We start from the raw sequence: 113,076 nt of genomic DNA on the forward strand, positions 1-113,076 counted from the left end.
CAATTCTCACAATGACTCTGCGGAAAAGGAGGCTCTGGGAAACAAAGTGACTTGCCCGAGGTCCAACCCCAAACAGGTCACAGAATAGGAAACCATAGCCTATTGGATCCCCAAACCACACACGTTTCCCTGTAGCAGCATTTCCTAACAGGTGTTCTTGAGAATATTGGCCCCAGGAGGTGCACCAGCCCCCCACCCCCACCCCGCCGCCACACACACGCAAAAGGGTTCTGAGGCCAAATGTGTCTGGAAAGTGCTGAGTTAAAATGAAATAGGCTCTTTCTTGCAGGATTTCTCAGAGCCCTTAATATCCTAACGTGCATCTTAAAGAGAGCCCTAGAGGGACTTCCCTGGTGGTCCGGTGGTTACAACTCTGAGTTTCCACTGCAGGGGACACGGTTTTGATCCCCGGTCAGGCAACTAAGATCCAGCAAGCTGCATGGCACAGCCAAAAAACCAAACCAAACCAAACGAAAATAAATAAAGAGAGCCCAAGAATGTCATGGTTGCTGCCGCTAGAGAGGAAAATTCCGTTCTTCTTGGGGCTAAGGAATAGGAGTGGGGAACGTGTCTTGGGGGCGCTAAATTCTCTGCTGGCAATAGGTAGTTTGCCAAAGCACCCCCACTCTGCCCTGGACACATATCTTTTTTTTTTTTTTTTAGAGTGTACAATTTGGTATTTTTTTTCTTATTGGTAATGTATATGTGGCAATCCCAATCTCCCAATTCATTCCCCCCCAACCCTCCCCGCTTTCCCCACTTGGTATCCATATGTTTGTTGGACATATTCCTTTCTAAAGCCTTTCTTAGCGCCTGTCCTGCTCCTCCCACCCAACCTCCTATTTGGCTGTATCCCCATGCCCTACACAAACATTCTGTTTTAATCTGGGCAGACTCCCGTGATCCTAACCCTGCAGACCCCCAGCCTCTGCGCCCATTTCCCACTTCTCTCTCTCTCTCCAACACCCCCCACCCCATCCTTCAAGCTCCCACCTCTTCTCCAAGCTTCCAACCACCCCAGCTCCTCTCCGGCCTCTGAATTCCTTTGAGGCAATATCAACGCCATTTCTACGGATATGCCATGGACCTCTTTTCACTGTTCACTGGTTTCTAGGGGTAAATCCTACCCCCCAGTGAGACCTTGAGGATATTGATGGTGCTTCTTCCACTTTAAATCGTGACAGGCCGGCCAACATCCACGGAGGAACCTTCTATTTGCTGGGTACGTTTGCCAACAGTATTCTAACCACCCTGTCCTTGAGGTCAGTGGGTTCAGCCCTGTTTTAAAGATACGGAAACTGAGGCTCAGGGTAGCTCAGTGTCTTGTCCAATACCACATGGCAAGTCTGCAGAGGAACCGGCTTCTAATCCAGGCCTGAGTGACTCCCAAGGCTGCTTATCTCACCATATTATCTTGCCTCCAAAGAAGCTTAACTCATTCACTCATTCATCCATGCAGTCATCAATTGTTTAACAGACGCGTGCCCATGCCAGGCGTGACATCAGGCCTTGGGGCCTTGGGGATACGCTGGGGGTCCTGGTAGCTCTCACAGTTTTCCAGGGACACAGGGGAGGTGCCCCTAACAGTAGCTGATCCAAATCCCCTCTCCCTTCTCTTTCCTCCCAACCTTACCCACCCTCCAGTCCTACCCTCCTCCAGGCCTGCATCCCCACAATGCAAACAAGACCTCCGCTCCCAGGTGACCCCCACTCCAGGTACAGCTCTAGCCATCCAAAGGACCCAGGCTCTCACTTGGCACAGAGAGGTCAGCACTGTGACCGAGCCCCTCTCTCTTTCCTTGGAGTTCCTCGCTTCTCTCCCATTAGGGCGCCCTAAGCCTTTCCCTTTCCTCTGAGCCTTCCTGCCCCAGGGGTAGATGAGCCATCTGGGGGAAATCTGCCCCCCCACCCCCACCCCTCAAACACGCCCCCCATTGTCTCCTGTCTCCACCTCAGAAAGCGCAGTCTCAACCTCAGAATTCTCAAGCCCCAATATTCCACAAGCTGGAGTTTTAAGGGGGCAGAGGCTCCAGAGGGGATGCAACCGCCTCTCCATCCCCATCTGGAGCTTACAGCCTCTGTGAGAGTCTGGATGAGAAGGGGCAGCCCCCAACCCTAGCAGAAAGGCATGGGATCTGAGGACAGAACTGAGGGGGTGGGTGGCCAATATAGACTCTGTCCCCCTCCCAGGGCACTTTTTTGCTCACAGCTTCATTGAGATTTAATTCAGGTACTGTACCATTCATCCACTTAAAGTGTACAATTCAATGGCTTTTAGTATATTCACAGAATTGGGCAGCACTCGCTCCAATTTTAGAACATTTCGTCACTCTCGAAAGAAACCCCACACCCCTTAGCCATCACTTCAATCCTCCCACCCCAGCCCCAGCCACAGGCAGCCACTGATTCACTTTCTGTCCCTACAGACTTGCCTATTCTGGACATTTCATTTAAGTGGAATCATACAATAGGTGGTCCTTGGTGACTGGCTTCTTTCACTTAGATGTTTTCAAGGTTCATCTGTGCTGTAGCTTGTATCAGCCTTTCATTCCTTTTTATGGCCAATATATTAGTACTTTTTTTTTTTTTTTTTTGGCTGCCCTGCACACCTTGCTAGGTCTCAATTCACCGACTAAGGATTGAACCTGGGCCATGGCAGTGAAAGCCCAGAATCCTAACCACTAGGTCACCAGGGAATTCCCCATTTTTTATATCCGTTCATCAGTTGATAGACATTCGGGTTGTTTCCATTTTTTGGCTATTATGATGAATGCTGCTATGAACTCTCGTGTACAAATTTTTACGTGAAGATACGTTTTCATTTCTCTTGGGTATATACCTAGGAATGGAATTGCTGGATCACGTGGTAACTCTATGTTTAGTCCCTTGAGAATTTGCCGTATTGTTTTCCGAAGTGGCTACATCATTTTACATTCCCTCCAGCAATGTATGAGGGCTCCAAGTTTCCCACATCGTCACCAACACTTACGGCCTTTTTTTTTTTCTCTAGCCGTTCTAGCAGGTGTGGGTATAAAGTTTTATCTCATTGTGGTTTTGATTTGCACTCCCCTGATGGCTAGTGATGTTGGGCATCTTTTCATGTGCTTATTGGCTATTTGTATGTGTCCTTTGGAAAACTGTCTATTCAGGTTCATTGTTCATTTACAGATTGGGTCATTTGTCTTTTTATTATTAAATGGGAAGAACTCTGTGTATTCTAGATGCAAGTCCCTTGTCAGATATGTAATTTGCAAAAATGTTCTCACATTACGTGAATTGTACTTTCACTTTTTTGTCCTTTGAAGCACAAAAACTTTTAACTTTGTTAAAGCCCCTTTATTTTTCTGTTTTGTTGCTTGTGCTTTTAGTGTCATATCTAAGAATCTATTAGATTCTTTTTATTATAACATAAATCCAAGGTCATAAAGGTTTTTCTCTATGTTTTCTTCTAAGAGTTGTGTAGTTTTAGCTCATACATTTAGGTCTATGAGCCATTTTGAGTTAATTTTTGTACAAAGTGTGAAATAGGGGTTCAACTTCATTCTTTTGCATGTGGAATGTGGATATCTCATTCCGGCACCATTTGTTGAAAAGACTATTCTTTCTCAATCAAATTGTCTTGGCACAATTATGGAAAGTCAAGTGGCTGTAAGTGCAAGGGTTTATTTCTGGATTCTCAATTCTAGTCTGTTGATCTATGGCCTAGCCTTGTACCAGTACTATGCTATCTTGATTACTGTCCCTCTGGTGTAAGTATTGAAATTGGGAAGTGTGAGTCCGCCAACTTTTTTCTTTTTCAAGATTGTTTTGTTATCACGTGCCCTTTTATAAGCGGTTTCCCCATCTGAGAAATGGGAGAAATTCGCTTAGAAATATCTATGATGGCAGGAAAATACAGCAGGGAAAGATGATAAGTGACCTATCACATATATTTCTGGAAGCCACGCAGGAAACTGCTTACCTCAAAAACCCACCTTGGCCCTGGACCTACCAGAAAGCAGCTGGATGCATCACATCGAGATTTTGCACCGCTGTCACCTCCTCCCATATGAGATGGACTCTATCTGAGCCTATACTCTGCCTGTTGCTTTGAGCTGAATTCGTTCGGTAACAATGCAGTTAACCCGGGAGTAGCCAGTAGGCCCGATTATTCTCAGCAGTAGAGGCTTAGATATGCATTTCAAGCATGTCTGGCCATGTGTCTGAGGTTTGAGAATAAGGCAAGGGACTGTCTGACCTCCTGCAGCTGGAGGACAGTGTACGTTTCCCTGGGCTGGTCACTGTTTCAGTGGCTCCACTACATAAAGGAGGAAAACAATCATTGCCCCGCCTACCTCACAAGGATTACTGTGTCAAGGTAACCTCTTCCAGAGAGCCTTCCCTGACTGCCCCCAGGCTGAGTGGGGTCTCTCTTCTCTTCCCTCCCACAGCCTCCTGTGAGTTTCTTCCCTCATGCCACTTTTCACTCCACACTGCAAGTGATTCATTTTCTCCCTGTCTCCTCCTGTCTGTTAGCTCCATGAAGGCAGGAGCTGGATGGGTCACATCTCTGTGGCTGCAGCACCTAGCACCTGGCCTATAGTAGATGCTCAATGCCCATCTTTGTTAGACTGAATTGAACAGGAAGTGCTCTGAACACGTTATGATACCTGGCTGCCCCCCTGGCATGGAGTGAGCGTTCACAAGAGGAAGGTATCCTACCTGGGGCAGCCGCAAGGGGGAGCCAAAAACAGTCACTATGGACCGCCTTCACACTGAGTGGCTTCCAGAGAGGAAGTGATGGAAGTGATGGAAGTGATGGAGCTTGGTGCTGATGGTGGATGCTATCCCAAAGTTTAGCCCTTTTTCTTTTTAATAAATTTATTTTTTATTTTGTTTACTTATTTATTGGCTGCATTGGGTCTTTGTTGCTGCACACAGGCTTTCTCTAGTTGCGGCAAGTGGGGACTACTCTTCATTGCAGTGCACAGGCTTCTCACTGCAGTGGCTTCTCTTGTTGCAGAGCCCGGGCTCTAAGCACATGGGCTTCAGTAGTTGCAGCACACGGGCTCAGTAGTTGTGGTGCATGGGCTTGGTTGCTCCACGGCATGTGGGATCTTCCTGGCCCCGGGCTCGAACCCATGTCCCCTGCATTGGCAGGTATATTCTTAACCACTGCACCACTAGGGAAGTCCCCAAAGTTTAGCTCTGAAGAGCTGGTCCTAGATGCTCTGCCAGCTGGAAGTTTCTCCAGGTGCTTTACTCCTAGGATACCCTATTTTTGCCTGCTGCTGTTCAGCACAAACTATGCAAAGAGCCAGAATGTGAAAGAGAAAACATGGTGGCCCATCCCCAAATTGCCCCTTGGCTTTGGGATGTAACCAACTGAAAACACACACACACACACACACACACACACACACACACACCCATTCGTTCATTGAGGACTTACTCTGTACCAGGCTCTGTGCTGCTGAACAGGGGTCCACAAAGGCAGGGACAGGGTCCTGTACTCAAGAATTTTGCAGTCTGGTGGGAGAGCAGACATGTAAACAGAATGATGAGAGTGTGAAGGGATAAGATTGTCAGTGTGGGAGTGTACGCTCCCCTCCCATCTCAACATCTCTTCCCTCCACCTTCCAAGGGGACTTCTGTCTTTGCCACTCCAGGACTTTAGGAAAATGAGACAGGAATGAAAAACTAGGAGAAAGAAATCTCACTTCTCAATTTCTTCTTTGTCGTGCAGAATTAGGGTAATGAGCAAAGTTGAAATTAGAGGTTAAATCAATTCACATAAAGAGAGGTTAACGTCATACCCACCAGGATGGCTATTAGCAAAGGGAATGGAAACTAAGCATTGGCAAGAATGTGGAAAATTGGGACCCTTGATGGCGAAAATGGAAAATGCAGCTGCTAAGGAAAACAGTTTGTTAGTTCCTCAAAAAGCTGCACATAGAATTCCCGTATGGGCCGGCAAGTCCACTTCTAGACATCTGCTCAAGAGAATTGAAAATAGGGACTCAAACAGACATTATTCACCAATAATTCACAAGAGCCAAAAGTTGGAAACAACCCAAATGTCCATCGAGAGATGAATGGATAAACAAAATGTGGTGTGTCCATTGTTGACCTGACATAGACCACCAGAATTTCTCCAGCAAAGATGGGTTTACATGAGATCAGCAGAGAATTGCAATTCAGAGTCTGCAACCATGGCCAGCCAAGTGCAACTTTCCTCAGGGCAAGGAAAGCAGAACTCGTTTATAGAGGGGGAAAGGAAGCTGAGAAAAGGAGGGATACAGGCAACAAAAAGTCAGTGGCTTTTCATTGGCTGAGTCCTTGCCAGGAAAGAAGAGGAGTCTTTCTCCTTTCTCTTGGGCTCTGCTATCATCCCAGGGCATGAGAGCTCCACATTCTGGTCTCCTGACTATTTAATTGATGTTTCTGTTTATTACTTTTTTTACACCATACAATGGAATATCATTCAGCAGGAATGAAATTCTGATACAGGCTGTGACATGGATGAAACTTGAAAACGTACTAAGTGAAATAAGCAGGCACAAAGACAAATTATGTGTGATTTCCACTTACATGAGGTATCTGGAATAGGCAAATTCATATACAGAAAGTAGAATAGAGACTACTAGGGGTGGGGCCGGGGGGGAGTAGGAAATGGGGTGTTATTGCTTAACGGGTATAGGGTTTGGGATGATGAAAAGTTCTGGAAATAGATAGTGGTGAATGTACTTAATTTTACTGAATTGCACACTTAAAATAGTTAAAACTGTAAAGTTTATGTTATGTATACTTTACCACAATAATTATTTTTTTTAATTTAAGAGGGTAGATCAATCCTACAATAAAGAGCTTATTGGGCGCTTCCTAGGTGGCGCAGTGGTTGAGAATCTGCCTGCCAATGCAGGGGACATGGGTTCGATCCCTGCTCCAGGAAGATCCCACATGCCGCGGAGCAACTAAGCCTGTGCGCCACAACTATTGAGCCTGCCTTTAGAGCCCGTGAGCCACAACTATTGAGCCCATGTGCTGCAACTACTGAAGCCCACGCACCTAGAGCCCGTGCTCCACAACAAGAGAAGCCACGGCAATGAGGAGCTTGCGTACCAAAACGAAGAGTAGCCCCCACTCACCACAACTAAAAGAAAGCCCGTGCACAGCAACAAAGACCCAACACAGCCAATAAAATCAATTAATTAACTAATTAAAAAAAAAGAATACATTGCCTTTAAAAATGATAAAATAAAATGATAAAAAAAAAAAAGAGCTTATTGGGACTTCCCTGGTGGCGCATTGGTTAAGAATCCACCTGCCAATGCAGGGGACACGGGTTCAGCAATGAAGAGTAGCCCCCGCTTGCCGCAACTAGAGAAAGCCCAACGCACAGCAACGAAGACCCAACACAGACACAAATAAATACATCAATTTTTTTTTAAAAAAGAGCTTATACAGAGTGAGTGAAAGGAAAGGGTGAGGAGAGGAAAGAAGGAGGTGAAGAAAGTTTGGGAATATGCAGTGAATCAGAGAATTTGGGATCAGCTGTGCCCCACAGGGGCCCTGGCACACTGTAAGCACTTAAGTAAATATTTGTGTAATGAATTAGAGAATGGCAGAGAGGGAGAAGGGGTTTTGAAAATTCGATTCTGGATAGGCATTGTAACTCCTTTAACATTCTGTGAGAAATCCAAGTTAAGACTGGGATACTTTTTAAATTACGTTATTACTAAACTTTGCTTCTTCGAATACAACCTTTTGTTGAATCAAGGCTGCAGGGGCCCTAGGCACACGGTGGGTTAGGATAAGGGTGGCAGGGTAGGGATATCGCATTTAGCTGGTGGGACAGGAAGGATTTCTCTAGGAGGAAAAGCCTCAGTCGCGCCTTACGAGTCAGGAGATGGCAGGACATTCTGGAAGAGAAGAGGGAAGCAAAGGTTGGAGGAGAGAGGCGTCAGGGTCGGCTGTCTAGGCAGCTACAGCTTTGTTTTGTTTTGTTTTGTTTTTTTAAGGGCTTTTATTGAGATACAGTTAACATACAATAAACTGCATATATTTAGGGTGTACAATTTGGTATCCAATCTCCCAGTTCATTCCCCCCCAACCCTCCCCGCTTTCCCCACTTGGTGTCCATATTAGGTAGCTACAGCTTTGAATCTCAGCAGCTGGACACCAAGTGTAAGTGTTGAGACGATGGGGATGACCCACATCCAGACAATGGATTGCAGTGGGATCTGTATAAAAGTTTTCTTTGCGGCCCGCGAGACCTTGTGGAAGTGGAAGCCAGGAGACAACCCTGGTCCTCACCAAATTGGCTCCTGTGTCCGTCCGCCGCATGTCTTGAGCCAGAGCCTCCAGCAGAGGGCGCGCGGGCGATGAGCGGCTGAGTCCCACGAGTTGCCGCTCTAGCCTGCCTTGGGTCATAGAGTCGCGCGGCTTCCGCCCCGCGGCGGCGAAGAAGCCGGAAGTCCGGCGGGCTCCGGGCGTCGAGATGGAGGGAGGCGAGTACGAGTCGGTTCTCTGTGTCAAGCCGGAGGTCCACGTCTACCGCATCCCGCCGCGGGCCACCAACCGTGGTTACAGGTGACCGCCCGCCGCTGGGCCAGGCTAGCCACGACCTAACCGCTTCCCTGTCGCCCCGACACGCCCACTGTGGGAGCTGAGGACGGCCCGGCCAGTTGACGGGCGAGGGGCGAGGGCAAAGGGGCGGGGGGAGGTAATGCTGTGGTTTCTTCCAGTTCCAGGCCAGAGCAGGGAGGGGACCCAGACTGTCGCTTGTCTCAGTCTGACTCATGGGGCTCCCGGTGGCGGGGAAGATGTGAAAGCCGTGTCTAGCGCTTGGGGACCCTGGCGGGCTGCCGGGGACCCTAAACGTGGTCAGGAGTGATGGTGTCACAGACCTTTATTTTTCAGCGCTAATTGATGGCCTTGAAGGGATCCTTGCAAAACCTTCGGGAGAGGGGGGGGCCTGTCACTGGCAGAAATTCCCAAGGGGAAGGAAGGGAGCCCAGAAGGGTCAAAAGGGCCTGGCCCGGGGAATTTTAAGCTGATGTTGAAAGCCCAGGGATCCCTCCCTGCCCAGCTTCCTTGGCACGAACTTCGGTCCTTGGTACGAACTTCAGTCCTTATCACAGCGTGTGGCCGTTGGGAGGCATCCATCCGCACTTCTCTGGTGAAAGGTTCACCTGAGACGAATAAATACACGTGTTTGTAAATGTAGAGTATGTGTAAGGGAACACAGGAAGCTGCTCCACCAGAGGAAAAGGGGGGTTGGAAGGAGCCTTCCTTTCACTGGATATCTTTTTGTACTGTTTGCATTTTGTCACCATGTATCAAAAGAAGAAAAATATTAAAAGAAAAGAAGATGTAGCTGATACAGACAACCTGGCCTATGGCTGTTTTGTGCCACTGGGGGTGGGAAGGGGTGCGTGGAAGTGGAGGAGGCTCTTAAAGACAATGTTTGTACAAGTTATTTGGAAATACAGGATTGGTCTGCACCACAAGAATGGTGGAATTCTACGTATCTGGCCTCTTGTTACTTTCCGATTGTGCTAACATGGGCTTCTAGCTGATATTCTAGTGAACAGATATTTTATTGAACACCTACTACATCCATGACATAATTTAAAAATAATATGAGAGGAACAGTAGTAACAATAACAAAAAAAACATTTTGCCTTCTGTCGTCAAACTGGAGATGAGCCATCAAACCAGGGATGGTCATCTGCCCGCATCCCCTTCAGCAGGATGAGTTTGGTCCCTCTTGGTCCCCCAGAGGTCGAGGTTACCAAGTGTTAGGGCTGGCTAGGTTGACATAGAGGAACTGCCAGCCCCTGCACTTCAGCCTCAGAGCTCTGCTTCGCTTGAGTCTAAGGCCTCCTGCCCAAATAAGAGGAACTGAAACTGAGTCTGCTGACTGGTGAATCGAGAGTCTGCATTTGTGTGGCCTTCAAAACAACCTGCGTCCACAGTTAATGGTGTCTCTCCAAGTCCTGGCACATGCTAAGGGACTTCCAAGAAAAGCCTCTTGGAAACACCCAAGGTTTTTGCTTCTGAGGGGTTTTACCAAGCTGTTTCTTAGAACTAAAATGTGAAGTTAATGCTTTAAAAGAGCCAGAAGAGGCCATTGTGATAGGTCTGTGGTTTCCTGGGTTTGTTTCTTCTTAGGATACCTTTGAGAATATATTTCTTGAACACTCACTCACTTTTCCCACATGTCCTGTTGCTCTCCTTTTCTTTTCTACTAATGATTGCTCCCCTCTCCCCTTTTCCTCCAAGATGGCCTCAAGTGGTCCCAAATGATTGCTCTGACCACTGCAGCCTAGCAGTGTCTTAAACAAACCATGGGCCCTGGTAGTTGCTTTCTCTACAGAAAGAAAACTGGAATCCTACTTCAGAGAAGGTCTCTGTGATCTGAAACTGGGGTTGGCCAACAACGACCCACTGTTTTTGTTTGGCTCAAAAGCTAAGAATGGTTTTTAAATTTTTAAATGATTAGGGAAAATTTTAAAGAATATTCCATAATGTGAAAATTATATGAAATTCAGATTGTCCATGAAGTTTCACTGAAATACAGCCATGCTCAGTAGAAAATATTTGGTTAAAATACTAAAGCACCAACACACTCACGCACCATGAGTGTGTCCCCTCTGCAGCAGCAGAGTGAGTAGTCGGGACATAGATTGTGTGGCTGTTTTCACAAAAAGTTTGCCAACCCCTGGTCAAGAGCAAGCAGCCCTCATGCCCTGCCCATTCCCGTCCCCAGCACTGGAGCAGTGGAGCAGGAGCCTCCGGCAGAGGCACAATGGTTTTTGTCCCTTTAGGGCTGCGGAGTGGCAGCTGGACCAGCCATCATGGAGTGGCCGGCTGCGGATCACTGCAAAAGGGCAGGTGGCCTACATCAAGCTGGAGGACAGGACCTCAGGTAAAGGCGAGGGAGGCCTGCGTGGGGCTGAGGTACCACACCTCCCACTTCATGAAGGGAGAGGCAGCCTGGGCCTGGCCAAGCCACTCAGGGATTGTGAGACCCTGTCCTGGAAATCAAAGGCCTGGATATGTTTATAAGCTGTCTCCTTTCCCCCAGTGTTAGTTTAAAAGGACGTGTTTCCTGTCAAGCACGTGTTCTTTTGGGTATCCTTAAGAAAATACTAATTCTGGAGCCCAGGAGAAAAGACTTGGTTGGTTCCAAGGAAGCCGCAGAGCTTGCCTGGAAGGTGAGCTGAGTGAACGTGCACAGCCCTCTGCTGCTGAGCTCGGGGTCTTAGGCAGGAACTCTGCTTATCTGCTGGATGGTAACCTCCCAGACTGACCACACCCATTAACTGAAAGAACTGGAAACTGTCCTTCTCAGCTCTTTCCGTGGTGAGAGGACAAGCCAAGCTGGGCTGTGCTGGGGTCAGCTGGCAGTTGTCACCTTTGGCAAAGACTCTCTGGAAGTCCTGCAGCACCAGGGCCTCTGGGTGAGGTGTGGAGGGTAACACGGCCCGAAATAGCCCCAGCCTCCACCCCCAGAGCTGGAGTTGGGCACGGGGCTTGCTCAGTCAGATGCCCTGGCGTTCGGTTTATTGTTTCTAACGTGTAGAGATTTTCCTTTGTGGGGCAAATAAAATGCAAAGATTCATAGGGAAAACTGGCTGCCTCTTCTCAGATCTGTGTCACTTGTGTCTGAGCTGTGGGACCTTGGACAAACCACGTGACCTTTGGCACCTTGGTCTGCTTTTTGGTGAAATGAGGATCACATTAGCTCCTACTTCACAGGGTTGTTGGAAATACGAAGTGAGCACATATTTAGACGAACTCTTTGTGAACTGCGAGGTGACCCAGAACGTTGATTTGTTTTGAGTGTGATTGAGCATTGGTGGCAGAGGAGTTTGAAGGGACAGCAGGTGTGGCTGGGCCAGAGAACTCTGCCTGTGAGATTTGCTGGGATGTCCCAGGTGGGGTCACAAGAGAATGGCAACACCCGTTCTCGGGAGGCCTTGGGAACTAACTTTAAGGTAAACACCTGGCGTCCCAACCACTGCGCAAAGCTGAGCCTCACCTGCAGGACCCGCCCCAGAATGCTCTTAGCTTGAGGTCATGGCCACTGCGTCATGTTTGTGTCTCACATTCCAGTCACTCTAGGCTAAAGTAACTCAGCCTCAGCACTAGTGACATTGGAGGCCAGCTGAGTGTTGTGATCTAAGTCACATTTAAGAGATATAGTGACATCCCTGGCCTCTACCTACTAGATGCCAGTAGAACCCCCCCAAGTTATGGCATCAAAAATGTCACCAGATATTGCCAAATATCCCTTGGTGGAAAGGAGGGCAGAATCAACCATGGTGGAGAACCACCGCACTAGGCTGAAGGCATCAGGTGAGTCCCAATCCATGGGTACCAAACTAGAGAGGGCAGAGGAGTTAACAAGAAGCTGCAAACTCAGCCCGCTGATGTGGATTCAGTTCAGCCTTAAGTGCACAGTCACCTCTGAACCATAGTATGTAGTAGAAACTATTTGTTTAAATACTTAAAGCATCAACAGAGTTCGGCACATGCCAGAATGATGCCACTCTTAAATGTCACAGAAGGTGTGTGTTGCACTGCACCCTGGAGAGCCATAGCTGATAAGGGGATGCATTTCACAAGAGCTCCTTTTAAAAGCACTCACTCTTTTGGCCTGAGATGAGATTCAGTCAGCCTGCCTCAGATTCTTCTGTGAGTGCAGAAGCCCTCCCTCCTCTCCCCTGGGTTCACCGGCTCCTCTGCAGTCCTGCCTCAGGTCCCAGGTCTTTTGTGAAGGTGTGATCCCCCTGAACCAGGGCCCGCGGGGTGCAGGCACTGGATGTGAACGGGTGAGGCAGGTGGGATGGGGGAACAGTGGCTCCAGCCCATCATTCTCATGTGGAAATGAGGGTCCACCATTGCTAGAGCTTTTCATTTTAAGAGAAGCCAGAAATCTGGGTTATTTTACATGTAATTTGATATCAAAATGTTTGGCAGTTAGATTGAAAATACTAAAACTGTGAGCCAAACCTGACCCATGAGCCGCCTCTGACTTACACCTCTCCTTGCTTATGTTCCTCTGTTTTCCCTTTGGCCAACATGGGTTTCACTTGAATCCCAGAGTCAAGTTTGCCCATCTGCCTGGCAGGAAGAAGGCCCCAGTCATGTGATAGAAACAGTCTGGGAGGGGCTCAAGGCTCACCCTCACTTATGCTTTCAGGGGAGCTCTTTGCTCAGGCGCCAGTGGATCAGTTTCCTGGCACAGCTGTGGAGAGCGTGACGGATTCCAGCAGGTACTTCGTTATCCGCATCGAAGATGGAAACGGTACGCATGGGACTTGGCGCTTCCTCCTCTGAGAAGGGTTTTCTCTGCCTCTGGAAAGTGGGATTGATCGTATGTTGTCCCCCAGGGCGACGGGCGTTTATTGGAATTGGCTTCGGGGACCGAGGTGATGCCTTTGACTTCAATGTTGCCTTGCAGGACCATTTCAAGTGAGTGGTTCCAGGAGACACGTGCTCATGCCTCCTCCCTCTTTCCCCAAACAGAATGGTCTCCAAGGTTAGGATACCCAGGTGGTTGTGTGTGATCTGTCTGCCAGCAGAGCCTCGGGAGAACTCACTTCCCTGTCGGGGCAGGTCACCTTCTCTGCACTCTGCCAGTCCTCATCTCTGCTTTGAAGTCATCTCCTTTTCCTGAGGCCCATCTGTACCACCCCAGTCAGCTGGCCCAGCCTTTGAGGTGTCACATCTCTTCCCTCATCAGGCCCCTGAGCAGCCAGAGTCCTTGTCAGTCTCCTTTGGCCTTTCTGGGCCTGTTCCTCCATTCTGTGATAAGCGGTGCTTGGATTCCCAGGCCGCTCACACACTCTGGTGGTCCTTTCTGAAGCTAAAAGGGCGGGAAGGACTTCTCCCCTGCCGTCTGCAGGCCTCTGCCTCTGGCTGTGGGGAGTGTGCAGCTGCTGTTGTGGGTGCCTCTAGCTCTTCTCTGCTCCGGGTGGCTGCTGGAGGGTGGGGGATCTTTTTTGTTGCTTTCAGTACTTCCAGGGCGTCTGTCCTGTCTCACCATCTACTTTTTAAGCCGCTGGGAGGTGTGTGGAGAACTTGTCTTGGTCGTCACGCCACATGCTGAGGAGGAGAAGGCCAGGTTCTCAGATTTCCTGAAGATCAGTGTTGGGACTGTCTACATAAGTGACCTCATGGAATTTTCAGAGCAGTCTAAGGCATAGAGAGTTGTCATCCCATTTTGCTAATGAGGAAACTGAGGTGCATTCAGCTGCTTATGTGTCAGAGGCAGGATTTGAATTCAGACCTTACTCCCAAGCTGCTCTCAGTTTCTACCCCGCTGCTGCAGTAAAAGCCTCATCCTGGAGTGATGGCTGGTAGGAATGAAGTGAGTGTGTGAATGCAGGGCAGCTCGCCTCTTCCTCACCTTTTCTTTCCTGTTCTCTCCCCAGGTGGGTGAAACAGCAGAGTGAGTTTGCAAAACAAGCCCAGAACCCAGATCAAGGTCCCAAATTGGACCTAAGCTTCAAGGAGGGCCAGACCATCAAGCTCAACATCGCGGTGAGTCCCACCTGCGCTTGGCTGTCTTGGCTACCTTGGCTACCACACCAAGCCCAGCCCAGAGCCCATCACTCTTTTCTCACAGTTCAGCACATGTTTATTGAGCAGCTGCCCAGTGCCAGGTACTGCTCTGGGGGCGAACGAGAGGGCTCTGCCGTCACAGAGCTCAGAGTTGAGCTGAGATGGGGGGGGGGGGTGTCGATGCGATTATAGCATGGCGGGGTGGTTCTACAACCTAGGGACGTCCTCAGTGCTGTGAGCTAGAGGAGCCCAGAGTTAGGGGGAACCAAGGAGGGCTTCCTGGAAGAAGCGACCTGTAAGCAAGGGAAGAGGGGTCAAAGGGTGGTTCAAGCAGAGGGAATGGCATGTGCAAAGCCTCTGAGTTGAGGAACATTAGTTACTTGCTGCCAGAGCTGGTGTTTCTGTCCTGGTTGTTAGATGGGGGTGTCAGTGTGTCATCCCAAGTTGTGTCTTGGTCTGAACCTTGAGGGAAGAAGATTAGCAGCACTCTGGGCAGGAAAGCGTCGAGGGTGGGCACTGGGAGCCATGGGCAGCTTCTGCTGGTGCTGTTGTCCCGGCTCTGTATGTCTTGGTCCTGAGCTGCCTTACCTCTAGGGGAAGGCTGAGCTGGGCTGGACTCCCAAGACTTGGCCTTTACCTGGCTGTGGGGGTGGAGTAGAGTGATTTGGGGGAACCAAGGACCCAGTGGATTTATTTTCTGAAGCAAGTTTGTAACCCTAAAACAATGCTCCCCCTCTTTACTTACTGTCTCTTTCTCCTCTTTTCTGCTTCATGCTGGTGATGATTTGGGACCCTTGAAGTTGGCCAACTGGCCCTTAAGAGAAAATCCAGGTCCTGTCCAGTGGACTGGTTGGGATGTGACTGTGTCTTGCTGGGAGGAAACTAACATTTAATGAGCATCAGCTGTGTGCCAGGTAGTGTTTTTAGGTACTTCTCATATGAATTAAATATTCTTCCCTTTTATAGGCGAGGAAACTGAGGTTTAGAGAGCTTGAGGGTCTTGCCCAGGGTCGTAGAGCTAGAAGTAACTGGCACAGCTGGCCTTACACCGAGGTCTTTGAGGGCTTTTGGCTCCGGGCTGTGGTCTCAGCATTTGATTAAGCTGCTGCTCTCCTGACAAGGTGGGAACCGTGTCATCTTCATCTGAGCTGCTCTGGCTTCTGGTTCACCTTGGTGTTCAGGTTTTTGTTTTTCTTTTTGAAATATTTTGTTGAAGTGTAATATGCGTACAGAAAAATACACACATTATAAATGCAGAACTCAGTGAATTTTTAAAAACCAGGTTTACCTATGCAAACTAGCCCCCAGGTCAAGAAGTGGACTATTATCAGCACTCTGGAAGCCCCTCCCCTGCTCTCTTCCACAGGGTAGAGTGACCACTGTGGTTTTTGAACACCCTAGATTTTGTTTTTAATGTTTTGTTAATTGACTCCTACACTTCATACGCGTTTGTGTATGACTCCTTTCCTTTACTCAGTGTAGCATTTGTGAGAGTGTCCATATTGCTGTGTGTGGTTGGTTTATCCTCGTTGTGGCAGCGCGCTCCCTTATGAGAATGTGTCCCAGTATCTACCCATTTAACTGATGGTGGGCATTGGGTATAGTTTCCAGTCTGGGGCTGTCACAAGAAGTGCTGCTGTGAATGTTCTAATGTGTGTCTGTTGGTGCCATGTGTATGCATTTCTGTTGGGTCCATGTGGGAGTGGAATGGCAGGGGCATCAGTTCATATGTTCAGCTTTAAAACATTCTTTCAAACAGCTTTTCAAGGTGGTTTTCCCAGGTTACACTTCCACCAGCAGATTATGAGTGTTCTGGTTGCTTCGTACCGTTGTCAGTGCTTGATGTTCTCCGTCTTGGCCTTTCTGGTGGGAGTGTAATGGTATAGCATTGTAGTTTGATTGGTATTGCCCTCATGATTAATGAAGTCGGGTGCTGAGTTTTTATTTATTTATTTATTTATTGTGTTTATTTAAAAAAAATAAATTTACTTATTTATTGGCTGCATTGGGTCATTGTTGCTGCACGCAGGCTTTCTCTAGTTGCAGTGAACGGGGGATAATCTTTGTTGTGGTGCGCAGGCTTCTCATTGCGGTGGCTTCTCTTGTTGCAGAGCACGGGCTCTAGGCACGTGGGCTTCAGTAGTTGTGGCACATGGGCTCAATAGTTGTGGCTCACGGGCTCTAGAGCACAGGCTCAATAGTTGTGGCACATGGGCTTAGTTGCTCTGCAGCCTGTGGGATCTTCTGGGACCAGGGATCGAACCTGTGTCCCCTACATTGGCAGGAGGGTTCTTAACCACTGTGTCACTGGGGAAGTCCCCTGAGTTTTTAAATTAAAAACATTTGTGACGTGTGCCACAACTAGAAAAGCCTGCGCACCACAACGAAGAGCCCCATGTGCCACAACGAAGACCCAGTGCAGCCAAAATAAATAAATAATTAAAAAGTAAATTAATTAAAAAATAATAATAAAAGCATTTGTAATAGCTTTAGAATTGATGCACTGAATACAGCTCACAACAATGGAAGTGCTGGCTGGATGGCTGTTGACCATCTTTTGGTGATATAAACATTTGGGGCCCGGGGTCACCTTGGGCCTCCTCATGAAGCTTTCTGATCACAGTGGGACTCCAGCAGAACTGACTGATTCTCTTCCCTCCCCTCTCTTTAGAACATGAAGAAGAAGGAAGGAGCAGCTGGGACTTCCCGAGCTCGGCCTGCCAGCACAGGAGGACTGAGCCTGCTTCCCCCTCCCCCAGGGGGGAGAACCTCCACCCTGATCCCTCCCCCTGGGGAGCAGTTGTCTGTGACGGGGTCCGTCGTCCAGCCAGCAGTTTCTCCCAGTTCAGGTCAGTGCTCAAGGGTGACTATACTTGGTGCTAAACCTGCACCTTTGGGTTCCTTTTCATCCCTGGCAGCTGGGGCCCCATGGCTGTCTCTCCTTCACTCACACTGGTCACACTTAGTATCTGTGTGTGACAGACTGGAAGGTGGGTGCCACAAGGCTGGTCCTGTCCACACTGGATGAGGGCTTCCTCTTTTCCCACCACTTAACTCCTTCAGGGTGCCTGTCCCCACCGATGGCAGGGGCTACAACTCATTTGTTGCTGTGAAATTATCAGCATGTGGGTTCCTGGTTCTCAGGCTGCTCAGTGCATGAGTGAGTAAGTGATGGAGCCATGGTCTCTGCTCAGAGGGAGCTCAGTCCAGTAGGAGAGAGGAGTCATGGGCCCAGAGACGAAATGTGTGGGCACCAGACTCACTACCAGCCGGGATGATCTGGGGGGGCTTCATGGAAGCGGTGGCATTGAACTGGGCCTTGAAGGAAGAAGACTGGGGCAGGGGACACTTGCCATTCCAGACAGAAGAGGAGTATGAATAAGGCTTAGACTTTTAGTTTTTAAATACTTGGTGGGTTTAGGGAGATGGAGGCAGCATGAGGATGCCAAGGTGAGTGGGGGGAAGTAAAATTGGAGATGAGGTTGAAGCAAGCTCCTCAGTGAGGCTGTCGGGTTCTGGAGAGCTGAGAGGCAGCTCCCCCAGCAAGCTGCACCCCGGGATTCCAGAAGTTAGTGCCTAGTGCCAGCCTCTGACAGTGCTGGGATGCCAGCCCAGCCCCTCGACATCCCCACCCTGTCTGCCCCACCTGGCTTGCTGCTCCCGGCCTTCCCCAGGCTGGGCAATTTTCACTAGCCCACTCTCTCCACATAGCTCTCACCAGCATCTTGGGGGCTCGGGGGCAGGATCCAGACAAGAAGCCTGCTTACTTTCCCTCTTAAGGTTTATGGACGTTGGCTTCCCTGTCTGGAGGTCAGGCTTCACACCTCAGCCCTGTGGGGAATACCTCAACCTAGGAGAATGGCAGGAGGAGTAGTCGGGGAGCACTCCTGCCCAGACCCCAGGAGTGATTCCCAGAGTGAGGTCAGAGGACCAGTTGCCTTGGCATTACCAGGGGCAGGGGCAGGAATCTGTGTCTTTAACGCTAGTTGTGTGCTCACTAAGGTCTGAGAGCCGCTGTCCTAGGCCTTCTCTCTGTTGCCTGGTGTATTTTTAATGGCCAATGTGCCAGGTAGTGTTTGAGGCCCTTTTGATTCTGCAGGTACAGCTCCAAGTCCCTCCTCTTAAGGCCTTATGTTTTTTTGGTTTTTTGCTTTTTTTCCCCTGCTAAACCAGAATCCTTATTTGACAAGATCCTGGCCCCTCTGGTGATTCGTAGGCACGTTACAGATCAGAAAGCACTGGGTTAGATTGCGAACTTCAAGACTGACCAGCTGTGTAGGGATCCTGCTTGGTGATGACACTAGCAGTGTAACATAAACCACTGGCTTCATAGGAAAACTAAGTCACAAGCCTCCCTTAGTGGTGGCACCAGGCTCTGTTATCATCCCTCTTCGTTATAACCGTACTGCACGAAGGCCTTATGTTTTAATGTGCAAGACAGGCAATTAGCATGTCTACAAACAAAATGGTGTCAGGTAATAAGAGTCGTGAATAGCTAACATTTATTGAGCACTTACTGTCTCTTCCAAGACCAGACTGGTTGAGTTCAAAGTCGGGAAATTGCCTGCTACTTTGTGCCTCGGTTTTCTTATCTGTAGGATGGGGGTGGTGATGATGCCTACAATGCAGGTTACTTGTGCGGATCCAATGAGCCAAACCCCATCCAGCACTTAGAGCGGCTCCTGGAACGCTGCGAGCGCTCGCTGAGCTCAGCTCTCGTTTTAGTGCTGCTGCCGTCATCGTCTCTGTTTGCCAGGCCTGCTCTAAGCTGTCCACGTGTACTACCTTCCTGAATTCTCGGACCAGTCGGTCTTACGGTCATCGTTACTGTCTCCTTTTTAGACATAAGGAAACTGGGACTTAAGTAACCTGCGTAAAGTCAAACAGCTGGTCCTGGCCTGTCTTCCCCCAGGGGCTGTGGTCAGGTTGAAATGAGAAAATGTCCGTTAAGCACTTAGTGAACTGCAAAACTGAACCATGGAGGGCCCTAGTTTTATCTAGTCTCCCAGCCCAGGGCACATTAGACATAGCAATTTTTTTTGGGGATGGGGGGCCACACCACATGGCATACGGGATCTTAGTTCCCTGACCAGGGGTCGAACCTGCGCCCCCTGCAGTGGAAGCACAGAGTCTTAGCCACTGGACTGCCAGAGAAGTCCCTAGACATAGCAAATTGGGGGAAAGGCGGAGGGTGGCAGGCACAGGGTCTTCAGAAGGGAATGCTGGCAGCTGGGGGAAGTAAGCACACACTGCTGCCCCATCATGGCACCCACCCCAGTGAAGAGATACACACAGATACCCGCTTCTTTGTTACTTCTTCTGGAAGGCTCTCCTCAACCCGTAACCAGTTTGGCTCCAAGGACGTGGCACATGTCTGGCACATAATTTTCTCAGCTAGTTGATCCAGACACTGGACTGAGGACTTTATGTGAAGGTGACCTTGCAGTTTGAGTGGGCATTCTCCATCTAAGAGGTCAGGCAGGAGATAGTAAGTTCTAAACAGATTTCAACATAAATGGTTAAATTGAGGTCAGCTTCAGGTACGCGTGATGGCGTGTGACTCACCCTTGCTGGTCCCTCCCCTCCACCTGGTATGTGGCCTTCTGCTCTGTCTCCAGGAGCCCCTCAAGGGCTCGTAAGGAGACAGTGGAAATGTGGCTCCTTGTAGGTGTTTTGTTGCCCCAAAGCACATCTCTCTGTGAATGTCTTCCTCAGCCACCTGGCATCGTGAGTGATTTCGGGGTTACTGAGACAACCAGAAAAGGAGGTCTCTGACGACTCTGTCTCCTTCTCTTCTCTCTTCTCCCTTCCCTTTGGACTTGGGGACATCAGTAGGAGGTGCCACTGTGTCCTGGCCGCAGCCCAAGCCTGCCACTACTGCCACTGCCGACATCTGGGGAGACTTTACCAAATCCACAGGGTGAGGAGGGTCACGTTCTCTGTGGTGGGACTGGGGCCAGGGCTGTTTCTCTCAAAACCTGGGAGCAACAGCTCTGATTCAGACAGTTTTCAGGCCTGCCAGAGGACAGAGCCCCAGGGTGCCTGCTGTGGGAGCCGTGTTGCTCTCCGGGAAGGCTTTTGGTTGCTGTCCACTGCTGGGTGGCCTGGAGCCACCTTCTGCAGCTCTTTCTGGTATTTAAACAAGCTCACCAAGTGCTTTGGCTTGTCTCCAGTACCTCCCTCTTCCCCCCTCCAGCCACCCCTGGACACTGGGCTGAGAGTTCACCTGGGTTCTGGCCTTGGCCCATTGTCATGGGACCTCTGAGGCAAGGTCTCTTGCCTTTTCTGCTTCCTTAAAATTTCAGGCCTTTACTAGGGGTCAGGGTGAAAAGATGCTAAATAGCAGTCACACCACTGTTTACGTGGACAAGCTGTAGGGCAGGAGTCAGCACACATTTTCTATAAAGGACCAGGAAGCAAATAGTTTAGACTATGCAGGCCGCCTGGTCTCTGTTCCAGCTACTCGGCATTGCTCTTACAGCTCAAAAGCAGCCACAGACAGCATATAAATGAATGAGCATGGCTGTGTACCAACAAAACTTTACAAAAACAGGCAGAGAACCAGATTTGGTTTAGTCCTGGGCTGTAGTTTGCTGACCCCTGTTCTAGAACATTCATGGACTGGGTTCTTGGAGCTCTTTCTGCCCAGAGAGAAGTCACATTTTTACCTGCTTTGTATTTTCAAACGTCTGAAATCTCTCACCCCTCCCTATCTAATCTTTCCAGGTCAACCTCCAGCCAGACTCAGCCAGGCACAGGCTGGGTCCAGTTCTGACCTGAGCGCAACTCTTTCCTCAAACAACTTCTGGAAAGGAGCCGCCTCATCTGGGCTGAAGGAAGGAGGTAGCCTCCCAGGCCAGCCTCTGTCTGGAGCATGACTCTCTCCTCTCCTCCTCCTTGTGTGAACTGTCTTGACAGACTGGGCGTATTAGGCAGTAAATTGGCACCGTGTCCCACTGTTTCCTGGGATTCGAGTTTGCAGCCAGAACACAGGAGAGGAGCTCCAGGATCCCTACCCCTCTCTGTCCTCTTGATGTGAGAGGGACTCTGAGACTTCTTCCTCCATCACGATGACTCATATTAAACACAGGCCCCCAAAGCAAAAGAAGGGGTCGAGTGTGCTGCCTGGATTCAGATCAGCCCTTCTCAGGAGGGTACAGGTGTCACGTGATCACTGTCTGGAGGGGAGCTTTCCACACTCCCATTGGCTGTAGCCATTCCAGTCAAGAGGAGGGATTCCTTCCTGATTTCTAGCAGGTTTATAGGCTGCAGCTTGAACAATGAGGAGGGAAGTCAAGACTCTTAACCAACTTTTTAAGATTTTTTTGATACTTGCTTTGCTAACGTGCTGATCTGCACTAACTCATCGTCTTTGCAAAAAGCCTGGCTTCTGCAGTCTGCGCCCACACAGGGGCCTCTGAAAGCATTCCTTGCTGTCAGCCTCAGGAGCTGCTCTGAGCTTCAGGAAGCAGTGTTCATCTCGGCCATGGGGCCTGGTTTCCATGTTGGCCAGGCCAGGTAGGCAGTGCAGGGCCGAGGCACATGCTAGAAGCAGATGGGACAGTGTTTGGGCCAGAAAGCGGCAGCTGTTCTCATGGGGGCGTGGCTTGGCCTTCCCGTCCACTGGCAGCTAAGCTGGGCTCACAGGCTCACAGCACAGTTCCTGGTGGACTTGGGTTTTCTCCCAGGTGGTTTCTGAAGTGCCTTGTCTGCAGACAACCTCTTACTTTCTCTTCTCCTTCAGGGACTGTGCTTGACAGACAGAAGGAGTTCTAAAGCAACTGGAAGTCTGGGGTTGCCTGTATTCCTTCCTGGTTTATAAGAAATAATTTTATCTGAGCACACCTCTAAAATTGCTTTTATCGACATACGTACCTCTTAATTGAAAGGTTTCTTTTTGGAAAGGTCAAGGTAATGAACTGAAGAAAAGTGTTGGCCTTTTTGTGGGACCAGATTTCTAAGATAAAAAATAAACAAATGTTTTTACTCTGTCGGTGTGTGTCAAAGATGGAAATGTTTTTGGCGCCATGGCTGCTAAACCCTCCAGGATGGCTCAGCTGGACGTGCAGCCACCTCTCGCCACTGAGCATGTGTCCAGACTGAGAGTCTGGGCCACGGTGACAGATTGGCCAAAATAGGGGATTTTGGCCCTGTTGCCCAAAGGCAACCAGTAATTTCTCTTCCACATAGAAGAGTACAGTCTTTCTGCCATTCTGGGACATTCTGGGCTCCTTGCCTTCTAATGTGGGAGAAGAGCCCTGTCTCCCACCGAGACCTCCCCATGGAAGCATCTCCCTAAATAGGGTGGACAGGCACACAGAGGCCAAAAAATAAGATAAAGGCCACGGCGCTTATCACGCCTGTGGGTTCTGTAAGAAAGATGTGTTTTATTGTTGGTTATAGAAATGGCCACTCTGGCTAATAAACAGTGTAAGGGAGGACAAGGAAGATTGGAACTGAGGATCCTTATGTCTGAATAAGGAAAAGGAAATTGCATCAAGTGATGCTCAGGAGTAGGAAACTTTTGTGTCTGCTTCCCATGACTCCCCATCTTTCTAAATGCTATAGAGGCTAGAAAAGAGGAAGCTTAGAGTTAGAGGAGACCCTTAACCAGAAGCATATATCCTTGGGTTCTGGAGACAGACCTGGGCTTTGATCTAGGCTGTCTTCTGGTAAATGTGTAACCAGAGGCTCTTTAAGCCAAGTGTCACTCAGATGAGGCATATAAAGCACTAGTAGGTGCCCATCCTGTAGTTTGACCTCAATCAGCTTGATGTAGAATCAGGTAACGCATCCAGAACAGTTACTCATAATGGTGCTGCTGAAGCAGCTGATGAAGAAACAGTCAAAAAATCTAACCTGAAGCACCTTGAGGGGTCTGTGGGGAGCAGGGGACAGTCTGGTGCTCTCCATCACTGACTGGAATCCCAGCTATGGGACCAGGGTCCCCAGGAAAACCCCCAATACCAAACCAGGCATCTCTTCACTTACACCCTTGACTGGAGCTTCCAAATTGGTGGGGTGGGGGTAGGAGATAGGTGCTAGGTTTGGGGGTTTTGAGACCTGGGCTGCTTCCTGTGCAGCAGGAGGACTTGGATACACTGAGGTGGCAGGCAGACTACAAGATGTTTCCATGACTGAGTTACATGACATTACAGCATCTGTCTTGCTGGCTTTAAAGAAGCCAGCTGCCATGTTGTGTGAGTTGCTATAGTCCGGGGGTCACAGTGTCAAGGTGGCAAAAGTAACCTCTGCTGATAGCCAACAAGAAGCTGAAGCTCTTAGGCCAGCAGTCCGCAAGGAACCGGATGCTGCCCAAAGCACCTGAGCTGGGAAGCAGATCTTTCCCCAGTTGATCCTCAGATGAGCCCTGCCTGCCAACACTTTGACTGCAGCCTTGCAGAGGACCCAGCGAAGCTGTGCCCAGACTCCTGACCCCTAGAAACTGAGTTAGTAAATGTGTTTGAAGCTGCCAAGTTTGTGGTACTATCATTAGGCAGCAATAGACAACTAATACAAGAGGTGAGTGAAGGGCATTGGAGGTGGGAGTCAGTGTGAGAAGAGTCTGGACAGACTTAATGGCTGTATGGTCTTGGGAGGTCACTTAATTTGCTCCTTGGGGCCTCACTTTCCCTTTATGTGGACAGCAGCTATTGCTTATGTGCTGCTTACTCTATGCTAGGCACCGTCTGTGCACTTAAGATAAAATTCATTTCATCGTCACAGCAGCCCTACAAGATCGGTACTCATCCCTGTGTTACAAGTGATGAGACTGAAGCACAAGGAGATTATATAATTTGCCCAAAGTCACATAATTGCCAAGTGGCAGAGCTGGGATTGGAACCCAGGCAACCCGGCTCTAGCATCCATGCTTTTAATCAGGTAGATGACCTTGCTGACAGGGCCAGTACCTAAGACCTGCCTAATACATGGAAGTTCCCACTCCCTCCACATCGATTAAGAAAGCCCTAATATGGCAGGTATTGAATGACAAGCCAAGGGGTGGAGCTTTATTTCACAGGTGATTGGAAACTACTAAATGCATCATGGGCACACAGTAGGTGCTCAATAGCTGTTGATTTCTCTGAGCAGGGAGTGACGGGAAGATACCATCCTCTGTGGGCAGAGTGGATCTGATTATGGATGTGTAATACAATATGAAAAGAGGACTTCCTAGGTGGCGCAGTGGTTAAGAATCTGCCTGCCAATGCAGGGGACACGGGTTCGAGCCCTGCTCTGGGAAGATTCCACATGCCACGGAGCAACTAAGCCCGTGTGCCACAACTATTGAGCCTGTGCTCTACAGCCCATGAGCCACAACTATTGAGCCGATGTGCCGCAACTATTGAAGCCCACGCACCTAGAGCCCGTGCTCCACAACAAGAGAAGCCACTACAATGAGGAGTCCGTGCACCACAATGAAGAGTAGCCCCTGCTCGCAGCAACTAGAGAAAGCCCGTGTGCAGCAACAAAGACCCAACACAGCCAATAAATAAATAAAATAAAGTAATTAAAAAATATATATATGAAAAGAGAAAAGCTCAAAGAGTATTAACAAGTAAATGTAATATTATCGTAGCAAAAGACTGGAAATAGCCTACATGTCTGTATTGTCTATTGTTGGGTAACAATCACCCCAAAACTTAGCTTAACACATTTATTGGCTGACACCTGGACTGCAGCCTGTGAGAGGCATGGAAACAGAGGACTCAGGTAAGCTGCATCTGGATTTCCCACCCATAGAAACTGAGAGAATACATGTGTTAAGCTGCTAAGTATTCAATATTAGGTTACAGAATAAGGTGTAGATATGCTCTCTTTTGCATAAAAATGGGAAGGGAAAAATAAACTTTATGTGCATAAAATGTCTGGAAAGATATACAGGAAACAGCACCCCACAGGTTGTGTGCAGGGAGAGACTGGGTGACTAGGAGATGGGGTAGGAAGGATGCTTACTTTCACTTTATAATGTTCTGTGCTATTTGAATTCGAACCATGTAAATGTACCATCTTTTCAACGAAAGAAAATCTATGTTTAAGAGGTCATCTGTCATCCTAACACCCAACGAGAGAGAGCATGGTTAACATTTTCGTGTCTCCTCATCTTTTCCCTATTATATCTATATATAAGAAGTATTTTGGGGGGATTCCCTGGCAGTCCAGTGATTAGGACTTGGTGCTTTCACTGCTGGGTTCAATGCCTGGTTGGGGAACTGACAACCTACAAAAAAAAAAAAAAATTTTAAAAACATGGGCTAATTCTGTCCTACTGTCCTTTCACTTAATATAACAATTTCTCCAGTCACTGAACTTCTTTTTTTAACATTTGGAATGACTTCATAGCATTCCATTAAATGAACAACTTATCTATGCAAGTCCCTACTACTGAACATTTTGGTCTTTCTAACTTTTTGCTACTAAAACCAGGCATTATAAAAAGACCTTGCCAATTAGCCTTAAAATATCCAGCAAATCCAGTTAACAGGAACACCTGTCCTCTAAGCCGCCTGGTTAATGTGGTTTTGCTAATGGTGGGCAGAGTCCAACCCAGCCTAGCACCCAGGTTTGGCAGGCATGCCCCCTCAGTCTGGTGGGGCGACGGGTCAAGGCCAGCGCTTAGAGGTCTAAGGCGTTTAAGGCCGGGCCAGGGAAAACGAAGCCACCTTGCAGCTTCGAGACCCTGAGCAATTGGCTGAATCTTCAATTTCCCGTTTATGCATAAGAAGCTCATAATCCCTGTTTGCCGGACTGTCCGAAGCAGTGAATGCGATGGTGCAGGAAAGGCCCTCCATCTCCGCGGCTCCCTCCCGGGTGAGCGCTCGTGAAGGAGCCCTCCGCGCGCTCCCAGCGGCCGGCCCCGCCCCGGGCCAGGGCGCGCCCTTCACCCCCGGCGACGCGGGCACGCGGGAGGGTCGGGCGCGGGCTCCGCCCCCCGGCCCCGCCCGGCCCGGCCCCCTCGGCCTCGGCGGCAGCGGTGGCGGCGCGCGAAGGTAGGAAGCCGGCGGCGCGCGCTCCCGTGGGTCAGGGGCTCGGGCGCGCGGGGCGCGCTGCGGCGGGAGGAGGCCGCGGGGCCGAGAAGGCGGTGCGCGGAGGGCGGGAAGGCGGGCGCGCGCCCGGGGGCGGGCTGGAGCCGCCGTCCGGGGCCCTGGGGGCGCGCAGGGCGCACGCGCCGCGTCCTCCGCGCTGCCCGGCCGGACCGCGGGCAGAGCGCGCCCCGGGCCTCTGCGGACATCCTGCCCGCCGTCCTGCTCCAGGTCCTGCCCGGATTCTCGCGGGCTGGGGTGGACGGGACGAGGCGGGGGCCTGCCCGGGCGCAGCGGCCTGCAGACAAGCGCCTCTCCGCCCCGGGGGTCCCCTCTCTGTCCCCTCTGAGCTTCGGTAGGAGGCCTTTCCCAACTGTCACCACCAACAGCGGATCCCTTACTGCGGCTTCCTGTGGGCCAGGCACCGTCCCAGCCCTCCTCTCTTGGGATATTGTTTCAGTGCAACATACGGAGTCCAAAGTAGCTCCTTCTTACCGATGAGGAAACGGGTCCAGAGCGGTCAATTGAATTGCCCAAATGGCGCAGGCTGTGCAGGGATGCGGGCCCTCCTTGGGTTACTCAGAGTGAGGCCCGAGACCCCCACCCTCGTACCAGTCTCTGGGGTTGCCGTTGAGAGCAGGCTCCCTCGTGATTTTTACGCAAACCCTAGAGGTCCGTGCTCTGAGCCAGTGTCTGCCTCATCAGTGGCCGGATCTCCCCAGCTCCCTCTGGGACCTTGACTTGCCTGGGGGATTGGGACACTGGGGGAGGGGGCCGTGAAGGTACCTTCTGTCTGTTTTCATCTGAGATTTCCTATTTCCCTAGTTAGGGTCACAGCAGGTGCTTAATAAACAAATCCTGTGGCCCGATCAGACCAGAGGCCAGGCCAGGCTCCTCTGTTAGGAAAGACCTCAGGAGTTAGAATCCCTGGACCTTGGAGGTTTCTTTGACTTAGCTCCTCCTCTCCGGTCTTTCTCTCAAGCCCTAGGGGTGAGGGTAGCCCTTGGAGACTAGGTTCCCCTCCCACACAGGAGTCCCCTGTGGGCGACACTGCCCGGTTTTTACCTTGAACTCATGGGATGTGGCAGGTGTTGGACATACGTTCACTGGGGTCCTTATGGGATCCTAGTCTGTGGGTAACATCAACCATGGCCAAGACTTGCCCTGTGTGACTGCAGTCAAACCCAGGGGAATTTTTCTTCCTTTCTGTTTTTTTTTTTTTTTTCATTTAGTTTCTGATATTACTATTAGCATTCATTCGCTCACTCAACAGCTGTTTATGGTGCTTTGGGCCCTAGGCCTTGTGGAGACAGCAGTAAACAAGGCTGAATTGGTGCCTGCTCTGGGAACAGACAGACGACGTACATGTAGGAGAAACCAGTGAACAGCTACTGGCAGGAACCACTTTGGCTGGGAGGTCACACTCTCAGATGGTGACGTTTTTGGTCAAGGTCTGGTTGACAAGCAGGAATCAGCCATGAAAGGAAGGAGGAAGAGTGTTCCAGGCAGAGAAAATGACAGATGCAAAGGCCCTGAGGTGCGAGCATGCTCCGTGTGCTTGCGAATCAGGAAGGCCAGCAAGGCAGCAGTGGAATGAGCTGGGGGAGAGAGGAGATGAGGTGGAGGGGTGGACCAGGGCTAAAGCCTGCAGGCCTTGTTTGCTGTGGTAGGACTTTGAATTTTATTGTGAGTGTGGTCGTAGCCAGTGTGGAGGTTGAACAGGATAGGGATGTGTGAGAATAGATTGGGGTGAGGGATAAGAAAGAAAGTAGGAAGACGCATGAGGAGCCGTCTCAGCAGGCCAGGCAAGAGGCGACAGTAGCTTATATAATACACATCAGAGACCTCGCTTGGGTGGTGGCTGGCATACAGTAAGCGCTACATAATGGCAGCCATTGTGTGATTGTTTAAAACTTTGGAACCAGGCATACCTGGATCTCACCTGTGGCTTCAGCGCTTCATGGCTGGGTGACTTTGAGCAAATCATTTAACTTCACCCAGCCTTAGTGTTGTCATCTGTAAAATAGGTAGAAGAGTACCAGCATCACGGGGCTGTCAGGAAGGTTAAAACAGGTAAGGTACAGATGCAGAATTTGGGGCACAGAGTCTGGATCATGTTTGGTTTAATATTTTTATTATAACTTCTCATCAGCAACCGGGGGATAAAGAAGAGATGAGTGAGTGAGAGCAGCTGGTATGTTTGAAACTCTTGAGTAATCTTTGAGGAACTACTTGGCTAGTGCCTGCAAGCTGGACCTGGCAAACGGCAGGTTTGCAGGCTGGGCAAAGGACTAAGCAAGAGTGGGGAGAAAGTGAGTGCAAAACGTATTTCCTCTGTATTTATTCGCTCAACAATGGCTGAGAGCCTACTGTGTACCAGGCAGGCTTCTAGATTGGGTAGTGGGAGAAGCCAGGAATACTAGTGAGGATAACACTAGTAATAGCTAACACAGGGGGATTTCCTGGTGGTCCAGTGGTTAAGACTCTGCGCTTCCACTGCAGGGGGCGTGGGTTCGATCCCCGGTCATCCGGGGAACTAAGATCCCCTGTGCAGTGCGACCAAAAAAAAGAAAAGAAAAGACATAGCCAGCATGAATCCACTGTGTAACAGTGTGTAGTCATTAAGGTTATTCTAGCTGATGTGACAGTGAAATCCTGAAATCTCAGTGGCTTAACAGAACAGAAGTTTATTTCTCATTCATGAAAAGTCCTGTTGGTGGCTTTCTACATGGTGACCCACGGACCCTGACGCCTTCCAGCTTGTGGCTCTGGCATCCCCTAGGAACTCAGTGTCATTTCCTGCCATCTGGGGCACGGGGAAGGAGAAAAGCCCTCGTGGGAGGCTTTTATGGGCCAGGTCTGAAATGGCACACCTTCTTTCTGTCTTAATTCTGCTGGTCAGAACTTGATCACATGGCCGCATCTGACTGCAAGGGAGTCTGGGAAATGACTTCTAGCCATTTTCCTAAGAAGGATCAGCAGTGTTTTTTGGTGAACACAGAGCAGTTTCTGTCACACTGTATCCAGGCACATAGCTAAGCATGGATCATCTTATTTAATCCTCATAATAGAAGCAGGCTCTGTTATCCCATTTTACAGAAAAGGAAACTAAGGCTTAGGGAGGCAAATTCATTGGCCCAGGGTCACACAGCTGGTGGGGAGGCACAGTCAGATGCTGAAGCTATAACATCCAGACCTTTCCTATGAGGAATTCAATTGTTTTGAGAATCGGATGGAAGTTGCAGACGTTAGAAAATGCATATCCACACAGGGTTTAGATATGGTTTCTCTCCAGGAGGAGAACCTTATGGGCAGAGCCAAGGGTTGGAATCACTCAGTGCAGAAGGTTCTGGCATCCTGCTCCCTTCCCCCATCCCCTAGGGCACTGGCTGGGGAAAGGCACAGAATAATTCAATTCAGTTCACCAAGCACATCTGGGGCCCTCTCCCTGCCAAGCTGGGCAAGCAGGGCTGGAGAGCCTGGCCTGGAGGTGTTTGTGGCCTCCCCCTGCTCTGGTTAGGGGTGTGCAGCCTGTAGAGGGGATTTCTGGAGGCTGTCTGGAGGCGGGAAAATGGAGTGCCAGGGTTTTGTAGTGACAGCTCCCTGCCTCTGGCTGAGTTTAGTTTTGCCTAAAATCTGGCCTTGGTTGCCATGGCAACTTGGAGGCACTTAGTTTTTGGCCCAGTGTGCCCTGTTGCCTGGTTTTCCATTTCCAGAGCAGATTCCCTAGTTGGGGGTGAGGGTTACAGACTCAGCTTGGACTGATGTGCATTTATGCAGCACCTGCTGCATTTCTGGGTCTGAGCTAGACAGTTGGTAGAGCCTTGAAGTGCAAATACCCTGGCCTTGCCCTTGAGGCACTTACTGGGAGGCTGCCTGGCTTAAGTGGAAGGAGCTTAGGGCTTCCCGCTTCCCTGCAGCAGTGTGCCACTTTGAGTAGGTAAGAGCCCCAACCTGTCTGTGTCCCGGTTTTCTCATCTGGAAATGGGTTGATGTGAGGATTTAATGAGATAACATGAATGTGCCTCCTATGGGACATGGCATTAGAGTAGAGGGCACCCTGAGGCCGTGGGCCAAGAGGTAGCAGGAGCCTAGACACATGGCCGGAGGAACAGCAGCCGCCCTTTACTAACTGCTCGCTACGTGCCAACTGTGGTGCCAACCCCTCACACTGTTCAACCCATTTAATCTTCACAGTGACTCTGTGCGGTAGGTGCTATCAGTTTCATTTTAACGATGAGGAAACTGAGGCTCAGAGAGGTAACCTGTCCAAGGTCAAACTGCCAACAAGTGGTAGAGCTGGGTCTCTGATGGGACCCCAGATCTGACCCTGATTCCAGAGCTGATGGCCTAACCACTACGTCACACAGCCGCCTTGCTTTAGGGAAGGAACAATGGGAGGTAGTGGCTGGACCTCTGAGCCCCAGAGCCCAGGGTACAGGGACTGTACATTTTGGATTTTCAGATGAATGAAATCAGTATTGATCACACGCTCACTTGAGTCGCAAGCTCTCTGTGCCCTCAGATGACCCCATGAGATGGGTGCCTATATTCGCATTTTGCAGGAGGACACTGAGGCTCAGAGAGGCAAAGTTGCTTTCCCTGGGGCACACAGCCCATGGGGGGAGGGGTGGTGGGAGCTGGGGAAGAGGGACTTAATTCCCTGCCTGGACTGGGCAATTCCACAGCCTGCACCTGCTGTGGGAAAACATCATCCCAGCACCCTGTACAGACATTCTTAGTAAACCCTCTGACTCCTTTTCTGGGTCAGTAAAGATGGTCTGGAAGACTGGCCTTTCCAGCCTCCTGTGTGCTGACCCCACCCCCTGGACTTGGAGGGCTCTAGGACCCAGCAGCTGGAGAGGGTGGAGTGTGTGTGTGTGTGTGTGTGTGTGTGTGTGTGTGTGTGTGTGTGTGTGTGTGTGTGTGTGTGTGTGTGTGTGTGTGTGTGTGTGTGTGTGTGTGTGTGTGTGTGTGTGTGTGTGTGTGTGTGTGTGTGTGTGTGTGTGTGTTGGGGGGGGTCCTCACTTCCAGGTCCTTCCCCTCTTCCCCTCCCCCCTTCTCTCCATCCTTTCCCTCTTCTTTCCACTCCTTCCCTTTCTCCCCCTCCTCGTCCCCTCTCTCCTCTCCTCCCCCTCTTCATCCTTCCTCTTCTCTTTGTTCCCCTCTTCCCAGCTTCCCTCCCCCTCCTCTCCTTTCCCCTCCCCTTCCTCTCCTTTCCCCTCCCCCTCCTCTCCTTTCCCCTCCCCCTCCTCTCCTTTCCCCTCCCCCTCCCTCAGCCCTGCCCACCTCCGTGATCACGTGGGGGCGCCGCCGGATTTAAGCCTAATCTGCCCAGTGCTCAGCACAGCAGTCTGGCTGTGGGGTGGGCTGGCTGTGCTGGTCTCCAGGGCCCTGGCAAAGGGCCTGGAGAGGGGTGCCCACGGCCTCCCCCCCATGAATTTGGGGCTGGAGGGGTCGTTGGAGGCCCAGCTGGCCCTGGAGGCGGTTATCCAGGTGGGTCCTAGGGGCTGTGCCCACCCTGTCCAGGGCAGGGGAGCGTGGGCCTGGCGAGAGTGGGAGGTGTGGGCACATCTTGGGGGTCCAGGGGTGGGAGAGGAGTGGTGGCGGGGTGCGCGGGGGCCCAGCTGGGGGTAGAGGGTGCCCAGGGCTCAGTTCTGTGGCTCCCTTATCTAGTGGCCCCTCCAGTGAAGGGGGGTCCCTACTTCCAGATTTTAGGGTTGGGGTGGCCTCTGCTGGCACAGTGAGGTCCTCACCCATCTAGGGTGAGAGCTGGATTGGAGCCTCTAACACTGTGCTGCCTGGGAGGGTGAGGGGGTTGTGAGTGGGCCAGGGCTTTGGTTTCCTTCTCTGGCCCCCGAGGGGACCTCCTTCCTGGGGCAGAGTGTCCTCCCATTGGGCTTTTTGCGATTCTAACTCCCAGGCTTCCTTCCATTTTGGGATTTCGCAGAGGTCTCCTGGGCACCGACATCTTGGACGGCAGGACTTTGTTTCTTTCCCACCCACGCCAGGGAGCCCAGGGCCCCATCCCCCCGTAGATCCTCCTCCTTTCCCTGCAGACACTGGAGAGCAGCATCCTGGGGACGGGCCAGGAGAAGCAGCTGAACGTTCAGGACCCGGGCCAGGACTCCCAGCCCACCTGCCTGCCTGCCTGCATCAGGGAGATTGTCACCCGCAACTTCTCCCAGCCTGAGAGCCCAGGTACCACGCCCCTCCCTCTCCCCCTCCACAGACGCTGCTGGCACCTCACCTCTTCTCACATCCCCCCCTCAACAATCATAATGACGGTAATGATTGCACCTTCTGTTTCTTGAATAATCACTGTGAGGCAGCACAAGCCTGTGATGGAGGGTCCCATTTTACAGATGAGGAAATGGAGGCTCAGAGGTGTAATTTGCCCCCACTCGGAATCTCCATGTGATGCTGCTAGAAGGCAGGGCTGAGCATCCCCTCCTTGCTTGCAGGCAGCCTGTTGCAAAGACTTCAACCCCAACCACCACATTCTTTCCCAGGGAAGGTGTGAGCTGGATAAACTCAAGATTACAGGGGGAGGGCAACTCAGCTTAGCTCAGGGCTTTGCAGAAGTACAAGGGGTGGCAGTGTCCATTCCCCACCCGGGCAGGAAGGCTGATGGGTCCCCGCTCCCCGTGGAGGGCGGCATCCACGACCTAATATGTGGTTTGAGAGTCTGGGAAGGGCCCCCTCCCCTGCAGCTCCTTATGGGGATCTGGTCCATCTTCCTGCCTCCAGGGATGGGTAGAACACCTGTGGTGGGGGGGCGGTCCCTCGGGACACAGGTGGAAGCTAATCATGTGCCCACTGTCCCTCTCCAGCCCCGCCGCCGGCCACCGAGATGGCATCTATACTGTCACTGCAGGAGGAGAACCAGCTGCTGCAACAGGAGCTGTCCCGCGTGGAGGACCTGCTAGCCCAGAGCCGGGCTGAGCGCGATGAGCTGGCCATCAAGTACAATGCAGTCAGCGAGAGGGTGGGTGCTGCTGGTGGCTGAGAGCTGGGCTAGGGACTCCCCTACCATGAGGGCAGAGAGACAGCCAGGGCAGGCCCGCTCCCGGGGCAAATGTGGGCCCTGGAGTCAGGGCGCCTCCGTTCAAATTGCAGCTCTGCCCACTTGAGTGGCCTTGAGCAAATCACTCCACTCTGTGAGGCTGCTTTCTGTAGTGGGGACAGCAGTGTGACATGGAGCTGTGAGGAATTGATGACACGAGGGGATAAAGTGCCTGGAACCTGGGGTATTTCAGTCCTGGCTGTGCTGGGCCTGCTTGGGGGGTGGGGCATGGAGAACAAGACTGCTAGAGGCCCCTGCCACCCCTTGGGTCTCTGGGCATCTCCCTGTGCTCCCATTTGCCTGGGCCTTGGAGTCCACCCAACAGGCTGGTGTAGGCAGCCACAGAAGCCACAGCAGCCACAGACCTGCCTCGTTCCCCAAGGGGTGGCGAGGCCCAGCCCAGAAAGTAAGGAGAAGCTGGGCCTGCCTCCAGGTCCAGACAGGACTCATGTTCCCGGGGGCCTGTGCTGCAGGGCCTGGGCAGGAGGTCGGTGTGGGGGGTGGGGTACAGGTGGTTCTTAGCGCACCATCTCCTTTAGGCCTCCAGGCTCATGGGAGGCAACCCAGGGGAGCTGATGGTGGCTGAAAGTGGGTGAGAGAGTTGCGTGAGGGAGGCAGTGTGTGTGCCGCAGGGAAATGTGTGGGCAGTAGTAACACTCGTAATAGTAGCTACTGGTTACTGAGTGCCTGCTGTGTGCCAAGCATGTGCTGGGTGGTTTATGTTTAATACACCCGGGTTGGGACCGTTTCGATGCTCATTTAACAGAGGAGATAACTGAGGCTCAGAGAGGGAAAGCACCGAGCTTGGGGTCACACAGCCCAGGGCACTGTGTTACAGTTTTGTTTCCTGGGTATGGGAGGAGGCAATGGGCTGGGAATTCCAGGGGGCAGCTGGCCCTGGGGAAACGGACAGGACCTCAGACGTGACCCCCCGATGTTAAAAATGGAAGATTGAAGCCCGGAGATTGAGACCCTGGCCCAGGGTCTCCTGTGTGGGACTAGCAGAGCCAGGGTGACCCAAGGACCCCTGAGCTGGGCCTATCCATGCAGGGGCTTGTACACCCATCACCGGAAGAGGGATCTGTGCCCCTGTGTGTGGTTGTGGGGTGTGCCTGTGTGCTGGCAGCCGCCCGCCTGGGCAAGCCCCCTGCTTGTTGGGACTTGCAGAGGGGCAGAGTGGGGGGCCCCCAGCAGCGCCCAGCATTGGGGACAGTGCAGAGCTAGTTTTTCCCAGGGTTTGCAGGGGGTGTGGCGGGCCGGCTGGGACGAGTCCGCATTGTTGGTGGTGGGCCCTGAGCCAGCCCCCTCCCAGTTTAGGTTGGTCGTCTTTTGGCCCCTGGCACAGGGTCAGGCCCTTGGGGGCTGCTTCTCAAATGCCAACTTCTGACGGACCGTGAAGCTAGCACTGCCCCCCAGGCTGGCAGTGGTGGGAAGAAGAGGTGGAGGTAGGGGTCCCTTTTCTGCTAGGACACAGCTGCGGGGGCTGGGCCAGGGTGGGGGGGAGCTGCATTCGTCTAGAAAGTTTCCTTGTGTGGCTGGGGAGGCCCCTGAAGAGCATGTGGAGGGAGCCTGGCATGTGACCGTCCTCTGAGATGGTGTGAGTTCGGCCCCACCTGGAGGCAGGGGTCGGCTAAGAATAAGCTTGAGGCCTTTCCTGGGGGTGGGTCCACGGAGAACATCAGAGCCTGGAGATCACCTCATTAGAGATGGGAAACGGGCCCAGGGAGGGGGCATGACAGGGCCATGGTCCGCGGTGGAGCTGGGCTGAGACCCCTGGTCAGGGGCTCTGTGGTCCTGTGGCACTGTCACTCCCTCTGCCCCCTTGTCCTCGTGCTGCAGGTGGCAGGGCTTCCCCTTGTGGCCATAACTGCTGCATGTGGGCTGGCATGGGGGGCAGTCAGTGAGGTTGTTCTGACCCGCTAAACCCCATAGCATCCCTGGGAAAGGGGAGTGGAGGTGAAGTCAGGATCTGTGTCCTATTGGCTGCAGGTCGGGAAACCGAGGCAGGGGCTCCTGGTGGTCACCTCCCAGATCAGAGGAAGAACCTCAGGGTCCCAGTGGAGGGCCCCGCTTCTTCCTGTCCCTGAGGATTTGGGCCAGGCAGCTGGGATGGGAAGGAGGGAGTCGGCTCCACAGTCCAGGCCCCCTACACTCCCCTAGTGTCCATGGCAACCTGGACCGAGTGAATGGAATGGCGGGGACTGGGGCAGCGGTTGCTAGGGGAGACAGTAAACTTCTTTCATCCCTGGCGTGGTAGCAGCCTCCTTCCCTTTTGAATTATGAGTAAAAGTGAAAGGCTGTTTTGTGAGGAGTAAAGTTTGTGGAAAGGCGTGGGGTGTGGCTGGGAGTGGCTTGGGTCTGGCTGTGAGCACTGGGGAAGGGGTGGAGCTCCCGGCGACTGCAGGAACCCCTCTAAATCCAAGAAGCAGACGACACCTGGTTCACACAGGTGTGCAAAATGCACACAACACAAGCCACAGTCAGACCCCCCCGCCCCACACCGACACAAAGTCACTCTGGGGATACACTCAGATTCACAGAAGCTGCCCAGGCACCACACAGTCCCACCCACACACACAGCCACACGCCGTGGTATATCCAGTATACCCACACTGCAGACAACACAACAGTGTCTCACATCTCCTGGACACCTACAGCCAGACAAAGGTACGCACAAGTGCACAGACACACGCAGAGCCCAGCTGTGCTCCCCAGATCCACCCACTTACGACTGTGCACAGAGATGTACAAACACATGGACACATACGAAAACATATCCATCGCCTGTACCACAACGTAGACCTTAGACCACAGACGCCAGGTCCCTGTGAAGGCCCAGACACAGAGACACACAGGGTCACACATGGAGACAAATGACAAAACGCACCGCGCCCACACCCAGGGAAGCACCCGTGCCCCGGGAAGCACCCGCATCCATGCACAACACGCACACAGCATCTTGGTGCCACCGCCACCGCGTGCAAATGTGGATGCTCTGCCTGTCACCTGACTTAGGTGGGCTTCACGCAGATACTGGCCACGGGCCTGCAGCGCACCCTCCAGGCAGAGACCCCCTGCTTATCACCCTCTCCTACACGCCAGGTCCCTTCAACATGAACTGAGGCCCCCCAAGCAGCCTCTGTGGGCACAGTCACCCTGCTCAGCGCTGTCCCCAGGGAGGTGGGGCTGGGGGGGAAGATGAGGTTGTTCTCAGCTGGGTGGCTCACTGAGCCTCGCCAGGCAGACTGCTTAACACAGGCCTAGAGGGCTGACCTGGCCTGGACCCGTTATTAGCGTGGCTTAGATTGGCTGCCCTCGCCGTGGGCTTCCCTGGGACCCGACATGGGGGGAGGGGGAGGCGTGTGAATACCCTGCCCGGGCTCTCGCAGGCCAGGCACTGGGCTGGGCCCTCGTGCTGTTGGTTTTCCATGGGCACGGCCGCTCCTTGGTTAGTCCCCCTCATCCTCAGCTGCCTCCTCCCTCCTCCTTTCTAAACAGCTGGAGGAGGCTGGGGGACCCCCTGGGACCCGTAGGTGCCTAAGGGAGTTAGGGGGTCCCTGGGCTCGTGGAGGCAGTCAGAGTCGGCAGGCATCCTGCCTCTGCCCCCAGGGTCCCATGACAAAGGGGCCACAAGCTGCCTGCAGGTGGAGGAAGGGCGGTGACCTCAGAGGCTTCCCGTGAGGAGAGGGATAGGGAGAGGAGGGAGGCTGAGGCCAGGCTGGGCTGAGAGGGCATTAATAATGCCATGCTGTGAATTTTGTTTTGTTTTGAGTTTTTTTTTTTTGGCCCTGCCTCACGGCATACGGAATCTTAGTTCCCTGACCAAGGATTGAGCCTGTGCCCCCTGCAGTGGAAGCGTGGAGTTCTAACCACTGGAGCACCGGGGAACTCCCTAAACCACACTGTGTATTACAGCACTTGTGCTCCCCTCTTACAAATCTGAGTGCTGTGTAATGTGGGGCGTGGGCGCGGGGTGAGTTCCTCTGGGTCGCCCTGGGGATGCGTGAGATGGCCTGTGTGCATTGTGTGTGCGTGTCTCTGAGCTTCGATATGCATACGTGTGGATGCCTGTGAATGTATTCACATGTGCTCGAGCCATTAATTCACTAACATGCCACTGCCACCGTGCTAGAATACAGTGGGGAACAGAATCCAGGCTTTCCTGAGCTCACTTCAGGGGGGGTGGGGAGACAGGGGCATGGATCTAACCATTGTCCAGCACGGGGAGTCGGGTGTGTTGGAGGAGAGGCTCACAGTGTACCCAGGGCCTTTCAGGGTTACCCCAGGTGCAGCTTCGTGTTTCGCACGCACGCGTCTGTGGGCCCACCTGCATGTGTCCGTGCACACCCTGTCTGTGTGTCCATGTACACCCAGTCTGCATGTCCCTGCACGGCTGCATTAGCCCATGCACATGTGCATTGCATCCTGGGCTTGCCCATATGTGCCTGCGAGGCATCGTGGGTCCAGGCCCAACCTGGCGCTCCCTGCAGAGGCCTGTGCCTGCCTTCCCGGGAGGCCCAGGACTCTCACCCGGGGCCCTTCCCTGCAGCTGGAGCAGGCTGTGCGGCTGGAGTCTGGGGAGCTGGAAACACAGGAGCCCAGGGGGCTGGCGCGGCAGAGCGTGGAGCTGCGGAGGCAGCTGCAGGAGGAGCAGGCCTCCTACCGGCGCAAGCTGCAGGCCTACCAGGAGGGCCAGCAGCGGCAGGCCCAGCTTGTGCAGCGGCTGCAGGCCAAGGTCAGGGCCACCCACTCCTGCTCCTGCCCACCCGTGCGCTCACTTTGCCTGGCCGCCATCCCCTTGGGGCTAACGGGCCCCTCTCCACCCATCCTTAGGTCCTCCAGCACAAGAAGAGGAGCTCGGAGCTGGAGCAGCAGCTTCTGGAGAGATCGGCGGAGCTGGAGCAGCAGCGGCTGAGGGTGGGTGCCAGGGTGGGGCGGGGCGGACCCTTTCCTCCACCTGCCCGGCCTGATGCCCCCACTTCTCCCACCCAGGACACAGAGCACAGCCGAGACCTGGAGAGCGCCCTCGTCCGCCTGGAGGAGGAACAGCAGAGGTGCGGCGCCGCAGGGGTAGCGCATGGCTGGCAGGGGCATCCTCTCCGGTCACGCACCACTGGTCCCTTTTCCCCCACCCAGAAGCACCAGCCTGGCCCAGGTGAACGCTATGCTCCGAGAGCAGCTGGACCAGGCAAACTCGGCCAACCAGGCTCTGAGTGAGGACATACGCAAGGTGACCAGCGACTGGACGCGCAGCCGCCAGGAGCTGGAGCAGCGGGAGGCAGCGTGGAGGCGCGAGGGAGAGGTGGGCACGGGGGATCTGGGAGGCCAGCGGGGCCTCGAGGGTCCCGCCTGACCGGAGGGAAAGGGCCTTTGTAGATTGGAGAGGACTCAGATGTTGAGAGAGGAAGGGGGAGGAGGAAGGAGGGCCCTGCTGGCCAGGTGAGCCTCTTGAAAGAGGTAAATACAATAGTTGTCATAATAATAGCTTTGATGAACACACATCACGTGCCCGGTGGGCGTTTTCTCCCCTGTTCCTCTTAATAACCCTGTGGAAGGTGCCATCATGCTCCTTCTAAAGAGAGGTTGAGTAACTGCCCGGTCGTGCAGCTGGCAGCTGGGATGCAAACCTAGCTCCCTGGCACTTTCTGCCCTTCCTCGCTGCTTCTTGCAGCCCGTGGAGGCTTTGAAATCCAGCTGCCTGAGCCAGTGGGAGGCTTGGGATGGTGACCGCACAGCTCCGACACAGCCCACCGGGAGACCCACTCCCTGGGTGATGGTGCCTCCGGGGTGGTCAGAGCTGGGGGAGGAGGCAGGCCAGCCCCCGCTCCACCTCTCACTCAGCCCCTCTGCCCTCCAGTCTTTCAACGCCTACTTCAGCCACGAGCACAGCCGCCTGCTCCTCCTGTGGAGGCAGGTTGTGGGGGTCCGACGGCTGGTCAGCGAGGTGAAGATGTCCACCGAGAGGTGAGGCCTGGCTGGTGGAGGGGGCAGCTCGGGGAGATGCTACAGCAGCTGGGAGACAACCGCGCTTTTCACGTTGAATTCAACTCAGCTCAGCTGAACTTCAGTCCGACCCAACACACCTACTGTGTGCCGGTCCCTGCGGAGATGCAGAGGCAACAGTAATAATTAACTCTCACCAAGATCATGGCAGTCATTTAGTATTTACTTAATGTACTTACTAAATTGACTATTTATGACTAAATGACTAAGGCTAAATACTAAATACTATTTAGTATTTACTAAATTTACTGTTTCCTAGTCATTACTAGTAAATAGTAATTGTTTACTAGGTGTTTGCTCTGAGCTAGGCTCTTTGCACATTTTATTTCATCTCATATCCGATGTCGCTGTGCGGTAGGCACTGGAATAATGCCCATTTTACAGATGAGGACATTGAGGCTCAGAGAGGTAGAGTGACCTTCCCAAGGTCACACAGCAGTAAGTAGTGGCTGAATCAGGATTTCCAGCTCCTGCTTTTAATCTACTATAATATTCAGTTTCTGCTCCCAAGGACCTTGCAACCTGTGGGGAAGATCCAGTGGTTAGGACTCCATGCTTACACTGCCAAGGGCCCAGGTTCAATCCCTGGTCGGGGAACTAAGCCACATGGTGGGGCCAGAAAATAAATTAAATTAAATTAAATTAAAAAGAAAAAGGACCTTGCAACCTGTAGACTGAGGAAGCAAGTAGTCAGTGATACAAAAGTGGAACAGAAGGGATGTCCTGGCTGCTCAGAAGGCTGGGGGGGTGGGGAAGTTAGAAAAATGCTTCATAGAGGAGGTGGAATTTCCTGTGACGCCGAGGGATGGGTGGGCTTTTTTTTTTTTTTTTTTTTAATATTTATTTATTCGGTTGCACTGGGTTTTAGTTGTGGCAGGCAGGCTCCTTAGTTGTGGCCTATGAACTATTAGTTATGGCATGCATGTGGGATCTAGTTCCCTGACCAGGGACCGAACCCAGGCCCCCTGCATTGGGAGTGCATAGTCTTATGCACTGCACCACCAGGTAAATCCCATGGATGGGGTTTTAACTGGCAGAGCTGAGCGCACTCGAGGCAGTGGGAACAGCAGGAGCAAAGGCTTGGAGGTGGGGAAAAATGGCAGCCAGTGGGGTTGCAGCAAAAGGCAAGTGAACGGAGGTCAGGTTGGAAAAGAGCCTCAGAGGCCCCCGCAGCAGGGGACTTGGTGCTGCTTGGTCTTTGGGCAGGCGAGGCTGCAGGGAGAGCCCAGAGGCAGGCAGACCAAGTTGTTTCCTTTTGTGCCTTAAACATTTGTTTCAGCGAGGATCTTTTTTTGAGGTCATCTGCTATTCACTCAGTATCCAAATTTTCAATGGACTCATCAGTGTCACAGATGGTTTTGCTTCACTTTTTGTCTTTAAAATTGTTTGAATCAGGACCCATAGATGTTCACCAAGTGTGATTGGTTGATTTGTCTTTTAAGTCTCTTTTATTTGTTCAAGAAACTGAGACAGTTGTCCTTAGAGATTCCCACTGTCTGGATTCTGTGGTGACCTTGAACACCTCTGTCCCCTGTAAATTGGATGTTGGATTTAAGGCTCAGTCAGATTCAGGTTTAGGTGGCTGTGTTTTGTTTTGACAAGGCTTGTTCATAAGTGCTGTGTACTCTGCCATCAGGAGCCTCTCTTTCTGTGCGTTAGCAGCCCTTGAAGCTCAATGCCAAGGTCCAGACATTCGTCAGAGGTTGCAAAATTGTGATCGTCTCATTCTGTCATTTCTTCATATATCAATCAGAATTCTTCTATAATAAGGCACTTTCTCTTCTTACTGTTAGGTACCCAGTGGTACAGTTCATTCGGGAAAGGGGAGGATTTAACCTATTTGATATATTTAAAATATGTAATTTTTAATTGGCATCTAAAATTTTTACATCTTGCTTTTCAATAACTCACATATGCACAAAGTTAAAATTTCAGAAGGGTATACTATGAAAAGTCTCCCTCCCACCGCTCACCCAGACACTCAGGCTCATTTGATACAAGCAAGTATAGGAAACTGTACACGTCCCCCGTCCCCTCCCCCCCGCCCCCCACTTTTTTCTTATACACTTTCGGTAGAATTTAATCTTTTTTTTTTTTTTTTGAGTATAGTTGATTTACAATATTGTGTTAGTTTCAGGTATACAGTAAAGTGATTCAGTTCTCTATCTATGTATTTTTTCAGATTATTTTCCATTATAGGTTATTACAAGATATTGAGTATAGTTCCTTGTGCTATACAGTAAATCCTTGTTTCTTATCTCTGTTATGTAGAGTATCATAAAATCCCATACTCCTAATTTATCCCTCCCACCTTCCTTTTCCCCATTGGTAACCATAAGTTTTTCTTTTTCTTTTTTTAATTTTTAATTTTTTACAATAAACTGCATATATTTAGAGTGTACAATTTGGTATCCCAATCTCCCAATTCATTCCCCCCAACCCTCCCCGCTTTCCCCACTTGGTGTCCATATGTTTGTTCTCTACATCTGTGTCTCTATTTCTGCCTTGCAAACCGGTTGATTTGTACCATTTTTCTATAGTCCACATATATGTGTTAATATACAATATTTGTTTTTCTCTTTCTGACTCACTTCACTCTGTATGACAGTCTCTAGGTCCATCCATGTCTCTACAAATGTCCCAGTTTCATTGCTTTTTATAGCTGAGTAATATTCCATTGTATGTATGTACCACATCTTCTTTATCCATTCATCTGTTGATGGACATTTAGGTTGCTTCCATGTCCTGGCTATTGTAAATAGTGCTGCAGTGAACATTGGAGTGCATGTGTCTTTTTGAATTATGGTGTCCTCTGGGTATATGCCCAGTAGTGGGATTGCTGGGTCATATGGTAGTTCTATTTTTAGTTTTGCAAGGAACCTCCATACTGTTTTCCATAGTGGCTGTATCAATTCACATTCCCACCAGCAACGCAAAAGCATTCCTTTTTCTCCACATCCCTCTCCAGCATTTACTGTTTGTAGATTTTCTGATGATGCCTAGTCTGACCGGTGTGAGGTGCTACCTCATTGTAGTTTTGATTTGCATTTCTCTAATAATTAGTGATGTTGAGCAGCTTTTCATGTGCCTCTTGGCCATCCGTATGTCTTCTTTGGAGAAATGCCTATTTAGGTCTTCTGCCCATTTATTGATTGGGTTGTTTTTTTGATATTGAGCTGGATAAATTGTTTATATATTTTGGAGATTAATCCTTTGTCTGTTGATGCGTTTGCAAATATTTTCTCCCATTCTGAGGGTTGTCTTTTCGTCTTATAGTTTCCTTTGCTGTGCAGAAGCTTTGAAGTTTCATTAGGTCCCACTTATTTATTTTTGTTTTTATTTCCGTTATTCTAGGGGGTAGATCAGAAAAAACCTTGCTGTTATTTACATCGAAGTGTTCTTCCTATGTTTTCCTCTAGGAGTTTTATAGTGTCTGGCCTTACATTTAGGTTTTTAATCCATTTTGAGTTTATTTTTGTGTGTGGTGTTAGGAAGTGTTCTAATTTCACTCTTTGCCATGTAGCTGTCCAGTTTTTCCAGCACCACTTACTGAAGAGGCTGCCTTTTCTCCATTGTATATCCTTGGCTTCTTTGTCATAGATTAGTTGACCATAGTTTATCTCTGGGCTTTCTATCCTGTTCCATTGATCTATATTTCTGTTTTTGTGCCAATACCATACTGTCTTGATCACTGTAGCCTTGTAGTATAGCCTGAAGTCAGGAAGCCTGATTCCCCCAACTCCGTCTTTCCTTCTCAAGATTGCTTTGGCTATTCTGGGTCTTTTGCGTTTCCATACAAATCGTAAAATTTCTTGTTCTAGTTCTGTGAAAAATGGCATTGGTAATTTGATTGGGATTGCATTGAATCCGTAAATTGCTTTGGGTAGTATAGTCATTTTCACAATGTTGATTCTTCCAATCCAAGAACATGGTTTGTCCCTCCATCTGTTTGTGCCGTCTTTGATTTCTTTCATTAGTGTCTTATGGTTTTCTGAGTACAGGTCTTTTACCTCCTTGGTTAGGTATATTCCTAGGTATTTAATTCTTTTTGTTGCAGTGGTGAATGGGATTGTTTCCTTAATTTCTCTTTCTGCTCGTTCATTGTTAGTGTATAGAAATGCAAGAGATTTCTGTGTGTTAATTTTGTATTCTGCAACTTTACCAAATTCATTGATTAGCTCAAGTAGTTTTCTGGTGGCATCTTTAGGATTTTCTATGTATAGTATCATGTCATCTGCGAACAGTGATAGATTTACTTCTTTTCCAATTTGGATTCCTTTTATTTCTTTTTCTTCTCTCATTGCTGTGGCAAGGACTTCCAAAATTATGTTGAATAGTAGTGGTGAGAGTGGACATCCTTGTCTTGTTCCTGATCTTAGAGGAAATGCTTTCAGTTTTTCACCATTGAGAATGCTGTTTGCTGTGGGTTTGTCATATATGGCCTTTATTATGTTGAGGTAGGTTCCCTAGAATTTAATCTTTACAGTTTCTTTTGTTTTTGGTTTTGTTTTGGGCTACACACCGCACAGCTTATGGGAGTTCCCCAACCAGGGACTAAACCCGTGCCCCCTGCAGTAGAAGTGCAGAGTCCTACCACTGGACCTCCAGGGAATTCCCTCTTCGCAGTTCTTGAAGATGCTTTGTTCACCTAATAGTTATAGCTGGGAAGTGGTTCCACATCAGGCTCTAAAGAGCTTCCCCATTCACTTTTCTAGGCTCCAGAGTATTCCATTGAATGGATGTATCATGATTTTTTAAATAGCAGCTCCCTTTTGAGTTCCCTGGTGTCCTTGTGGTTAGGATTCCAGGCTTTCACTGCCGTGGCCCAGGTTCAATCCTTGGTCCGGGAACTGAGATCCTGCAAGCCTCGCAGTGGCCAAAAGCAAAAAAAGAAAAGAAAAGAAAAGGCAATAGTAGCTCTCTTTCAATAGATATTTAGGTTGCCACCAGTATTTCTTACATGAGCAGTGCTGCAGGGGATCCCCTTGTACACGAGTCATTTTCCTTCCGTTGGGGGCATGTCTATAGGATAAATTCTGAGGGATGGAATTGGTGCTTCATATAGAGCCTATCCATTTATAATTTTCAGAGCTCTTTTTTTTGTTTGTTTAAATGTATGTACTTATTCATTTTATTTATTGGCTGCGTTGGGTCTTCATTGCTGTGCACGGGCTTTCTGTAGTTGCAGAGAGCGGGGGCTACTTTTTATTGCAATGCACAGGCTTCTTATTGTGGAGGCTTCTTTTGTTGTGGAGCATGTGGGCTCTAGGCATGTGGGCTCAGTGGTTGTGGCATGCGGACTCTAGAGTGCAGACTCAGTAGTTGTGGCACACGGGCTTAGTTGCTTCACGGCATGTGGGATCTTCCTGGACCAGGGCTTGAACCCGTGTCCTCTGCATTGGCAGGAGGATTTTTACCACTGCGCCACCAGGGAAGCCCTCAGAGCTCTTCTAATTGCTGTCTGTGTGGTTACATTCACCCTCCCACCAGGAGCGTAGGGAGAGCCTGCCTCCCCACAGCCTCACTTACACTGTGCATTACGTGACCTTTTCCCCCCAGTCTGATGGTGACAAATGGCATGCCAGTGTAGTTTTAATTTACACTTGGGAGCCCACCCCATCCTCCATCCCATCCCCATCCTGTGTTCTCTCCGCCAGGGACCTGCTGCAGCTGGGAGGGGAGCTGGCCCGGACCTCACGAGCTGTCCAGGAGGCAGGCCTGGGGCTGAGTGCGGGCCTGCGGCTGGCCGAGAGCCGGGCTGAGGCGGCCCTGGAGAAGCAGGCCCTGCTGCAGGCCCAGCTGGAGGAGCAGCTGCAGGGCAAGGTGCTCCAGGAAAAGGACCTGGCCCAGCTGCAGGTGCAGAGCAACCTGGACAAGGCCAACCTCAGTGCCAGGTGGGTACCCGGAGGCACCACGTGCGGCAGGCCTCCCCACAGAGTGTACGTCCGAAGATGCGGGGAGGAGGGGGTGTCTGTGCACCAGGGACGGGCCCTTCCCCTGCGTGAGCTCAGCCAGTCTCCCTAGGCACCCCGTTTGGCAGAGGGGGAGACGGAGGTTCCGGGGGCTCTTGCCCAGGGCACATCGCGAGCAGTTCAGCCTCTGCTCCTGAGACCTAGACAAGTGCCAAAGTGCTTTCCCGTGAGATAAAGTGGGAGCATGAGGGGGCCCACCTCGTTCTCATTTAGAGATGACACGTCTGAGACCCAAAAAGGAGAGGGACTTGTTCCAGGTCACACAGCAAGGGAGGCAAATCCTAGCGTCCCTGTCTCAGGTTTGGAGAAGCACGAAGGACACAGACCTGGTGGGTTTGAGGCGAAGCTGGGTGGGTCTCCCGTTCACTTGTTTGTTTGTTTTTTTAAATATTTATTTATTTCTTTTTATTTATTGGCTGCATTGGGTCTTCATTGCTGCGTGCAGGCTTTCTGCTGTGGAGAGCAGGGGCTACTCTTCATTGCGGTGCGCAGCCTTCTTATTGTGGTGGCTTCTCTTGTTGCAGAGCACGGGCTCTAGGGATGTGGGCTTCAGTAGTTGCAGTGCATGGGCTTAATAGTTGTGGTGTATGGGCTTAGTTGCTCCACGGCATGTGGAATCTTCCCGGACCAGGGCTCAATCCCGTGTCCCCGGCACTGGCAGGTGGATTCTTAACCACTGCGCCACCAGGGAAGCGCTCCCATTCACTTGTGTTGTTCCCCCACCTGCAGAGTGACTGAGCTGGCCCTGACGGTGGAGCACCTTCAGAACCAGAATCTGGAAAAGGATCGGCTCAACAAGGCCCTCACTGAGAAGCTTGAGGCCCTGGTGAGATGCAGGGTGGGGCAGGGGGACCCACCAGGTCCATGGACACAGGCTGAGGGCCGGGTTGCTTGGGCATCCCACTCAGACTCAGTTTCACCCCTCATTAATTGAGCACCTAGTGCATGCCAGCCTTAGTGTGAGCACCTAGTGTGTGCCAGCTGTAGTGGTAAGCACGTCCACCTCCTTTATCCCATTTCATCCTCTCAGCAGTTCTGTAGCATGATCCCCATAGAGGAGGAACCTGAGGCCCAAGGGGAAATACTTGTCCAGAGTCTCAGAGCCGTTAAGCTGGGGAGTCAGGACTTGAACTCATGCCTGTACCCTCCTAGCCCAGGGCTCTTTCTTTCGAAACTCAGCTGCCTCCCCACCAGAGGGACACCCCTCAAGGGTACTGCCTGGGTTGGTCATCCTGCTGTGTGGGGTCTGGCTTGGGTTCTATGTGCAGCTCTCCTCCAAGAGGACACTGCACCTCTCTGAGCCTGGTCTGTTCATTGAGGGCACCGGGGCCACTGTGGGGTCTACCAAGCTGCTGGCCTCTGGGTATGTCCTTTGAGGCCACCTGATTGGTGACGGTCTGGGGAGGGAGATGAAGGTGGGGTTTCTGACTAGTGCAGAGACCCTGACCACTCTTTTTCTTTCACTCCACCAGGAATCCTTGCGGCTCCAGGAGCAGGCGGCCCTGGAGACAGAGGATGGAGAGGGGCTGCAGCAGACCCTGAGGGACCTGGCACAGGTTGGAGATGGGAGGGAGCCCTGCAACGGGCAAGGCCAGGCAGTTCCAGGCCACACGTCCCGTGGTGGCCTTGAGCTGAACTGCAAGTGGTTGGGGGCCCTGGAGACCTATGCGGCTGTTAGCTCAGCCCAACCACTAGCTCAGCCCAAACACTTTCCCTCCGGGGGAGCTTCCAGTCTGAGAGGAGGCACTGCATGTTCCCTGCCCATCTGTGAGAAATGCTGAATCATGTTTTCCCAGATATGGGAGGCCTTGCCTGGTGGGCTGAGGGCTGTGAGCTAGTGGAGATGGAATCAGGAAGACTTCTTGCAGGAAGGGAGCTTAGCATGTGCTGCAGAGTTTGGGATGAAGCTGGACACGAGGACCCTGGTGGCCCGACTGGCTCCCTAGGCTTCTTTGCCCAACTTCCCTCCTCCTCTGCCTCCCTACCCACCCTCAGGCTGTCCTGTCGGACGTGGAGAGTGGCGTCCACTTAAGTGGCTCTGAGCGTACAGCGGACACATCGGATGGCAGCCTGCGGGGGCTCTCGGGGACCCGGACCCCGTCCCCACTGAGGCGCTCCTCGCCCGGCCGCGGCCGCTCCCCCCGCCGAGGCCCATCCCCGGCCTGCTCGGACTCCTCCACGCTAGCCCTGATCCACTCTGCTCTGCACAAGCGCCAGCTGCAGCTGCAGGTAGGAAGGGGCCTGAGTGTCCTGGGCTGGAGCTCGAGTCCAGGGGGCGGGGCTTGGGCGACCTTGGGCAGAGCCAGGGTCTTAGGGGAGGAGCCTGAGCATGCACGGTAGGGCTAGAGCCTCAGAAAGGGTAACTAAGTCGGGACCCATGGAAGTGGCTGAGAGCTCCAGAGTCTGGAGTGGGAGGGGCTTGAGCAGCTGGGGGCAGAGTCTGGGCTGGAGTTAGAGTACTGGTATAGAGAGGGAGATGAGGTTCCCACACAGACAGAGCCAGAGAGCCTTGGCAGGGCATCCGGGTTGGGGAGGGGAAGGAGTGTGCCTGGCTGTTTGTCTGGTGTCCTGGGGACTTAGGTAGGAGTTGCCTGGGACCCCAGGGAGATGGAGGCTCAGAGCCCTTGCAGAGGTCTCAGAAGGGTGGTGAGGGCACAATGCAGGGGAGTGCAAACTGAGTCTGGGGGCTTAGGTCCACTCTCGTGCCCCGGCTCTGGACCCAGGCCTAGGCCGCAGCGTAGGCGGGTGTGCATCCTGCAGAGAGCAGGGAGGGAGCTTCGCAGGGCTCCCCTAGACTCAGTGACTCCCATGCCACAGGACATGCGGGGGCGCTATGAAGCCAGCCAGGACCTCCTGGGCACCTTGCGGAAGCAGCTTAGTGACAGTGAGGGGGAGCGCCGTGCCCTTGAGGAGCAGCTGCAGCGTCTGCGGGACAGGACTGACGGGGCCGCCCAGGCCCAGGAGGACGCGCGGCATGAGGCCCAGCGCCTGCGCAGTGCCATCGACCTCCTGAACAGGTGCCACAGGTCAGAGGTGGGGGACCCAGAGAATGTCAGTGTCTGGGCCTAACGCCAGCCTGAGCCTGTAAGCATGTGGATTTGCATCAATATGGTCAAAACTAGCCACATGGGTCTGTTCAAATGTAAATTAAGAAAACATTTACAAAAGTGAAAATTCGGTCCCTCAGCTGCGTTAGCTACATTTCAAGTGCTAAGTAGGACATAGGACTATAAAACATTTCCGTCGTCTCCAAGAGTTGTATTGACAGTGTCAATTCTAGACTCTGTCTCTTGGAACTTTTGGAGACAAGAAATCATCCACTCTTAGCTGCCTGGTTGTTTTTGATTTTTTTGTTCTTGTTTTTTTTGGTTTTTCCCCTTCGTAAATGTAACCGCATAATAAAAAGGTTGAAAAATGGAGGGGAAATAAAAAAGATGGGACCTCCTCACAGCCTCCCCCGCCCATCCTAACCCCTGTTGATGCACTGGCTTTTCTTCCCATTGTGTTTCCTGGCAGTCCGTTTGCAAACCTTTCCTGTGCACCTGCTGTGTGCCAGGCTCATTGCCAAGTGCTTCGTGTGTATTATCTCAATTAGTCTTCCCATCAAACTCATGCAGTTCACAACTGTTAGTGTCCCGAGGTTGAGAGACTTGTCTAAGGTCACACAGCGACGTGGCTGGGGTAGGAATTGGAATTCAGGTCCGTCTGACAGCAAAACCAGTGCTTCCCATGCTTTGGAAGGAAAAGGGCTTCTTATATAGTTGAGTTCTCAGAGAACAACCTCGTTTTGCCTTCTGCTATTTTTCTTAGTTTCATGTTGAATGTGTTTTCCCACCTACTGCCAGCCTTCATATCTAGTATATTTACAAGTCATCACCTTGAGCGAAGGGGAGGATATGACAGCATTCAGCCCTAAGCCTGAGCTAGAAACCCCTTCCTTGGAAGGAGCCTCCTCCCTCCCTGGCCCTGACTACCATGTGCTGCTGGCCTGGGCGGCATGCAGTTGTGGGATCTGGACAGACCCAGCTCTGTTGGGCCTCCCAGAATTGAGCGGTACAGAGTGCTGTAGGGGCATTTCCTGGCCATGTGGACTAGCAGAGCTGGCAGCAAAATTGCCCACAGGTCTCAGGAGCCTAGCCTGGCATCTTCACCTGGTGGGGTAGTTGCAGATAATGCCAGTGCTTCCATCCGTTCCACTGGGCCTCCAAGTGGGCTGCCTGGGGGAGAAGGAAAGCTGAGTCCCCACTGCGGGGAAGAGTCAGTTCTAGGGAGACGTGAATGAAGTGAGTGGGCCATGCACAGGGGCAAGAAGGCTTCCTAGAGGCTGGGGCTTTGGAGGACAGGAGGATGTGACTCCTGCCTAGGACAGCAGCACGGCCGTCTTCCCCGGTGGGAGTGGCCCCAGCATCCCCTTCAGCTCCGCCTCCCCTTGTCCTGCAGGGAGAAGGACAGCCTGGCCCGCAGCCTGCAGGCGGCCCAGCAGGAGGCTGAGGAGCTACGGCAGGAGCGGGAGAAGCTGCAGGCCGCCCAGGAGGAGCTGCGGCGCCAGCGGGACCAGCTGGAGGAAGAGCGGGAAGACACGGCACAGGACAGCGCGTGGACACGCAGGGAGCTGGAGCGCAGGCGAGTGGCTTCTGGCTCCCTGCCAGGGCCACTCGAATGGGCCGTGGGGCTCCCGACTGTCGCTGGGGGCTAGGGAGCACCGGCTGTGTCCTGGGCCTCCTACCGTCTCGAGGATCCTCCGGCACCCCTCTGCTGTAGGGTCTTCTAACCAGCCCCGTTTCAGGAAACTGAGGCTCAGGGAGGTTTAGCCCTTTACCTGAGATCAGCGAACTGGTGGGAGGTAGAGTTTGGATGGTGTGACACCTGGACGTCCCTGGCAGCCCAGTGGTTAAGACTCCACACTTCCATGGCAGGGGGCACGGGTTTGATCTTTGGTCGGGAAACTAAGATCTCACATGACTCGTGGCACGGCCAGAAAAAAAAACCCCAAAACAAAAAAACCCTAATATAACGGTAGTTATATTAACTATATAACATTAATATTATTTTTAATTAAATTCATTAAAATAATATTCATATAACATCAATATTTTTTCATTTAAAGTTATAATAATAACATTAATACTAATATTACTAAGTACCAGACACCATTTTAAGCACTGAGAGTCTCTTATTTAATCTTCATGATAACTCTGTGATATAGGAGCTATTATCATCTCCATTTTGCGGATGGTGAAACTGAAGCACCGAGAGGTCATGTAACTTGCCCAAGGTCACACAGCTAGTTAGTGGAAGAGCCAGGATTTGAACCTAATCACTGGGGCTTCAGAATGAACCTCTTAACCATTACACCGTTAACTTTTCTGAGGCATAAGTAACAGTGATGTTTAGCACATTGTGGCAGTGGATATGATCCTTGTTTCTGAAGGCCCTTGGGGAGATATGTCAGGTACAATAAGGACGTATATACTTTTAACATCACGAGGCGAGTGTTACCCCATTTTGCAGATGTGAAAACTGAGGTCCAGAGTCACAGTGGGCTTGACTGTCCTTGTGGGTGAGGCTCCTGCCTTGGGCCTGGCCCCTGGCTGCTCCAGCATGTCTGCCCCTGGGAGACTTAGGGCAGGGGAGTGACATGGGGCACCCCCCATCCTCTGTCCCACAGCCATCGACAACTAGAGCAGCTGGAAGTAAAGCGCTCAGGGCTGGCAAAGGAGCTGGTGGAGGTGAGGGAGGCGCTGAGCTGTGCCGCGCTGCAGCGGGACATGCTGCAGGCTGAGAAGGCCGAGGTGGCCGAGGCGCTGACCAAGGTGGGTCCCCGTTTGCCACACCGCCACAAGCCCACCTCTTCCCTAGGCCCCAGGCCTTCTCACTCTGGCCACAGACTAACCCCTATTTCAGGCTCACCTCTGACCCTGGCCACAGACTGACCTGTGATCCCAGCCATAAGTGAACTGACCTTTAGGACTGGTCATATCCCTGCTTTTCCCAGATGCTTCCAGAGCAGGGTCTGTAGCTCAGGTTGTCCAGTACCATCTCTGGACACAGGTCCTGGGGTCTGTGAGGGTCGAGGGCACAGTTCTTGGTCGGTGCCTGCCCTGCTCCCTGTGGTGTGGGCACTGAGCAGGGCCTCCCTAGGCCCCACTCTGGGGTACCCTCTGACCTCCGGCCATGCCCTGCAGCGTGAGCCGGCTTCATTGATCCTTGCATGGCTCTGGGTGCACAGCTGCATGGGATTTTTTCTGTCTCATGTTGCATCTCCCTCCTCCTGTCCCCTGCCCTGTCTCTGGGGGCCCTGTCTCTCCGTGCCTCTTCTCCCTACCTCCCCACCTGCTGCTTCTCCCATCTCTGCTTCCTCCCTCTCTCTCCTTGTCTCTCCATGTCTCTGTGCATTTTTTCCCACGTCTCTCCATCTCTCCCCGCCTGACCGTCTCTGGCCGCCCTGGTCCCAACCCTGCAGGCTGAGGCTGGCCGCGTGGAGCTCGAGCTCTCCATGACCAAGCTGAAGGCCGAGGAGGCCTCTCTGCGGGACTCCTTGTCCAAGCTGAGCGCCCTGAACGAGAGTCTTGCCCAGGACAAGCTGGGTCTGAACCACCTTGTCGCCCAGGTATGTCGTGTGCCAACAGGCCCTCCTGCCTCATCCTCCCTACTCTGAGAGGACCCCACTGAAGCATCCCCAGGCCCAGCCGAGGCCCACACCCCTTCTCCCTGCACACCTCTGTCCCTGTCTTGTTCTGTCTCTAACTCTGTCTGTGTATTTTCTCTCTCGTGGTCTGAGAGAAAAGCTCTGTGGGCCCTTCCTTCTCCTCCTCCCCAGTGTCCACATGCCCTAGGGCACCGCCCCTTACCCCCAGGGAGCCTCCCCCAGGCTGGCTGTGATAAGTGGGTGGAGGAAGCATCCTTGGCCCCAGGTGGCACCTCTTCCAAGGATGAGGGCCTGGGCTGATCCGCCCGCTCACCGCCACCTGGTCCCCACAGCTGGAAGAGGAAAAGGCAGCCCTGCTGGGCCGACAGCGGCAGGTGGAGCAGGAGGCCACCTTGGCGCGAGAGGAGCAGGAGCGGCTGGAGCAGCTGCGGCTGGAGCAGGAGGTGGAGCGGCAGGGCCTGGAGGGCTCCCTGCGGGTGGCAGAGCAGGCCCGGGAGGCCCTGGAGCGCCAGCTCCCCGAGCTGCACCAGGAGCGCTGCCGGCTGCAGGAGCAGCTGGCCCAGGTGCGTGTAGGTGGGGGATGGGGAGCAGGTGGGGAAGGGGTTCTAGGCTCCCAGCCCTTTGCATTCTGTCCTGGAAGAAGTCACAGGCTCAGGAGCCTGATTCCCGGCTGAAATCCAGCCCCACCTCTGCCAGCTGGGGGCCTTGAGCAAGCTACCCGACCTCCCCATGCGTCCGTGGCCCCATCTGTAACTATGGGGCTCCTAGTTCCTATCACATAGGGTTGTTCTGAAGAGTGTACAGTGTAAGCACTTAGAGAAGTGAATCACCACTCAGTAAAGATTAATGATATGGTAGTTGGTAGAGGATTTTAGAATTGGAATCTTAGACTTGTTGGGAAATCATAGCTGCAAGGGAACTTCGGGTGTCTGTCCTGGAGGGCCTGGCTTCCTGGGAGGGAATAGACCACGCGGCACAGGAAGCCAGACCCTAGGTTCCCTCTCTGAGGCCTGCAGAGCAGCTCTGCTTTGGTTTGTTTTATATATTCAGGGTGCATAAAGGGTTTGGTTGTCATCCAAACTAAGTGAGGACCCGCATGTTTGCACGCGCATGCCCTGCAGGTCCAGAGAAGGCTGTGAGTTGTCCAGAGTCACATAGCATATCAGGGTGCAACCTGGGCTTGAACCTGGTCTCCTGCCTGCCAGGCCAGGCGGGGTCAGGCCCGGGGTTGGGGTGCTGCACGATAAGCAGGCCGGGGGATTCTGGGGGTGGTGCTCACAGTGCCTGGTGGGGGCCAGCTCTCCCGGCAGCTGAGCGGGCGGGAGCAGGAGCTGGAGCAGGCACGGCGGGAGATGCAGCGGCAGACGGAGGCACTGGAGCGGGCAGCCCGGGAGAAGGAGGCGTTGGCCAGGGAGCGGGCCGGCCTGGCGGTACAGCTGGCGGCAGCCGAGCGTGAAGGCCGGACCCTGTCGGAGGAGGCCACACGCCTGCGGTAAGGCCTTGGGCTCTGCCCAGCCCACCCTGGGGGGTCTGACGCAGCCACCCCGTGACCGGCCGCACCCCAGCAGTGGCCCTCAGGGGCAGTCACTTAGGAACCGGCTCACCAACTCATCTTAGCTGGGGCTCAGGCTTCCCCAGGGAGTGTGGCCCAGCTGGGCAGGTAGGCTGGCACCTGGCCCACGGCTGGCCACGCCCTGGGATCCACAACGTCCTGGGGCCCAGGAGGCTGGGTCCCAGGGCCTCAGGCATCGTCCGTGCTGCAGCTTGGAGAAGGAAGCCCTCGAGAGCAGCCTGTTTGAGGTGCAGCGGCAGCTGGCACAGCTCGAGGCCCGGCGGGAGCAACTGGAAGCGGATGGGCAGGCCCTACTGCTGGCGAAGGAGACCCTGGCAGGTAGGTGGACCAGGGATGAGAGGTGGGGAACACCAGGCTCCAGCCCAGACCGTGACCTGTCGAGTTCTGGGGTCTCACTGAAGTTGGGATCACGGGCTTTGGGGTGTGGCTGACCTGGCTTCCAATCCTGCCGCTTTCCCGAGCCAGCCCCTTCCCTCTCTGGGCCACGGGTTCCTCATCTGACAGTTAGAGGTGATGAGGCCCACCTTCCGAGGCTTCACCAGGATGAGGTGAGACGAGCATGGCCTTGGCACAGTGCCTGGCCCGGCAGCCAAGGGTGGCCGCTGTTTATCGTCATTAGGGCACTTAGAGAGCTCTGGGTCCCTGCGGAGCCGTCGTCGGCTGCATTTCCATCGCCTTTTATTCCCATCCAGGCTCTGAACTCAGGTGTTTCTCACTCAACAAACATGTACTAAGCACCTACTCGGGCCGTGAAAATTAATGTTCCCGTCCACACCCACCTAAGCCAGACAGAACCAGGAGGGGAAATGCCGACAGTCTCTGGGGGACTTCCAATCCCGAGGATGGTTTTTAGATTGTCCACGACGAGGCGCACCCTCTCCCGGTCACTTTTATCAACGCTGACAGTCCCCCAAGCATGCTTGTGGCGGTCAGTCATTAAAGGTGGTGCCTTATGGAAAGCTGTGCAGCTGTGGGAGGTTCCCTGTCTCCTCTGAGCCTCCACTTCCTCCTCTGTAAATCGGGGACAAGCTACTTAGGTGTGACGTGAAGCTGTGCCGTGCTCAGCCAGGTGCCTGCCCATAGTAAGCACTCAGTCAGTGATGGGGTTCTTATATCTTTGCTGTCTTCCCCATTTGGAAGGGGGGGTCCTCCTCATCAGCCATTTAATCCTTTTGATGCCATTCCAGGTAGGTAGCGAGGGGAACAGGGCTACTGGGCCCATGCAGCTGATGCGGAAACTGAGGCCCAGAGAGGGCAAGAAAGTTCTCCCGGGGAACTCAGCCTAGATCCCAGTGGGCCCTCGCCCCTCTGGGATGTTGCCCATGTGGCTCACGTGGCCTGTCTGCTGGCCCATTGGGAGGCTTCGACCCAAGCCTGTCTCTCCTTCCCATCCCTCCTGTGCAGGGGAATTGGCGGGCCTGCGGCAGCAGATGACAACAACAGAGGAGAAGGTCGCTCTGGACAAGGAGCTGATGGCCCAGAAGCTGGTGCAGGCTGAGCGGGAGGCGCAGGCCTCTCTGCGGGAGCAGCGGGCAGCCCATGAGGAGGACTTACAGCGACTCCAGCGAGAGAAGGTTTGGGCAGCTGGGCTGGGGCAGGCGGGGGGGTGGGGATAGGCTCTGGACCACTGTCTCTGTCTCTGCAACCTCAGGCACGTCATCCTTTACACTCTGCCTCAGTCTCCAAATCTGTGAAATGGAACATCTCTGTTTCAGAGGCCCTGGTGGCAGCTGGGAGGATCCATCAGGGATCCCTCCTTACCAAACATGCAGATTCCCAGGCCCCAATCTGGTCCAGCCCTGGTGATCCCGATACAGGGGGTTCACAACCATATTTGGAAAATGCTAATTCTAGTGAATAGTAGGAAAGCACTTTAATTTGCTAAGAAGTGCTATTTGCATATGAAAGATCATTCGGGGGACCAGAGCACAGAGAGGTGAGGGGCCAGGTCACTAAAAGACAGAACAGAAGTATCTAAGAACACTGGCCCTGGAGTTATATTGCCAGGGTTTCAACCTGATCTTGGCCACACTCTGGTCATGTTACCTAAGCTCTCTGTGCCTTCATTTCCCCATCTTAACAACGGGGATGATAGTATAATGTATTATGAGGATGAGGTGAGATAATCCTTACAAAGAGCTTAGCGTAGAGACTGGCACTTTGTAAATGCTCCATACATGCTGGTCGTCATTATTTTTATTGTACCGAGATACTCTGCTGAGCGGGCCTCTGGGCGGCGGGGTGGGCGGGGCCGGAGTCACTCCTCTTGTGCGGGGGCCGCCTCTGACAGAGGTTCAGGCGGTGGCTCCCGACACCAGGGGGCGCCATTCACCCTGTGCCGCGTCCTCGCTGATTTGGGTGGACAGAGCCACGCTTCTCCAGCAGGTGGCCGCAGAGCGTTTGAAGCAGAGGCCACGTTCACTCAGCTGTTAGGGACCAGCGCTGGGGCGGGGCACCTCCCTCAGACCCCAGGCGGGCTCTGCCTGTGGGTTGCACCTGCCCAGTCCCCAGGGAGCCAAACTCCTGCTCCCTCCGTCACTCTCCCTGCACCACCAGCCTCAGCCTCTTAATGTCACCAAATCTGCACTCTTCCCTCCAGCTATTCTGCCACCTCCAGACCCAGACCCCTTATTGCTCACAGCCAGCCCAGCTCCCCTCTCCCCCAGCCCCCAATCCAGGTCCCTCTCCCACGAGCTCTGAACAAACTGCTCCTCTAAAATTCAGGTCGCCCCTTGTCACCCTGGCTTGAGTCTCTGCTGTCCCGACTGTCCTGAGAATCAGGTCACCCCTCCCTGAAGCCCAGTGGTCTGCTCTGGCCTGGCTGCAGCCTGTGGCTCTGGCCCAGTCCTTCACCATGTCCGCCTCGCACTCCAAGCTCCAGTGACCTTAAATAGCACGGTTTCCCCGATTGTCCTATTTGCTTCCCCCCGCCCCGAGCCGTCTGTGGGGCTGTGCCGTGGCCTGGGGTTCTTTTTCTTTTCTCTCTACCTGAGTGCCTGCTGCTGTTTCCTCCGGGACACATTCTCTGACCCCTTCTACTCCGCCCTCTCCCCGCCCAGGCCAGGCCGCTGCTGCTCCGTGGGGCTCGTGTGGCCCTGGTGCGTCCCCATCACAGCCCTCGTTATCACCCACCCCACCCTGTAGTTGCCCGATCCCCTGCCCTGCGGCCCTCGCTGCCCCGAGGTCGGTGACGGGCTGCCTGGGCCCAGACTCGTGGGTCACACACACCTGGGCCTGGCCTCCAGGAGGCGGCATGGCGGGAGCTGGAGGCAGAGAGGACCCAACTGCAGAGTCAGCTGCAGCGGGAACGAGAGGAGCTGCTGGCCCGGCTGGAGGCCGAGAAGGAAGAGCTGAGTGAGGAAATCGCCGCCCTGCAGCAGGAGCGTGACGAGGGCCTCCTCCTGGCCGAGAGCGAGAAGCAGCAGGTTCGTAGCCCTGATGTGGCCCCCGCTGCTGCCTGAGGGGCCCCGGTTCCGGGGCTGGTCCCCGCTCAGCCACCCAGAAGCTGGGCGCTAGGAGTCCTTTTCTGGCCCTCGGTTTCCTCGCCTGCAGGATGGGGAATTCAAGGGGTGTTTGTGAAGCGTCACTGAGACCCCTGTCCAGAGACCGGGCCTGGCACATGGTGGGAATTACTGAGTGGCAGCCACAGTCTCGACCCTGTGAGCATTGTTCCAGAAATCTGACCCACACTCTCCCACCCCTCCTCCCACCCCAGGCTAGGCATGGCGTCCCCATGACCACCTCTGAGCAGTGCCAGCGAAGCCCACGTGCAGCAGCTGACCCTCCTCAGAAAGGACTAACTCCTTTTTTTTAAAAAAATTAATTAATTAATTTATTTATTCATTGGCTGTGTTGGGTCTTCGTTGCTGCGCGTGGGCTTTCTCTAGCTGTGGCGAGCGGGGGCTACTCTTTGTTGCAGTGCACAGGTTTCTCATTGCGGTAGCTTCTCTTGTTGGGGAGCACAGGCTCTAGGCATGTGGGCTTCAGTTGTTGTGGCACACTGGCTCAATAGTTGTGGTTTGCGGGCTCTAGAGTGCAGGCTCAGTAGTTGTGGCGCATGGGCTTAGTTGCTCTGTAACATGTGGGATCTTCCTGGAGCAGAGATCGAACCCATGTCCCCTGCATTGGCAGGTGGATTCTTAACCACTGCACCACCAGGGAAGTCCCAAGAACTAACTCCTGACTTTCCCATAATGTAATGGAGACAGGGCAGACTGCGTCCATCTCCTCTCCTCTCCTCACCCGCTGAGTCACCCTGGGCAAGTCACTTTACCTCTTTGAACCTCAATAGCCTCATCTGTAAAACGGGAATAACGAAAGGCCCTGTTTCAGGATGTGAGATCTCTGAGCTGTGTCTCTGTCCAGGTTATCGTTACTGTGGTTGTACCCTTTCCTGGGGCTGCGGAGGGGGTGAGCCTGCACCTCTGCCCTGGCTCCACCTGTGGCGGCCCAGTCAGGTCCCCGAGGCCCCAGTGGGCACATTTCCCAGGGCAGGGTGGGGAAGAGGCCCAAGCATGCCCCCCAAGACCCCGAGCCCTTTGCTCCCTGCCTCTGCCCAGGCCCTGTCCCTGAAGGAGTCCGAGAAGACAGCGCTGTCGGAGAAACTGATGGGGACGCGGCACAGCCTGGACGCCATCTCCCTGGAGATGGAGAGACAGAAGCGTGAGGCTCAGAGCCGGCAGGAGCAGGACCGGGTAGGCAGGCGGGGGCGGGCGGCCTCCATCTGAGCCGGGGTTGGGGGTAGGGGGGACACAGCCCTGCCTGAGGCGGAGGCATGGCTCTGCCCTGGGGCAGCCTCCAGGCTGTGAAGGGAGCTTCACCCTTCCTTGGGCGTCCCCATCAGAGGGAGATGGCCCAGCTCTGCCCTGTGAACCCCCTGGTCTGAGGGAGAGACCAGCTGTGTGCACAGCACTTGTCAGGCGTCAAAGAATCAGTAGCGGGCCTGGCAGGCCAGCATGAGGGCCCGTGTCTGGAGCTGAAAGTGGACCGCTCAGCCGGCCCAGCTGGGATCAGTGGCGGGGGGGTGGGGGGAGTGATGGGGAGGAGGACACAGCAGCACCAAGTTTGAGGAGCCCATCTGTCCTAGAGCACTGTGAATGCCCTGACGTCCGAGCTGCGGGACCTGCGGGCCCAGCTTGAGGAGGCTGCCGCGGCCCATGCCCAGGAGGTGAAGAGGCTGCAGGAAGAGGCCCGAGACCTGGGCCGGCAGCGGGAGTCCTGCCTGCGTGAGGTGAGCCGTCCACCCACCCGCCCGCCCGCTTCCTCTTCAGCAGTGCAACCTAAATGCCAGAAGGGGGCATTTGAGAACAAAGGAAGGGAGCAGCAAGCATTTATTAAGTACCTGCTGGGTACATGTGGGATGTGGGCTCTCAGAGAGAGGCTGGTGGGGCCCCTGCCCTCTTGAGGTTGATCCACAGGGATCTTTTTTTTTTTTTATTTGGTTGTGCCAGGTCTTAGTTGTGGCAGGTAGGCTCCTTAGTTGTGGCATGCAAACTCTTAGTTGCAGCATGTGGGATCTAGTTCCCTGACCAGGGATCAAACCCGGGCCCCGTGCATTCGGAGCACAGAGTCTTATCCACTGCACCACCAGGGAAGTCCCCACAGGATGATCTTGATTGATGATTATTTCAGGCCAAAGTACTGCGGACTCCAGCATGCTTTGCCCCCAATCATAATACACCCCTGCAGTCCGAGTCGCTGCAGAGGGATGAGGCAGGTGCCCTGTGGCCAAGGGAGATGGGGATGGGCTGGTTTCCACCCAACTTGAGTAGGGCTCGACCCCTGTGTGTGGACCCTCACCGTCCTCACAGGCAGAAGAGCTTCGGACCCAGCTGCGCCTGCTGGAGGATGCCCGTGAAGGGCTGCGGCGGGAGCTGCTGGAGGCCCAGCGCAAGGTGCGTGAGAGTCAGGACAGCCGTGAGGCCCAGCGCCAGGAGGCGGGCGAGCTGCGGCGCAGCCTGAGCGAGGGGGTCAAGGAGCTCCAGGCCCTGCGGCGGTCCAACGAGGAGCTGCGGGCGGCTGTGAAGAAGGCGGAGAGCGAGCGGATCAGGTAGGGTGACACCCGAGCCCCGTCCCTCATTTGCACTGAATCTCATCCCAGGTACTAACTTCACCCCCAAGGTCCTAGGGAAATTGCCCAGATGGGGAGTCTCTGCCCTCAAACCAAGCCCAGACTTGGTTCGTTTTAGGTGATTTTCCTACCTGAAGGAAGGGGAGTAGTGGATGCAGGCAGGGTTGGGTCCAGACTCTGACCTCACCTGCTGGCATCACCCTGGAGACTAGTGTGTGTCGCTGGTCCACCTACCAGCCGAGGGCCTGATCCACAGCCCTGGGGGGCTCAGCTCAGAGGAGGGCCACTTTGCAGGCAGCTCCTGGGGCACCTCTAGGCCAAGAGCCTGCCAGACCCACTCTAGGAATCAGGGGAAGGGACTTTTGTGTAGGGCCACTCACTGTACTCTTCCCAGGACCTGGGGTTACCTCTCATCTCTGCCCTCTGCCGCCTCCAGCCTGAAGCTTGCCAATGAAGACAAGGAGCAGAAGCTGGTGCTCTTGGAGGAGGCTCGGGTGGCCATGGGCAAGGAGGCCGGGGAGCTGCGGGCTGGGCTGCAGGAGGTGGAGCGCTCACGCCTGGAGGCTCGGAGGGAACTGCAGGAGCTCCGGCGGCAGGTACCCTCCCTGGGCACTTGCTGTGTGCCCCTGGGCCGACAGCACCCCCTTTTCTGGAGCCGAGGTCCCTCATATGTAACACCAGGGGCTTGAACTATAACAAGGCTTGTTACCTAACCTTGGTATTAAATGGATGGGCTTTGAGGAGTTCTCACATCCTGAGACCGTGTGCTTGTGTGTGCATGTGCGTGTACATTTGTGTACACGCTTGTTCACATTTCTCCAAAGACTGGGTTTGGGGCTCTTGTCTAATTCTCAAAGGAATCTGTGAACAACAAGAGGTGCAGATCCTGTGAACTAGGTTAGGAGCTGGCCACCGTTTTTTGTAAAGTGCCAGACAGTAAATATTTCCAGCTTTATGGGCCTTATGGTCTCTGTTACGACCACTCAACTCTGCCATCGTAGAGAAGAATCAGGCCTGAACGGTACCTATGTGAGTGGAGTGTGTGCCACTAGAACTTTGCTTATGGACATTGAAGTTTGAGTTTGATATCCTTTTCATGTGTCAAAAATATTGTTTTTTTGCTTTCGTTTCAACCATGTGAAAATGAGCCATTTTCAACTACTTAAAAATGTACAAACCATCCTTAGCTCAAGCCCTTACAGAAGCAGGTGACTGGTGGAATTTGGCCTGCAGTTTGCAGAGCCCTGAACTAGATGATCTCCAAGCCCATCAACAACAGCAAGCCTTTAACAAGTGCCTGCTGTATACTGGGCCCTGCCCTGGTCATGAGGGCTCAGGCTTTCCCATTCTAGAAGACCGGCACAACAGGAAGCAGCCCCTTTGGCACCCAGGCTCTGCATCCCCTAGAGATACCGCAGTCTGAATAACAAATCCCCTCCACCTCCCAGCAATGCACCCCTCTACCCAGGCCCCCTCCTGTTGGGCTGCAGTCCTAGGAAACCACAGGAATCCCTGAAAGGAACTCACATTTGTGTGGCAGGCTCTTGCTGGGTGTTTTGGGTGCTATAGCACAATTTCATATTCCTTTCACTGTGGTCCTCACCCCCCACCTGCTCCTCTGGGGAAGTAGGGGCCTAGAAACATACCTGTAATTCTACTTGTCTGAGATCAAATCCCAGTCTGCTGCTTATAGGCTGTGTGACTTTGGGCAAGTCACTTCACCTCTCTGAGCTTTTGTTTTCTTGTCTGTTAAAGAGGAATAATGTTAGTATCTACCCGGTATTAATGAGTTAATATGAGCGAAGTGCTTAGAACAGGTCCGGACACATGGTAAACATTCCATAAAAGTTAAGCATCGTCGTAGAGGTGAAAGGTGACTCAAGAGTTCCTGCCCTGCAGAACTCCTAGGGGTTCAGCACTCCCTACCCCCAGTAGCCATGATAGGTAGTTATGATTAGGGGGTACATTGAGGTCATTGGTGCCCAGGTGCCTGGCCTGGCTCAGCCTGGGTGGAGTTGTCAGGGGCAGGCTCCCAGCGGATTGGGGTGGTGGTCAATGTCTGTGTCCCTAGAGCAGTGGCCCCGAGTACCCTCTGTGCCAGGTTTGGACTGGGCAGGGTATAGGGACAGAGCTGAAAAGGCTGCCATTGGAGCCTGTGGGCACTGACGCACACCCTGGGCTAGAAGGGGCTGTGGGTACTGAGAATGAATCCTAGGTCCTGCCTGTGTCCACTCTCTCTCACAGATGAAGACGCTGGACAGCGAGAACGCCAGGCTGGGCCGGGAGCTGGTGGAGCTGCAGGGCCGCCTGGCATTAGGCGAGCGGGCAGAAAAGGAGGGCAGACGGGAGGCCCTGGTCCTCCGACAGAAACTGCTGAAGGGCGAGGCCAGCCTGGAGGCCATGCGGCAGGAGGTAACTAGGTAGTGGCCAGGCTATCTGGAGGGGGAGGGTCCTCGGAGGCGGTCAGGTCGTTCTGGGCCTTCTCCAGTGAGAAGCACGTGGGGAATCCAGTGCTGGAGTCATCCTGAGAGATCACTCCCTAGGACGGGTCCCTCTTCCCCACTCCTTGAGATTCTTCCGCAGGTATAATAATAAATAACAATAATAATGCATTCGAGAACTGTGTATCAGGTGTGGGGGGAGCTTTGTGGCTAGAACCTTGTTTGATTCGCCTAGCAGCTTCATGAGGTAGGTATAGTTAGCCCCAGTTTACAGAGAGAACCAGATACAGGCTCAGAGAGGTCAAGGGATCAATTCAAGGTCACACAGCCTTCCACTCTGCCTTTTCTGTGTGACCTTGACTAAGTCACTCAACCTTTCTGTGCACTAGAACATTCATGGAATAGGGGCTAGCACTGCAAAGGATGTATACCAAGCCCTGGCGCAGGTCTTGGCCTCCAGGTGGTGCTCCATGGGCGGTTTCCAGTGAAACTGATGACCGTGAGATGTCGACTCATTCTCTGCACGAGAGGGGAGGGGTGTGCGTGAGTTTGTGTGATCATGCACTTCATCAGTAAATAATTTTTTGGTACCTCCCCTCACTGCGTGATTTATTGATAAATTTTGTGCACTGAGAGGCAGTGTGGCCTCCAGGCTAAGAGCACAGGCTCTGGAGCCAGAGTGCCTGGCTTTGAATCCTAGCCCTCAGTTTACTAGCTGTGTGGCCTCAGGCAAGTTACATAACTGCCCTGTGCTCAGTTTCCTCATCTGTAAAATGGGGATGATTTATAGTGATAATTAGAGTTGATTTTTTGAGGGGAAAGTACTTAGTGCCTGGCACCAATAATTCCTATCTATGTAAGCATTAGCTGTTAGTTTATTACTAATAAACTGTGTACACTGCAAGGCATATACACAGAAGGAAGAGAGAAAAATTCTAATAGTTTCCTTCCATACTCCCGTGATGCTCGTGCACCTCCTGCTTGGGTGGAGACCACTAACAAAACAGGTGTTCTGCACGCTACTTTTGGGCCCGTGGGATCCAGGCTGAGCCCGGGAGGGTGGGTGTCGGGTTGAGGGGCGGCCTTGCTGACCCCCACCTCCCGGCCTTGGGCCCCCCACCCCCAGCTCCAGGGAGCCCAGCGGAAGCTGCAGGAGCAAGAGGGCGAGTTCCGGACTCGCGAGCGAGGCCTGCTGGGCTCCCTGGAGGAGGTGCGCAGCGCCCAGAAGCAGCAGCTGGACCATGCCCGCAGCCTGGAACTGAAGCTGGAGGCCGCCCGGGCCGAGGCCGCGGAGCTGGGGCTGCGACTGAGTGCGGCCGAGGGCCGGGCTCAAGGCCTGGAGGCCGAGCTGGCCCGCGTGGAGACGCAGCGGCGCGCGGCCGAGGCCCAGCTGGGGGGCCTGCGCTCAGCCCTGCGCCGGGGCCTGGGCCTCGGGGGTGCGTCCAGCCCCGCCCCGCGGCCCGCGCCCGGCTCCCCTACCCGGAGCGCGCCTGTTGGAGGTGAGAGAGCTCGGTGGAGAAGGGGAGGGTCAGCCTCGCCGAGCCTGCGCCCCCGTGTCTAGTTCTGTCCCGCCTACGAGGCCGCCCTTGGCCCGGCCCGCCCCCCTTTGGATGACCAGTCTCAAATCTGTCCCTTCACTGGTCCCGGCTCCTTGCTGAGACCCGCCTGCCTGGGCCCCGCCCCTTACATCACTTTCTGGCCCTTCGCTGGGCCACGCCCCTCTTGAGCCCAGTCTCAGCCCCGCCCCCTCACCGAGGCTGATCTGCAGGCACCGCAGATGCCTTCTTTCTAAAGGGAGTAGAGCGTGTTGCTGCTGCTGCTGCCTTGTTTTTTCCATTGAAATATAGTTGATTTACAATTTTGTGGTAATTTCTGCTGTATAGCAAAGTGATTCAGTTACACATATACATTATTCGTATTTTTCCCCATGATGGTTTATCACAGAATATTGAATATAGTTCCCTGTGCTATACAGTAGGACCTTATTTATCCATTCTATGTATAATAGTTTGCATCTGCGAACCCCAAAGTCCCACTCCATCCCTCTCCGACCCGGCCCCCCTGTCCCCCCCACCTTGTCAACCACAAGTCTGTTGTCTCTGTCTGTGAACCTATTTCTGTTTCATAAAAGTTCATTTGTGTCATATTTTAGATCCCACATATAAGTGGTATCATATGGTATTTGTCTTTCTCTGACTTACTCCACTTAGTATGATAATCTCTGGGTTCACCCATGTTGCTGCAAATGGCATTATTTTGTTCTTTTTTATGGCTGAGTAGGATTCCATTGTATACGTGTACCACATCTTTATCCATTCATCTGTCGATAGACATTTAGGTTGGTTCCACATCTTGGCTATTGTAAATAGCCAAGTGCTGCTATGAACATAAGGGTACATGTATCTTTGAATTACAGTTTTGTCTGGATATATGCCCAGGAGTGGGATTGCTGGATCATATGGCAACTCTGTTTTTAGTTTTTTGAGGAACCTCCATACTGTTTTCCATAGTGGCTGAGGGTGCTGCTTCTTAATGTCCTTAACTCCTCTGAGTCTTTGTGTCTCCATCCTCTATAATTGACGCCTGCCCTCTCTCCATCAGCACCTCATCCTCTTCATTCTCTCGTCATCCTCTTCATTCTCCTGTCGCTGTCTCATCCTCTTCATTCTCCCGTCTGGCTCCACACCCCTCCATACCACACCTGTGACCCCCCCCATATCTACCCCAGAAAGATACGCACTCAGCCCAACCCCCCTTCCAGGAACTTCTTCAGAAGAGATCCTCCCACCCCCATCTGCTCCCGAGGCCCAGGGGATGATGCTGGGAAAATCAGCACTGTGCTTCTGCGGGTGCGAGCAGCCTTTTAGAGAGCAGTCATCTTGTCTCTGCCTGACCCCAATCTGACCTTGATTCCTAGGGCCTAGAATGGAACCTGTGGAATCTTAGAACTGTGGCATATTGAGTCTTGCCTTTTCAAATCCACAGATTTAGCTCCAGAATCCCATTCGTTTATTCAGTTTTCCTATTTATTAAGCACATACTACATGCCAAATACTGGGGGTGAGGCGGTAAACAAAACTGACGAGCATTTCCGCTTTTATGGAGCTTATGGTCTAGGCATGGAAGTAGCAGACAGGAATCGTGCTATATAAATTAAATCTAGAATGTATTGGGTGGTGGTATGAGCGGGAAAATAGGTAAGGAAAAATAAGTCAAGGGATATTGCTGGTGAGAATGTAAAATGGTGCAGCCACTGTGGAAAATAGTTTGGCAGTTCCTCAAAAAACTACAACTTAGAATTACCATATGAACCAACAGGTCCACCCCCAGGTATATACCCAAAAGTATGGAAATAGGCACTTGAATAGATATTGGCCACCGTGGCATTATTCACAGTAGCCAAAAGGTGGAAGCAACCAAAGTGTGTCGGCAGGTGAATTGATAATGTGGTATCTAAATCCCATGGAATATTATTCAACCTTGAAAAGGAGTGACATTCGGATACGTGCTACAACATGGGTAAACTTTGACAACAAGCTAAGTGAAATAAGCTAGTCACAAAAGGACAAATATGGTATGATTCTGCTTACATGAAATATTTAGAATGGGCATTGATGGAGACAGAAAGAGCTTAGAGGTTACCGGAGAGCGTGGGGAGGGGAGAATTAGGAGTTACTGCTTAGTAGTTACAGAGTTTGGGATTGTATTAGTCTGCTAGGGCTGCTGTAACAAAATACCACCCAGTGGCTTAAACAACAGAACTTTATGTCTCATGGTTCTGGAGGCCAGAAGCCCAAGGTCAGGGTTTTGACAGGCCATGCTTAGGGCATGCTTCCCCTAAAGGTATTTGGGAAGAATTTGTTCCAGGCTTCCTAGCTTCTGGTAGTTCCTTGACTTATGGCAGCATAACCCCAGTCTTCACACTGAGTTCTCCTTGAGTGTGTGTCCAAATTCCCCCTTTTTATAAGAACCTCGATCATATTGGATTAGGGTCCACCCTCCTCCAGTATGACCTCATCTTAACTCATGACTGACATCCATAACAACCCTATTTCCACATTCTGGGTGTGGCGGTTAGGACTTCAACATATGAATTTTGAGGAGATGCAACTCCACCCATAACAAGGGTGATGGAAAAGATTTAGAAGCAGATAGTGGTGATGTTCACACAATAGTGTGAATATAATTAATGCCACTTAAAGGGGATCGGAAAGGCATATTCTGTTGTATATATCTTATCACAATAAAATTGTTTTTGAAGATAAGGCCAGGACAGGGGCTAGGGTGTTTGTGTGGGAGGCAGGGAGAGCCTCACTGAGGAGGAGGTAGGTAAGGAAAGGATGGAAAAAGAGACTGAGGACAAGTGGGTAAGTCCTGAGTGGCAGTGCCCCTGTCGTGTGAACTGCAAGGGCCACAGAGCTGCCAGAGTGTAGTGAGCTAGGTGGAGAGGGGTGGGAGGTGAGGCTGGGGAACACAGGACCTGCGCAAGCAGTCCTTGAAGCCAGTCGGAGGGTTCTGGCTTCACTCCGAGGGGATGGAGGCAGTGAGTAAAGTCCTGCTCTGGGGCAGTTTGGGTATCACTTGGCAGAGGCAGGAGGATGCTAAGGGCAGGCTGACCCCTGTCCTGCAGTTCCCATATTGACCTCCAGGTGCCGTCCTGTCTGTGTCTGCCCTGCCCCCTCCCACCTCTTCATTGCCTGTCATCTCCCAGGCAGAGTTCAAGATTTTCTGCTGGGAAGTAGGGGGCGCCTGAATTCAAATCCCGGCTCTGGATCTTCCAGGCTTTGAAACCAAGCAAATCGTTTAACTGCTCTGAGCCTGCCCAGCCTATGAAGGGGGAAATTGGTCCTTACTTGTCAGGGAATTACTGTGAGGATGAAATGAGGGGTTGTAGGGGAAGCAGTGGCCCAGTGCCTGGCACATAGTAAGTGCTCGGTACAGGGAGGTGTCGAGGGGATGGAGTGTCCACCCTTGGACTGGACGCTGGGGATGCTTGTGGCCTGGGTGGGGAGGCAGACATCGGACCCCCGTGGGCGTGGGATAAGCTCACCCTAACCCAGGTCAGGGAGGCCTCTGAGGTGTCTTTACATTTAGGCCTAAAGGAATGGGCCAGGCAAAGAGAAGCCATGGAGAGAGAAGGGAACAGCATGTACAAAGGTCCTAGTGCCTTTGTAAGAAGGAATATTCTAGAACATGGGAGCTGTGGGTGATGTGAAGTGGCCGGCTTATAAAGGGAGAGGGTGATGCTGGGGTGAGCGACAGATGATGAAAGGGAAACTGGGCTTGATTTTGAGGGTTGTGGGGGCTGGTCAAGGGTTAAGCAAGAGGGTGAGGAGACCCAGTTTGTGCTGTGGGGAGCTCACTGGGCTGCTGGGCACAGCCTGCAGGCACCAGCCAGGCAGGAGAGGCCAGTGGCTCTTGCATCGCCGAGCATGTCTCCTTCTCTAGGAAGTGCGGAAGGGCTCAGCAGCCCCAACCCCTTGGAGCGCAGCCCTGGGTCCCAGCCACCATCCCCAGGTCCTGCCACCTCCCCGGCATCTCCAGACCTGGACCCGGAAGCAGTGCGGGGGGCCCTCCGGGAGTTCCTGCAGGAGCTGCGGAGCGCCCAGAGAGAACGGGTGAGCTGGGGTGTGAGTGGCTGCAGAGAGAGCCCTGTGACTAACGGCCTGTGAGGGGCTGCAGGTCGCCAGAGCAACGGTCTTCCCTTCCCCTCAATGTTGGGGTTGCAGGATGAGCTTCGAGCCCAGGCCAGTACCCTGAGTCGCCAGCTGGCTGAGGTGGAGGCCGAGAGGGACAGTGCAAGCTCCCGGGCAAGGCAGCTGCAGAAGGCTGTGGCCGAGAGTGAGGAGGGTGAGTCTGTCCCCTGGGGCCTTGCTTTGCTCGCTTGCGCTCTTAGGAGCTGAGGTGGGAGGCTGTGGGCTTGACCTGAGCAACTCCTGCATCCCTACCCTGGCTACCGTGGCCTGAGCGGGGCTGTCTCCTCTGGGGCCCCCTCTCTGGTCATCCCCCCCGGCCCATGTCCAGACCCACGGACCCCCAAGGGCACAGAGAGGCAGGCCCTGTGGTGGGAGGAGGGCGGGCCTGCTTCGGGTCTCCGGCGGTGTGCCTGGCCGGGCCTGATGGGGCTGGGGGGTGCCACAGCCCGGCGCAGCGTGGACGGGCGGCTGAGCGGGGCCCAGGCTGAGCTGGCGCTGCAGGAGGAGAGCGCACGGCGCAGCGAGCGGGAACGCCGGGCTGTGCTGGACCAGGTGGCCACGCTGGAGAGGAGCCTGCAGGCCACCGAGAGTGAGCTGCGGGCCAGCCAGGTAGGCAGGAGCTGAGGGCCCGTGGGAGAGGGCGGTGGGGCGGGGGGATCGGTGTATGCCCGAATGGACATCTGTAAGTCCTCCTGTGCGCGTCTGTGTTCTGTCTGCCTGGGTCTCTCAGCACCCACTGAAGTGACTTTCTCCAAAAGCACGCTCAGGTTTCATCATCTTGTTCCATATTGAAGTCATTAGGCTGTAGAAGAAAGAGCCTGGGTGTTTGAAGCTGACAGACCTGGGTTCAATCTCTTGCCCTGCTTTGTGATTCTCGTTTCCCTCATCTATAAAAGGGGGAGACCCATAATTCTCTCCCAGAGACAATGCACGTACACTTTAAAAAAAAATTAATTTATTTATTGGCTGCGTTGGGTCTTCGTTGCTGCACATGGGCTTTCCCTAGTTATGAGCGGGGACTACTCTTCATTGGAGTGCATGGGGTCTCAGTGTGGTAGCTTCTCGTTGTGGAGCACGGGCTCTCGGCATACGGGCTTCAGTGGTTGTGGCGCATGGGCTCAGTTGCTCCATGGCATGTGGGCTCTTCTCGGACCAGGAATTGAACCCGTGTCCCCTGCATTGGCAGGCGGATCCTTAACCACTGCACCACCAGGGATGTCCCAATGCACGTACACTCTTAACACATAGACAGTGCTCAGGGGACCTCTGTTTCCTTCGTCTCTGTGTAGCCACACCAGTGGTGTTCTGGGGGGTTTATGTGTGTCTGGGGGACATCCGTGTGTACCTGTGTGTGTGGGTGAGTGGGTGCACGCGCGTCTGGGGCAGGAAGCACCCGCCCTGGTGGTAGCGGTCCAGGCTGCTGAAGCCTTGAACCCTTCTTGCTGCCACAGATTCCGCCCCCTTCCCCCTGCCCTCCATGCCTGCCCCCACAGCCCACCCCCTGCCTCTGGCTCCAGGCCGAGCTTGAGCTGGATTGTTGTGTCTGCGGCTCCGGCTCTGGCCTTGGGCCCAGCCACAGGGGCCGCGGGAAGAGGCCAGGAACAAAGCTGGGCAGGAGCCAGAGTGGGGCTGCTGGGCCCAGACAGGGCAGGGTTTGGGCTCTGAGCAGGGTGGAAGAGGGGCCGGGCCTGGGGGGCTGTTGTAATAACACCCCCTGGCCATGCCCTATCTCTAGGATGGTAACAGGAAGCTAAGGACCCCATCCTGTCTTCCTGCCCTATCCCCACTCCCCAAGTCTCCTTCACCGGCTGACCCTGCATGGGGAAGGGAGGAATATCATCCCCTAAAACCCGGCCAGGCCCAGGGCCGCTGCCCGACTCAGCTCAGGTCCCACGTGCAGCTCTGGGCCCTCCTCCGGAGAGCAGTGCAGCAGAACAGGGAAGCCCTGGCATCTGCATTTTTACATCCTCCACCCCCATCACCCCAGAGCTCTTTAAACATCCAGCTTGTGGTGTCCCTGGAGCAATACAGTCTCCCCCCCCCCCCCCACCATTTAGGTGTGAAATAGGGCTAGAGAGCAGGGAGGAAGGCATAAGCCTGGATCATACAGCCTGTGAGACTCAGCAAAACTGGAAAGTGCTCTGGGATCCTCAAGTCACCCTGTGAGCGTGTGGGGGACTGAGGCCCCAAGAGGGTCGGGGCTGGCCCCAGCTCACAAAGCAGGTAGTTGGGCCGGCCCCTTCCAGGCTGCCCCCCACTTTCTCCTAAGGGTCCTGAGGAATGTGGGAGGTGTGAGGTGGGCTGCACAGCTGGGTCCTGAGCCCCCACCCACCCACAGGAGAAGATCAGCAAGATGAAGGCCAATGAGATGAAGCTGGAGAGTGACAAGCGGCGTCTGAAGGAGGTGCTGGATGCCTCCGAGAGCCGCAGCGTCAAGCTGGAGCTGCAGCGGCGCTCGCTTGAGGGGGAGCTGCAGCGCAGCCGCTTGGGCCTGAGCGACCGGGAGGCCCACGCCCAGGCCCTCCAGGAGCGGGTGGACTCCCTACAGAGGCAGGTGGGTCCCCTCCCCCTGACTGCAGGCCCCTCTTCTACCTGCCCTGTGCCGAGTGCGTTATGGGGACTCTGTGATCCTCCCAACTACCCTGCGAGGCAGGTGTTATCATCACCCCATTTCACGGATGGACATACAGAGGCTCACAGAGGTGACGTCATTGCCCGAGATCGCATAGCTAATAAGAGACAGGGCCAAAATGAGAATTCAGGACTGTTTGATGGCAGAGTCTACACTCAAAGGAGGCATATGGGACCAGTTAGAGACATAGATTTCACTCATTTTCTTTTTTCGCCTTGGCTGCCAGGAAGCTCAGCTCTAACCGGAATGTTCAGTAATTGCTAGCCCTACACTGTCACCCACCTAAGTCCAGAACACAGAGAATTTAGCAGGGCTGTGGTGGTTACCCTTTCTCCTCCATAGCAGGGAGGAGAGGGGAATGAGAACTGGGGGGAGACCACAGGGTCTGGGACAGCCAGGTTGATGGCACTCTCGTGAGGGTAGTGAATTGGCAGTGCGACCGGGCCCAGGTTGTAGTCGGCGGAGCCAGTGGGAACGCGTGGGAGCAATGAGCATCAGGGACAGAGGCCTAGAGAGAGGTGGCAGGGGCTTGGGTTAGGCACACCTGGACCATCCCGTCTGTCCTCCCACCAGGTGGCAGACAGTGAGGTAAAGGCGGGGACTCTGCAGCTAACAGTTGAGCGGCTGAGTGGCGCCCTGGCCAAGGTGGAAGAGAGCGAGGGGGTTCTGCGGGACAAGGTGCAGGGCCTGACGGAGGCTCTGACCCAGAGCAGCGCCAACCTCACCAGCGCCCAGGACAAGAACCTGCACCTGCAGAAGGCCCTGACCGCCTGTGAACATGACCGCCAAGTGCTCCAAGTATGGGGGTTTCAGGGTCTGGCTGAGGGTGTGGGCTGCAGAGTTAGCCTACCAGGCAGGCGTGGGGGCCCTGGTGGAGAGCCGACCCCTGGGGTAGTCAGTGAGAGCTGCCTTTGGGGGAGGGGTGGGCCCAGGAAGAGCATCAGCCAGTGAGAGGAGACTCTGGGGGGGAGGTGGGATCAAGCCTACTGGGACAGGCTGCAGGACTCAAGGGCAGGCTAATGGGGGAGAGTTGGGGTCTGAGGGCTCCCTACCATGTGCAGGTCAGTGGCTAGGCTGTGGGCCAGGCCTGCTGTCTGCCTTACTCAACAGGTGAGAGGACTACCTGTTTTATGGACTGTGAGCCTGGCCCGGAGGTACGAAGTAGAGGGGAGCTATGTGCCTCAGGGTACCCAGGCCAGCCTGACACCATCAGCCCTTGTCCCCCAGGAACGGCTGGAGGTGGCGCGGCAGGCGTTATCCGAGGCAAGGAAGCAGAGCAGCTCCCTGGGCGAGCAGGTGCAGACCATGCGGAGCGAGCTAGCAGACCTGGAGCTGCAGCGGGCGGAGGCTGAGGGCCAGCTGCAACAGCTGCAGGAGGTGAGGGCCAAGGCGGGCCCTTCCATCCCCAGCACCGAGAGGCCTACAGGATGGGGTCAGGACCTACCCACCTATCTCCGCCTTATCCCAAACCTAGGCCCAGCTTCCCTGAGGAAACATGGTTCACTCAGTCCACATCCCCATTATACAGGTGGAGAAACTGAGGCTCAGAGAGAACTGTCTGGCCTCAAGTGACCACTCCCTGTTGTGGGCCTCATAACAGCCTTGCCTAGCGAGTGGGGGGGGAAGGATGGCATCGTCATCTCCCAGCTTCAGATGCACACCCTGAGGCCCAGAGGGATTAGGGACTCACTGGTTTCTGCTGCAGGTGCTGCGGCAACGGCAAGAGGGTGAGGCGGCGGCCCTGCACACAGTCCAGAAGCTGCAGGATGAGCGGCGGCTGCTGCAGGAGCGCCTGGGGAGCCTGCAGCAAGCCCTGGCCCAGCTGGAGGCCGAGAAGCGGGAGGTGGAGAGGTCAGCCCTGAGGCTGGAGAAGGACCGGGTGGCCCTCAAGAGGACGCTGGACAAGGTGGGCTGTGCCCCTAGGGCCCTCCCTTCACTTCCTCTGGGTCCCATCCCTGGTTGGTCCCAGCCGCAAGTCCCCACAGCCCTGCTACCTTGTGTAACCCAGCACCCCTTTCTGAGCTTCTCCCACTTCCTGGGACCTCCCTCCTTCCCTGCGCACCCTGATCCCCTCCTGCTGTCCCCACCTAGGTGGAACGGGAGAAGCTTCGCAGTCACGAGGACACAGTGCGGCTGAGTGCAGAGAAGGGCCGCCTGGACCGCACGCTCACAGGGGCTGAGCTGGAGCTGGCGGAGGCCCAGAGGCAGATCCAGCTGCTGGAGGTCTAGCCCCTGCCCACCCAGCCCTGGACACCCTCTCTCTCCCTAGCCCTGGACCCAGCTCCGCCCCCACAACCCACGAGCCCAGACCCTTGGAGGGGGCGGCCCAGAGCCAGGTCCTAGAGGGAGGGGTCCTCCCCAAAGTGGAGAGAAAAGAGATGCTAAAGACCTGTCAGCACACGTGCCTGTGTGTTCACGTGTGTTGTGGACATGAAGAGCTACTAGTGTACGTGAGAGTATTCTTGTGCGTATAGCATGAATCTTGTGCATGGATGTGGCATATCTAAGTATTAGGGATATATTATATGTGTATCTTTGTGTGCCGGTGTCCTCTTGTATGAGGATGTATATAAGAGTATTGGGCTCTTTGCACATATGCACGCATCCGTGTGAACACAGGTTTTAGATGCCTGCTTTTATGGACTGTATATATATACAGAGGCTTGTCTCTGTGTTTGAATATGTGTGTGTGTGTGTGTGTTTGTGTGCCTGAGCGGGGGTCACTAAGTACCCCGACCCAGGATTGGCAGGCCAGGAGGGCTGGGGGAGGGGGTGGGAGAAAAACAAGGATCTTTCCGACATCCCCTGCTTTGCCCCAAGGGGCCCTCAGGCTCCCATCCCAGGGAGGTGCCTGACAACCCTTCACACACGTGCACGCATGTGTGCGTGCACACACCCACACGGCCAGAGGCCTGACCAGCGGCTTCTTCTGCAGGCCCAGGTGGCAGCGCTGGAGCAGAACCACAGCCCAGCCCGGCTGGAGGCAGACGAGCAGCAGCTGGAGCTGCAGCAGGAAGTGGATCGCCTGCGCAGCGCCCAGGTGCAGACGGAGCGCACCCTGGAGGCGCGGGAGCGGGCCCACCGGCAGCGGGTGCGTGGCCTGGAAGAGCAGGTACTTAGGCCTGGGGGGCTCTGGGCCTTCCTCAGGGGGTGGCAGCATCAGCAGGACTCCCCCTTCAGGAAGCTGGGCCAGGATGGAAGTGTGGAGCTGCGAGGTGCAGGGAGATGTGGGGGATGGGGAGGAAGATGGGGAAGGAGGGGTGGGGGTGGGGGGAAGAGGGCTGGTAGTGACCTCTTGGGTATCAGCGGTCAATGGCACCCATAACTGAAATGGTCTGGTGGATCTATGCTGGTATCAGCCACGGCTGGACACGGGCTCAGATCATGTCCCTGGAACTCCGTCCATGGAGTCCACGGCTCCGTGCCCAAGCAGGCTGTCTCCCTGGGTAGCACAGGTGGCCTCGGTAGCTCCAGCCACAGGTTACCCTAACAACCCACGATCCCAGAGGTGAGAGGGGCCCTCTTCCCTGAGAGCAACAGCAAAAGTCCCAGGGACAATCCTCAGTGGCCAGCTGAGATCGCAGGCCCTCTTGTGACCATCTCTGCCCTGATCACGTCTGCAGGGCCAGGCTGCTCCAGTAGGCCAGGCCTGAGTCACAGGTCTACCCCTAGAGTCCAGCTAGTGCCAGGCCTATCCTAGTGGTGAGAGTGGGGATGGGTGGTCCCCAGAGAGAGGGCGAGCAGTCTAGACACCCGACTGCTCCACAGAGCAAAATGAGAAGGGGAGGAAATACCCTGGCTCTTAATGACACCTGGTTTTTCTGAAACAGGGAGCATTGGGTCCCTTCTGGAGTCCCAGCAGTCACCCCACCCCCCGCGGCCCACTTTCTCTGAAACCAGGCTGGGGCCCTGGGCTGGCCCTACCTCCTCTTTCCTCTCCAGGTGTCCACACTGAAGGGACAGCTGCAGCAGGAGCTTCGAAGGGGCTCAGCTTCCTTCTGTCCGTCCTCCGGCCCCCCAGAGAAGTGAGCACCTTCCCGGCTGGTGTCCTGGAGAGCAGCCCCGTGGCTGGGGCAGGGCAGGGGCCTCCTCTCAGCACAGTCCGCCCAGGGCCTGGGCCCCCAGAGCTCAGCTGGGGGTGAGGAGGAGCAGGGGTGGCACTGCCAGGGGGGGCAGGGAGTCCCGCACCAGGCCAGACCCGGCAGCAGCCTCCCAGCCTCATCAGAGCCACCCACCCTCTGTGGGCCCCACCGCAGTCCAGCCCTCTCCCCCGGGATGAGCCGTGTAGACTGTATGAGGTCCTCCCTAAGTGGCTGAGCCAAAGCCAGGGGTTCGAGAGACCCCCTTGTCTCCGGCCCACCCTGGAGCACAGGTTCACGGGAAAGAGAAGGGATGTCCAGGCCTGGGGCAGGCTTCCTCTGGCTTCCCGGAGATCTCTCTGCCTTAGTTCAGAGTGTTTATCAGGAGATTCCTCAGAGTTCAGAGTCCCTGTATTTTTATACCTTTTTACAATGTTAACTGTTAGAACTGTTGTGTTTTTTGTAACAAGACAACCCCATTTTAAAAAAATGGCTTGTATAGATGTGTCCCTTTACTTTTTTTTTTTTTTCTTGGCTGCACTGGGTGTTTGTAGCTGTGCACAGGCTTTCTCTAGTTGTGGTGAGCAGGGGCTACTCTTTGTTGCAGTGCACAGACTTCTCTGTGAGGTGACTTCTGTAGTTGCAGAGCGTGGGCTCTAGGTGCACAGGCTTCAGTACTTGTGGCACACAGGCTCAGTAGCTGTGGCTTGTGGGCTCTAGAGTGCAGGCTCACGTGGTGCACGGGCTTAGCTGCTGCGCAGCGTGTGGGATCTTCCCAGACCAGGGATTGAACCCATGTCCCCTGCATTGGCAGGCAGATTCTTAACCACTGTGCCACCTAGGAAGCCCTCCCTTTACTATTAATGTGCATCCTCCACCTGGGAGACAGGAGGTGGGGGCAGGAGGGCCCTGGGGCTAGAGGGATGTGAGGGGTGCTCAGGGAGATGGGGGAGGCTTCAGAAAGGCCTGTGATGAAAGGCAAGGAACTTACCAACCTCATAGGATGTCAAGGTGGGGAGGCCTCCAGGCTCCTGGGCCACCCACCCCATTTAGCAGACAGAGCTGTTGAGGCTTGGGCTGGATCTGACCTGTGTCGCTCGACTCTTTGCAGCTGAAGCTTTCTGCCCTTTTCTCTGGCTCCTCCTCAGGACACGGCCCACCCTCTGGACAGTAACAGGCCTTCCAGGTCGCGTGGTGAACAAGTGGAGGCCTGGGAGTGGACGTGGGGGTCTTTCCTTGGCTCCGCTGGGTGATCCTGGGCAAAGCTGCTTAACCTGTCAGAACCTCGGTTTGCTCATCTATAAAATGGGAACCTGCCTCCCAGGGTGGTTATGAGGAAGTATACACAGAAGGTGTTCAGTCATTGTTTCCAAGGAGAAATTCCACTCATCTCATGGAGTCCAGTGGAGTCAGGTTCTGCCCCAGCCCTGCCACTTATCGCTGTGGACCCTTGGGTGGCTTACGTAATGCCTCCAGGCTTAGTTTCCCTGTATGTAAAATGGGAATATTAACTGTACCCACCACATAGGCCTGGTTGGAGGGTTAAATAGGGCTGTGTGCTGAGCCTTCCGGCAGGTCTCCACATGCTGGTCAGAGGGAGCTACTGTAACAGCTTGCCGTTTTCTGCCATCTGTACTGCACGAGCCTTCCCTTTCCCCCCAAAGCCCTTGATATCAGAGTTCGCCAACCTTGACTTCCTGCCTCATACCTTATACACTCCCTTATGCTTCCACCTAGGTGTCCTCCCATCTTGCCTCGCACCCTTCTCTGGTGATGGGGGGCCCACAGACTCAACAAGCAGCCCCGACAATGAGGAGGCTGTACTCCTGAACCTTTTACTTCTGATACAACCCCCTGCAACACACACACACACACACACACACACACACACAGACACACACCCTGGGGTGGGGGCGGGGGCCAGCTGTCTGGACAGGTCGAGCTGAAGCGGGTGGGTGGAGGGGGCGGGGCTGGGACTGCAGAAGCGAGGCCACAGGTCACCGGAACCCACCCTTCTCCAGAAGGGGCCGGGTAGCCTCTCAGTGAGGACACAGTGTCGGAGGCACCTGGCTGTCTCTATGTTCACAACCAAAAAAGTGACTCTGAATCTTTTGTAAAAACCTGTTTTTAATTTTGTATAAAACATAGGTGGTCTATGCCCAGGGGCTGTAGGAGATCCAAGCAGACCAGCTGGGGTGAGGGTCATAGCCTACCTTGGGGGTGGGGCGGGAGTGGGGGACTGTCCTGGGGGGTATGAAGAAGGCACGTCAGGGGCCCAGGTCCCGTACGGAGGCCTGGGATGTCCCCCACCTGAGGGCGGAGACTGGACATCGGGGAGCCCCCTTTGTGCCCCAGGGGTGGCCACAGGCTGGGGGAGGGGCCTGAGGCAACCCCCAGGGCCGCAGTCCACTAACTTTTTACAGGATAAAAGGAATGTCGGGCTGGGGAGAAAAGCACCAGGTCAGGCAGAGCCTGAGGGCCCCAGATCTGAGGAGGGTCCAGGGCTCGGGGTGCCAGCTCCACCCTAGCAGCCCCCGCAGCTCCTGGCACAGGAGGCTGCCATCGACTGGCACAGGCCACTGCTGGCCATCACACCACATTTGGAGTACTTGTCACGACACAGGTCAGCTGTTGGTAGGGGCAAGAAGGAGTTGGGGTCAGGGTGGGGCTAGGTGATGGGAACTGCTAACCCCTCCCCAGCCCTGGTGGTGGGGGATATTCTGAGGATAAAAAGCAGCCAGAGGGGAGCTCGGGATTCCCCGGAATTGGCCCGGCTTGGGCACGTGTTTCATAAACATCAGGTGGGTGGACACGTGAATGGATGATATGGGGGCGGGGGGGGGGGATGGAGGCCTTCCTACCTCGCAGGAGCTCCTCATGGGCACAGACTGTGCGGACACAGATCTCCTTGTTGACGACATATACGCGGCGGAGGCTGAGGGATGGGGCCAAGGGAGGTGTCAGCCCCAACCTCACCCAGCCCCACGGGAGAGCCCAAGACCCAGCCCCCAGGCCTGGGCTTAACCAGAGCTGAGCTTAATCTCAGGGTTCACCAGCTTTCCCTACTCCCACCTTGGCTGGCTGGAGCTGTGGTCCCCCTCTCCCCCCGGCCCCTCCAGTCCCTGCCCGTGCTCACCTGTAGAAGCAGACCTCGTTGAGACACTGTTTGCAAGGCTTGTGTATAGAGTAGAGGCGGGTACACGGGTACTGCTCCTCTCGGCAGTCTGGGTGACAGGTGGGATCAGACTGGAGGGCTGCAGCTGGGGGCTTAGAGCTAGGGGGCAGCCAGCAACCACACCCACAGGAGACTTGCTCTCAGGGCCTAGGTACCCCTGCACCCTCAGGCCAAACCTAGACACCCACACACACCAACAACACGCATATACAGCACTGCTGGACCTTGCCGGGCTGCAAGGTTGAGTTCATCGATTTTATCCAATATATTTATATATATACAAATTCACAACCACACTTGGAAGCATATATTCAAACACACATAAGTTTAAACACAAATCTACACCCACAAACAGTCACAAAAGTCCACAGCAACCTCCCAGGAGGTCCACACACACACGCTGAGCTGTGAGACAGGGTCCCTCACACAGCAGGCTCTCAGGCTCTTGGCCAGGGCAGGCCCGCTGAGCCGGCCTGGGCTTCCTGCCCCATCTTTGCTTCTCCTGCCACGAGCACCACCCCGTCCCGCCGGCTGGCAGGAAGCCCCCAGCATGCTCCCGCCCCTCCCCAGTGTCTGGGAGTAGAGGCCCCTCCTAAGACTGCAGCCAACTCAGCCTCCAGCCGGGGCCAGGGGGAGCTGCCTCAGGGGGCCCTGGAGTTGCCAGCCTAAAGCAGGGGCATGTCTGCAAGCCCCAGCCCCACCATCTACCCCTGGCTGTCTCCGTCCTCCCGGCACCGCACCGCACTGCACCCTAACTTCTGGGGCCATGCCTCTGTCTCTTCAGTTGTCAGGAAGCCTCTTACCCACAGGGCCAGGCTCCGTGGGCTCCGTCTCTACAGTTCCTGGTTCTGGTGTCAGGGAGAGGCAGGCAGAGATCATTGGAACGGGTCTCTTCAGGGTGGGGTCACCGCTCCCAGCCCTGGACAGACCTCCCCACTCCCGGGGTTGGCTGGAGCTGGTGGCCTACCTAAAGTGGGGGCAGGGATGACTTCCTGTTGGACTTGCTGCTGGGACTGAAACTGGAATTGTTCCTCAGGGGGCCGAGGAGTCACCTCTGCAACAGGAGACGATAAAGGGGTCTGCCCCCTCCTCCCATCCCCCCTCAGGTCTCCGTGGACTCTCCACCCAGCTGCTCGCCCTCCTATCTCGCCCCCAGCCCTTTACCTTGATAATCATAGTAGTCCGGGTTGTCTGAAAATAAAGATGAATGTGGAATTGGTGGGGGTCAAGCTAGCCCCCAGCCCCAGGTCACAACCGAGCCAGGGACCACACCCCACCTGATCCCTGGCTGAGCCATGCAGATCTAGGGAGCAGGGCTGGGGGAGCCTGGGGGCGGGCGAGGCGCTTACCGATCTGGTCGCTATAGTGGGTGTACTGGACGTGGTCCCGGAACGGAGGCAGCGGCTCCTGATCATACTGGCCCTGAGCCAGCAGACCTGCTGTAGGGAGGCAAAGCTGAGGGACGTCCAGCAGGGAAGGGCAGCGGAGGCCCCAAGGTACCTCTGGGGAGTGTAGGTAGAGGTCCCTAGGGCAGGTCTAAAAGACCCTAAGATCCTCAACAGACTCTTAGACCTAAAGGATGCGAACGCCTTCCTTGACCATAAGGGCCCTTAAACTCCCTGGTCCTGTGTCACCTCATGTCCTGACGATAACCTGCCCCTCTCCCCCATTCTGGCCTCTTGGCTGTTCCTTGAACTCAGCATGCTCCTGCCTGCCCCCAGGGCCTTTGCACTTGACTCTCTCTGGGCCTGTGATCCTGATTCGCTTCTCCTCCTTCAAGTCTCAACTGAAATTTTAGCTCTGCTAAGAGCCCCTCGCTGACCCACCCACCCTCTCCATCACATCCTCCTGTTTATTTCCATCACAGCACTCAACACCATCTGCCATGGAGCACATCTCCCTTCCCTAGACTGGCAGGCAACACCATGAGGGCAGGTTGTCTGCCTGGTTCATCACTGTATCCCCAGGACCTGGCCCTGTGCCTGGCATGTAGTGGGAGTTCCATAAAGAACTGTTAGATTAATGAATGTTAGACTTGGCAGGGCCTTTGGGATCCCCATTGGTAACTCCTCATTTGACTAACAGGGAGGACCTCTCCAAGGTCAAGATTTTATAGGTTAGTTGGGCCCCAAAGGAGTCTAGAACTCAAAGGAGTCTAGGACCCAGGCCTTCAGATTCCCTGCCTTAGGTGCCTCCATTCCTGCACATCAGCTCCTAGGAGCATCAGTAAGTAGGAAGAAAAGTGTGGATCCTGGTGCCTGGGCCCACTCTCCAGAATCCTGACAGTCTGCTGCTGTGGAGGGTTGGGGAGGGGCCCAGGAGATGCCTCGAGACTTTGGGAGGGGTTGGCCAGTCCAGTCTCTGGTCCAAGAGGTAGGAGGCCCTGGGAGCCAGGGAGCTGAGTTCTGGCCATAGGACATGACAAAAGCTTACTGCCAGCTCCCTCCCTGCACAAACCCCACTCCCACCCACACAAAGGGAGCCCCACCAGCCCAGATGCCACTTACCAGGCAGGAACAGCAGGAAGAGGTAGGCAGCTCTCATGGTTACACAATGAGGCGGGCTGGGCTGGTGTTTGGGGACAGCTGGAGGAAGAGGAGGAATCAAGCTGCATCCCGGGCCACTACCCCAGGGCTGCAGGGCCCACTTCTGCTGCCCTGAATTCAGCCTGGAGAAAGAGGGACTCAGAACAGAAGCCAGGCACATGGAGGACCACGGAGTTTGGGCCCGGGGGAAGGGGACTACTTTGGAGGGACATCTTCTGTCCCTGGTGGCCCACTGGGTGTTCAGGTCCTGAGGGACCTGGCCTCCAACCTGGCTCCAGAGCTGATCTTGACAAACAGACCCTACCCTGCTCTGCTCACTAAACGGACATTTCTAATCCCCTATCAGCCCTGCCCCTGCTCTCCTTGCCACACCCATGCCCACCCTCTGGTTCAGCACTTCTCCAGGTGCCTAATACACGGGTTGTGACCCCAGGCCCATCCTCGGGACCCCAAGCCTGCCCAGCTGACATCACAGCCCAGACTCAGCAGTCGGCCAAACCCACCACCTGTTCCCAATCAGCCCCTGGGCCCTCAGCATCTTGCTCAGCAGGAAACCACATGCGTGCATGGGCCTCGGGGCCCCGGGACAGCCAGGCCCGGGCAGGGCTCCCACCCCTAGAAGATTCCTCTCCTGCCAGGACTCCAGGCCTCCCAAGACCTGGCTGACTTCATCACACGCTCACGAGACTGAGGTCTATTTGTCTGCTGCAGCAGGAAGCACTTAGGGTGGAGTCTGAAAAGCATCTCCGTGGGTCCTAGAGGGCAGCGCTGAAGGGGACCGTGATGTCCCCCAGCTCAGGGGTTCTGAACCGCCTGACACTCTATGACAAGTGTTATGTGTGTAGTTTTTGGGGGAGAGGGCAGTGGCAGTGGTCCATAGCTTTCACCAGGCTCTTGAAGTTCAACAACCCCTGGCTGAGTCCAGCCTCCAGTCTTTGGCCCCACAGTGGACTTGGCACAGTCTACAGGTCCTCACGTCCAGTTCCAGCTCAGTGGGGGCAGCCCCAAGACTGTCAGCCTTCTGCTAGGAGGGCTGGGAGACAGTCCGCGGGCTCGCCCATCCAGGAGGGCCCCCTCCGTGCCACAACAAAAGGAGTTCTTCCAGACAGCTAACTGGAACTCTAACTTTGCCCCCACCCCACCTCACCCAGGGAATCAAGGGAGAGGGGGAGGGGAGGGGCAGAAACATGGGCATCTTTCTCTCCTTCCACCCAATCCTGAGACTTCTGTGACCCCCTGCCTGTCTCATACATTCAACATCTCACTCCCTCATCAACCCTTACGCAGTTGGATGGGGTGGGGGAGATGAGACCTATGACTCAAGCTGCCGCACAGGCTGCGGACATCTGGCTCCCACATCCCCATTCTGAAAACCCTTGGCCTCCTCTCGGTAGGAGCACTGAAAGGCCTGGAGCTCCCCACAAGGCCTCACTATCCTTACTTGCCCCCCAGGCTGGTGGCAGCCAGGCTAGTTGGAACTGTCACCACTCAGGAGAAGGCCGTGAATTGGGGAGGTTGGTTGGGGACAGGGGGGTTCTGTCTGTCCCCAAAGCCCCTCCCAGGCCTCTCAAGCCCCCTGCATGGAGTCTTTGCTCCCCTAGAAGGTTGAGCACCCAGGTCCGGGCTTTTTGGGGGAAGGGGCCGGGCTGTAAAGGGGAGAGTCCCTGTGGGAGTAGCGGGTCCCTCCAGGGGACCACATCTCCAGGCACATCTAGGCGATGGATTGTTTGGGTGTAGGGAGGCCAGGACCTGCCGAGGAGGCCTATTCCCAGACCCTGGCCCCTTCCACAGCTGGGATACTCCCTGCCCTCTGTGCCTGAGGAGGAGGGGGACTAGCGGGGCCTCCTCCCAGCCCCCTGCCCCCACTCTCACTAACTCACTCTGCCGGAGGCCCTGCCTGCTCTCGAGGCCGGGCTGGGGTCCGGCTGGAGGTAACCAGATGTTGCAGCGCCGCACAGCTGGGAACAATCAGCCGCGGAAACTTACTCGGCGCGCTCCCTCTCGCTCTCCCGGTCTCTGATCTCTCTTTGTCTCTCGGCGTCTCTGTCCCCGCCGCTCCCGCCGGCCACCCCCACCCCAGCCGCCACATTCCAACCTCCCAGGGAGAACAAAAACCGCCCCATCCCCGACGGCCCCCAAATCGGGCTCCCCTCCCTTCCCAACTCGCGTCTTCCCCTGCAAACGTTCCAAGTGCCCTCTCAGCATCTGCTCGGATGGCCCCGGGTTCAGGGATCCCGAAAGCCGCTCCCGGGACCGGGGACCCGCAGAGCCCCGTGCCCTCAGCACCCGGGGGCCCCCCGACGTCGCGGCCCGCCACCCGGGGGCCCCCCTCGCGCCCCCGGCCCGGTCCGGCCGCCAGGCCCGCGCCTACCTGGCCGGGTCACTCCGCCGCCCGCTCCGAGTCCGCCCGCCGGAGCCGCCCCTTTGCCCGCTCCGAGCCCCGCTCCGGGCCCCCGACGGGGCCGGCGCCCGCCCTCCAGCCCGGATCCGCTGGGTCCTAACGCGAGCGCCGCCTCCGGGGCCGCCACGCAGCGCCCCCGGGTCTTCAACCCTCTTCTCCCGGCGGCCCCGAGGGGAGGAGGCGTCCGTTGGGCCAGCCTCACGTCTGTTCACTCTTTGTGCAAAATGCTTTCTCTTCAGGTCCTCATCACATCTGGCCCGCAGTCAAAGCGGTGAGGCGGGTGAGGTGGGCATGCTGCCCCCGTTTTACAGAGGAGGCTCCTAAAGGTGATTCGCCCACCGCCACTCAGCGAGAAATAAGCCTGGCCCTCCCCTCTGGCTTCTCCCAGCTTCCAGGACATCTTCCCTGGCCTGGTTTTCCTTCTGCCTCTCTGGCTGTGCCTTCCGGGTCCCCCTAGCCAGCTCCCGGCCACAGCTGGCTTCCATAACCAGCATTTCTTTGAACCCACAGGCTGCAGGCTACCGGGCCTGGCCTCATGAATGTCCCCAAGGCACATCAGATTCAACAGGATCTAAGTTCAAATTCACAACATCCCGACCCTCCCCAGACCTGGCCCTTGAAGCTGTTCCCATTCAGGGAGTGAGCCCACCATCCTTCCCTTCCCCAGGCTAACTCCCCTGCCCTCAGCCCCTGCAGCCAATCAAGCTCCCACCACTAATTCTGACTCTGTAATACCCCCAATCTAGGCCTTCCCAAATGGGCCCTGCCTTCCCCTACTCACCTCAGACAGGGTGGTAGGGAGGTTTCTACCCAAAGCCTTTCCCTGGTTTCCCATGTACCTGGGAACAAGGCTGTGCTCCCCTGGGGCCCCTAGAGACCTTAACTTTCATCACAGTCTGGCTCTGCCTCCTCATCCCCTTTGCCTGGTCTCCCAACAGCCTCGATGGCTTTTGGCTGAGTCTCATTAAACCCCTTCCTCCACCTGCCACAGGGCCTTTGCTCAAACTGTTTCTTCCTCCTTCAGATTATAGATCAAACCCTTCCTCAGAGGAGGCTTCCCTGTCTCCCTGTCAGAGCTCTTAAGCATCTTCAGCTTTACCGTTCCCAGCTGTTGCCCTACGTCTGACTGTTTGAATCCTACCCCTCTCCCTGAGGAGCCTGTCAGCCACATGAAGACGTGCATAAAGATCTGCTTTCACTCACCCTCAGTTTTTGCTCAGCAGGCACAGTGCCAGGCTAAGAGCAGCTGTTTAGTAAACATTTGTGGAATGAACAAATGAATGTACAGTGGATTCTCTTGGAAGAGACTGGGTGTGGGGGTTGCAGGTCTCCTGCCTCTGGGGCAGTCCTTCCTGGTTACAGGAATCTAGGCCTGAGGCAGGAGGCTCAGGCTGGGAAGGGGGTCAAGATGCCTCTGATCCAGGCTCTTGCCTTCAGGTCTCCTCGTCTCTCCTCAGGCTGCTTATCCCTTAGACTTTGCATCCTATTAGGCAGGGACTGAATACGCCCCATGCATCACTTGTTCCCCCAGTGCTGGTTTGTCAAGTGAATGGATGAATAACTATCTGCCCCCCCCACCTCGCCCCCAGTGTCTATGGCAGAATAGCAGGGATTTTTGTCACCTGGAGTGCTATGGGCTCCTGGGGCCAGCCCAGCCCTCTCTGCCCTTCCTTAGCCCTTCACTGTTGCCGGGTGCAATCCCACTAGTATAGGAGAGGAAACCCCCAGGCAGAAATGCTCTCCCCTACGCTTGACAAAAGGGGGAAATGGAAGCCCTAAAGCTGCCACCTCTAGTGTCTTGGCTCCCAGATCCCCCACTGCCTCTACCCACTCCTCTGGCTCTAAGGACCCAAGCACAGGTGGTAGCGATTCAGGGAGGGGGTAGCAGGTGTGGGCACTCTCCTCCCAACGTTCTTGGAGATTTGCTCCTTCCCTGCTCACCTCTCACATGCTGGTATAAGCTGTACCAGGCAGAGGACATGGTTTCTTGCTCACTGCCTAAGCTCCTGTGCCTGGCACATTACTCCCCAACAAGTGCACGAATAACAGCTAGGGGTAGAGGTAGGATTCAAACTCAGGCCTCATGTGTCTTCCAGCCTCCCCTTGAACAGCATCTGCCACCCTGAACCATCGCTGTCTGAAGACTCAGTGCCCAGTGCAGAGGGGCAGGGGATGCACCTTGGTGTCACAAGTCACCTCGTCACGCCCCACATCCTTGTCCTGTTTGATTCAGCATTCACTGAGCTCCTACGAGGGCCGGCTGGGCTGGTGCCAGGGCTTCCAGTAATGAGGTTGGTGGGGGCTTTTCTCTCCTGTTGTCCTCTGCCCAGCACAGATGGACCAGATGACGGAACTGCATCTCCAGAGCAAGACTTGGCCAGGGTTCCACTGGTGGGATGAGGTCAGAAGCACCCACCCTTCCCCAGGGGATGGTACACGTGATTCTGGCTGGGAGACGTGGGCTCAGAGCCGAGGTTTTTTCATCTGAGGGAGGAACTGGACCATAAACACATCCCAGGATGTGAGAGGTGGGGAAAAGCAGGAAACTACCCCAGTTAAATGCCTTGTAGGCACTGGCACTTGTTTGAGGCAAGCCCATTCTCTCCTGCCCCTGCAGGACGGTAAGAAGGTTAAGAGCGTGGACTCTGGAGTCAAAGCGATCTGGTCCCAACTCTGACTACCTGCGTGACTTCTAAGCCTCCATATCTGTAAAAGGGGGACTGGGATTCCCCTGGCAGTCCAGCGGTGAAGACTTGGTGCTTTCACTGCTGTGGGCCTGGATTTGATCCCTGGTCGGGGAACTAAGATCCTGCAAGCTGTGCGGTGTGGCCAAAAATAAAATTAAAAAAAAGGGGGGAAGGAATGGTAGGTACCCCACAGCTGTAAGGATTAAATGAGGATGCACATGAAATACTCAATGGAGCGCTGAGCACAGGCTTGACCTGGAAATATTACTGTTGGATGAGGAAACGGAGGCTCAGAGAGGGCAGTTGTCCAACATGCTCTGAAAACTCAGGGGATGCCGGGAGCAGATACGTGCCAGGGGCACCCAGGTCAGTGGTATCAGGCAGGAGACAGGCACGGCCAAGCCAGGAAAATATTAGGACTTTATTTGCTACACTGACGGCAGCTCTGAGGGAGGCGGTGGCTGCCGTCTCTACGTGGGCTATCCGTCTCTACATGGGATGTCCGAAGGGGGGACAAGGATAGTCAGCATCTCCCCAGGCGGGGGCACGGAGGGCTGGGCTGGGCAGACGTGGGGCGTGAGTGTGACAACCGCCGACCTCGGGGCTGCGGGAGTGATGGTGGTGGTGCGCCTGGAGATGGGTCGCGGTCGGTGGCTCAGAGGCAGGGAGATCCAGTGTTTGGAGTGCCGGCTGGCCAGGCTTGCGCTACCTCAAGGGCCCAGTGGGCGGCGGCCAGGGCTGCTCGGCCAGCTCTTGCTTCAGCTGCTTGAAACGCTTCTTGGAGGCCCGTTTGGGCCGGAGCCACCGCAGGCAGCCCGGGAGGCACTGGTCCAGCACGCTCTGGCGGAGACAGGGAGGGTGCAGGGGGGCAGCTGTGGCTGAGTCCCACCCCCAGACCCCCCTCCAACCCCAAGCTGGGGGTGGCCCCACCTCCAGCATGAAGGCCCCCACGACGTTGCAGGTGACCAGGCCCAGCAGCGTCAGCTTGAAGCGGGTGTCGGTGATGCTCCTCAGCGTCAGCGGCCCCCGCAGGGGGCCGGGGCCCAGGAGGAGGCCCACCAGGACGAAGCCCAAGAGCACCAGGGCCACCAGGAAGGGCACTGCGGGTGGGGGAGTCCGTCAGGCCAGGAAGTGCCGCACACTCACAGCCATGCCCAGTGGGACCACACAGGAACAGCCCCACAGCCCCTCCCTCCATAACATCTTCCCCTCTCTCCATCATCCCCCCATCCCATCCCCCTCCCTCCATCACACCCCCATCCCATCCCCCGTCCCTTCATCACACCCCCTCATCCCATCCCCCCTCCCTCCATCACACCCCCCATCCCATTCCCGCTCCCTCCATCTCACCCCCATCCCATCCCCCCTCCCTCCATCACAGGCCCCCATTCCATCCCCTCTCCCTCCATCACAGCCCCCATCCCATTCCCGCTCCCTCCATCTCACCCCCATCCCATCCCCCCTCCCTCCATCACAGCCCCCATCCCATCCCTCCTCCCTCCATCACACCCCCCATCCCATCCCCCCTCCCTTCATCACACCCCCTCATCCCATCCCCCCTCCCTCCATCACAACCCCCCATCACACCCCCCTGCAGAGCAGCAGCACCGTTGGTATAGAGCGGCCGGCGGAAGGGCGCCCCCTTGGACACAGCCACGGCCAGGATGAGGTACTGGAAGCTGGACAGACAGAAGACCACCGTGTTCTCATAGTTGGGCAGGTTGCCTGGCGCAGGAACCGTCCTGTTCAGAGGCACGAACCTGGGGGCGCAGGGACTGGGAGTCAGGGAACGAGGGTGAGGAAGACGGGGCACGGGTGGGATCTGAGGTGGGTTCCCTGCCACTCACCAGGGCTGGGCCACGGTCAGGAAGTAGCCCCCCAGCTGCACGCCGGCCACCAGGGCCACCTGCAGCAGCAGGCTGCTGAGCACGGGCACGCTGAGCAGGGCCCCCGGGGGCCGCGCCTGCCCCAGGGCCAGCGCCGGTCCCGTGCGGCTCATGAGCACGGCCACCGTGGTGGTGATGACCAGGTCGATGACCAGGAACTGCACGTCGCCCAGGTTGGTGTTGACCTGCCGGCAGGGAGGGAGGGCAGAGGGGAGGACAGCTCCTAGTCTGATGGGGGAGGCACCAGCCCTGCCCTTAAGGAGTCTGATGGGGAAGGTGTTTTCTTGCCTTGCAACCTGATGGGGAGGCGGCACCCTCCCGCCTCTGGGAGCTCCCCGTCTGATGGAGGAGACACTGTCCTGCCTTCGGGGATCCCCTCTCCCAGTCTGAGGGAGAAGGCATCCTGCTGACCTGGGGAGGCCTGAATCTGACGGGAACTCCCAGGCTGAAGGGGAGGCTGAGGCTCTACCTGGTGGAGCCCCTAGGTTACTAGAGAACACACAGTTCCTGCCCTCAGGATTATGGTGCACACAGGGACAGAAGCTGGTGCAAGGCTTGCACTGCCCTGTGGCATCTCTCGCTTCCAGTGGGGGCGATACCCTCTGGACAGGATGCCGGAGGCACAGCTGAGGTCTGGGTCAGGGTGAGTAGGGAAAGGGCGGACCCGTGGGAAAGGGGCAGAGGCCTGACTCTGTCCCGCTCCCACCTCTGCCTCCTTCACCCCTGCCTGGGTTCTGCCTCAGTCTCCCCTGCAGACAGGGAGCTCCCAGAGGACAGGGATGAAACGCTAGCACAGGACAGCGGCTCCAGTTTCTGAGGACCTACTGTGTCCCAGCTGCTCAGCACTTTCATCATCACAGACAAGTCTCACCACCGAGGCTCTGGAGTGTCCAAACGGTGCGGCTGGCGCAGAATTTGAGGCCACGCCATCTACTGCAGAACCTGCCCCACGCCCCACACTGCTGAGGTCCTCACCCCGGGCCCGGCACGGCGCCTGCAGCTACTCACCGTGTAGAGGATCAGGACGGAGATGAACTGGGTCAGGCTGTACAGGGCCATGTACTTGAAGACGCTGAACGACGTGTCCAGGGAACAGCGACCTTCCCTGGGGAGTGGGTGTGGGCATGAGGGGGCCCAGGCCGGCTGACGGGCCCTGCCGAGCTCCCCCACTGCCCTCTTACCAGCCCCCTGCCCGCCTCACCTGATGACCATGGGCACACACTCAATGCTGGCCACACTCGAGGTGAAGGGTGAGACCACTGAGGCCTCGGCCTGGGAGAGCGAGATGCCCACGTCAGCCGCCTTCAGGGCCCCGCAGTCGTTGGCGCCGTCCCCGCACATGCCCACACAGTACCTGATGGAGAGGGGAGGGTGGCCTGGACTCGTGTTGGCTCTGAGCCTGGGAGGGGCCTCCTCAGCTGTGAGATGACCCACCCACCTCACGGGCTGGCTGGCAGAACACGGGGATGGCTGCATCCTTACTGCCCGATGGGTGCCTGAGAAAGGCTCAGTAAATGGTGCAGAGCAGGTGCCCAGTAAATAGGTGCAATGACAGTATCCACAGGGTCTGTATCCACAGATACAGAGGGCTGACTGTACCACACCATTTTACATAAGGGACTTGAGCATCTGTGGATGCTGGTATCTGCAGGGACTCTTAGGACCAATCCCGCACAGATACCAAGGGCGGTGTACTACTGATAGCATGACAGACCCAGGAGTGCCTGCTGGGTGCTCTGAGGCTGACGGCTCCCTAACGCCTGGGGAGGGAGGCAGGGACACACGGGCCAGCCTGGCCCCCACAGGCCCCTCGCCCACAGGCACTCACTGAAGCTTCTGCAGTTCACACACCAGCTCCGTCTTCTGCTCGGGAGCCATGCGGGCAAAGACAGTGCCCTGGACCAGGACCTGGGAGCACAGGGGGACAGGCGAGGGGCTGAGCAGGGAGCGGAGCATGGCGAGGTGTGGGGCGACCAGGGAGGCCCAGGGGCAGCCCTACCTTGGGCAGCAGCTCGGGGAAGTGCTTCATAAGGACACCAAAGGTGGACCCGCTGAGGGCCAGGTGGCTGGATCGGGGGTCTGGCTCCATGGTGTAGCTGGCGGCCTGGTCAGGATCCTGGGGGCCCGGGAAGCTCAGCTCAGCTCCCCCTGCCCACCCTGAGAGCTGGGGCCCGGGGCAGGTGACACAGGGGTGGGGTCGCGGGTGGGGTGTGTGGCTGGAACTCGGGGTCAGCCTCACCTGAGCCCCGTTCACGGCTGCAGGGGACTCCACTGGCAGGAGCTCGAGGGAGGCAGGCTGGCCCTGAGCAGGGGGGGTGGCGTGGACGATGACCAGGCGCTCCTGGGGGCCCACCATGCCACAGGCCTGGGCCACGGTGACCGCCGTCTGCAGGTTGTCCCCTGGGGGTATGGGGCAAGGTCAGGGTCCAGCTGTTACTGAGGGGGCCATCCTCACCCTGACACATGTAGATGGGAAAATTGAGGCCGGAGGGAATCCGTCTCCATGGCCGGCTGAGTGGCTCAGGCAGGGCTGCAACGTCTCTGAACCTGGGTTTCCTCGTCTATAAAACTAGGCATCAAAGGTCTTAGGGGAAACTGGGGGCCTGGGTTCAAGTTCTACATATACTATAGGCTCGTGGGATCTTAGTTCCCAAAGCAGGGATTGTGGGATCTTAGTTCCCTGAGCAGGGATTGAACCCGGGCCCTCAGCAGTGAGAGCGTGGTGTCCTAACCACTGGACTGCGAGGGAATTCCCTTCATATACTATTTAGTGCTGTGGGACTTTGCTGGGAAGACTGCGTGTGCGTGTGCGTGTGCGTGTGCATGTGTGTAGGGACGGGAAAACAAGGGGAAGGAACCAAACCTATTCAGCCTCTCTGTACCACGCTGGCTAGAATCTTTCTTTTCTTGCTCCATGAAATTGTCACAACCTCTGAGGCTGACCTAATTTCCCCCATTTCTCAGAGGTGGAAACTGGAACTTGGGGAGAGGTCACCCAGCAGGTGAGCAGCCGGGCTGGAACCCAGGCTGTCCAACACCAGCCCCAGGCTCTCTGGAAGTCACTCTACTCTGAGCCTCACTTTCCTTATCTGTCAACTGGGGTGACAATTATCACTCGGGCAGGAGATTATGAAGATACTTGAAATGTTTGAAAAGGACCAGACCTGAAGCAGGGGCCCAAAGAGATGCCCCGGGAAGGGACACCGGGTACTCTTCTCTCTGCCCGGGATGGGGCACGTTCTGCCCTCCTCACCCAGGCCCTGCTGGTACCTGTCACCATGACGGTGCGGATGCAGGTCCTCCGCAGCGCGTGGATGACGGCTGTCGTCTGTGGCTTTAGTAGGTTCCGCATGACTAGTAGCCCCAGGAGGCTCAACTTCCTCTCCACAGTGTCCCTGGAGGGTGAGCACACCTGGGTCAGAGGTCACGCAGTGGCCACGAACCACCCCCCAGCCTCTGAGCAGGGGCATCGGCCCCGGTCTCTGCGCCACTCTGCCCACGAGGCCGGAGGCTCGGCCCCCCAGGCCCACCTCGTCAGTTGCTGAGCTGCCTCCAGGCTGGGTGCGACGGGCAGCGGCTTGCTGGCAAGGGCCACCACGCGGTAGCCAGCGGCCGTGTAGCTCTGCAGCATCTGGGCGAAGTCGGTGGGCACTGCCAGGGAGAGGCAGGTGTCACTGGGACAGGCAGGTGGGGGGCAGCGACAGAGGCTGGGCACCCACCCCATTCTGTGCCGGTGCCGACCAGAAGCCTCGGGGTCCTCCCCCTTCACCTGTCTGGGGGTCGCAGAGGCCTGCCACCAGCTCGGGGGAGCCCTTGACGCAGGCCTCGGGCTGAGCTGCCCCCGGCCACGCCACCACCACGCTCATGCGCTGCAAGGCCGACGAGAAGGGGAAGCGGCTGAGGACGCTCACCGGCACCAGGGGCTCCTCCTGCAGAGTTGGAGGGGCAGCTGAGGGGCTGGCCTGTGGAGCTCAGCCCTCCCACCCCACGCCCCACAGGCACCCCCTCCGCTCACCGTGCCCTGCAGGTGGGACTTCCAAAGCGGGGGTTTCATCACTGCCAAGACCTGTGTCCCGAATGTCGAGTCTGTAACGGGTCCCTCCTCCAGGACCTGGGAGGCAGGCAGAGAATGTTGGCATCGAGGTTGCTGGGCACTGGCTTGGCCCGGGGCAGCCAATCCTTGGCCCGTGGAGAGAGGCAGCGGGAGAGTCTCAAGTTAGACTCATGGAGGACTTCCTTCATGGGAGACTGGATAGAACAGAAGTCAAGAATATGGGCTTTGGAGTTGGGAGGACCCAAGTTCCAACTCTGGCTTTGCCGTTTACAAGCTGCTGGGTGACCTCGGACCAGTGATTCCAAATCTCCCTCAGCCTCAGTCTCCTCCCTGTGAAGCAGGTGTTAAACTCCCTCCCTGGAGCTACAGGGAGGAGTACATGAGATGGGCAGAGCGCTGGCACAGGGTAGGTGCTCAGCACGTGGCCTTGGGCATCGTTATTCTTGGTGGTGGGCATGACAGAGATCCCCCTGGAAGTCCTAGAATGAAGACCGGGTGGGCTTAGTTAGGGCCCGGCTGCCCAGAGGCAGAGGGCGGACCTGCTCGGCCTCCTCACCCAGCCCGTAGATTCCACCATCTTGAGGTCCATGGGGTCGCCCACTGGGGTGTCCCGGAGCCGGCTGAGGGTGTGGCAGGTGGCCAGGGCCCGGAGCAGGGGCCCCATGGGCAGGTGGCGGGGCTCTGGGACCAGCGGCAGGAACTCCTGCCCCTTCAGGGGCACCACACCCATCACGTCCAAGCCGTCCTCAGTGAGGGTGCCTGTCTGCAGGGGGCAAGCGGGCGGGCCCGTGATGAGTCCTGAGGTGAGCTGTGCCCTGTTGCAGTGGGCGCCCATACCCCCAGCCAGGCGGGGCCCACGGGAACCGCCGGAGCCAGAGTGGACCTTTGCTCAAGCAGGTCCCTCTGCCAGGTGTTGTCCCTCCTCAACCCCTGGTGTTTCTGTCTGGCATCATTTCCTCCAGCAAGTCCTATTCCTTAACCCTACAGTTGGGACAGTCAGTGCTTGGTCGGGGCTCCCACCCATGGCCTCCTTACTATCCCATCATTTCTTCGCTGTGGTACCAGGAAGAAGGCCTGGCCATGTACGGCTCTCAGTGTAATGAATGAATGAATGGGTGAGTGAATGAATGAAGGAGTGAATGGATGTCTGCATCTCCCACACCATATTCCAATGGCTCAGCTATACATCTGGCCCCTTCGCGAGCCGGGGAGCTCTATGAATCTGATCAGGCTCTACCCTCCAGCTTTACTAACCATCCAAACTCCTCACCAGGGCCCGCCAGCCTCTGCTTGATCAGGGCCCTGCCCGTCTCATCTCACCCCCTCCCCACTGTTCCTGGTGCCCTAGGCACTTGGTCTGCTGCTCCAAGGAGCCACAAGCCACGCTGCTTATTCCCCTCCTCCTTGCCGGCCCTGCTCTCATCTCAGTGTGGCCCGCTCCTCAGAGGTCACCAAGGGACCAGAGGAGCCGTCCTTGACTGCCCTCTGTCTAAGGGAGTGACCCCCACGGACCATCACGTACCCCATTTGCTTCCTCCTGAGAACCCATCACCATCTGCAGCTCTCTGTGATCCCTGGTTCCCTCATTCTGGGGGTGGGGACATCTCTGTGTGAGTCACTGCTGCTTCCCCAGTGTTGACAGCAGCACTGGGTACCCAGGAGGCCCTCAGTGGTTCTCAAACAAAATGATTTTGGACATTTCATGTTTCGGACCTTGAGCGTGATGCAGGTGGGGAGCTGGGGGTGGAGAGTGCCTCTGGCGTGTCCATCCCAGGACAGGACCTGGTGGTGGCCAGCGCGGGATGGGGCTGGTGGCGGGCTCTGGGTTCAGCAGGCCCTCCATCAATGTTGCTGAATGAAGGATGCGGGTGTGGGGGCCTGGCCGTGAGGCCTGTGTTCCCCGCCCCGCGGCCCCCACCTTGTCGAAACACACCAGGCGGAGCTTGCCCCCCAGGTTGATGCGCATCGGCTGGATGCAGAAGATGCCCTGGCCGCGCAGCCGGCTCTGGGCGTAGAGCGTGCACACGGTCATGGCGGCGGGCAGGGCGGGCGGCACTGCCACCGTCACCAGGTCCAGAGCCCGGATCACGATCTCGTCCAGAGGCACCTGGCGGGAGGCACCCTGAATGCCAAGGGCCAGGCCGGCGGGCCCTGGGCTCCCGCTGGCAGCTCCCACCCGGCCCCCCAGGCGTACCTGGTTGCGGTGGAGGATGAAGATGCTGTAGACGGTGCCGAGGAGCGCTGCGGAGACGGCAAGGGACTCAGCGGGATGGGGGACAGGGCTCCGGGGGCCGCCGGCAAAGTGGGGTGCAGGGGGGCCACTCACCCAGGACGGAGAGGGCAGCCACAAACTTCACGCTGTGTTTATAGAACTTAAAGCTGATGGGCCGCGGGTGCAGGATGGCGCTCACCAGGCCCCCTTTAGCCGTGCAGAACCCTGGGAGGAGGTGGGGAGACGGAGGCGGGGGAAGCGGAGGGTCAGCGTGACCCCACCCCTCCCCCACACCAGCCACACCCCCGGGGTCCTGACACCTGATGCTCCCGGGGTCAGCAATCACCAAGGTTGGGGGTCACACATGATGGCCCACAGGCCTTGCCCAGCCTCCACAGGTTTAGTAAATAAGGAATTAGGAATACCGTCTACAAACTGGGTGGTTTCACTTCAAATCCAGATGTGTGGCTTTTGCTGAAAAAAGTCAAATCTGGTGCCACTGGGTCCTTTTCCCACGTGGCAGGGGCCTGCCGGAGAGGTATAGCGCTGCTCTCCTCCTAAGCGGTGGGCTCCTTCCTTCTTGCCATGTCCCTGCCCACTTCAGCCAATCCCAAGTTGGGATGGGACTTGCCTGAGTCCCAGAGCAGGACAGTGGCAGAGATAGGTCCTGCCCGACTCTGTGTCACCTCTCCTCTAGGTGCTGGGCCCAGCATCCCACCCCACCTCCCTGACTTGTACCTGTCTGGGTCACCACCGCCAGGACGTGGGGTCCTACAAAGGCCCGGGCCTGCAAGATGAGGGTCCCACAGAAGAGCGTGTGCCGCCGGTGGGTCTCTGGGAAGTAGGGCACTTGTCCCTCTGGCAGGGCCGTCTTTAGCACTGGAACACTCTCCCCTGGGAGGGACATGGTGTGAGGCCCGTGGTGGGAGGCCCCTCCCACCAACAAGACCAAGCCTTATGCCTAGAATCGTTACAGAAACCCCAGGTTTCATTTAACTCTCGTAACTGTGTGTGAGGAAATCACTGCCCCCATTTTACAGAGAGCTACGCTGAGGCTCAGCGAGAACAAAAGACACAGGCACAGCCAGGCAATCCTGGGATGTGTGCCAGCCAGTTTCCAGGTACCATCTCTCAGGGGGGCCAGGAAGAGCTGCGAGCACACAGTGCGGGTGGAGTGGGGGGCCACTGTGGGGGAAGTCGTTGTGCCTCACCCGGTGACTGTGGGGGTAGGACGGGCTGAGGCCCGGATTGTTCCCTGAGAGCAAAGGTAAAAGAGCACTCCATCTAAAAAGTTCTGACGCGAGGCAGAGGGGCTTGGTGGCCCGGGAGGGGGGACAAGAGGCCATCACCTGGGGCAGGGGCTGACCTGTCAGCGAGCTCTCATTGACCATGCACTCGCCAGCCACCAGGGCGGCGTCACAGGGCATCAGCCCACCCTCCTGGGGCAGCACCAGACAGTCTCCTGGCACCAACTCGCTGGAGTCAATCCATTCCTCCTCTGCGGGCAAGCAGGAGTCTCAGCTTGGTGCAGGGCGGAGGGGGCAGGGGGACTCCCCCACTGACCCCAGCCTCCTTCCCTCCCCCAGCCTCTCACCTTCCCCAGCCTCCCTCCCTCCCCCAGCCTCTCACCTCCCCCAGCCTCTCACCTTCCCCAGCCTCCCTCCCTCCTCCAGCTTCTCACCTTCCCCAGCCTCCCTCCCTCCTCCAGCTTCTCACCTCCCCCAGGCCGGCACACGCACACTTGTACAGACAGCTGGACCATGTCCCTCAAAGTCTGGCTTTGCTGTGGGCAGGGGGACAAGAAGGGAGTGGGTGGGTGGAGGTCTCCTCGGACACCGCCTGCCCGGTCCCATGCACCTCACTCCACCCACCTTCCTGGTCTTGTATATGGACACGCAGATGGAGACGATGGAGATGAGTAAGATGCAGACGGCGTACCAGTAGTAGTAGTCGGCCAGCCACAGCCCGATGCTGAAGGCCTGGAACCCATAGTAGGGGTTCAGTGCCTGGGGGAGGGGCGGGGAGGCAGTGTCAGGGCCTGGGTCCCCCAGGGCAGCCCGGCCATAGGCTGGGCCTCCTGTGCCCACGGAAGCAGAGGGCCTGGCAGCTGCCAAAAGACTAAAGCCAGGCCAGTCTCCTGGTCAGTCCTGTCCAGACATCCCTCAAGCCCCCAGCTTCTTTGCTCCAGAAAGGACAAGGGCATTTACACGAGAGGCCCCTGCTAAGCACATCAGCTAAATGTCGTACAACAGTGACGACAATTCCACAAGGCGGATGCTACTATCAGCTTCATTTTACAGCTGAAGAAGCTGAGGCACAGAAGGGTTAAGTCACTTGCCTAAAATCACACAGCTCCCAAGTGGCCAACTGGGGTTTACAGCAGGCTAGACTCCAAGGCCTCATCTCTGTCTCACAGGCGTCTGCCCCTGGCTCAGAGGGCTGGGATGTTAGTTGGGTACTCTAGGTGTGTCCAGGTCACTGGCTTCCCTTTGTCCCCCTGTGACCCTGGCCATACCACATCCCCCCTCTGAACTCCGGTTCCTCACGTGCGAACGGAGCGTCCCTACTGCGAGGCTGTTGGAGCACAAAAGTGGGTGAGGCACGGAAAGGACCCAGACCCTGGAGCCTGGCGCTCGGCATACAGCAGGAGCCCAGGCTGTGTGGGTTTCTCTCTTGGCCTCTCATCCCCAGCCCTAGCCTGGACCAGAACTTCCAACTCCTCTCCCTGAAATGACTGGGGCAGGATCTGAGATGACTCTCCACTACGGAGAAGAGGACAGCTGGTACCATCTGCCTCCGTCAAGTGGCCCGAGAGGGCAAGTTCCTGGCCCAGGTCACACAGCCAGCTCTGGCCAGAGCTGGGACGAGGCCCAGAGACAGCCCTACCTCGTCCACCAGCAGCTGGGGATAGGACTTGACCGGCACACTGATCACGTTGGGGCCGTAGGTGGTCTTCCTGTAAGAGGAGAAGTGGCACAGCCGTCAGACAGAGGGGCGGTGGCCGCTGGACCCTCCAGCGGCGGCCGAGCTCCCTACTTTTACAGCTGGGGAAACTGAGGCTCGGAGAAGGCAGGTGACGGGAAGAAGGCCACACCCAGGGGGGCAGGACAGGTGGCCCCAGCTCTCAGGGCAGCACCCACCTCATGGTTTGGTCCTGGAGGCTGAGGCCGGTGCGCGAGCGGCGGAGGTCGTCACAGGTACGGCCATGGTCCAGCTGGCTGGGAGGACGGGGAGGGGCACTTGTGTGGGTGGCGGGGTCTGAGCTCGGAAGCCCCCATGCCTCCTGGCCCACCTCCGCCACACCAAGCTCCCAGGAGAAGGCAGGTCCCTCACTAACTCTGGGCTGAACTTTGTCCTCTCGTTCCTCTGACTGGGCCCCAAACCATCTCACCCAGGAAAAACAATGAGAGATGATGACAGTGGTTAACAGTGACAACAGCTGCTGTGATTCAGTGACACTTAGAGCTTTCTTTACAACAATGCTGCCTCGGGTAAGTCACTTAACCTGGCCGGGTCTCCGATTTCTCATCTGCAACATGGACACGGTGACAGCCGCCTGCCTCAGAGGGCTACGGGTGGATCAAGTGAGGTGAGTTTCGCCAAGTGCTTGGACAGGCCCTGGCACTTACTAAGCGACAAACACAGCAGCGATGTTTGCTCCTCTTCTCACGTAGCAGAGGCTGGTGCTGTCCTCCCTACGCCCCTCTGGCGCTCAAGACTGTGCAGGGCAGCCTCTCACTGCAAACTCCTGTCCTGGCTTGGGGGCTTCTCTTGGCTGCTCTGCCCGTGAGCCAGGAAGGCGGAAACCGTGCAAGAGCTCACGTATTCCGCAAGTGATAACGGCAGGGGGCTGAGGGGTACGTACCCCCGGTTTCCGTGCTGTTTGGGTGAGGGCACCCTGAGGTGCGTGCTCTACACTGGCTCGAAGGGATCCCCAGGGGACCGCGCTGCAGGTGCACACGCCAAGGCCCCTCCAGCGGCTGCCTCGCCTCCTCTGTGTCTCACTGGCATCACCGCGCAAACGGATTCTGTGCACTTGAACCCTCATCGTGGGGTCTGCTTCTCGGGGCTCAAACTAAGACATGAGCTGAACTGATACTCATCAAGCGCTTAGCAGGCGGCAGAGCAGGTACAAGATGCCAAACAGAAGGTTCAAGTCCAGAGCTTATGGTCTGGTTCACAGCAGTGTTACCACCTTGGGGTCCAGGTGCTGTGCCAAGCCTTACATGACAGTCCTGCATTTCACCCTCAAGATAACCCTAGGAGGCCGGGATTCCCTCCATGAGCTATTTACAAACAGGCGCAGTGACTCGCCCATGGTCAAGGGGGCCAAGGCACAGAGCTGAGAGGGGAGTCCAGGCCGGGCTACCTCATACCACTTCCTCCGCCCAACCCAGCACCCACTGTGGGGGGTGGCGTCGGCCCTGACCCCTACCTGACTTGGCAGAAGGCCTGCTGGGTCTCCATCCAGACATAGCGCTGCCCCCGGAAGAGGTAGTAGCGCAGCACACGCTGCAGGGTGGGAGAGAGGAGAGGTGGGCGGGAGGCGGCCCCAGGGGGAGTGTGCCTGGCAGGGGCGGGGGCAGGAAAGAGGCAGGAGAGGTGTGGAAGGGGGACAGGTGACTGGCCAGCATCCTGGACGTTGGGGACAAGAGAACCAGAGGTGCCTGGAGAACAATGGAGTCCAACCCCCCTTGTGCAGGGTGTGAAACTGAGGCCCAGAGATGGGCGAGGACTTGTCCAGAACCCAGCTGTCCACTTACTGCCTCTTCAGTCCTGTGGAGCTGGGTGGTGTCCATCCATGTATCCCCTGGTACTGCCCCCACAGCCGCATGGCTCCGGCCGTCCTCCACCTGGGTCTGTGGGGGCAACTCCAGGCTGGGGAGAGGGGTGGGGGTTACCATGGAGCCCTGGGAGCTGCCCCAGCACCTCCTCATTCCCACAGAGCCACCTTCCCTCCCTGGGACGGGAGGCCCCAGGGTCAGAGCCTTTGTGGGGGGCAGGTAGGGAAAGCAGGGGCTTCTGCAAAGCGGCAATGGGGCTGCGTCACCTATCTTCGCTGATGGCCTCGGTCTGCACCTGGACAGTATAGAGCTGCCACGAACTATCCTGGAACATGGAGGTGTGGACTCAGTCCTGGAAGAGACCCCTCCCCTCCTCGACCCCACCCCACCGCCCGGTGGCCCCTGCTGGAGGAGGCAGGGATCAGGGATACAGGTGACCTCCTCAGGAATCACCCGCCCCGCCCCATCTGCCCACTGCTCAGACGGGAAAGCTGAGGTCTAGCGAGGAGAAGCACCCGTGTAAGGTCCCACAGAAAGTCAGTGGCCAGGTTGGGCTGAGAATCCAAGCATCCTCCTCCCCGCAACGCTGACCCCCCGCCACCCCTCTCGAGCCCCAGGCTGGCCCCTGCTCCCCCGCCTCTCACCTCTTTGTCTCTTATTTCGATAACGAGTGTTTCGGCGCGGGCCAGGTTGCACGGCTGGAGCCGCAGCCGCACCCCCCACACGGGCTTCCATCGGAACAGCAGCAAAGGGATCCCTGCCATCATCCAGACCACGATGTGATAGCCGATGACTCTCCAGGGACTGCCACAGTAGCCGCTGAGCCTCTGCGCACACGGGCGAGAGAAGGCCGAGGTGGGGGCGGGGGTATCCGGGTGGGGCTGGGCCTGACCCCCAGGTGGAGTTCCCACCCCCACCCCGGCCCTCCCCTGCCCACGCACCACGGATGAAACTGAGGAGCTGAGGGGATCGATAGATGTCTCTATCGTCAGGGTCCCATAACCGGCGGGCGTGGGGCCCACGAGCGGGCTGCTGTCTGTGGACAGAAGGGAGAAACGGCATTTGGTGGGGGGTGGAGGTGGGGTTCCTCCTTCTTTGTTTCAACACAACGGCAGCACAGCCACTGTAATAAAGCTGGTCTGATAAATCCAGGAACTTGAGTCTTCACGGGTCTGTTATCTGGCTCTTCTGTTGGTTCTCACGCATGGAGTCTGGCTTCCTCGTACGCCTGGTGATTTCGGCCCGGGGGTGGGCCCAGGGTCGGGAGACCGGGCCTGTTGAGCACGCCGAGCTTCAACAGCACCCGCACACGCAGCTCTGAGCCTCCGGGGAGCTCTGCGTCCCACTTTGCATCTGGTTTCCACCCTGAGGGCGGGGACAGGCCGCTCATCCTTTTTCACCTTTCACGCCCAGCACAGGCCCGGCAGCGAGGAGATGCCGAGAAGTCAGGTCTGGATGGATACAATGTCAGGGCAGCCAGGAAAGGGGCAGTCTCACTCCGAAGGTGAAATGGGGGGAGGGGGAGGGAAGAACCCAGCCACTAGGGGTGGGCTGCAGAGGAGGGGTGAGCTGAGCAAGCCCCCCAGGCCCGAGCAGAGAAGCCGCTCTGTGCCAGGGCCTGGCTGAACAGTTGACAGGTTCCTTCTGTGAGGAAGGGCCCACTATCACCCACATTTTACAGATGGGTAAACTGGAGGCTCAGGGAAGAGCAGTGGGCATCTCGACTGCAGCAATTCTCTTTTTCTCCTGCCTCCCCTACTGTAGAGCTGCGGTCCTAGCAGAGCAAGCAGTCAGTGGCTGTTCTGGGGCCCGGGAGGGGGTGGGGCTCACGGCTCCCACCCTTGGGTAGCCTCTGCCAGGGTTTCTCTAACTGTGGTCCCTGGAACTCTTGGAGGACCTCTTAGACACGAAGATGCCTGGGGCCCACCCAGACCTGCGGGCACAATGGTGGCGGTGCTGGGCATCTGTATGTTTCCAGGAGCCTCTGCAAAATCTCACTAAGGGGGATGGGAAAGCTGGGCAGGTGGGAGGCAGCCTGCTGATTTTCCGGGCTCCCTCCCCTCCTCCTCCCCAACCAGAGCTCTGCAGAGGCCTGATGTGAAAGTTCCACCCAACAAGCCCAAGGTGTCCCAGGCAGCTGCCCCGTCACAACATCCCCAGCCCCTCAGCTTCTCTGTCCCCAAACACTTGGGTTTCTGCAGCTTCTCCAAGCCCCAAAGCAACCATGACGGTCAGCATTCCCCGAGGGCCCACTACGTGCGGGCTCTGCTCGTGGTCCTCCTTACGTGGCTAACGCAACGACCCTGCCATGCAAGCACAATAATTATACCCTTTTCATAGAAGAGAATTAGGCTTAGAGAGGTTACGTAACTTGCCCAAGATCACACAGCCAAGTACATGGTAGTGTCAGGATGCGATCCTACACAGGCTGATCCAGGGTGGGTTTTAATTCCCATCAGACCACGCAGAGTCTGTTCCCTCCTATTCCAGCTGCCATATCTCCACATAAGGATGGTAAGAACAATTACCATGGTAATGACCATAATAAGAACAGCCAACATCCATTAAGCACTTCCCAGGTGACAAGAGCCGCTCTAGCCTTCCACATGAATTAGCTCATTTAACCCTCTGGCAACACGATGAGGGGACTCTCACTTTTCCCATGTGTACAAATGAGAGAAGCGAGGCTCAGAGTCACAAAGGCCCCCCGGTAAATGGTGGAGCCAGGAAGTCGGAGCCCAGATCCTGTGTTTTGGGGGCCAATGTGGGCATTTTCAGAGAACAAGGCACATCCCCTGTGCTGCCTGAGGCCTCTTTCCATAAGATGACTCAAAACCCAAATTAACTCAAGCCACACCCACGACCAATCCCTCCCCTGTCCACTGGGTGACTCAGCTGCCACCAGCTCCAAGAAGGGCCTGGTCTCTGGGGAACACACACACACACACACACACACACACACACACACACACACACACACACACACACACACACACACACACACACACACACACACACACCACACGAAGCCTGTAGCTCTCAACTATCCCAGTGTCTAGCCAGTGGTAAAGTCTCAAGGCCGGAGGGCACGGGGCCTGGTCAGCCTTCTGCCCTGAGGCTCATAGAGACCCCAGCCTGGGTCCCCTGGGGGGGTCCCTTTTGCTCTCTGGTCCTGGCCCAGTCCAGCTTGTGAGTGAGGCTTGTCAGGGCAAATAGCTGAGGCCTTTCTGCTCTCTGGGGTGTGTGTGTGTGTGTTGGGTTGGGGGCCAGGTGTGTGGGAGTGTGTGTGTGTGTGTGTGTGTGTGTGTGTGTGTGTTGGGTTGGGGGCCAGGTGTGTGTGTGTGTGTGTGTGTTGGGTTGGGGGCCAGGTGTGTGTGTGTGTGTGTGTGTGTGTGTGTTGGGTTGGGGGCCAGGTGTGTGTGTGTGTGTGTGTGTGTGTGTGTGTGTTGGGTTGGGGGCCAGGTGTGTGGGTGTGTATGTGTGTGTTGGGTTGGGGGCCAGGTGTGGGGGTGTGTGTGTGTGTGTGTGTGTGTGTGTGTTGGGGGCCAGGTGTGTGTGTGTATGTGTGTGTGTGCGCGTGTGTGTTGGGTTGGGGGCCAGGTGTGTGTGTGTGTGTGTGTGTGTGTGTTGGGTTGGGGGCCAGGTGTGTGGGGGTGTGTGTGTGTGCGCGTGTGTGTTGGGTTGGGGGCCAGGTGTGTGTGTATGTGCGCGTGTGTGTTGGGTTGGGGGCCAGGTGTGTGTGTGTGTGTGTGTGTGTGTGTGTGTGTGTGTGTGTGTGTGTGTGTTGGGTTGGGGGCCAGGTGTGTGTGTGTGTGTGTGTGTGTGTGTGTGTGTTGGGTTGGGGGCCAGGTGTGTGTGTGTGTGCGCGTGTGTGTTGGGTTGGGGGCCAGGTGTGTGTGTGTGTGTGTGTGTGTGCGTGTGTGTGTTGGGTTGGGGGCCAGGTGTGTGGGGGTGTGTGTGTGTGCGCGTGTGTGTTGGGTTGGGGGCCAGGTGTGTGTGTGTGTGCGCGTGTGTGTTGGGTTGGGGGCCAGGTGTGTGTGTGTGTGTGTGTGTGTGTGTTGGGTTGGGGGCCAGGTGTGTGTGTGTGTGTGTTGGGTTGGGGGCCAGGTGTGTGTGTGTGTGTGTTGGGTTGGGGGCCAGGTGTGTGTGTGTGTGTGTGTTGGGTTGGGGGCCAGGTGTGTGTGGGGGTGTGTGTGTGTGTGTGTTGGGTTGGGGGCCAGGTGTGTGTGTGTGTGTGTTGGGTTGGGGGCCAGGTGTGTGTGTGTGTGTGTTGGGTTGGGGGCCAGGTGTGTGTGGGGGTGTGTGTGTGTGTGTGTTGGGTTGGGGGCCAGGTGTGTGTGTGTGTGTGTTGGGTTGGGGGCCAGGTGTGTGTGTGTGTGTGTTGGGTTGGGGGCCAGGTGTGTGTGTGTGTGTGTGTGTGTGTGTTGGGTTGGGGGCCAGGTGTGTGTGTGTGGGTGTGTGTGCACGTGTGTGTTGGGTTGGCAGGGCGGGATGTGCAGGCTGGGGAGGCTCACCCTAGATCCCGGCTTGGGGAGCAGGACGACAGGAATTCAGGACAAGTGACCCGGCCTGGCAACCAGGTTCTCAGGTCCTTGGCCACCAACAAGCCACAGCCCTTTTCTTGTGCCCTCTTCACAAGGCCAGTGAAGTCCCAGCTGTCCTTGCCAGAGCCCTCACCAGCCCTGGAGACCTTGCTCCCTGAGTGGTGCAGGGCGGGTCATTTCACCTCCTTCAGGGCTGTTCTCGGGCTGGTTCTGGGGTGCAAGGAAAAGGGCACCTGAAGGGGGGCTTCCCCGGTGGTCCAGTAGTTAGGACTCCGTGCTTCCACGGCAGGTGGCATGGGTTCCATCCCTGCTCAGGGAACTAAGATCCCCACACGCTGCTCAGTGTGGCCAAAATCCCCCCAAACCACCACCAGCACCAACAAGAGTACCTCAGGGTCATCGGGGGCCGACACAGGCCAGGCACCGCTCAAGGGCTTTACACACGTCATTCCTCACCACTGTGAAGTGGGGACTACTTTTATCCCTATTGTACAGATTAGGACACTGAGGCCCAGAGAAGTGAAGTACATTGCCTAAAGGCTACACAGCCAGCCCGCGGTGGGACCTGGATCCAGGCAGTGTGGCTGTAGGGTCCACGCTCTCAACCACAGCACTACCAGCGCCACTGGTCATCGTGCTCCTGGCTCTCTCACGAGTGCCTCAGCCTCTCTGAGCGTCCATTCTCCCATCTCTGAGATCAAAACCCCAAAGCAGCTGGCACATGGGGTGTTTGAAGTTCCTGCAGCGTGGCCTGTAAGTTCCTGGAGCGTGGCCTGTACCGCAGGCGTTGCCGGCTCCCCTGCCAAGGAGGTGTGGCTTCCGCTCTGACCCATTTCTCAGGCTCCCCTCTACGTTCCCGTTGTCCCCCGTCTGAAAACTCACAGCTGCGCCACTGCTCCCCTGTGTGCATTCAATAGCTCCTCCCCGCGCCTCCAAACCCTCAGGCCAGCAGGTGTGCTGGGGATGGGACTGCAGCAGGCTGTGCTGACCCCTGGTGGGCCACTCTGCTCCCGCTGATCTGATTTCATCCTGCAACAATCATACAACTTACCCCATTTTACAGATGAGAAAACTGAGCCTCAAGAGAGGCAATGTGCCCACCAATTTGTCTCCCAGCTAGAAAGGGCCTTACTCCAGAGTCCCCTCTGCCCGCCTCACCCCCATCCACTGACACCATCACATCAGGCTTGCACAGGTGTCATCGCCCTCCTGCTCACAGTGCCTGGCATGTGGCTGAGACTCAGGAACCACTTATTGAATGAATGAATGAGTGCTGTACACCTCGCTGACTAACAGAGCATGGAAGCAATGGTGCAAGAGTCACTGTGTCCATCTCCTGCCTGTGCATCAGCTGGGAGGTGCAGAGGGATGAGCCTCTTCTTGAAGGGCCCCACCAGAGACCACCTGGAGCTGCCCTCACTGGTTTGCTTCCCTCACGATCTAAACAATGTTCCCTCCGGAAGTTCTTCCTTGTGTGTATCACACACCCATCATTTCACAAGGATGCTCTCCCAGTCAACCTGGGGAAGGAAGAGGGGAGCCTGAAAGAGGAAGTCACATCTGTGGAACTCTCTAGTCTCCCAGTAAGGTCAAGCCCAGGGCATGCTCTTGCAGAACACCTGTCAAAACACTCAGAAGGGCTTGTTTATCTCTATTCACATCTCAGTCTCCCCAGGGATGGCACAGGAAGGTCAGGGCAGTGTCTGATCTCCTTCAGTACCACCAGCTCAGGCCAGCTCCTTGGGATGAGAATACTTTCAGAAACGGCTGCACTGCTCTTCTGAATAACAGCGACCGATCTTCACGCATAACCCTCTGAGGAAGGGACTCTTAGCATCCCATTGCACAGCTGGGGAAACTGAGGAATACAGCTTCAAAGTCCCTTGCCCAGGCTCACACAGCTTGAAAGGGGAGAAGCTGGAAATGAGCGGGTCTGAATAAACACATTCCTCTTAGTTCATCCTCACAGCCATCTCTCAAAAAGCATGGATTAGGATCCCCATTTAACATGAGGCACAGAAAGGTTGATTAATGTGTCCAAAGTCACACAGCTCTGAGTGGTCAAGACTAGACTTGAACCTAGTCTGACTCCACAGCTCTGGGGCAATGCGATGAGTACTGCAGAGCGGAGGGGCTGGAGTCAAAGCCATTTGGGAACCTCTTGTTTCCTGCGGAAGCACTGGTTTCCTGCTGGCGACCTGGCAGAGGCCCAGGGCAGCAGGGCTGCCTCCTCCATTGCTGCGCTTCTCCTGCGGCCAGAAGCTCCTCCCCTGGACCAGGCTGAGTGTAAGGGACAATGTGCCAGGAGCTCCCTGTTTCCATCTGGGGTCCAGGGGCCATATCTCCTCAGCCTTTCCCCTCCCCCACCCCGGGTGCACTCTAGAGGTGGGGAGTGGGGGAGTAAGATGGGAGATGGGAGGGAGAGACCTGAGCTGAAGGGTCTGCAGCTGCAGAAAGGATGCTCAAGTGTTGGTGGCCCTTGGCTGAGGTCTGGGTCTGAGTGACCCACGTGGAAATGAGACCCTTCTAAACAGGACAGGTCTACTGGCCCCATTTGCAGTAGGTGGGATTTAAATTAGACTCTGGAACGGGTGGCCTCCAGACACAGGGCCTGAGACAGGTAACGTGGAGGGTGTGGTCCCTGGACCTGGGTGCCGACAGGCTTCCTCTAGGGGCCTGAGGCAAGGGCCCAGCAGTGGCATTGGCGCCCCAGGGCACTCCCACCCAGGGACTCAGGAGCCCTGGCTTCCCCAACCCCATTCATTCATTCAGCCAAGAGAAACAACCGCTCAGAGGCCCCGGATGCAGCGGCCTCCATGTCTCTCGCCCCACCTGGACATCCGCAGCACCCCCCGCACCGATTACTTTCTTGCTCGGTGGCTCCAGGCGCTTCCTCTCCCCGGGCTTTAGGAAGGCGCGGAGCGGACAGCTCTGCGCGCTGCCATCCCCGGGCTCCTGGCCTCTCGGGGAAGGGGGAGGGCACGGGCGCCGGGATGTCCCAGGGGCCGCTCCCTCGGCCCGCGCCCCCGCGGTGGGGGTGTCTCCCCGCGACAGGTGTGACGACGGGCGGTCCGGGGACCGCGCCCGCTGCCTGTCGGCCCGGGCTGCGCGCTCACCTGCGCTCATGGCGGCTCCTCGCGCTCATCGCCGGGCCCGGGCGTCGCGATGCCCCGCCGTCGGGGCCGAGGCGGAAGGCCAGGGGTGCGGGGCGCTGCGGGGCTGGGCGGCCCGGGGCACCTGCAGGACCCGGCAGCTGGAGCAGCGGCGAAGGTGCCGCAGTCGGATTCTGCGCGGCGCCAAGCCCCGCCCCGCCCCGCCCCGCCCTCTGCGGCCCCGCGTCCGCCTGCGCGCCGCGGGGGCTGCCGGGTCTTGTAGTCCGAGCCCGCCCCGAACGCGCACGCGGGGGAGGGGCGCCCAGCGACAGACGCGACAGCCTGGGGACAGACCCACGCGCAGAGGGGTGGATACTCAGGGAATCCGAGAGGACAACCCTCGGACACACGAGCACGCAGACACACACTCAGAGAAACAGCCCTTAGATGCAGAAACACAAGTACACAGCACCCCTCCCATCCCACACAGATTCACATAAGGAGTTGTGACACAGAGATACAGAATTCTCAGACACGCACACAAAGGCAGGATGCTCAGGGAAACAGGACAGCGTTGGTACACGAACACCCAGGTACACCACAACCTCAGACACACACATAGGTACACACAGAGGCTAGAGTCCTAGGACACAGACGCAACACACAGATTCACACGCAGAGGTGATACTTAGAGACAGAGCACACACCCAGTAGCGCGACACTTAGAAACACAGGTAAACAAGCCCCCCACCCCGCCTGAGTACAATGCATGCTGGTTCAAGCTGTCCATCTCTTCTAGGCTCTGTGACCTTGGGCAAGCCACCGAACCTCTCTGGGCCTCATTTCTTAACCTATAGGAGGACGATGACTGCTTGATAGATTGTTGTGAGGCTCACAAGAGAAAAAGCATGGAAAGCATTCGGGACAGTACCTGGCACTGTTGGATAAATGTCCAAGAAAGAAGATACACCTGCTCAGGGACTCACAGGCTCAGATGCGTCCCAGAGAGATATGTGTGGACACAGGGAAGCTCTGCAGTGGTGCACAGAAGGCCTCTAAAATGCCAGAGAAACAGCCAAGGCATCACCTGGATCTCACAAGCCTCACAGCATGACCGCAGACAAGCCTGCACAGGTGGGAACAAGGAAGCCCCTGAAAGGCACCAAGACCTTGCGCTTGTATGCAGTGTTATTACCTTGCCCCAGAGTGACAGGCACAGACACGGTGGCCCCTGCCCCTGGGGTCGATGGCTTCTGGACTAAGGATCTCCAAAGGATCAGAGACCCCAGGCTCTGGGGCAAACCAGGGAAGGATCCCATTAGGGCCAAGGCTAGGACTGGACCTGAGCCATCGTCATGTATCCAGTGTGAATTTCTGTAGTGCGGGGGCACTGTTCTAGGAGTTGGGAACAGGAGGGTGAACCCACAGACATGGGGAGCAGCCAAAGGCCAGCAGAGGGAAGCCCCAAGATAACCTAGGGTGGAAAGGGCTGGAAGGAGACAGAGCTGTGATAGAGAGTAATGGTGGGGGAGAGACTCCAGAGAGGAAGCAGGGAAGGCCTTGACAGTATCTGATACATACCAAGAACTCAATACCTACGTTTGATGAAGGAGTGAATGTTCGCAGGACTTGCTGATGCACGGGAGGTGGAGGTACAGGAATGGAATCAAAGATGCCTCTCCTCCCTGGGTTTTGGTCTGAGCAGTTGGGGGCGAGGGGGCAGCGGAGCCATTTTCTCAGCTGGGGCAGGCTGCTGGTGGAGCAGGTTGACCACCTGGGGGATGGGGATGGCTTCACTCAGTTCAGGTGAGAAGACCTGTTTCTTCTGCTGATGCCTCAGTGAGGGCAGCCTACTTAACTTCTCAGAGACCCCTTTTCCTCCCCCAGGGCTTAGCTGGGTGCCTGGCACTTAACCAGGGGAATCCTGATTTCCATAGCAGGCAGGACGGCTAGGTTTGCATACATGGCTTGCTGAGCCGGCCTTGCCGAGACGCAGTGTGGTGCAGTGGCAAGGGGCTAGGCTCTGGCACCAGAGAGATCTGGGTTTGGATGTACATCAGTTGCTGCATAGTTGTGTGAGCTTAAAAAGTCGCTTTCCCTCCCTGAGCCTCTCTCCTTATCTGTAAAATGAAAGCTGTTGGGAAGATGAGATGGGGGTGGCAGGAGCGTGGTAGAAACCATTTGCTTTCTTGAGATCCTGGCGCTGGGCTAGAAGCTTCATAAAAGCAGGGGGTTTGGGGACTGCGTTGCAAGATTGGTCCCTAATTCTTCTTATTGCTACTTGGCATTTTAGAGACTCCATCCTCTGAGCCATCTGGGAAGGAGCTGCACCTGTCGCTTTGTCCATGGTCTTCATGGGGCAGGAGGCCAGGGGAAGCTTCCTTCCAAACCACAGAGGATGTGGGAGGCCCTGCCTCTGCCCAGGGTTACCTTTGGGGAAGCGGCTCTCACTGTGGTCGTCCGGGCGGTCTGTGGGCTGGGCTGCAGTCATCTGTGGGCCAGGACCCATGGAGGAGATTCCCTTCTGGGGCTGTTGCTCCCTTGGGGGCCCACAGGAAGGACATAATATGCCTGGTCCTGTAACCGGATAGGGTAGGGGGAACCCGGAGAAAGAAAACCAGGCATGGCTTTCTTGACGTAAAAGAAGCCATCTTTGGCCTAAGCCATTTTGTGATCTAAGCCTGGCCACAATGCTTGCCCTAGAACAGGTCTCAGTAATTAATGATCTTAGAACAAAAGAATAAATGACCATTATCAGGCAAGAGAAGTAACAATAGCAAAGATAATATATCAGTTGTAAAGACTCCCAGTTCTGTTTCAATGGTGAAGACTAGCCAGGTCAACTGGAACCTGAGGGATGTTGATGTTGACCTTTTCTGACCCTTGTGACCTCAATCAACTAAAGCTTGGAGTCTGCCTAAGCCCCTTCATGAATATGCATGTACCCTTAGCTTAAAACCTCCCCAGTCTTGCTGTTAGGGAGACACTGCTTTGGAAGAGATCCAGGCGTTCTCCTTACTCGCTGCAAATAAATCCTTCCTTCTCCTGATCTTTGGCTTGCTTGTGTCTTTTGGCTCGACACCCACCAAGAGGCAAACCTGATTTTAGGGTAACAGTCCGAGTGGCAAAAATCTTGAGAATTCACTAATTTGTACTGGTTTATTCTAGAGCATTGCCAAACTTCTTAATTTCTCTAGTTTCACTAGATTTTTGCAACAAAAGGGATTTTCTCACCTAGTGACAAACCCCATGACAAGATTATGGCTGTCTAGACACTTAAAGTGGCATTTCAGCAGTTTGTCTTGTATATAGTTTCCTAGGCAAGGAGGAGGCTGGAAGGGAATTTGAATGTTGGGAGTCAGTGGTACACCGTCCCGGCACCCAGCAGTCAGTGTGACGTGGGAGATGAGAAACGAGCTTTATTAGTTTTGCACAGATAACCCATCCTCTGAATAGGAGGTCTCTGACTCTGGCCAGCCATGTCGGAAATATACCAGTACACCAACTGTCAAGTCCAGAGGGCTGGGAATTAATCACTTTTTTTTTTCCTGGCTGTGCTGCGAGGCTTGGCAGGATCTTAGCTCCCCGACCAGGGATTGAACCCCGGCCCTCAGCAGTGAGAGTGCGGAGTCCTAACCACTGGACCACCAGGGAATTCTCAGGGAAATAATTACCTCTGAAGTGATCCAGCCTTCCACACAGTAGGTATTTGAGGCAAATCAGTTAAATTCAGTTTATGGAGCACTGGCTCAACTGCAAGCTAGATGCTTTTCACATTTATTATTATTATTTTTTAAAATTCACATATATTAAGTATTTTTAAAGTATTTTTCAGCTTAAGTATAATTGACAACATTATATTTAAAGTGTATGATGTGATGATTTGATGTATCTGTACATTGTGAAGGGATTTTCCCTCATCAATTTAATTAACACATCCACACCTCACATATTTACTTTTTTTCCTTTTTGGCGAGAACTCTTTTTTTTAATTAATTATTTAATTTTTGGCTGCATTGAGTCTTCATTGCTGTGCAAGGGCTTTCTCTAGTTGTGGTGAGTGGGGGCTACTCTTTGTCGCGGTGCGTGGGTTTCTCATTGCGGTGACTTCTCTTCTAGAGCACAGGCTCTAGGCGTGCGGGCTTCAGTAGTTGTGGCATGTGGCATGTGGGCTCAGTAGTTGTGATGCATGGGCTTAGTTGCTCTGTGGCATGTGGGATCTTCCCGAACCAGGGCTGGAACATCTGTCTCCTGCATTGGCAGGTGGATTCTTGACCACTGCGCCACCAGAGAAGCCCTCACATTTATTCTTATATAGGCTTTACCCACAATTCTGAGAGGTGAATGCTCTTAATTCTCATTTTACAGATAGGAAAATAGAGGCTCAGAGGTTCAACAACTCGCACAATGACTGGGTAAGAAGAGATGGCTGGCTTCAGCCCTAGAGAAACCCTGAAGCATTCCGCAGGATGATTTTTGTGAATGGAAGCACATTGTCTGGACAAAATGAGGGCACAGGAGTAGCATAAAGAACAAAACACTGTCGTCTTCTGCTCAAGTCTGCAGTTTTATTAGAAAACTCTTTGTGACTTGAAATAGAACATTTGCCTGCAGTCCAGTGAAAGATTAAATACACAGTAAATTAAACTGTCGGTTGATGACATGTTCTAATTTAGCCCAAGTTTAAATGGGGTGAGAGAGTGACCTATGGTTGCAAACTTGATGTCTGATGAAGCTGATTTGAAGTGGCAACTCCTCAGCCTCTCATCAGTAAGCTGGCTGGTGCAGAATTCATATTTACAAGCCATTAAATTGGTCGTGAGAAAAACCCATCTCTCCCTACAGGTCTGGAGATTAGAAGCAAAGTCAAATTATCCATGAATCCAAGGAATGTGACCTTCCCCGGGGGCTGTCAGAAATCAATTAGGTGTGAACAGACCTGGAAGGCAGCTTTCCCCCTACTGCCCTCCCAGCCCTGGTATGGAGGCCTCCCTGAGGGTTTTCCAGTTCTCACTTCTGAAGCTTTAACATCTGAGAACTGTGTCCTGCGTGGTCTTACGGAGGTGGTCAAGAATTTTGAGATGCTAACGTAAGGGCAAAGACTGTGTTCTCTGAATTTCTAATAACTTAATGTTTTTCCTTTTTTCTTGGTGAACTTGGCTCCTAGGTGAGAGAGGACAAATCTTGTTCATTTTTACTCCCAGCACTTCACCTCTCACAACGCCAGAGACTAGTGTTTTTGAACTGTCCCCCCCCCCGCCTTTTTAAATATACAGTACTAGCAACTAGCTTTCTTCTTTCTTTAAAATAAATTTATTTTATTTATTTATTGGCTGCGTTGGGTCTTTGTTGCTGCACACGGGCTTCCTCTAGTTGCTGACAGTGGGGGCTGTTCTTCACTGTGGTGCACGGGCTCCTCATTGCCGTGGCTTCTCTTGTTGCGGAGCACGGGCTCTAGGTGTGTGGGCTTCAATAGTTGCGGCACACGGGCTCTAGAGCACAGGCTCAATAGTTGTGGCGCATGGGCTTAGCTGCTCTGTGGCATGTGGGACCTTCCCAGACCAGGGCCCAAACCCATATCCCCTGCACTGGCAGGGGGCGTCTTAACAACTGCGCCACCTAGGAAGTCCCTGTCCCCTTTTAAAGCCAGCAATGCTCATTAAGGTTCATTCTTGGTGAGTCAGACATTTTTCTCAGCCTCCTGATACAAGAAGCCTTTGTTTCCAGGATGATCTCAATGCTACGACTTAAATACAGCCTTGGAGTATTCCTAAGAGTGAAAATAGGGTCCATCCGAATGTGCATTAACAGGGGAAAAGGGTAAATAAGTAACAATGCATCTACACAAAGCAAGAAATCAGTGGTTAAAAAGCTAAGGTTGAGGGCTTCCCTGGTGGCGCAGTGGTTAAGAATATGCCTGCCAATGCAGGGGACACGGGTTCAAGCCCTGGTCCGGGAAGATCCCACATGCCGAGAAGCAGCTAAGCCCATGTGTCACAACTGCTGCGCCTGTGCTCTAGAGCCCGCAAGCCACAACTACTGAGCCCATGTGCCACAACTATGAAGCCCTCACGCCTAGAGTCTGTGCTCCACAAGAGAAGCCACCGCAATAAGAAGCCTGCGCACAACGAAGAGTAGCCCCCGATCTCTACAGCTACAGAAAGCCCGCATGCAGCAATGAAGACACAATGCAGCCAATAAAAAAAAAAAAGAAAAAAAGAGCTAAGGTTGAAAATACATTTCACACACACACAGGTAGATCTTTAGTAGCATCAGAGGCCCTTATAAATCATGCGGTAGAAGTAGAAAGCTGCTGTCATTCACAATAGCTATGGAAGCAACCAAAGTGTCCATCAATGGATTAATGGATAAAAAAATGTGATACATACATGCAGTGGAATACTATTCAGCCTTAAAAAGGAAGGGGACTCTGACACATGCAGCAACACGGATGAACCTTGAGAACTTTATGCTATGAAAGGTGTTACCAAAAAGACAAATACCATGTTAATTCCGCTTACATGAGGCAGAGTAGTCAAAGTCACAGAAATAGAAGCGGAACAACGGTGGCTAGGGGCTGGGGGAGGAGAAATGGGGAGTCAGTGTTTAATGGGTTAGTTTGAGTTTTGCAAGATGAAAAGAGTTCTGGAGATGGATGGGAGTGAGGATTGTACGATAATGTGAATGTACTTAATACCACTGAATTGTCCACTGAAAAATGGCTGAGGTGGTAAATTTCGTTACGTGTATTTTACAATGAAAAAAAAAAAAGGAAAAAATAGAAAATTGCTAATATTTTGTACCTTATTTTTGAAGGGAAAAAACTTTACATATGCTGCACGAATGTAATGACATAAAGGTCTGGAGGAAATATGTGAACTGTCAACATAGGATGTGAAACTTGGGGAGTTTGAAGGGTTTCCATTTTTAACTTA

At 55.2% G+C, this 113,076-nt stretch overlaps 4 protein-coding genes and 1 long non-coding RNA gene across 19 annotated transcripts; 2 read left to right on the forward strand and 3 right to left on the reverse strand.

The window, feature by feature from the left end:
- The first annotated feature begins 8,439 nt into the window (after nt 1–8,439).
- NECAP2 (NECAP endocytosis associated 2) lies at nt 8,440–21,664 on the forward strand. 3 transcript variants are annotated; one of them, XM_057697657.1, is made up of 8 exons: nt 8,440–8,571; nt 10,812–10,912; nt 13,193–13,297; nt 13,383–13,464; nt 14,427–14,535; nt 17,228–17,405; nt 20,389–20,476; nt 21,283–21,664. In XM_057697657.1, the coding sequence occupies exons 1-8, from the start codon at nt 8,480–8,482 to the stop codon at nt 21,329–21,331; spliced, it is 804 nt and encodes a 267-aa protein (XP_057553640.1). In that variant the 5' UTR covers nt 8,440–8,479; the 3' UTR covers nt 21,332–21,664. The 3 variants fall into 3 exon arrangements, with proteins under 3 accessions (XP_057553640.1, XP_057553651.1, XP_057553631.1); XM_057697668.1 differs by having other exon boundaries at nt 20,392–20,476; XM_057697648.1 differs by lacking the exon at nt 20,389–20,476.
- Nucleotides 21,665–26,510: 4,846 nt separating this feature from the next.
- Nucleotides 26,511–75,240, forward strand: CROCC (ciliary rootlet coiled-coil, rootletin). Its single transcript, XM_057707203.1, has 37 exons — nt 26,511–26,546; nt 32,639–32,780; nt 33,413–33,555; nt 38,195–38,380; nt 38,479–38,562; nt 38,638–38,699; nt 38,782–38,947; nt 39,503–39,609; nt 45,306–45,542; nt 46,350–46,446; nt 47,093–47,176; nt 47,616–47,849; nt 48,438–48,637; nt 50,061–50,243; nt 51,289–51,433; nt 52,084–52,230; nt 52,602–52,832; nt 53,568–53,761; nt 54,033–54,160; nt 55,247–55,416; nt 57,088–57,267; nt 58,402–58,536; nt 58,929–59,072; nt 59,653–59,891; nt 60,349–60,508; nt 62,157–62,324; nt 63,480–63,852; nt 67,802–67,971; nt 68,083–68,203; nt 68,495–68,658; nt 70,388–70,603; nt 71,255–71,479; nt 71,909–72,058; nt 72,387–72,587; nt 72,773–72,904; nt 73,617–73,793; nt 74,624–75,240. Exons 3-37 carry the CDS (start codon nt 33,433–33,435, stop codon nt 74,708–74,710), a joined length of 5,820 nt encoding a protein of 1,939 aa, XP_057563186.1. The 5' UTR covers nt 26,511–26,546; nt 32,639–32,780; nt 33,413–33,432; the 3' UTR covers nt 74,711–75,240.
- LOC130835594 (uncharacterized) lies at nt 59,732–63,943 on the reverse strand. Of its 2 annotated transcripts, none has more exons than XR_009048986.1 (3): nt 63,833–63,943; nt 61,559–61,658; nt 59,732–59,860 (listed from the first exon to the last, which is right to left on the reverse strand). It is a non-coding gene; the product is annotated as an uncharacterized LOC130835594 (long non-coding RNA). The 2 variants fall into 2 exon arrangements; XR_009048985.1 differs by lacking the exon at nt 63,833–63,943 and adding an exon at nt 62,785–62,869.
- Nucleotides 75,241–76,886: 1,646 nt separating the features above from the next.
- Nucleotides 76,887–83,175, reverse strand: MFAP2 (microfibril associated protein 2). Of its 6 annotated transcripts, none has more exons than XM_057747157.1 (9): nt 82,853–83,175; nt 80,443–80,520; nt 79,285–79,371; nt 79,100–79,126; nt 78,903–78,989; nt 78,739–78,783; nt 77,897–77,984; nt 77,622–77,695; nt 76,887–77,388 (listed from the first exon to the last, which is right to left on the reverse strand). In XM_057747157.1, the coding sequence occupies exons 2-9, from the start codon at nt 80,477–80,479 to the stop codon at nt 77,285–77,287; spliced, it is 549 nt and encodes a 182-aa protein (XP_057603140.1). In that variant the 5' UTR covers nt 80,480–80,520; nt 82,853–83,175; the 3' UTR covers nt 76,887–77,284. The 6 variants fall into 6 exon arrangements, with proteins under 6 accessions (XP_057603140.1, XP_057603120.1, XP_057603149.1 ...); XM_057747137.1 differs by having other exon boundaries at nt 79,285–79,374; nt 82,853–83,174; XM_057747166.1 differs by lacking the exon at nt 82,853–83,175 and adding an exon at nt 82,362–82,494.
- A 2,801-nt stretch (nt 83,176–85,976) lies between these two features.
- Nucleotides 85,977–106,344, reverse strand: ATP13A2 (ATPase cation transporting 13A2). 7 transcript variants are annotated; one of them, XM_057700542.1, is made up of 29 exons: nt 106,166–106,344; nt 99,447–99,541; nt 99,150–99,332; nt 98,772–98,830; nt 98,485–98,599; nt 98,157–98,233; nt 96,862–96,939; nt 96,608–96,677; nt 95,593–95,700; nt 95,438–95,504; nt 95,088–95,219; nt 94,460–94,615; nt 93,836–93,946; nt 93,704–93,750; nt 93,428–93,616; nt 92,066–92,272; nt 91,471–91,566; nt 91,225–91,384; nt 90,986–91,106; nt 90,726–90,850; nt 89,695–89,855; nt 89,455–89,571; nt 89,284–89,363; nt 88,657–88,809; nt 88,464–88,560; nt 87,417–87,640; nt 87,178–87,329; nt 86,500–86,669; nt 85,977–86,409 (listed from the first exon to the last, which is right to left on the reverse strand). In XM_057700542.1, the coding sequence occupies exons 1-29, from the start codon at nt 106,173–106,175 to the stop codon at nt 86,275–86,277; spliced, it is 3,495 nt and encodes a 1,164-aa protein (XP_057556525.1). In that variant the 5' UTR covers nt 106,176–106,344; the 3' UTR covers nt 85,977–86,274. The 7 variants fall into 7 exon arrangements, with proteins under 7 accessions (XP_057556525.1, XP_057556518.1, XP_057556539.1 ...); XM_057700535.1 differs by having other exon boundaries at nt 95,593–95,727; XM_057700556.1 differs by lacking the exon at nt 93,428–93,616 and having other exon boundaries at nt 95,593–95,727.
- Between the last annotated feature and the right edge of the window lie 6,732 nt (nt 106,345–113,076).

The sequence above is a fragment of the Hippopotamus amphibius genome, chromosome 1, assembly GCF_030028045.1.
Source record: "Hippopotamus amphibius kiboko isolate mHipAmp2 chromosome 1, mHipAmp2.hap2, whole genome shotgun sequence".
NCBI classification, from domain to species: domain Eukaryota; kingdom Metazoa; phylum Chordata; class Mammalia; order Artiodactyla; family Hippopotamidae; genus Hippopotamus; species Hippopotamus amphibius.

Coding starts and splice junctions, on each gene's coding strand:
- CROCC (XM_057707203.1), top strand. CDS start 33,433: ATGGCATCTATACTGTCACTGCAGGAGGAGAACCAGCTGCTGCAACAG. Junction 58,537..58,928: donor GCCGGCAGGAGCAGGACCGG/GTAGGCAGGCGG, acceptor CATCTGTCCTAG/AGCACTGTGAATGCCCTGAC. Junction 59,073..59,652: donor GGGAGTCCTGCCTGCGTGAG/GTGAGCCGTCCA, acceptor CCGTCCTCACAG/GCAGAAGAGCTTCGGACCCA.
- ATP13A2 (XM_057700535.1), bottom strand. Junction 96,678..96,861: donor CTCCAGGACCAAACCATGAG/GTGGGTGCTGCC, acceptor CTCCTCTTACAG/GAAGACCACCTACGGCCCCA. Junction 86,410..86,499: donor TGGGGGCCTTCATGCTGGAG/GTGGGGCCACCC, acceptor TGTCTCCGCCAG/AGCGTGCTGGACCAGTGCCT.
- NECAP2 (XM_057697648.1), top strand. CDS start 8,480: ATGGAGGGAGGCGAGTACGAGTCGGTTCTCTGTGTCAAGCCGGAGGTC. Junction 8,572..10,811: donor GCCACCAACCGTGGTTACAG/GTGACCGCCCGC, acceptor TTGTCCCTTTAG/GGCTGCGGAGTGGCAGCTGG. Junction 14,536..17,227: donor CCATCAAGCTCAACATCGCG/GTGAGTCCCACC, acceptor CCCTCTCTTTAG/AACATGAAGAAGAAGGAAGG.
- MFAP2 (XM_057747137.1), bottom strand. CDS start 80,479: ATGAGAGCTGCCTACCTCTTCCTGCTGTTCCTGCCTG. Junction 78,784..78,902: donor CATCCCTGCCCCCACTTTAG/GTAGGCCACCAG, acceptor CCCTGACACCAG/AACCAGGAACTGTAGAGACG. Junction 77,389..77,621: donor CCATGAGGAGCTCCTGCGAG/GTAGGAAGGCCT, acceptor CCCTACCAACAG/CTGACCTGTGTCGTGACAAG.